The sequence below is a fragment of the Aedes aegypti genome, chromosome 2, assembly GCF_002204515.2.
Source record: "Aedes aegypti strain LVP_AGWG chromosome 2, AaegL5.0 Primary Assembly, whole genome shotgun sequence".
In the NCBI taxonomy this organism is placed as follows: Eukaryota; Metazoa; Arthropoda; class Insecta; order Diptera; family Culicidae; genus Aedes; species Aedes aegypti.
The window spans coordinates 182,924,214-183,063,759 of record NC_035108.1 but is presented as its reverse complement, the minus strand read 5'-3'; the positions used below and the strand labels follow the sequence as shown (position 1 = coordinate 183,063,759).

Sequence of the window (139,546 nt, the reverse complement as noted above, 5' to 3'; positions counted from 1 at the left end):
TCGAAATATTCGTTTGTTCGATTAATATTGCACGAATGTTCTTATAAAGGCGTATTTATCATCATAACTAATAGTTTTATCATTCCTATGAATATTAGCCATTATATTCTAGTGGAACAATAACATGTTCCATTTTTGTTCCCCCTATTCCCATATTTTGTACTATAGCTAGAAGAACCAATCTTCTAAGTATGCTTCCGAACCAACTGATAAGCATTTATGAATAACGTCGATTAAACCTCCAATAATTTCACATTATTCCAAACTTCTAAGACATTTACCTAATTCATGTCATCAGTAATAGCTACCGTTTAGAAAACAACGCTTACCTAAATACCATCATATTCCATTCAGCAAACCGATTGATAGTATAGTTTCAGAAATCACTTAGCTATTATCATTAGATCGAAGCATGCATTAGCGGCTATTCAAATAAAGATGATATTTGTTAATTCATCATCGATTCGTGTGTCGCCGGATATCGTCGCTACCAAACACAAACTCTGCAACCTGTGCCAAATGAGCACTCAATGCGACTTGCGAATCACGTTAAGTCATCGGAGAGGAAGGATGCCGTACCTCTAGGGCAGGGCTGCCCAACCGGTGGTCCGCGGTGCCCTAGGGGGCGCCGTGACAACTTTTCAAGGCGTCTGCGAAGCCTTGAAATACAAGTATTGTTTTTCTTGATTGATGAATGAATGGAATGCATAAATTATGAAAATGTTGTTCACTTTATTTTGTTTTTACTACGCAAAATTCGACAAAATATTTATAATATTATAATATAACTTGGACTATTGAGTTGAGCTATGGAACTTGGAAACGAATCTAAGATCGCTCCTAGAGATATTCATAATAAATTCATGGCATATATGCGGAATAATTATTGACAGATTTTACCAGCTTCCTGGCGAGAAAATCGATTTTTTCCGGACTTTCGTAGTTATTATCAAGATTAAAACAATTGGAATTCTTGATTGTTTCTACTCAAATCACTCACGGAACCTTCTCGGATCTATAAGTAGGATCTTTTGTAGGATTTTTAACTTACATCTGTCATCTGATCCTGCAAAAATTCTTAAACTAGGTTTTCATACAGTTCCTGGCGAAATTTTGAACCATTTTTTCGCAAAACATTCATTTGCGAGTTTCTTGAAATATTTTTACCAGCTTTCTGCGTGGTTGATACCAGACAATCCACTTTTAGGGATACCCGAGATGTTTGCAAGTTCTCAAAGAGAGAGCGCAGCTTCAAAAAGGTTGGGAACCACTGCTCTAGTTGGCAATGTGAGTTATTTGCGGTAGGAATTGTTTTAGTCACATTGGATGCGAAATATTCCGTTGCTATCGGAGTAGTCCATAAATCGGTAATGCTTTATGCCCGTCTGGGCGGATCGTGAAACAAGGTAAACGTTTTGTCGTTTTGTTTATGCCACCTGGATGCTATGAAAGGCTGTAATATCTTTAGAGTCAAATAAAGGTAACATTTTTCTGAATATTATCTTGAAGAGAATCAAGCTTCAAGGTTTTATTTATTATCCACACTTAAAACCACTTCACTGTACTTCATGAACGTGCGGTTATTGTTACCACAGACAAACAGACGAAACACTTAAGAAATTTCCATCGACCACACATATAACGAACATTTCTAATTTGCTATGTTTCAAAATTCACACTTCGAAGCGCGCGCATCGTTTTTTTCGTGTTTGACATTTTATCTTTTAACGAGAAATGATCTCACTTTCACAAAGAGGATTGATCATGCTTTTTCGATATTCTCAATCTGTACACGTTTTTCTCGCCCCTACAGTTGTACCTTACGTTTCCAGCTGCAGATGCGGCGCGCAGCCGGCTTCTCCGGCATTACCGACAGAGAATTAACCACTCGCTCACGACAAGTCGTAGTGAGAGGACGCAAATTCAAAAACATTGCGATACGCGATAACGTTTTTTTTTGTGTGGTTAAGTGCTGTGGGGTTTAAGTTGTTCCAGTTTTTTTCTTCTGATATATGAGTTTGCATGGAACTAAATGCAAGTTGGTTGCAATCTGTGAGCAGTGAACCAATTTATTGTGATCACATAGATAAACTGATTTCACATAGCATTAAGAATTGAAGGAGTTGGCAAGTGTCGTTGAAAAAGAATACAAACAAATTAGAGGTGCATAAGGTCCAAACGACTCCAAACTAGAAATGTTTTCGTCACTAAGTTCTTACATCTGGGGAGAAACGGAGAGCGGCAGGTGAGAAGCAACAATAAAAATCAAACGAAAATATAAGATGTTGAAGGTCATCAATGGAAGCGAAATTGAATGAAACTGCGAAATTTGTGTTACCGAGCACTTGGAATCGTTTGCGAACGAAACTGGTTTTATGAACGAAAACTGCTAGTAACAACGAAGGAGGTATCATGAGATTGAAAATAAGTTCTGATGACCTATTTGAACACAGTTTCCTATATTTGGTCTCTTAAGATGAATGTATAACGAAACCTCACTTTGAATTTTCAAAGCACATATTTGACGAACCATACCACTGCTGGTGACCAATCGATCAAATCTTGAGTACAGAGTGATATTTGAGTGTGCCCTTTAAAAGTAAGGAGTGGCTTCGCTTCATCTTTGTATTCGAATGTAAAAAAATGATGTAATATTTGTATTCTTGAAACGCTAACAAATAATTTCTATTCTGCTCTAGGCGAATTCCATGTCATTTCGGTTCGTTATTAAACCCGACCATCTTTCATTTGCAATGAATTTTGGACATGTTTTCTATATGATAGAATAAGAGACCTGCCTTAGCCGAGTGGTTAGAGTCCGCTGCTACAAAGCAAAGCCATGCTGAAGGTGTCTGGGTTCGATTCCCGGTCTGACCAGGATCTTTTCGTAATGGAAGTTTCCTTGAATTACTTGGGCATAGAGTATAATCGTACCTGCCACCCGATATACGAATGCGAAAATGGCAACTTTGGCAAAGAAAGCTCTCAGTTAATAACTGTGGAAGTGCTCATAAGAACACTAACCTGAGTAGCAGGCTTTGTCCCAGTGAGGACGTTAATGCCTAGAAGGAGAAGAATAAGTGTTTTCTATATATGAATCGATCATTTGACTCAAAATAACGGAGCCTATGAGTTTTTACATTATATTTGACAAAAAAAATCGAGTGCAAGTTGAAGAGCCTGGGCAAGCATGAGTTTTTTCATTGCGTCGCCGGTTTTGGTGTTTTGGTTCAGACGTTTATTTTTTAATTAGAATCATTCCAAACATTACATTCATTTCTTTTATCTAGGTGTTATTAGACAACACTATCATCCTAATTTGGTAAAAAAAAATGAGATTTTATTAACATTTTGTTAATATGTTATTACATTTCATTCGCCGTAGCAATTCAGATTTTTTACAGGTGAATTAATTTCACCTGCTAATAAGAAAAAAAAAACACGATTGAGATTGTAACGATTTTTGTGTGAAATTATTAATTATTTTATTTGACATTTGTTCCAATGTTTCAACATTGGATATTCCACGTAACTCATTGGTACTGTGCCAGGGTGGAAGCTTCAGAATCATTTTCAAAATTTTATTTTGAATTCTCTGCAGAGTTTTCTTCCTGGTATTACAACAGCTAGTTCATATTGGTAGAGCATACAACATGGCTGGCCTGAAAATTTGTTTGAATATCAAAAGCTTGTTCTTAAGACAATGTTTTGATTTTTTGATTAATAAGGGGATAGAGACATTTTACATATTTATTACATTTGGCTTGAATGCCCTCAATGTGATTTTTGAGAATTAAACCCCTCTCATCGTGACAACATGTCTACTTGAAGGTTTCAAATAAAGAGCTTTTGGTTTATGTGGTTATATTATACGTCGAGTTTTGGAAGCATTCGGAAAAATCTTCCATTTTTGCAAGCATGTCCAAACTTTTTTGCAATCGACTATAGATGTCACGCAGACTTCGTCCTTTGGCGGAGAGGCCTGTGTGATCCGCAAACAAGGATTTTTGACATCCCTGAGGTAACTCAGGTAGGTCAGATATGAAAATATTGTATAATATTGACATTGTCGAATGCTTTTTCTGTGTCTAGAAGAGCAAGACCAGTAGAATAGCCTTCAGATTTGTTGGAACGAAATTTGTTACACGTAAAAGTTGATGAGTGGTCGAATGTCCATGGCAGAATCCGAACTGTTCATTGGCAAAAATTTGATTTTCGTTTATGTGGACCATCATTCTGTTCAAAATGACCTTTTCAAAAAGTTTACTGATGGAGGAAAACAAACTGATTGGACGATAGCTAGAAGCTTCAGCAGGATTTTTGTCTGGTTTCAAAATTGGTACAACCTTAGCATTTTTCCATTTGTCAGGAAAATATGCTAATTGAAAACATTTGTTAAATATATCAACTTAGAACGATAAGCTACTTTCTGGAAGTTTCTTGATGAGGATGTAGCAAATTCCATCATCAACAGGAGTTTTCATATTTATGAATTTTTTACTAATAGTTCTCACTTCTTCCAAATCAATCAACCAGGAATTTTCGAAAACGTTCTCTTGATTTAAAATATTTTCAAAATCCTGAGTAACTTGATTTTCAATTGGACTAGTAAGTCTTAAATTAAAATTGTGCGCACTTTCAAACTGCATAGCAAGTTTTTGAGCTTTTATTAAGTTTAGTCGCAATTAGTTAATAATAATTTGTTTTCCTCTTTCAATGCCGGTATTGGCTGCTGAGTTTTTGTCAAAATTTTTCTTTCTTTCTGCAAATCCTGCCATATAATTTTCATAGCAGGATCGCGAGTGCCTTCTCCTCACGTTCTTAAGACGGATCAAGATTTTAAGTTTAAGATCGTCTATGATCACGGATTCAAATCCTCGCTTCAACAATGGAATTTGTTTCAAGTTTCAAGAGCATTGTCAATATCAAGTTTTGTTTGTAATGAAATGTTACCATCAAGATTAGAGTCAATATACGTTTCATTTATATTTCAGTCGGCTCGAAAATAATTGAAAGTGTAGCTGATAGGGTTAAGAATCGCTTCATGGGATATATGAAAGTAACAGGGACATGATCAGAATCAAAATCAGCATGAGTAACTAATCGGCTACAGAGATGACTAGAGTCGGTTACGACCAAATCAATCGTAGATGGGAGAAATATCCTGAAGAGCACTCATCAAATAAAATTCTGCCGTTGGAATTACTTTGAGAATTATACCATGGCCGATGTTTGGCATTAAAGTCACCAATGACAAAAAATTTTGACTTATTGCGAGTCAATTTTTCGTTACTGAACTGAAAAATGAGCATTGTTCGATACTCTACCAGGAAAATTCCAGAAACGACCGTTTTCGTAACAGACATTATCTTTCATTTACCTGGCACGAGCCTCGACGGCTCGCCTATGCGAAGGGCAATTTGACTTATGATTGCCAAAAATTTGACTTATGATTGCCCCCCGCAAATGGCGCATATGAACTTATCGGTATCTTCCTTCACTGAACAGACGTCCTTAGCGTGAGAAAAACCTCCACAAATCATGCATTTAGCATCCATGCGATAATTTTTTGTACCATGACCCCACTTTTGGCACCGACGGCACTGAGTGGGGTTCTGGTAATTTCCCCCAGGTTTCTGAAAATGTTCCCATGTCACACGGACATCGAACATGAGATTTGCTTTTTCTAAACCTTTAATATTATTTAGTTCTTTTTTGTTAAAGTGAACTAAATAATATTCTTGAGAAAGCCCTTTCCGAACAATGCCAGATTGGGTTCTCTTTTTCATAATGATTACTTGGACTGGGGAAAATCCAAGTAAATCATTTATTCCATTTTTGATCTCTTCAGGTGACTTATACTTGAGAGACCTTTCAAGACAACTTTGAACAAACGTTCAGTTTTGTCGTCATAAGTTAAAAAATTGTGCTTCTTCTCTTCAGGATGTTTGAGAAGAAGTTCGCGGTCTTTAAGAGTTTCCGACAAAACGTGACAGTCGCCTTTCTTTGCTATTTGGAAGGAAACCTTGATTCCGCTAATGGAGTTCAAGATCTCCTGCCTAAATTTCTCAAATTCGGAACAACTGACCACGATAGGCGGCACTCTTTGCTTCCTCACTTGAACCAAAGAGCCTGGGCTAGAGACTGCTTCGATTTGGTGTTCGTAAAATTGGTCTAGAGCTGGGAGGGAGGCACAGATACTACACACGAAATATAAAACAACATTTGTTTGAACTGCAAGATAACTCCAGCTTGGCAACAACAATCAAGGCAGGCTTGAAGAAAATCGCTAGTTTTTTTTTTTGTTGTGTACTTTTGATTTTTCCTGACAAACATGGAAAAAGGGCAACAGTTTTCTATGCACTAAACGAACGTTTTCATTGGAAAAAGTAAAACGATGCGTTTTTTGATGCCTTATATTCAATCAGATCGAAAGCTGCTCACGTGACATTACTTGCATTATGTGCATGAATTGATTTTCATTCGGTTTTTGGCACTTTCGATGAAATGCAAAAATGTGTTTTAACCAGTTTCGGTTTCTCCCTCCCAGGTCTAGAGCATCGAACTGATTGCTCATTTCGATGCAATTATCAACATTATTCATTTCACCCTTGGAAGAAAGTTCGCATTACGGAGAAACGTCCTTTCTTCCATTCTTGCCACGTTTAGTGACAGTTCTAAACCTCACTTTTCTGGAAGGAAGTTGTGAATTCAGAGATTCACCCTTCCTTTTGTTTGTTATTGCAACCATGTTTAGTGAATAAACAAAAAAAGACGTGACGAGGTTTTTTCCCAAGATGGTGTCCGTTTGCTATCGCTCACGGGTCCAACGAAAAATCGAAAGTAAGGGTCGTAAACAAGGATCGTAAAGGGATCATTAGTAGAAAAAAAATGTAATGAAAAGTGTTGTTTCAGTAGCACTGAGAAGTACTGATGTATTGCTTTAGGTAGTTTTTTAAAACTTCCAAGAGCAGAGATAATTCGTGTACGCACAGCACGAAGGTACAATGCGCACTAAAAGTGTTGGGCTCAATTACCGTAATTTCGGGTGAAATTGATCACTTTTCAATGTTTACCATGTCTGTTTTCTATGATGTTGCCAATTCCAAACAACTTAATGCAGGAAAACAAGTACGACGGTGAGTCTCATTGGGTTATTTACTCAAATTTTGATATAGTTTTGATATTAGTGCCAAAAATCGTCTCTAAAATAAAAAAAATCAAAGAATTCCATTTCGGGGTGAAATTGATCACAATTATTGTTAGTTTTGAAAACAACTTTACTTATTTAATTTGGGCCTCCTGAATCCAAATATGCATGCCAATTTCTCAACAATGCAAAATTTTTATGGAAATAATAATCAATTAATTTAAATAAATACCGCAGAAAACGCTTAAATGTAGGCAATTTCCGAAGGAATCTTCTGATTTCTATAAAAAATTCAATTATTACAACAAAATGAACAAATTGGTACGAATTGTGATGATAAAATTCGGTTTGGGGATATATTTCAAGCATCCTTGCAAATTTTCAGATTGACACCATGTCCAAATCCTTGTTTAAAACTATAAGATGTTTGCCAATACAATACAGAACACGATTATGGAATTTTCTATTATTTTCATAGAAATAAACATTCCTCAACACAAAAAGCTACACAACATGCAATTCGACAATAGTTAAGACAAACAACGTTCATTTACATAGGTTGCATTGATTTCTGTGCTCTGTTAGAGGGAAATAAGATCGTATGACACAGTGATCAATTTCACCCTACTGATCAATTTCACCCGAATTTACGGTACCAGGATTGCTACGTCCGAAAATATTCGCAAGCGGCAGCTGCTGATTTGATGGTAGAGAAAATTATTTCAGCGACACTGATTTTTTAATTTTCGCTTTTTTTCCCAAAATAACGGACCAGCAAATACTGGTTTGTATCATATTTTGAATTTTAACAACATTTCGACATCTTTTCTAATTATTTACTCCCATCAACCCTTCGCTTTAATAAAGTTAATATCAATTTAACACAACATTTCAAGCTTTATTACACATTAGTGCTGCTTTATCAATCGCTCCAGATGGTATTTGAATATATTTTGTGCAAATAATTGAAAGTACGTAATAAACACATTTTAATGATGAATGCCAGGAACACTAAACTGCCATAATTGGTACAAAGGCAACGATTCTGGAAACCATTTTTTAGAAGCTTAAAATCATTTTAGTGCTGAAATTGAATTTTTTTTTTCTCATTTTAACAAAGCCTCAAACTAGTAATTAACATCAACAAGTCATGCTCACGGTCTAGAAAATATATTTGCAACCCTTCATCCTGATTATGCAGAACCGATGTTTGACTTTGAGCGAAGACTTTGCTTAACAAGCTCGTCGGCGATTTCAACGGTCCGGAAGTGATGCATCTCCCACGTCCTATACCAGAGCAGCTGGCGAAAGGCCTTCGTCAGCCGGATGTTCTAGTCCGCTTTCCACATCCGAAGAGTCGTTAAAGAGTATTCCATCACTCATACAATCCACCAGCATTTTGTGAGCCCAGGGATCATTTGCCAATTCAATTGATGTTCGAAACAATATTTTGCGTACAAACCTAACCACCGAATGTTCGCGTTCCTGCTAAAGATGTGGCACTCTTTAGGTTGTCAATTCACGGTTTATTACGGAACTACCGGCACAATAGCCGTAACGATTTTAATTTTCATTTCATTTGTTTACTAATAGCAAATATAAACAGGGATCAAAATTGACGTATAATGTTTGTTTTCATGAACTGAGCTCATGATTCAAGGATCCTGCTTCGTGATTTCATGACTCAATTTGCCACTTTTCAGCACCAAAATCGGAATCATAAATGACAGGCATCTAAATACATGAAAAGCGCTGTGTTCATGATATCAGATCCCTGCTTCATGATTTCATGACCGAAATTGCCACTTTTCGTATCAAAAATAGGAATCATAAATGACAGATGACTAGATCCATGAATAGTGCTTATGTTTCCATGAATTTTATTCATGGTTCCAGCATACCAGCTTCATGATTTGAGGATTTTAATTGACATTTTTCTACGCTTAAAATTGAAAACGTAACGTACAGCCGGCGTTACGGTAGAATGCTTCATGATTGCATGAATTTTGGTCATGGTGTATTTTCATAACATAAAAAACACTTTCCTCCCGAAGTCTTGACTTATTCTTCTTATTTCGAGTGCCGCATTTTTACCCGTGCACATATTTGGAGCATGACCCGCTCCAAATATGTGCATCATATGTAATAATCGTGGATCTTTACATGATATGTCATATAAATTTCAATTATATGTGAAATGACGTGACATATATTTGATATATAAATTTAAATGACTTCATATTTACTTCGCAGTAATGCAATGTTGGTGACCCATAACAGTGTGAGCAGTGTAGCTTACTTTTTAACAAGAGTAACCAATAAGCTCAAATCTCCAATACTATGGGTATCCGTTTACTCAGTAACCATCCACAATAGAAACAATCGTTCAAAAATTACGGTTTTTTTAGTAAACACTAAACTTCTGTATGTACATTCAATGGTAGACCTAACTGAGCAATAATTCTTTTGTAGAAGAAAGTATTGCGTTATTTTTCATCGGAATAAGATAATAGATCTTAATAATTCTTCATAGGAGACCCAATTGTATCTATTTTTAGTAATCGGTTCCGTTGAATGTTACAATAATAAGAGATTTAAACATTTCAACATTGCATATTGTTTTCCATGTTTAGAAGTGCAGCATTTGACGTTGTAATTGAAATAATTTTCCATTGCACTCTATCATGACAAAGTGACATGTTACTCGAGTATCAGAAACACTAAATTGAAATTTTACTATTTCAGTCCCCTGGAAGAAATAACGTTCACCATCAATGGAAAGGCACACACTGGTAAGAATTGTTGTTTTGCAAATATGCCAGGCACCTTAATGAACTTCTAACGATTGGAAACGTGCAATCAGATGATTGCACGTCTACTTGATAATTACTAATTAAAGCTATACAAGTCATCGTGACTATTTGTAAAATGTGTCTAGTCGTATTCACAAACGTACATCCCGCTTTCTATTCTAGTTAATGCAAAAACTGTCCCGGTTGACACCTCGCTGAATACCTTCATTCGTAACCATGCCCATCTCAGCGGGACTAAGTTCATGTGCCTGGAAGGAGGATGCGGTGCTTGTGTGGTCAACGTGAATGGCATCCATCCCGTAACCAAAGAGAAAGCTTCTTGGGCTGTCAACTCTGTAAGTGCTGAGTTTCCCATGTAGAATGTGTGAAATCATTACATATATTCTTTACTTTTTAGTGCCTATTCCCGGTTTTCTCCTGTCATGGGATGGATATTCTAACGATCGAAGGAATTGGTGGGAAAAAAGATGGTTACCATCCAGCACAGCAGCGATTGGCTCACTTTAATGGAACCCAGTGCGGGTATTGCTCCCCGGGAATGGTCATGAACATGTACAGTTTGCTCGAGGCGAAGAAGGGTCAAGTTTCGATGAAGGAGATCGAGAACTCCTTTGGCGGAAACATTTGTCGGTGCACCGGATATCGCCCAATTCTTGATGCTTTCAAGTCACTGGCGGTAGATGCGGACGAGAAGTTGGTGAAGGCTTGTCAGGATATAGAAGATCTGCAGAAGGTTTGCCCCAAAACGGGTACTGCATGCGCGGGAAAATGTTCACCGGGTGAACCTAAAGTAGTCAGCAAGCAACCGGTTCGAATGGTGTTTGATAATAAAAGCGAGTGGCATAAGGTTTACAATATGAACGATATATTTGCCATTTTTGATCAAATTGGAGAGAAGCCATACATGCTTGTTGCTGGAAATACTGCTCACGGTTGGGACGATGTAAGAATTGTAAATTTAAATTCTAACAAGCGTCATTTTAGGAGTTTACCGACGTAACGAAAATCTTCAAGTTTTCATCGATGTCAACGCAGTCGATGAGCTGCATGCTCATACTCTGGGAAACGAATTGGTTGTCGGTGGAAGCGTATCTCTAACCGAATTCATGGATATACTTACGGATGCTGCCAACAAAAATAACAAATTCAGCTACTGCAAGGAACTAGTGAAACACATCGACCTGATTGCGAACGTTCCAGTGCGTAACTCGGGAACGATTGCGGGAAATCTCAGTATCAAAAATCAACACCACGAGTTTCCATCGGATATCTACTTGATTTTGGAAGCTGCTTGTGCAATGCTGACTATTGGTGAGTTTCTTTTGAACAAACAACGTTAAAGCAATACTACTTGCATATAATCAGTTGATAACTGATTCAGTTATTTTATTCAAGTAAATGTTCCTCTCGATGTAGGAAAATATATTTTTCACACAGTAAACAGTTGAATATTGATGAGTTCCATGTGGTGATTTCAACTACAGTCAACTTTCCATAACACGATATTGAATATACCATCGAGATAGGGAGATAAAACTAGTGCAAATGCAATACATGGGATCATCAAGATAGCCATGAAAACCAACTTTTACTATGGTTCTCTATCTCAATATCTAGATATAAAATATGAGTAAGGAAGAGTTGTATATCAATTAATTAATTAAAATATTGCAATGGTAAGACCAAGCTGAGCGTCGTGGTTTTGAAGCCCACTGGTCGAGAATCTTTTCGTAATGGATTTTTTCTCAATTTCCCAGGCAGGCTTGACGACAACTCCTCTGCGATGCAAAAATGAGGCAATTTAGTCGCATTTCTGAGGAGTACAAATTGCACTCAATATTTTTTGACATAGATCCTCAAACGATTTGAATGAGAGTGCAAAAAAGTTCTGTTCTGATCCTTTTTTTCTTTTGTTGCTATGCTCACCTTTACTCACACTTTAAAAGAACTCTTGAGTGTCCCGCCAGAACAAAACAGCCCTCGCGGATTTCTGATGGCACTCTTTTTTTGATGGAATTTTGCTCTGTTGTGTTTTGTGCTGCATCTTCCTCGCTCATTTTTCGTTGCCTCTTTGCTTAGTATTTTTTCGCTCCCTCGCAAAACACGCTGCTCTAGAGTATGTCTCCGAAGTCTGATGAGGTTGAGGAGTATTATCAAGGGCATAGAGTATCTTCGTACTTGCTATACGATAAAAGGCTAATTAGCAGAGAAAGCTCTCAGTGACTAACTGTGGAAGTGCTCATGAGATCACTAAGCTGAGAAGCCGACATTGTTTCCGTAGGGACTTAATGCCAGAATCAAGAAGAGTATTACCATGAATTACTACCAGAACTATTTATATTTTTAAAAATGTCTGGAAATTCTCCAGTCAACCAATATTTCGATTATTCATGTTGAAATGAATTTCTGGTCAAAATTCCGGTTAATTTGGAGAAATTGTCTAAATTGTCTTTTAAGATTAAGGTATTCTTCAAATCAATTATGCGTTTTTCTGCTAATGTCAAGCTTTAAAAATCCATAACTACCGAATGAAACACCAAAACTTATCGAAAATACCTCTACATAGTAATTTATTCAATTCTATGGACTTTTGTCGAACATCCTCAAATTGTTATAGCTCATATAAAATTTGTAGAATATTCATGTAAAAAGCGTTACGAGGGATTGGTTGGTTGTCAAAACTTACTATTTTCGGGGTAATGAAACTTGGAAATGAACCTAAATTTAATCCATTAGTTCACTGTTTCTCAACCTTTGTAACGACAAAAAAAACAGTGCGCTCTGAGGTGTTAGTTTCAGCGTGCTTTTTACATGGTCCGCAGACCCCCTGTCGAGAAACATGGAATTATTTTTTTCATTGAAGACCACTGTTTGTTCTCCAGATTTGTGGTTTTAATTATTGTTTACCTTGTAATGTTTAAGACGATGAAAAAATGCTGTTTCACGACTCTTATACAAATGGTGTCAAAATCTCGATCATTATTGCACTGTCACAAATTTTGGCTAATATTTTATAGTTGCAAGCTAAGAACCAAACTTTAAAGTTGATAATAATCTAAATTTTGATACTTTGGTACATAATTAGGAAAATATCAAGAGAGTTATCAAAATTATGAATATTTCCAAGTGTGCTGAACTTGTGGTTAACCAAATATATTATATTAGCAATATGAGTCACTCTCATTTATTTCTGGCGACCCCTTTTTTGTGGTTGTAGCGCCACACAAGCCAAACGTGGCAACTACTACACTATATACTTTGAGCTCATCAACTCAACAACAACGAACTTCGTATGGATACCAGTATTGATAAACTTACACTAAAATCTCAATTATTGATTTCTACCGCAAGAGCAAACTCATTTGAGATCTGCTGAAATATAAGCCAATTAGTATATGGATGAGCCAACCCATGCATGATGTTTTGGCCATTGAGTTGTGTGAGCTACACTGCCGTTATACGCATAATTGTCCCATGTTCCAAAACATGCAATCGAGAAAAACGCGTTTAAAGATTTTAACACATTTAGGCCTCGTATTGATCAGGTGTGTGGTAAATTGAATTGAAATCTTTACAATAGTATAAAGAATAGCGTGTTTATTAGAGTCAAGAGATTGTATTATGGGAGTAAAGTAAATTTAGCTACGAAATTCAAAGTGGGACTGTTATGCCTAGAAATACGGGGTTTTTGGTGAATTTCTACGCATAACAGTCCCACTGAGAGTAGTGACCAATTATGTGCTAAGCATACTGCTGTGGATGACCGTTGTTACGTATAGTTTGTACCGAATGTAGAGGACGTATATCATCAAGACTATGTTAAGGCACCTAATGAAGGCTCAAGTGACATGTGCCAAGCGGAGCCACGTGTGGGGAAGTGAATGAAAACGATTTTATAGTTTGGGATGGAAAGTGAAGTTTTCTGTATGTGTGATAGTGAGAAAATGTATGAGTTAGTGAAAGAAAAAGTGGATGAGTAAGTAAGAGAGTTTATAAAATGTAATAAATTCCTAAATCGACTCTTCCAGCTGCAGGCTTCACAGGAACTCATCTGCGAATTCAAGGTTATTCTGCCGAGTAAATATTTAACTCAAAATTCACGACACAAATCGATTTGACATTTCTTTGGACTTTGTTTGCAATACATATCATGATATTTTTGATACATCGCAAATTAAGTTTTAGAACCACCAACATATTTGCAACTTGCACCGAAGAGCCAACTATGCGGAATAACCCAGTATGTGGCCAGGTCATCCTATTCTTCTTTTGACTTGACTTTGACTTCTTCTTGACTTCATCAAGTTTGATATGTCACAAGATAGGTCTCAAGACCACCAATATAATGGCTACTTCCTCTGGGGAACAGGGTATCCAAAACAATCTGGCATGTTATCAAGTCATCCAGGAACCTTTGAATTACCCTTCTTTAGCCTTGATTTGTGAATTTATGAAGTTTGATGTTGCTAGCTAGGTTTTAAAACCGACAGTTTAGAGGCCATTTCCCCAGAAAACCGGGAATTCAGAACAATTCGACATGTGGTCAAGTCATTCAAATACATTTGAACCACCTGTAGACCTAATTTGCAAATTCATGAAAATTGATATGTCGCAAGCCAGGTTTCAGATTCACCAAGTGGCCATTATCTTCCACCAGTGAACCGGTATTCGGACCAACCCAGCATATGGCCAAGTCATCAAAAAATGGTCGAACTATTTTTATTTGGACTTGGTTTGCTAAATCATGATGTTGATTTGTCGCAAGCCATGGACTCGAAATTAAAGTAATTACTGATTCTTCAAGTGGGATTATTTCAGTACTCCTCGTAATAAATCCAAAATTACGGTGAATTTCTAATCGATGAAGGCGGTTCATAAAAATTGAAAATAAAATGTGATTGACCCAGAAATTTCAACTGAAATTTATTGAAAAACCGATGGGAAATAATATTATTAGATTGAAAATTTCAATCAAATTAGACGTCAGACTCGCATGAATGACGAATGCATCCCGATAACACATAAAACGGGTTGTGTTCCACATATGATGTAAAGCCAACGTAAGAAGATGTTCAAAACGATTTTCACAAACACCAGCTAATTCAAAACTCACAACTGATTTTTTTTAAGGGGCCCAAATAGCCGTAGCGGTAAAGGCGTAGCTATTCAGCAAGACCAAGCTGAGGGTCGTGGGTTCGAATCCCACCGGTCGAGGATCTTTTCGGGTTGGAAATTTTCTCGACTTCCCAGGGCATAGAGTATCTTCGTACCTGCCACACGATATACGCATGTAAAAATGGTCATTGGCATAGTAAGCTCTCAGTTAATAACTGTGGAAGTGCTCATAAGAACACTAAGCTGAAAAGCAGGCTCTGTCCCAGTGGGGACGTAACGCCAGAAAAGAAGAAGAAGAACTTAATATTTTGAATTTTAGATTTTCGCAACATTGATTGAGCATATTAAAAAAAAAAACTCGATTTAATCGATCTTGAATCGGAAAGTTTCAATCAAATGTCTCATACAAAAGTCCTATTTTTCATTTTTGGTGGTTTGAATCACCAAAAAAAAATGATACTTTGGGGGTTATCCAAGAGAGATGTTAGGTTAATATTGGTTTCGTTGCTAAAGTTGTTAAAAATGTAACATATGCAGACCTGAACTTCCGGTATGAAAAACTCACTCGCATCCCAACGATGATTGTGAAAACCGCATTTCGTAAACGTTTTTCTTTCTGAGCAACACTCGATTGAGAATAGAAGGTCTGTTCAAGCTTTGAGAGTTTACTATTATTTTTCGAACGCACCTTTTGAAGTGCTTAAGTCTTTTCTCGAGATTTTTAGTAATAGGCAGCTTTATAAAAAGTAATATATATTTCTGCTTCTATGTTCAGCTGAAAACGGTAGTAAAACGAGTACTGTCAGTCCAATGGATTTCGTACACATGGACATGAAAAAGAAGGTGATTAAAAACGTGATTCTCCCGGCGATGGATCCTGCTGTGCACTTCTTCCGATCATTCAAAATCATGCCTCGGGCGCAAAATGCCCACGCCTACGTAAATGGTGCATTCCTCATAAAAACAAGTGCCAACTTGGATAGCGTGGAACTGGCTCGAATTTGTTTTGGCGGAATCAATCCTGACGTAAGTTTATAGTTAAATATTATGGTATTAGATTGTGCGTATCAAGCTGCTTTCTTCTTAGTTCACCCATGCCGTGAATACCGAAAAGTTGTTGGTAGGCAAAAATCTGTTCATCAATGATACAATCCAAGCTGCCATCAACACCTTAACTACCGAACTGGACCCGGATTGGATTTTACCAGATGCTTCAGTAGAATATCGGAAGAATCTAGCTATTTCCTTGTTTTACAAATTCACACTCGCAATCATACCTGAAGGTCAATACAGTCTTAAACCGGAGTACAAATCTGGTGGAACTCTCATGGAGCGCCCACTTTCATCGGGAAAACAGACCTTCGATACCATCGAAAAAAATTGGCCGTTAACCAAGAACATTCCCAAGATTGAGGCTTTGGCTCAAACTGCTGGAGAAGCGAAGTATGCCAATGACCTTACACCGCAACCTGGTGAGCTCTACGCTGCGTTCGTTTTGGCTACACAAGCTCACTCTAGAATCGCTAAAATGGATGCATCTGATGCTCTGGTATGTATTGTGTCTTGAATAATAACACCAAATTGTAAATTAATTGTTCTATATTTCAGAAAATGCCCGGCGTTGTAGCTTTCTTTGCTGCAAAGGATATTCCTGGGATCAATAATTATATGCCAGCTGGACTAGGCAATCAAGATGTTGAAGAAATCCTGTGCAGTGGAGATGTTCAATTCCACAGTCAACCATCAGGTATCATAGTAGCAGAAACGTTCAACCAAGCCCAGAAGGCAGCCAAGGCCGTTGTTATAACATACGAGAAGAAAAGTAATCGGCCACTGTATCCGACTCTGAAGTCGGTCATGGACGTTGACGCTCGGGATCGTTTCTATGACATGTCTTTCGACAAGAAAGGAAAAGGATATAGAGTAGCTCAGGCAGCAACGGCTACCAAAAATATCAAGGGACGTTTCGAACTAGCCGGACAATACCACTACACAATGGAAACGCAAACGTGTGTTTGTGTTCCGATTGAGGATGGTATGGATGTTTACAGTTCCACACAATGGATGGATTTGACGCAAGTGGCGATCGCTGAATCAATTAAAGTTCCTCAAAACAGTCTCAATATGTACGTTCGTCGCTTAGGTGGAGGATATGGCGCCAAAATTTCCAGAGCAACGCATATCGCTTGTGCTTGTGCTCTGGCTGCTCATTCATTGCAGAGACCCGTACGGTTTGTTCTTCCAATCGAAACCAATATGTCCGCTATTGGCAAACGCTATGGTTGTATCAGTGATTATGACGTAGATGTAGAGAAAAACGGTAAAATTACAAAGATGAACAACCACTATGTACAGGACTATGGAGTATCGTTGAACGAATCGGTACAAAGTGCCACTACCGAGTTCTTCAAAAACTGCTACGATGCAAAGACATGGAAAATTGTTGGCAAAGCTGTGAAGACAGATGCCCCCAGCAACACGTGGTGTCGAGCACCAGGAACAACTGAAGGAGTCGCAATGATCGAAAACATTATGGAGCATATCGCGCACGAAACCGGACAGGATCCCTTGGAAGTTCGTATGGCAAACATGGCTGCTGATAATAAGATGAAAACATTGATGCCACAGTTTAGAAGTGACGTAAAGTACGATGACCGTAAACGTGCTATTGACGAGTTCAACGCTAACAACCGTTGGAAGAAACGTGGAATCGCCGTAGTACCAATGCAGTATTGGTTGGACTATTTTGGGCAGTTGAACGCTATTGTATCAGTTTATGCTGGAGATGGCACAGTGTCGGTCACTCATGGTGGTATCGAAATGGGACAGGGTATGAATACAAAGGTAGCACAAGTTACAGCGTATGTCTTGGGAATTCCACTGGAAAAGGTTTGTGTAAAACCGTCTACGAGTATGACATCGCCAAACGCAATAGTTACGGGTGGCAGCATGACCAGTGAGGCTGTTTGCTTCGTAAGTTTAGTAAAAGAATAATAAACTTCATTATTTATGTATGGCCTTTTTTACTTTCAGGCGGTCAAAAAAGCTTGTGAGACGCTGTTGCAACGTATGAAACCGGTTCGCGATGAAAATCCTGGTGCTCCATGGGAGATGATTGCTAAGCTATCTTACGTAAAGAACATCGATTTATGCTCGGAAGCTCAATACAAAGCCCAGGATATTAAAGCTTATTACATCTGGGGTCTCAGTTGTGCTGAAGTGGAGGCTGACATCCTCACTGGAAACGTACAAGTTACGCGGGTAGATATTCTGGAGGACACGGGAGAAAGTATCAGCCCCGGTATCGACGTGGGCCAAATCGAAGGTGCTTTTGTGATGGGCATAGGATATTATTTGACCGAGGCGCTCGTCTACGATAACGAATCCGGTGCTCTCCTAACGAATCGCACGTGGACTTACAAGCCACCAGGTGCTAAAGATATTCCCATTGATTTTCGCGTCAACTTCCTACGCAGTAGTGCAAATCCGGCTGGAGTTCTGCGGTCCAAAGCAACCGGTGAACCAGCTCTGAATATGACAATCGTGGTTCTATTTGCTTTGCGGTACGCCTTACGCTCTGCACGGAAAGACGCTGGATTACCAGATAACTGGATTCCGATGGGAACTCCCACAACTCCAGATCAGGTTTATATGTTGGCGGGAAATACTACCGAGCAGTACATGTTAAATTAGGCAATCATGTGATGTTTTATACAATGTTTCAAATATTGGTGCTGGAATATAAGTATTTATGGTCAATAAATATAAAATACTGTTATGATTCATTTTTTATTTCTTCCTTCTTTATTTCTAAGTGTTCTGAAACGAAATATGCAAACTTCTAAAGCATTCATATATTTTGGCGTTCTTTCGGCCTTTGCACACTTAGATGGTAGTGAAAACGATTGTACCTTAATGTCCGACGGGTTCCGTTGGTGTTAAACCTTCTTCAAGGCATTAAAGGCTCGTTTATTTGTGAAGGACAAAAAAACGAGCCTTTAATCCTTCGCCGAAGGTTTAATCAAAGTGTGTATTAAAAATAATTATCCGTAATCACAAATAAAAATTGATTCACTGTACCTAATATCCGGTGAGCCCTAATATCTTGAGCATAGGTAGTTTTATCGTTTTTTTATCAACAATAAAATATTAGTTTATTTTATTCCAAAATTTATTATCGTAAATCAAAACAAAAACCGTGTTGATTTCGTTCCGTTGAATACCACAGCGTTACAAATACGACATTTTTGCGTGTCTCAAGGATCAAATGTTGTATCTCTAGTAGATTTTTTTTTAAAGACGCTACAGTTAATGCTTCCAGTGGGCTATTTGCCCTTTGAAGTAAGCACCACACTAGACAACGGACTAGCATGCAACGCCCAGTGGCACAGTCGGAAAACATTCCTCTCGAAAAGTTTTACGTCCTGAGACGGGAATCGAACCCACACTCCTTAGCACGATGCGGCACACTAACCGCACGGCTACGAAGCCCACTATTTGGGGTCGCTAAACCTGATGCCGTTTTCAGAAATGTTCTAGCACCTCACAATTTTGAGCAATAGATCACCAAAGTTGGATGAAACACTGGTTTCATTGATGTTTACATGAAATTTAAGGTATGATTTATCAAACTTTTTTTGCGATCTACTCCACCAACCATGCAGAATAGGACTTTAACTTTCATTTTTGATCTGATGTGGTTGATACTTACTTGATACTTGATGGGCTACAATCCGCTACGTTGAATCTACGCCGAATGGATAATTCTTCTCCACTGGGCTCGGTCCTGAGCCAATCGCTTCCAGTCGCCCTGAACGTTAAGTGCCCTTAAGTCCTCTTCAACTGCAAAAAGCCAACGTGTGCGCGGCCTACCACGAAGCCGACGGCCTCGTCCGGGTTCTCTACTGAATATTATTTTTGCTTGTCGTTCTTCCGGCATTCGTACCACGTGACCAGCCCAACGCAGCCTGCCGTGTTTTATGAGCTTGATAATATCCACTTCTTTATATACTTGGTACAACTCATGATTCATGCGACGCCGCCAGATGCCATTTTCTTGTTTACCGCCGAGTATTGTTCGCAGCACTTTACGCTCAAAAACTCCAAACGCTTTCCGGTCGACCTCTTTTAACGTCCAGGATTCATGGCCGTATAGGGCAGCCGGAAGGATAAGAGTCTTATATAGCGCGAATTTTGTTTTCGTCTGCAGGCTACGGGACTGAAGCTGGTTACGGAGCCCGTAAAAAGCCCTATTCGCAGCTGCAAGACGCCTTTTCACCTCGCGGGTAACATCATTATCGCAAGTCACTAAAGTACCAAGGTACACAAATTCTTCCACTACTTCAAATTTCTCACCACCTAGCACCACTTCACTACCAACGTCACGATTGGAACCACGCTGTCTACCAGCGATCATGTACTTAGTTTTGCTGGTGTTGACGGTAAGTCCAATCCTCGCTGTCTCCCTTTGAAAAGGCACGAATGCCTCTTCTACGGCTCGACGATCAATTCCAATTATATCGATATCGTCCGCAAAACCCAGGAGCATATGCGACCGGGTGACGATGGTACCACTTCTTTGCACGCCCGCTCTCCTTATAGCTCCTTCGAGAGCAATGTTGAACAAAAGATTCGAAAGCGCATCTCCTTGCTTCAATCCATCTAAGGTTACGAAGGAGGTTGAAGTCTCATCCGCAACCCGCACACTTGATTTCGATCCATCCAACGTTGCACGAATCACTCTAATCAGTTTCGCCGGAAAACCGTGTTCTACCATTATCTGCCATAACTCATTTCTCTTTACTGAATCGTACGCCGCCTTGAAATCAATGAACAGATGATGTGTCTGCAAGTTGTATTCCCGGAACTTATCAAGGATTTGTCGCAAGGTAAACATTTGATCCGTCGTTGATAATGATGTGGTTGATATTGATTGATAAAATCGAGATTAAATCGATTTCTTCAACATTGTCTTCATACAAAATTCTTCGTTTCTCTCATATGGCAAAATACAATACATTTCCAAATAATCAAAATATACGTTTCAAGCATCATAAATTCTGTTGAGATACACATGAAGATTGAATTCTGTGGCAAATTAATCGAATAAACTGCCATACAAGCTGGTAACTTGCATGCAAGTTGACTGAAATAATAAAATTTTACATTTTCAACAGCCAATTTCTCAAAACTAGACATGCTATGATATTTATGAAAACGGCAATGGATTCAGCAACCCTTATTTAAGTAAATAACGGTATTTTTGTGATTGATACAAAATCGTGTTACGCAGTGTCAGCAATTTGAAAATTATCGTCAGCTTTAAGGTGAAGATAAATCGAAGCCAAACCTCAAATTATCAAGAGCACGAATCTGGAGAACCAAATATCCATTTAAACTGAAAACTTTATCGATTGGTTAGTCGCTGGTGGTGACCAATCGATTATGTTTTCAGCTCAAACGGGTGTATGGTTCTTCAGATTTGTGCTCTTGAAAATTTAAGGTTTGGCTTCGATTCATCTGCACCTTAAACTAAAATTGGTTTGAAAGCAACAAAACGTCAAACTCCTGGGATTCTTACGAGAATGGCTCTGGATGCTATCAGGTATCAGGTATCAGATCTACGGCTCAGGCGGCACGTTCCCCTACAACTGGGAGATTTGTGCCTCGCACTTCATTGCCAATCATCACTTACCCGAGAGGAAATTAAGAATGAAGAATAAGAGATAGATTTTAAGTTAGGAGAACAGAAGGTAAGAGAGGATATATTTCACACAAGCACCCCGCATGGGATGCTCATGCGAATCACTTTTTCAGCACCTCTAAAAGGGATACTGAAAGCAGATGCACATAATAAAATCTCAACATCCGTCATAAAAACCCATCTAATACTAGTGGATTGTATAAAAAGACGTTGAGTAAGAGAACATTTCTTAATGCTCTTGCATGCTTATGAGCTTATTTCTTCGATGAAGAGCGAACAAATATTTTCTGGAAACCATAGTTTAACATAAAATTTTGTTGCTTCAGAAGTTTGAGAGAGTTGTCCCTTATGCTGCAGTAAAGCAGACGGTTACCCTTCTCTGTTGGATTGATTTTGTTAACCCTCCAGGAATCCACCTGCATGGAAGGGTTTTGAAAACACAATCTGTTCAAAATATCATTTTGACTCAAATCTTCGTTAGCATTTCAAGGAATACCCAAACAAACGCTATTTTGGTGAAGATCAAAGGGTTCTACAATGAATTTAAACTCATCGGCCGCTTTCTCATTGATAACCATCAACTTTTGCTCCAACCAGTCATGGCTTTCCTGGTTTTCAGGTGAAAACCAGATTCTGCCAAACCTGAGAACAAAGCCATAAAATGAAGGTATAAATGAGTTTGGCGGCGTCTGGTAAAGAAGGACGTTCAAGTCCCTTAACAGTTCGTCCTTCAATGCGTTATCAAACAAGCCTTTTTTAAGTCTTACTTGTAAACGCATAGAAGGTCGAATATTATTTGGCTCTGCAACAGAGACAAGTTTATTGCCAGAAGAAGCTACCTTGCGGTTATGCTTCTTTCGCTGGTTTTTAAGGTAATTTTTACCTTTACCATAGCCTGGATTTTTAGTTGACACACACGATTGTGCTTGGTAAATCATTTCCGGCTTCCTGAGTTTCTCCAATTGCATGTCCAGTAGATGCCTTTGGTGAAACTCTGCTGTCCAGAAATACCAATAGTACCATCGCGTTGATCAGCCATGATGACGAGGCGGTTGAAGGTATGGAAGAATGGCTCTGGATGCTAACGAAAATCCTTTTGAAGTTCTACTGAAGTTCCCTTAAATCCTTAAAATACTTCTGGGCTTTTCCGAAATAGGAATGCTTCCTGTATATCTTTGAAGGATTGTATCGGAAATTATTTTGGAGGTTTTCCTTGGATTCTACCGTGAATTGTCTGGTATTCTTCCGGAAATACCATTAGGATTCTTCAGACTATAATTCGAGGACTCCTCCGAATATCATTCTAGAATGCTTCTGAAAATCCTTCTGGGATATTTTTTTGGATTGTAGAAGGATTTCCGGGAAATTATTTCGGAAGAATCCCTGTAAGATTTTCTCAGGGTTTTTGAAAGAATTTGCCGGAATAATTCCAAAGCGATGACCAGAAGAACTCCAGTATACGGAAGAATTTCGAACAGAATTTCCAGAATTTATGAAATGAGTAACTTTTATATGAGTGTAAGAAAGATTTCCATGGTATTTTTTAAAAGTCCCAGAGGGCAGGATTTCCATTTGAATTCAAGATGGATTTTCTGAAGATTCCACCAAGAATATCAGGAAATTTCCAAAGAAATTAACTAATAATCACAAAAAAACAAGAAAATTCCCCGAAGAATCATAGAGAAATTATATCAGAATATCAGAATTCCAAACGGATATTCAAAATTTTCCCAAAAAGATTTCTGGAACAAGCAGGATTTCCATTAGAATTGAATTAAAATTTCTTAAAAAAGACCAGGAAGATTTCCAAACAATTTCTGAGGGGTTTTGGTAGAATTTCTGAGAAAATTCTTGAAAACTTCGGATGTATTTCCATAAAAATAGATTCGGAGTATTTCAACAGGATTTCCGGAAATATTTCATAGGGATTTCCAAAAGAATTCCAAGAATTTGAACGGAATAATCTGACAGTCTGGGGGCCCAGATAGCCGTAGCGGTAAACGCGCAGCTATTGAGCAAGACCAAGCTGAAGGTCGTGGGTTCGAATCCCACCAGTCGAGGATCTTTTCGGGTTGGAAATTTTCTCGACTTCCCAGGGCATAGAGTATCTTCGTACCTGCCACACGATATACGCATGCAAAAATGGTCATTGGCATAGTAAGCTCTCAGTTAATAACTGTGGAAGTGCTCATAAGAACACTAAGCTGAGAAGCAGGCTTTGTCCCAGTGGGGACGTAATGCCAGAAAGAAGAAGAAGAATCTGACAGTCAAAAAGTTTTTTTCTATAGTTTCAGATGAATTTCAGGGAAAATTCCAGAAGAATCGGTTCAATCCTGAGAGAATCTAATTCCAGGGAATTCACGAAAAAACGATTGATGGATTTCTAGATAAATTTCAGAGGGTTTAATATAATAATTTCAGCTGGACTTCCACAATAAATCTTGAGAGATTTTTGTAAGAAACCCCGAAAAATGTCTCGCACAATTTGTGATCTTGCCATAAAAGCCATTACCAAGTGTGTGATTTGTTGTTACTGAGCAAACGAATGGATTTACATTTTATTTAACAATGCTACTTTGAAGAGGAAATCCTCCTCTATTTCACAGTGGTACTAGTTTTTATCTTGGTTCTTGAATTTGCTTAAAACCAACGAGCAACACACTCGATTACCAATGACTTTTAGGGCGAGATCATAAATTAAGCGAGATTTCTGGAAAAATCTTCAAAGGATATTCCGAAGAATCCCAGTTTTTTTTTAAAGAACTCCATCCCTCTGGAAAGCAATCATTGAAACATTTTCCGCAGAAATCCAGGAAAAATTTTACGGAAGAAACGCGGAAGAATTTTCATATAAATCCAAGAGGTTTTTTCGGGATAATCCAAGAGAAAGTCCCAGGAAGATTTTCGGAAGAATCAGAGATTACTTACTTACTTATTTGGCTATACATCAATTATCTTGATAAAGCCTCGCCAACAATAATTCGCCAATTCACTCGGTTCATGGCCGCTTCTCTCCATCCTCGACTGTGACCCACGCTCTCCAAGTCCTGGTGCACCTGGTCAATCCACCTAGCTCGCTGCGCTCCACGCCTTCTTGTTCCGACCGGATTCGTAGCGAACACCATCTTTACAGGGTTGTTGTCCGGCATTCTTGCAACATGCCCTGCCCAGCGTATCCTTCCAGCTTTAGCTACCTTCACGATACTGGGTTCGCCATAGAGTTGAGCGCGCTCGTGGTTCATCCTTCGCCGCCACACGCCATTCTCCTGTACGCCGCCGAAGATCGTCCTTAGCACCCGACGTTCGAAAACCCCAAGAGCTTGCAAGTCCTCCTCGAGCATAGTCCACGCATCATGCCCATAGAGGACTACCGGTCTTATGAGCGTTTTGTACATCGTGCATTTAGTGCGGGGGTGAATCTTTCTTGACCGCAGTTTCTTCTGGAGCCCATAGTAGGCACGACTTCCGCTGATGATGCGCCTTCGTATTTCCCGACTAACATTGTTGTCAGCCGTCAACAAGGATCCGAGGTAGACGAACTCGTCCACCACCTCGAAGGTATTTCCGTCTATCGTAACACTGCTTCCTAGGCGGGTCCTGTCGCGCTCAGTTCCGCCAACCAGCATGTACTTTGTGTTCGATGCATTCACCATTAGCCCGGCTCTTGTTGCTTCGCGTTTTAGGTGGGTGAACAAATCTGCCACCGTTTCAAATTTTCTCCCAATAATATCCATGTCGTCCGCGAAGCAAACAAATTGTCCGGATCTCGTGAAAATCGTGCCTCGGCTGTTAAGTCCGGCTCTCCGCATAACACCTTCAAGTGCAATATTGAACAACAGGCACGAAAGTCTATCACCCTGTCGTAGTCCCCGCCGAGACTCGAACGAACTGGAGTGTTCGCCCGAGATCTTCACGCAGTTTTGCACGCCGTCCATCGTTGCTCTGATCAATCTTGTGAGCTTCCCGGGAAAGCTGTTCTCGGAGAATCAGAGATACAATTATAATAGTTTCAGGAGGATTCCCGAAAGAAACTAAGAGAAATTTCCGAGAGATTTTTGGAAGAATCCCAGAAGGGGTTTTCGAAGAATCCAACAGGGATTCTCGAAATGGATATTCTCTGAAAGGTTTTCTGTATTATCATAAAGAAATTGCAAGAAGAATCCCAGCGTTTCTGGAATAATCAAAGATGACTTTTGGACAAAACATTTCGAGATAGGTTCATGAAATAACTACAGAGGGATTTCCTGATTAATATCAGAAAGATTTCGTTTGAAGTATTCAATGAAAATTACCGGAAGAACTTCAGAAAGGTTATTGGGATAATATCAGAGAAATTTACGAAAGAATTGATGAGAGATTCCAGGAAGAATCTCAGTGAGATTTTTTGAAGAATCCCAGAAGGATTTTCAGAAGAATATCAGAAAGCTGTGGAATTTCTTGAAGAATTATAAAGTGGTTCAATTTACAATTATCAGGCTTTGGAAAATTTAACGATCATTGACACACGAGCCATAATTTCAGCCCATTTATCCGCCTACATTCATACCACACGCATGACACTTATCGTTCGTGGAAGATAATGAGTCATGAACGCAAACAAGACAGACACACACCACCCATTGTTTGGTGCCGATCACTGTGTGTCAACACTTGTAACATTCGCTGAACAACTCTCATTCTGATCAAGAGGCGAATTTTGTTTTCTGTGCTATGTTTGCAACCCAAGGGGTGTTCAATGGTCCAATAGATTATAATTCGATTGTTAAAGGCTGCATTATCAGTAAATATGAAAGATATTACCAATTTTAAGCAAAACAGAAATCACCTGAATGACTCGATACTGTTGCAGTCTGTGAGAGTTGCTGCTCGCGAACGCTCTCGTGCCACGTACCAAACGAGAGAGTGAATGCTAACATTCATAGGGCTCTCCGAATGCGATGTGCCACGAACTGTTATGGTTCGCGAACTGTAACACTCTCCGAATGTGGTTCGATCGGCTAATTCTGATCGAAATCCAAACACTGACTATTATAGATGAACTTCTGGAAGAAACCCAGAATATATGAAAAAAAATAGAAAATAGTCATAAATTCATAAACTTTAGTTATCCGGTGACAATTTCTTTTCAAATTTATTTTTTTTCGTGCATGCACACGAGAAATGCATCTGGCCATGGTGCAATAAGGGTTTATTCACAAATTTCATAACGCCAAAAATGGCCATTTTCGACACCCACCTACCCCCTCGTAACGCTTTTTGTATGAACATTTTATAAATTTTGTATGAGCAGTAACAGCACGAAGACACCCACCCACCCCCTTCAGCGTTATGAAATTTGTGAATGGGCCCTAAACGCGCTACATTCGATGAATTCTATGCAACAAAAATTGTCGGCGCCATGCATCAAATTCACTCATCAAATCCATTTTGGTGAATATAACAACACAGCTAAGGTTAATCCGGGGTATATGTAACCTTCAAGAATAGCCTATTTGTGGTAGGATATTCAACGGTTATTCTTCTTGAAAGTTAGAACCATAATGATAAAAAATGTTTTAAACACTAAAGATACGCGTATTTCGACCTCAACTGTAGGGATGTCTACAGTACTAGACTTGACTTTAATACAATCTTTACTCTCAATTTTACTGAAACCATAATAACAACTAGACTGAAGTATACTTTAGAATTCGTCCAACAACTTTGCCGAAAATAGCAAAATGCTACATGAAAGCTAATCAAACGTTATTAAAATGTTTCTCAATGTGAACATTAGCTTCTTCTTCTTTCTGGCGTTATGTCCCAACTGGGACAGAGCCTGCTTCTCAGCTTAGTGTTCTTATGAGCACTTCCACAGTTATTAACTGAGAGCTTTCTGTGCCAATTGACCATTTTTGCATGTGTATATCGTGTGACAGGTACGAAGATACTCTATGCCCTGGGAAGTCGAGAAAATTTCCTCTACGAAAAGATCCTCGACCGGTGGGATTCGAACCCACGACCCTCAGCTTGGTCTTGCTGAATAGCTGCGCGTTTACCGCTACGGCTATCTGGGCCCCACCGTGAACATAAGCTATGAATAATCAATATGTTGGTCTTTCTTGTCATCATCTTCTTTTAGACGTTACATCTCAAACAGGACAGCGAATACTTCTCAACTTTTTTGCATTCGTATATCGTATGGCTTATACGAAGATACACTATACTCCTCTATGCTATTCACGATCACATTTGATTTTGCTGAATTACTGCGCGTACGACGCTATGGATATCTGGGCCCCATTTTTTCATCAGTTCAATCATACACAACGTTTGGAGGATTATAACTTTCTTCAGGTAATTTAGCACCTTACTTCAGGTTACTTTCAAGTGATTTTCGGGTTCGGGAGGAAAATTTGAGAATCTGATATTGGAATGCCGAGTACAGAAATAAAAACCTACAAAACTCGCCAATCAAATAAAGAAGGGTGCATATCAGGAAGGGAAGGAATGTTAGTGTGATATCCATTGTTACTGAAGACCGAGTATACCTCTGCATCTTCATGGTTGTCACGAGAAGGAGTTTTTGTTAATGAGAAGGATTCAGAAGCTACACTATCTGGATTCACCTTGGTAAGTGATGCGATTCGTGTAACCTCAATTTAAAAAGTTATCCATTTACGTAGTCTTCTTATATTTTGCACTTCTGCACTAAAATTTGTCGACACCTTCAGTGACAAATCATTCAAAGAGTTTGTTGCGTTTGGTAAGTGATTCGATTCATGGAACATGAAACGAAATAATCTTCTATTAGTCTATGGAAAAAAACGTCGACACTTCGTGAGTCCAACTTTTCAAAGTTGGTTTTTGTAATTAAAAATAGAAGTAAATTTATATGTATGATAAAAATATGAATCATAGTACGCCGACACTTGAAGTGTCGAACCAATCATTATAAAATGAACAAATAAATAAATGCAACATTCATTCCGTTTTTACCATAAAGATGTGAAATAGAAACATGAAAAGAGCTCACCAATTGATGATCCATCGTTGACAGGGCAGCTCCAAAGCACTTCAATTTGGTCATCAACACGCTTAAAGCATACGGGCTAAATGAATAACGAGTAAACTTGCTTCACGCACTGCCCAGCAAGACCAGCGAAAACAGAAAAAACACTTCTCGGCCGACGCAAAAACGCACGAAAACGAAAACTTCTCGACCGACGCGAAAACGAACCATCCTGCTTGGGCTTCACAAAGTACTACCTGTAAATATTTAAAATACCTACCTTTCCGTTATTAAAGTAGAGAGTGTATTTTTTTTTTTCCTTTTCAAGAGAATTGCTCTGTGAGCTTCCGAAAAATGGTTGACCAAATAGTTGATAACCACTATTACCGCTCAATGGTGTGGGTGCCCTAGTGCAGATGTAGTTGTGAAACTCAAACTCAGAGTAAAATAATATGCACTGCACTCTGTCTCGAAAATCACCAACAATCCGGGTAAAAAAAAAACAAATTAGGTGATATTACAATATGCATTTTGATGGGACTGGAAAGCGTGTGCAAGTTTCGTTGAGGAAAACAAAAATAAACTGTGTATGATGAGCGTATGCGAGTGTTCGTGTGGTCAAATATCACTAAGCTCTATGTTTCTTACGATACGCATGGTCATCGACCCCAAAAGAATCCCGACCAACTTGCCCCAGTACCGAACCATTGAGGATTTTTTCAGCTGTCGCAGTGCCCTAATGTGCAAAACAAATTGGCAAGCCAAGTATACGAATCAGTTCACCACGATGATCCGGAATTATATGCAGAAGATGGACGTCAATGCCGTCCAGCGCTTTTGTGAGAGAATCGCGACTAAGTTTCGTCGTACGGCTGATCAAGGTTCCTTTTTCAATATGCATTGAGGTTTTTGAAGAATGTTCATTATTATGTTTATGTTAAAAAATACTGAATTCATTGAAAACATAAACATAGTTTTTTTTTTGTATATGGCTGAACAAATTCTCATTTTTCATTGAACACCCGTTAGACCACTGTTTCTCATCCTTAGTAACGTCGAAAAAAGACTCGCTGTGAGGTGTTCACTTCAGCGTGCTATTTACACGATCGATCGATCCGCGGACCCCATATTGAGAAACGTGACGTAAGACGAAAATGTTTGTGCTCATTTTTTACCACTTGGTCGAGACCCAAAAAATGCCTTGATCTAAAAAAATGACCACGATTACCCACCCTACTGGAACAAATATATGTGTTAGACTAATTCTAAAAGCAATTCCGGAACGATTAGCACAATTGGAAACATATGAAGAAACATCAGATTTTTTCAATTTTCTTGGCAGCCTACCTACTTTAGACGAGTTTTCAATCCGTATTCGTAGAGTAGGTTTAAATTCTTGATCCAATTTTACGCAATTTAGAATTAAAAATATAGATTATACGAATTTTATAATGTACTCTAATAAAGAACTTTATTATGTCACTCTAGTTTTAAAACAACACTATAAAAGGCCTAACTAATACAAACATTTTTTTAGAATACAATTCATGCATAAAATGTTATGTTAAATCTCTGAATATATCTTTTATAATAATTTTATTTTCTGAACTATAGTGAAATATTACTCATCAGTAAAATATTTGAATTTGGGATTGTGCTATGAATTATTTTTTAATCTTATCAGATATTGCTACTTCCATTAAACTAAATTCCAGTAAGCTAATTGAAACATTGTTTTGTAATATTCATTCGTTATTCTGTTTTGCTCTAATTCTACATAACAAAATCGAATAATTGTCGCATCCTTGTGTTAAAACCAAATCCTTATACACATTTACACATGTTTCCATTCTCTTTTTTGCGGCTTGCTTACAGTGCCAATCAAACCGCGTGGTGAAGAACTTCTACGTGAATCTCTATGGGGTTGCCTATTCTGCGAGAAAATTTTGTGATCTACACTGTACACGATAATAGCTGTGCGGGAGAGCAACAATCCACTCACATAAATCATCTGTTGGAAGTAACATTCAGTTGACGGCAGTAAGTTTTCTGTAAATCAATCACTGCGTTCTATTAGAAATATGTCTGTTGATTTCAGATTGAACGGAAAGGATTTCTCCGGTGAGTCTTATCAATTTCAATCATAAAACAAAACAAACCTCAAATATTGGCCCAATTGCAGTGAGCACATCGTCTATTCCCATCGAGACATCATTGAACACATTCATTCGCAACCATGCCCATCTCAGCGGGACCAAGTTCATGTGCTTGGAAGGCGGTTGTGGTGCATGTATAGTAAATGTATCAGGGCCACATCCAGTGAGTGGAGAAATTGTTTCCCATGCTGTTAACTCGGTAAGAAAAGCAATGAAGATGAAAGTGATTTGATTTTTGCAGGTCCCGATCGGAATCATGTAACAAGATTATTACTCATTTTTATCAACAGTGGTTAAAATAACAGATATTCATATAGTTTTGTTATTCAGAAGGCTTTGTATTTAATTGTTTGTAACAGATTTATAACAACATTCAATATATTTCGGAAATTGCATGTGTACACTTGTTGTTAATTACATCTGATGTTTGAACAGTAACATAATTGATCATAATTTTGTTATTTTGGAACAATGTATTTTGGTAAATACATTCTGTAATAATTTTGCTTCTATTATAATAGGATTTGTTAAGTAGATGAAAAACGGAATTTAGTACTATACCATTTAATTCCATTTCAATTTCAATTTCCATAATTTCCATTTAATTCCATCTACTTATAGGTATTCCACTAAACAGCTCCAAGATTTATTATCAGGATTTGTTATATTATTGTTTCATTTTGTGCAAACTGCGTTAGAATTTTCCTTTTTTACTATACTTGCTTTATAACAACTGGTTATATAAAATAATCAGAGGAACATGTTCTGTAATAATCTAGTTTCTTCCGTCTGGTCGGGGTTTCTGTTCTGCAGTGTTTGTTTCCAATATTCGCCTGCCATGGGTTGGATATCGTTACCGTTGAGGGAATCGGCGATGAGCGAACTGATTATCATGCTACGCAAAAAGTGCTCGCGCATTTTAATGGTACACAATGTGGATACTGTTCTCCCGGCATGGTCATGAACATGTACAGTCTGTTGCAGTCTAAAAAGGGAATGGTATCGATGGCTGAGGTCGAAAATGCATTTGGAGGAAATATTTGCCGCTGCACTGGCTATCGACCTATCTTGGACGCATTCAAATCTTTGGCCTGTGACGCTGATCCAAAACTGAAGCAGGCGTTCTTTGATATCGAAGATCTAGGAGAGGCTTATTCGAAAAATAATAATAAGTGTGCTGGAAAATGCCCTGTCGATGAGAAAGTTCATGATCGAAAGTGCATTCAATTAAGCTTCCCAGGAAACAAGGAATGGTATAAAGTATACAGCGTAAGCGATGTGTTCAAAATATTTGAAAAGATCGGATCAAAACCGTATATGCTGATTGGAGGTAACACTGCACATGGTAGGTTGGAAACAAATAATTCACTTGAGTTGTTCACCTCTCTATTAAACTTTTATGTTACAGGAGTATATCGTAGAAGTGATAACTTGCAAATATTCATCGATGTTACCTCCATTGGTGAGCTACGATCACACAAATTGGAAAGCAATTTGATCATTGGAGCTAACGTTACATTAAATGAATTCATGAGTATACTATCCGACGCCTCGAGTAAAAATCCCAGCTTTAATTATTGTTCCGAACTTATGCACCACATTGATCTGATTGCTAATGTACCAGTTCGAAATACTGGAACGATTGCGGGAAATTTGAGTATAAAACACGAGCATAACGACTTTCCATCTGATCTATATCTGATTCTGGAAACCGTTGGAGCAACAATGAGAATTAGTTAGTAAAAATTGTCTTTGTAAGAAACCGAAACTAAATATAATTGAAATTCTTTTCTAGTGGAATGCAATGGCAACATCATCTGTGTAAAACCATCGGAATTCGTTTGCATGGACTTGAATAAGAAATTGATTTTGAGCGTTATCTTGCCACCTTTGGAACCAAAACGTCACGTGTTCAAGTCTTTCAAAATTATGCCGCGAGCTCAAAATGCTCACGCATACGTGAACGGAGCATTCTTGTTAAAGTTCAGAGAGGATCGCACCGTTGTAGATGCAGCAGCCGTATGCTATGGAGGAATAAACCCTGCCGTGAGTATTCAAAAGAATGTGATATTGATTGATTTGCTTGATTAGAGAAACTTTAAAAAAAAAAGTGATATGTTTTCATATCATTCACAAATATCGTCAATAAGGGTTTTATTGGGTCGTATTCTTCTTTGCATTATATGTCGTCTTAGTCAAATTATTTTTTATACATGCAAATATTTTTTCTTTGGTTCACGTTCAAGTATCCGTCATCGAAATCATATTTATCATAAAAACTAAAAAAAAACAGATTTTTTGTTGAAAACTGTTTATTTTTTAAATTATTTTTATGAGAAAAAATAGTTTACTTTGTTTTGGTTGAAAAATAGAGTATAGTGGAAATATTTGCATGCAATTTCCTTTATGTTGGACGATTTTTTTTTAAATTAATTTTCTCCCTAATCGAATAAATGTGTGTCTAATGTAACTAATGAGTTCAAAAATAGCTACATTAAACGGGTTTCAAGCAACACTTTATATTAACTCGCAAATTGAATCTATAAATACGGGAATAGCCCACATTTACGATGATTTGCATAAGCCAGAACCGGAATCCTCAATTTAGAAAAGGAATTTCAAAATGGGGTTAGACTTTAATTCATGCCATCTACTCGCTTGCAAGACTTTTTCCTTGATGAGTTTCTAAAAAAATTAAAGCATATGTTGGACAAATGTCACTGTAAAATCTAGTCTAAAAACTTAAAAACTCTCTAGAGCATTTCCTGAAAATATAATAGTCAGTTTCTTTGAGTACTAATTGAAAAAACTTTTTAGAGGTTCTGTTTAGAAATTCTTTTCAGAATCAATGGAAGATTTTTTTGAGAAATCTTTTGATAAATTTGTGAGGTAACCTGAAGAAACTTCAAAATTTTTCTTCTGGGCTTAACGGCTTTTACTAAACCCTGAAAAATATCTGATGGAATATAATGATATTCGGAATAAACTCATTGAGCAGTCTATGAAGGATTTTCCCGAGGAGTTCCTGGAGTAACCTTTAAAGAAATTCATTAACGATTTTTATTTGTTTTATGTTCTTTACGTGAACATTGAAATAACTCCTGGAGGATTTCCTGTAAAAAAAGATCTCCTTAGAGCGATTCCTACACAATCGTCCTCTTTTTTCTGGCGTTACGTCCCAGTTAAGACAGAGTTTGCTTCTTAGCTTAGTGTTCTCTCTGATAACAATCTGATGCTGTACAAACGCTTCAATAATTGATTCAAAACAGCCTTTGTTGAACAAAAGCTGTGTGTTGCCATTACGCTTATTGTTCGGCTCCTAAACATACATTTTTAGCAATTTTAATTCACTTGTTTAATTAATTATGATCATGGTTTACGGATAACCAGCCGAGTGGAAGTTTAAAAACTACCGAAAAACTAAACATTACATATACTTTTCAATTGGATCAAATGGACAAATTTCATATGAATTTGTCCATTTAATCCAATTGCAAAGTATATGTAATGTTTAGTTTTTTGGTACATTTTATTCAGCTGAGGCATATTTGAAGCTACCCAAACAGCTGAATTAAGGTTTAACACGTACTTGTACCGAAACTTTTTTCATAACAACGATTCTATGTTTAGAACAGATGGCAAAATAAAATTTTAAATTTATCTGGATCAGGTTCGAGTTTGGTTTGGGCTTGAAAAATTTCGGTTTTGTTCAGGTTTCTTGAGCAAAAAAAAAAGCTTGGAAGCTTGGAAGCGTGGGGAACGATGGATTTACTATTTTTAAAATCTCAGGATTTGTTTGGATTTTTCTCACAAAAAAAATCGGGTTTCAGGTCGGGTTCGGGATTAAACATCGATTTTTTTCGGGTCGGTTCCGGGTTTGAAAAAAAAAATAAGTCGGGTACGGGACGGTATGAATAAAAAATACATGAACGTACAGATTATTCAGTCCTAAATTTGGAATGCTTTCGTGATATAGGCGCAGATCATGTTTATTAGAAAGTATTTCCATGTGACATGGCAGTACAGTATTTGTATAATGGTTGAATACGACTTTCAATAATTTTCAATGAAATAGGATAGCTGAGTTAAAGTGAATATCATATCATTCATTCAGCTTGATATTAAGTATAGATTTTATCGCTGAACCCTTACTTGAGTTCTTTGCCAATGAACCGATGCACGACTTCGCTATTTTGACGTTTGAGTGCCAAATTTACTTGGTTCCATGGTCACACATATAACACGGCACCCCTAAAACGTCAACGAGTGAACGTTTGCATTGGTCCATGGACCGATGCACGAGTTCACTAATTTGACGTTTGAGCGGTGCCGAATTCACTCGTTTCCATGGCTACATAAATAACACGGTATCGCTCAAACGTCAAAAAATGAACTCGTGCATTGGTCCATGGACCTTTGCACGAGTTCACTAATTTGACGTTTGAGCGGTGCCATATTCACTAGTTGCCATGGTCACGTAAATAACACGGCACCGCTTAAACGTCAAATAGTGAACTCGTGCATTGGGCCATAGTGAACTCGTTCACTTATCCATTGATCATTTTTACAATCACAAAGATACTCTATGCCAGGGTTTTCAAACCGGTGGTCCACGGACCCCTAGGGGGGCATGACTACAAGTCAGGGGACCACGAAGCCATTTGAAATAAATTCTAATCTTTGAATGTTTTTGTAAGTATTCAAATACTGTAGAAGAATTTTCAATTTAGTTCAAGTATAATGTCTCGACGTGCACTGCCGTTCTACGCATATTTGTCCCGCGGTCAATAAGGTTTGCATAGAACATGGGACAAGTAGGTGTAGAACGTCAGTATTGTTCGTAAATCTCGAAGGCGTTATTTTCAGTCACGATCTGTTGAGAACCGTGACAAGCTTCGTCTCATAGAAGCCAGCTATATCGACTGTCAAACAGCCTCGTTTCGACGGTACGTTGCTCGCATGGAAACGACTGCAAAGGAAGATCCCTCCGCCTTCTGCACCGTCATACGGAATCGCAAACGTGTGCACAAATTTCCAGCTGAAATGGCTTTCGGAGACACCGTCGCTAGCTCCCCCGAAGGTATTGCTAATTTGTTTGCAGGTCTTCTCGAAAACGTACACTGTGCAAACCCGCCGACGTTCTCGCGGGCAGTCACAGGAATTGTCCCACTTTCGATCTAAACTTCGAGCCTTTTGACTTTGCTCAGCAGGATGTATTATCTGCCTTTCATAAATTGGACACCAATGAAGGCCCTGGTACCGACAATCTTCCACCGTTACTCTTCAAGGAATGTGCCGATTCTTTCCAAATTGCATTGACAATCATTTTCAACAAGTCGCTCCAAAGCAGAACTTTGGAAGACAGCCTCAGTCATCCCGATTTTTAAAAGAGGCTCTACTCGTGGTGTTCAAAATTATCAAGGAATTTCAATTCTGTGCTGCCTGGCGAAAATTTTCGAAGAACTGGTTCATAATGTCCTGTACACTGCATCTCAATCGCTTATATATCAATTCCAACACGGATTTGTTAAAAAACGGTCAACGACAACGAATCTCAATTCGTGATCTTGGAGTAATCATCGATACAAAAGTGCGTTTCAACGAGCATATCTCTGTAATTAATGCTAAGGCGTACGCGGTCCTTGGATTCGTTCTTCGCAGTACAAACGATTTCAATGAAAATTATGCGCTCAAATCGCTGTACTGCTCGTTGGTTCGCAGCATATGTATGGGCACCGCATCACACCACTCGAATCGGTCAGGCTGGAGAAAGTTCAACGGAGTTTTATTCGGTACGCCCTTCGACAGCTGCCTTGGTCAGATCCTGTCAACTTGCCGGATTACCCAGCACGATGTAGGCTCATCAATCTGGAGATGTTGGACGCCAGACGTAACAACCTGCAAAGGCTTTTCGTTTTTGATTTCATCATGGAAAATATCGATTGTCCTGCACTTCTGGAAGACGTTCAGTTCTACGCGCCGCTTCATCAACTGAGGGAACGTGATTTGCTGTAGATTAGGCGCCACAGGACTTCTTACGGACTCAACAATCCGTTGTCTAGATGTTTTCGTGTGTTCAATTGTGTGAATTCATTGTTCGATTCTAATGTGTCTAAGTATTTCTTTAAGAATAGGCTTATGATTTTTTAGCTTAAAAAACAGTCTGTGGAATGTAACAATTCGAGACGGTGACAATAAATAAAACTCAATTACGAACAACTTCTCTACAGACATCATATGTCTAGAACCAACAAGTGAGAAGAAAATATTTGTTTCCTGCAAAATTGTCGATTCGAACCATTGTACAAAAAGGCACAGATGCATGAGCGACTACAGTCAACTGTATATAGCTCGATATTGAGAAAATCCATCACATAAAGTAGATATCGAGTAATATAACACGAGATCAATGCAACTGTGATCAATGTTTATATCAAAAGTGGTTCACAACTGACACAACACTAACCCTTAAATATTTGAAAATTAAAACCTTATTTTGATTGAATAGTCGTAAAGGAAACAATACTGTACTTACATTGCCAAAGTGTGCTTCTTTAAATGTCCCTCTTCCCGAATGACCCGTTTCTCTGTAGTTCAAAAAGAAGCATAAACAATCGGTATTGACAAAATGGTTAACTAGTAAATATAAGAAGCAAACACAAGAAGGAACTAGTTTAACTTTAGTAAGTTAAGTTAACTAGTAAGTACAAGAAGCACCCAGAAGAAGGGCTATTCTATCTTAGTCGATGCTAAAATTGTTAAGAACCGTACCTCTACATAAAGTGGGTAACCAAATTAATAAAAGTGTTATAAAAGTCTCAATTATTTACACTGTTTCATAACACTTCAATTGTACCGATTGAAAGTTTAATTAAAAAATCTCATTGTTCTTGAACAATCTTGTGAAGCATTTAAAAACATGACAGCAACATAAAAACTGTGAAAAGCATTGTATTTCATACATTCAACTACATACGTAGATTGTACTGATATCGGCTTAGTAATCAATTAACTTATTTCAACAGTTCACACACGCAACAGCAACGGAACGCTATCTTGTCGGACAGGACGCTTATGACGACACCACTTTGAATAATGCGCTAACAGTTCTATCGAACGAGCTTCAACCGGATAGTGTTTTACCAGATGCTTCTCCAGAATACCGAAAAGGCTTGGCAGAATCTCTATTTTACAAATTTATTTTGAGCACAGCGTTGGAAAGGTCCATCCCGATTAAAAGAGAACTTGTTTCAGGAGGAACCCCATGGCAACGTCCAGTATCTAGTGGTTCACAGCAATTCGATACGATTCCACAAAATTGGCCTCTAACCAAGAACATCCCGAAAATCGAAGGACTGTCACAAACTTCAGGGAAGTCCCAGTTTGTCAATGATATTCCAGTCATGGCCAATGAATTGTATGCTTGTTTCGTGCTGGCAACAAAAGCTAATGCCAGAATTTTGAACATTGACGCGGATGCGGCATTGAACACTTCTGGGGTGGTAGCTTTCTACTCAGCTAAAGATGTTCCCGGCCAAAATAAAGTAATGCCGTTCAAAGATATTTGTCCAGAAAAAGAGGAAATATTCTGCAGTGACAAAGTGTTGTACCACGGACAACCAATTGGAGTGATAGTCGCTGAAACATTCGAATTAGCAAATAAAGCTGGCAAACAAGTTTCAGTCACCTATGATGTAGCAGAAAAGCCTTCCTACTGTACCATACAGAACATTATTGAGAACAATCAAAATGATCGCATCATCGAGACTGACCATGGTTTCGAAGGACAAAATTATCCTAAATCCGTTGAGGGGCCAAAGAAAATATCCGGTCAATTGGATCTCGGTTTGCAATACCACTATTATATGGAAACTCAAACCTGTATCTGCGTACCAGTTGAAAACGAAATGGATGTATATCCATCTACTCAATGGGTCGACCTTGTTCAGATAGCAATATCCCGAATGCTCAATATTCCCGAAAATCGGCTCAACATCCATGTTCGCCGCGTAGGTGGTTCCTATGGAGGTAAAGCCAGTCGCTCTGCATTTGTAGCGTGTGCTTGCGCTCTTGCTGCTCATCTGTTAAAGAGGCCAGTACGAATGGTATTAACTTTGGAGGAAAATATGGCAGCAATAGGAAAACGCTACGGGTGTTACTCGCAATACGAAGCTAGTTTCTGTAACCAAGGAAAAATTCAAAAACTCCATAACAAAATCATCCATGACTCTGGATCTTCGTACAACGAAACTCCTTTCTACATCAACAATTACTATTCAAATTGTTATACCAACGACAATTTTAAAATAGAGGCGTCTAATGCACGGACAGACATTGCTAGCAATACATGGCTGCGAGCTCCAGGATCAGTGGAAGCTATTGCAATGATCGAAACTATTATGGAGCACGTAGCTCACAAAGTAGGACTAGACGCTTTGGATGTCCGAATGGCGAACATGGCTGAAGGATCTAAGATGATTGAACTTCTTTCGGAATTTCGGAAGGATGTTGGGTATGATGATCGAAAGGCTGAGGTAAACCGTTTCAATGTTCAAAACCGCTGGCGAAAGCGAGGAATCGCCGTCATTCCTATGAAATATCAAATGACATACTTGGGAGCATTGCACGCAATTGTTTCTATCTACCATGGAGACGGAACGGTTTCCATCGCTCACGGTGGAATCGAAATGGGCCAAGGATTGAACACCAAAGCCGTTCAGGTGGCAGCATATGTATTGGGAATCCCAATGGAGATGATAAGCATAAAATCAACGAACAATTTGGTGTCGCCGAATGCTGTTTGTACTCAGGCCAGTTACACTAGCGAAGCAGTCGGATATGTAAGTGTCGCTAATTATATTGAATTTGATGGTATCTTATACTTTTGGTTTTTCTCCACAGGCAATTAAAAAAGCATGTGAAATACTACTGGATAGAATTCGTCCAATTAAGGACAAAAACAAAGACGCATCCTGGGTCTTCGTAATAGAACAATCCTACCGAGAAAATATAAATCTCAGTGCATCATACATGTACAAAGAATCAGAGCTTGAACCGTACATCATTTGGGGACTTAGTTGTGCAGAAGTCGAAATTGATGTCCTTACTGGAAACTTGCAGATAATTCGTGTGGATATCCTTGAGGATACTGGAGAAAGTCTAAGCCCGGGAATTGATGTCGGTCAAATTGAAGGTGCTTTTGTCATGGGGCTGGGATACTTTTTAACGGAAAAAATTGTGTTCGATCCGATCAGCGGAGAGTTATTAACGAATCGTTCATGGAACTATAAGCCTCCGGGAGCCAAAGATATTCCGATTGATTTTAGAGTAAGATTTCTCCGGAATAGCCCCAATCCAGCGGGTGTCCTGCGATCGAAAACTACTGGTGAACCCGCTTCTGTTATGAGTGTAGTGGTCTTGTTTGCCATACGTAATGCGCTAATGTCGGCGAGGAAAGATGCCGGGATTGATGCAGATCAGTTGTGGGTGTCATTGGGAGCGCCTACAACACCGGAAGAGATTTATCTACTTGCAGGAAACTCGATTACGCAATATAAGTTGAATTGATAGAATGAAGTGCAATCTTAACAGTTAATGAACTTCTGTTAAAATGAAATAAAAAATAATTGCTTACATTTCCAACTCTAATCAACGTTATCACATTCAAAAGTATTATTAGTGGTTACATTAGGAAAACGATTCGATTTCAAATCTTGGTAGTAGAAAGAACTTCGTCTTACTTAACATAAGTGAGGTCGGTCATGTAATCCCCATCCCATGGTTTAGTAGAAGGTAACGGAGTGAAAGGCCTCGAAAGAAGAGGCTGGACATAAGATGAATTTAAAACTGACATAATCTGAATATTTGGCAACCGTAAGCCCGCCCCTTTTGGAAGAAAAAAAGGCCGCCTGAAAGAGTCGGAGTCTGAGCAGATGGAACAGCTGTGCCGGTGTCAAGAAACGCGGAAGTTCACCGAAAGCTTACCGCATCCTGTAATAGCATTGTGCCGCGAGCCGAGTTGTGAAAGAATAATTAAAAGGCCTAACCGCAAAGCGGTGTAAGTGACATTTTGACCGGTTTTGAGTTGAATTTACTGTAGAATTCTACTGTTTCCATCCTTTCCAACGGTTATTTACCTTGATTTTTTCATCCAACAGAAAAAAAATACATAATTCGTAATAGATTTCGCTGATTTTTTGGTTCCCATACAATGTGTTATGAATGAAAAATTGCTAAAAAACTTCAAAGTCGATTTCCTCAAAACTAGGTTTTTGTCACTTGCTTCTAACCCTCTTAATTATGGGAGCATCTTACCCAACGATCGTGAGGTAATCGCAAGATGGAAGCAGCACTTCGATAAACACCTGAATGGCGTTGAGAACAATGAGAGCAAAGAAAACGGAGAAAATATCATCTCCAGTACTGTGGACGATGGAAACCAACTAGCTTCCACTATGAGGCGAGGCTAAGGATGTCATTTACCAGCTCACGATAATAAAACTGCTGGTAAAGATGGTATCGGAACTGAACTCATAAAAAAGGGTCCAGAGAGGCACCATTTGTCTGCATAGACTGATAGGCACAATCTGGTAAACCAAACAATTACTGAAGGAGTGGAAAGAAGAGGTAATATGCCCCATCTACAAAATTTAATTGTGAGATCTTCCAAGCAATCACCATCCGAAATGCACCCTAGAAAGTATTTTCCCAGATAATCTTCCGTCGTCTATCACCTGTAGTAAATGAGTTCGTGGGAAGTCACAAAGCCGGCTTCGTTGACGGCAGATCAACAACGGAACAGATCTGGTCTGCACGGCTAATACTCCAAAAATGTCGTGATGACCAAGTCCCAACGCATCACCTTTTAATCGATTTCAAGACGGCGCGACCGCGTGGAGCTATGAAAAATCAAGGACAATGACAACTTTCCCGGGAAGCTCACAAGACTGATAAGTGCAACGATGGAAGGAGTGCAAAATTGTGTGAAGATTTCATCTACTATACCATACCGAACAGACTCATATTCCGAGCACTCGGTTTTTGTATGGCGATTTGGTTGAAATGTTTTGCTGAAATATGTCGTCAAATTACAATTGCTGTCGATTGTAATTCAATTTTAACGTCTTACAATGTATTATATACGTTGGGAGTAGTGATGAGACCAGTACAACTAGCTCAGAAAACTTCATTTGCGAAATTCTTCAATTGAATACGATTTATTCGTGCTGTTCGGAATTTGAATCAAGGTGTTCGGAATATGAGACAGAATGAACACAGTGTTCGGCATTTCAATCAAAATGTTGTTCCATACCTACTCTTACATAATAACAATACTAAGCAAGTTTCAATAAACAACTTTATCTGTTAGGTGTGCAACAGCTAACAGTTAGGCTTTGCAAAGAAATAAGAATTTTCACAAATATCAGCTAAATTATGCCTTTCAGATGCATTTGAAATCACTGTTGGCCATAAGTGTTCGGAATATGAGTTTAAACGGTACCTAGCCTACTGCATTTTCTACTTGGTCGGTGTTGAGTCAGAGTGGTCCAAGTACAAAACTTGTGAAAATTGTTTTTTTTTATGTCATTAAGCCTGATTCGCTGCAGACAAATAATTTCTTGGCCTATTTTGATGCATGGGAAATTCCTGCAACGAATCGATCAAGAAAGCGCTTTTTCTTATCGCAGTACTTAGTTGAAAAGAGATGTCAGTTCAAACGTGAGTCGCTGTTGAAAATTTCTGCAAGGAATCGGCGAGAAATTTCTTTAGCGATTCCTGTTCAGCAGCAAATCAGGCTTTAAGCTAGGTATTAGTAGAAATTTTCTACAGTGAGCCCCATTTGAATTGACATTTCTTTTCAGCTGCATACTGCGATCAAAGAAAAATGCTTTTCTTGAGCATTTCTTGCAATAAATTTCCCACGCATCGAGATAGGCGATGGCTTTTCTGTTGAAGTGCATTACTTCCCATTATTAAATGCAAACTATTTCACTTTGATCAGATTTGATGGATGTTGTATACTGCGAGAGATATTTAACAAATTTACTTTGGATGACAATAAAAATTGATAAAAGTATGCAGGCAGAGTGGACCAATTGCTTTTTACCAAAAAAAAAACGAAAATGATCTGTGCGCTCAGAAATTCCAAAAAATGCAGGACCTTTCAGGTTTTGCTACAGAATGAGTCTTCTTTTCATCCCTCAATAGAATTTCATAAATATTAAATAAATTCAGTGCATCTGATTTTGATTTCTGGACATTTACCATATTTGGATAGATGGCCAAAAATTGCAAACATTCCAGTGCATCCTAGAACCCGTTTTTTCTACAAGTATATTTTGGCCGGTACTCAAGATTTTCACTTGGTCCACTCTGATTAAACGCATTTTTGAATATTCTGGTCTTCATTGCCCTGACCCAACAAAACTTTAGTTTCCAAGCTATCGTAATGCCACTGATTTCAGGATTGAAGATATGGATTATTGAATAATTTACGATACTGATGTCGAAGAATGTTGAAAATCTGTTTATCTTGAAGATATGCACCCAGTTTGACAATGCAAGCCTTGAATGATTGTTGTTTTCCTAGAAATTGTTCAGTCCATCACTGAACGGTGGTCTTTAGTTCATTGTTGGTGATATATTGGCTTTTCAGTCTTGACAAAATTAAAAACTGTTATTTTATTTTGTCCAACGTTTCGGTCCGTTTGGGACCTCAATTGTTACAGTTCTTTCGTCCAGTGTGGTTCGGTAGAACCTGTAACTGTCTGGCGGATCGATATTTCCCGCACGACCGCAGCCAGTTTAGGATGCTTTTTCGGTGGGAAAATCGAACTTAAAGCTGCCCACCGGAATTTAGTACCTGATCCAATATCGATCACCATTGCTTTTACACTGAAAAGCCAATATATCACCAACAAGGAACTACAGTCGAACTACCAACGATACAAGTCTGTAGTTCAGTCAGAGTGGACCAAGTGCACATAGTCCACCAAAAAATCGTTTTATTAGAGGTTTGGATTATGTGTTTTCATGATCTTCATTTCACATTGTATTGTTTGAAAGTAACACAAAGATGTGTAGAATTTTGAATCAAAATCTAAACGAGTTAAAAAATTACAAAGTGTTGGACTTTAAGTCCATTTTTCTCAAAATATGAAAAAATATTTTAATGAAATTTTCACTGTTCTTCAGAAATAACTTGAATTTCAACATATATTTATGAGTGATTTTTTCAATCACGTATTGAAAAGCAGTAACGATTTGACTAATAAGTGATTTTTTTGGTCATTTTATTAAATTGAAATAACTAAACAAATTGAAGGACAAGTATACCATGCAGCAAAGTTGTAGATTTTGACGAGATGGACAAGTTTGCTAAAGCCAGTTGTTGCGTAGGGCAATTAAATTTTGAGATAAATAGTTTTGAATTTTAGTTAAAGAATTTTTTTTCAAGAAAATTTAGTTGAAGCGTTATTACTTTTAAGCTCGCAATTGGAAAAAAAAAACAAAAATATATGTTAAAATTCAAGTTATGTCTGATGTTTTGTAAATATTTCGTTCGAATCGATCCATAAATAACTGAGCTCTAGCTTACCAAAGTTGTTCATTTTGTATGGAAAATTGAAAAAGTTGCAAATTTTTTGTCTAATACCGCAAGTCTGAATACAATGTACAAAATATTATGAAAATTGTTTAGATTTACATGATTGTTCATGTCATAGATGCAAGCATTAAGCATTAGCATTAGCAAGCATTTCGCACAAATTCGTAGGTGGTACAGTCCTAGACCATTGTATGAGGGTTGCCTCTTTCTCATCCGTTACCAAAGTCTGCAATTTGGGACTAACCTCTAACTCTTAGACAACATTGACGCATCCTCCAATAATCGAGAGTTGTCCTGGCCACGTCCTTGGGAAAGCTGAGGAATGGGAAGGATGATTGATTGAACACCTACTTAAGAAAGATGCAGAGAACTCTACGACCTCTCATAGGTGTTACGGGATGTTGTGGAATATTGATGGAAAGGGTAGTGCCATAGGATACGTTCGGTAGACGTTTGGTCGACAAATGGTTAATATTTACGCATTGTAATCATGCGCTTCTGATCAGAACAAACTCATTAAATTCCGTTTGTGAAACTCCTCTGAAATTCGTCGCTGCTCTAATGATGAAGCACTGATCGAAAAATCGACATTGAAACTTCAATTTTTGATTAACCGCTCAACACACGGCGGAAATAAAAAAACGAGTCACGTGAAACGAATTCAGTGCTTCGTTAAAGCCCAAGCAGAAGGTAAAGATGCATCGAAGCTGAGCCTCAAATTTTCAGGAGCACGAGTCTGGAGGGCCGGACAGCGGATCGGGCTGAGGGCTTGATCAAGTCTTCACTCGCTAGGAGGGAGGCGTAGATACTACACATAAAATATCGAACACTTATTTCCAAACTGCAAGATAGCTCCAGCTTGTCAACGACAATCAAAGCAAACTGGGTGAAAATCGCTAGTTTTCATTTGTTGTGCAGCTCCGAAGTTTCTGGAAAAACATTGTAAACTGGCCACAGTTTTCTATGCATTCAATTTTCATTTTTATTTGAAAAAGTGAAATGATGCGTATTTCAATGCTTTTTATTTAAACAGAATTATTAACGCTCTCGTGAAAATACTTTTGAATATATTGTTGTGTGCGTTTGATATGCAAATATCAAAAGCGGGAACACTAAACGCGGTAGGATTTTCCACAAGCAACCCGATGTCAAAGATAGCTTTTCATTGGCGGTCGGCGGTGATATAAGTAATCGCTGCTAGGTGTCCTTTGATTGTTTTGTCTTACCGCATTTGAAGCTCATTTAGTTGAGATTTGCACCTCAAATGCAAACAGCAATACATGAATTGATTCTTATTCGATATTTGTCACTATTGATAAAATCAAAAAATTTCTTTTGATCAATTACGCTCAATTCTCCCTCCCAGGTAATGGTCAATCGATCAGGTTTTGAACCAATGTCTGGTTCTTTAGAATTGTGCTCTTGACGGTTTGAGTTTTGGCTTCGTTTCATCAACAGCAGAAAAATCGTTTTTTTTTTCGTCGTCACGTCGCCAAAGTTTTTTTTTCTCGTTTTAGTTTGCACGCGTTCTGAGTGCAATCAAGTTCAAGTTGTCGCGTCGTCGGAGTGATATTTTAGTTTTATGAAATCAGCATGCTGATCAAAGTAGCTACAGCTGCTCAATCAAAAATGGATGATCAATTTGGTGAGCTCGTTTCATGCTTTTATTCGAAATGCACAATATATTATGAAATTTATTTTTATCATAACAACATGGGAATGTTACTTAAATGAATTGGTTTAACAAAATATGAACAGATCGTCACTGTTAGTGTCGACATAGACTCTTGTACATTAACATTTTATTCCCCATACCTTTCCTTTTCCCTTATTTTTATCGTTACAAAAATGGTATGACGCAGCGTCATTAGCGTCATTGACGCTAAAAGTGTCGTCTTACCGTATGTTCAAGTTGTTACTGATAGGCGATTTTTTGAACTTTTGAACTGACAGGCGATTTTTTGAACTTAGATTACATGAATCGCATTATTTACCAAGGTGAATCCTAATCATGCAGCTATAATCCCTCTCCAATAACAAAAGTCCTTCCCATGATAGCCTTGGAGATGCAGAGATGATCTCGGTCTCTAGTAACAATGGATGTCACACTAACATTCCTTCCCTATTACCTTATGGACGTGGTTCTCGTTGTTATTGATTTTTTTTAATATTTGGAGTTCTCGAAAGTTTACAATGAAGATGAAAAGTTACTCCCAAGCTACATCTCTTAGTTCCTTGTGAAACTTAGATTATTCTGGTCAATCACGGAGTAGTAACTACGAATTGTACGGTCATCAAAGCTTATGCTTATGCTATGCAAACGATGTTAAAATATGTTTGTAATTTTTCAACCAACTTTTCGACACGTACAAGAAAACGACAAAGCCATAAAATGGCATTTTCGACCATTTTACCCTCATCCCAAGCAAACGAGATTTTTTACTATGGACCGATGCACGAGTTCACTAATTTGACGTTTAAGCGGTGCCGAATTCACTTGTTGCCATGGTCACATAAATAACACGGCACCGCTCAAACGTCACATAATGAACTCGTGCATCGGTCCATAGCGACGATAAGTGGCCGCCATGTTTCTAACAATGCGTCTTCTATATCTAAGCGCAACGATTTAAAATTAGTTTGGTCGGCTTCTAGCGATAATATCATGGCGATAATGGAAACCATAGTATCAAAAACCAAATCTTTGGAATGAACCAATTGTCAGTCGAGTGAAGATAGTGAATAGTGTCAAGACTGAGCAAACCAATCGTAGTAGCTTTAGTTAAATATTCAATCATAGCAATCATGTCTGTAATTAGAATAAATAAAGAGCACTTACAATTATACCGTCACAAGAAGCAGTTCGACTTTTCATTAACTCTGCTATTCAAGACAGGTTATGGGCCCAGCACGCTTCCACTGCGCAGTGCACGTGTCCGGAGGCCCCCGGCAAGATTAGACGATTATTCCTGTTTGGCGTACGCGCTGAACGCTGAAAATTATGCGCAAGACCTGCCGGATACCGTTGAGGAGATGAAGTCACGGGAGGATTGGCCACGGTGGCGTGAAGCCATCGAAGAGGAGTTGAAATCATTAGCGGCGAACAAAACCTGGGAGCTGGTAGACCTGCCGGAAGTAAGAAAACCGGAAGATTGCAAATGGGTGTTCAAGCTCAAGATGAAACCGGATGGCACCATCGACAAGTACAAAGCGAGACTGGTCGCTAAAGGGTTCTCGCAGCGACATGGATACGACTACACCGAAACATACGCTCCGGTGGTGAAAATGTCGACGGTTCGGATGATGCTGGCATTAGCAAATCAGAAGAATCTGCTGATTCATCAGATGGATGTTCGGACGGCGTTTCTGAACGGAAATCTCTCGGAGGATGCGAGAGCGATAGCTGTCTGTATATTCGTGAGCGCGGTGGCGAGAAGGTTTTCCTGCTGCTGTATGTGGACGACATCCTCGTCGTATCACGTTTCTTTGCCATGATTGGCGTCATCAAGAAAATGTTGAAGACGGAATTTTTGATGCAAGACATGGATGAAGCGAAGATGTTCCTTGGTTTGAAGATCAGCTGCGACGTGCTGCTGGGACGAATGACGTTGAGCCAGGAGCACTACACTCGGTCCATTCTGAAGCGTTTCGGGATGGAGAAGTCCAAGCCCGTGTCAACTCCAATGGAAGCGGGTCTGCAGCTGAAGAAGAGCGAGACTAGCGAGAAACTGGATAAGCCCTACCGTGAGCTGATAGGGTGCCTTACCTATCTGATGGTTACATCCAGGCCGGATCTCAGCACGTCGGTGAATTACTTCAGCCGATGATTTCAATTGGAATGAACCAATTGTCAGTCGAGTGAAGATAGTGAATAGTGTCAAGACTGAGCAAACCAATCGTAGTAGCTTTAGTTAAATATTCAATCATAGCAAGCATGTCTGTAATTAGAATAAATAAAGAGCACTTACAATTATACCGTCACAAGAAGCAGTTCGACTTTTCATTAACTCTGCTATTCAAGACAGGTTATGGGCCCAGCACGCTTCCACTGCGCAGTGCACGTGTCCGGAGGCCCCCGGCAAGATTGGACGATTATTCCTGTTTGGCGTACGCGCCAGTAGCGTAGCTAGGGGGGTGCGGTGGGTGCGGTCCGCACCGGGCCCCGAGCTCTTGGGGGCCCCAAAATCGCAGGGCGGAGTTCTCATAACATTAAAAGTTCGACATAGCGTGTTGGAAACTGACAATTTGTAAGATCCTAAACAGATAATGAACATGACAATCATAATTTTTGGAGAAGACTAGGATCAGCGATGTACAGGGGCCTCTTGATTATTCATTTTTTTAATACTTTAGAGTGGGTCGAGGGGCCCGAGGGACCATGGCTTTGGGCCCCCACAGTTTAGGGGCCACAAATATTTGTAAGTTATTTTCCTTGGTATTGTTCAATCGATTCCACTTATGAGAAAACTAAGACTTCGATAAGCGACGTCGGTGGTGTAGTGGTAAGCGTGATTGCCTCTCACCCTAGTCGGTTGGGTATCAATTCCCGTCGACGCCGTCAGGAATTTCTGAGGCATAAATTCTCTGATCACGTCTTCCTTCGCAAGGGAAGTAAAGCCGTTGGTCCCGGCTCATGATTTGATGGGTTCGATATGCAGGGTCTCAGGTGTGTGTGAAGGCCTCCCTGAGCGTCCGTGTTTAGGCTTAGTACCAGAACTAAGCTGACGTAAAAATACAACTGATGTCAAAAGGTGTCGGTTGACCAGAAAAAAAAGAAGAGCCTTCGATGAGGACCAGTGCTGGAAAGCTTCAATGTAAATAGAGGTTGTTGCGCGACTTTTACATAGATGCTTCTCTCACTGTCATCGGACGGCGAGACAATGACAGACGCTTTCTTCAAATTCTCCTTCTATTTTTCGTCGCTACGGCTTGTGACGGAATTGTAAACTAGACCATTTTTATTTCATTATCTGATTTAATTGTTATTTATATCGCTAGAATCATTAATGGATATCCTCTTTACTCATCAAACACATTTGCTTCCCAAAATTCTCCAAAATGAGATAGAAATTTTAAAAGCAAAAAACCTTTACAATCGCTCTCATGAGAGCCCCGTCATGCGACATGATGGAAAGAGCACATGAAATATAGCTTTGTCTAGTGACAGTGAGAAGACTGGTTTCGTCAGTGTCGCAAGCCGCTCATGATTCTTAACAGCCCTGATGAGGACCGCTTTTGGCTTTACCTCCTGTAGATACTTAAGTAGGTTCAAATACCTATTTTAAAAATGTTTAGTCTAATTACGTCATTGAATTTATAAATATTTATTTCATGAAATATTATTTCCTATCAAATCTATCTTAGTTTGTAGGCCTCCAAAAATCTAGAGCATTGGTGAGCTTTGAGCATGTACCCATTTCATACGATCTGAACCATTATTATTGCTTTTCATTTCAGAAATGATACAGATACCTTCTCAATATGATGAATGAGTAAAGGCTTAAAAGTGTACAGTTTTTTAGATTTCAAAATATTTTCAAAATAATGAATTTTGTAAAATGTGTTAGCCAAAGATTTTGATTTTTTTAACTATTTAGACTGATGCAAATACTTATTTTCTTTCATGTTGGAGACCCAAGGCTGGGAAAAATATTCAAGGTACAAACTGAGGTTCAAACAAATAAAATACATAAAAAGGGTAATTTTAACAAATTTTAATTTCATTTTTTTTTTCTTGAAATGTGACAGAACAATACGCTCTTCGTGTTTCAAGGTTATCTTTGGGGTCGTTGTTTTATGGGGTTATTTGGTCTCGTCTTCAAAATTTTCGATTTTTAGAAGGAAGTGGTGGCGAAAGAAAAAAAAAAGGTATCAACCTTATCTCAAAATCAATCCTTCAGAAATTACTACAGTTATTTATCCAGGGTGGTGTCTGCTATAAAGTATACCAATGACATGTTGAAATTGTTTTCGGAAGTATTTTGATTATTCTTACAATAATCACTTATACTGTACAATCCCCAATCCCCCCCCCTTCTCCATAAAATTTACTGTTGATCGAAAAAATCATCATAATTTGTTGTCGGTTGACCTTAAATAATTCGTAAGGATATTTCTTTTAAAATTTCTCCTGATAATTTATACGAAATTTTGCCATGAATTTTACCAACATTTATTTTTTGTTAAACGTCTCTCGAAATTGCGTTAAAAATACGAGTAAATTCGTTCAATAGTTCGCTTAGAATTCTTTCAGGAATGTTTGCAGAAATCCTAACATGATTTCTACAGAATTAAGATTAACCATAAATCTAGGAAACTTTTTCCAGTGATTTCTTGTAGAAACTCTAGAGAATGTTTTGAGCAATGCTATCAGGATTTTTTCTATTAATTTCTGAAGAATTCATTCGGGTATAAAATCACTTTGATAAAGCTAGTAATAATCTATCTGGCGTTCCTATATGGACGTCAATTCATTACGGGTTTTAAACAAATTGCACAGAGATTCCGAATATATCTATTTTATTTCTTTTTAAAGGATTATTCAAGACTGCCTACAGGAATCATTCTAGGAATTCATAAAGATTTCAACCAAGAATTTCACTAAGGCGACCTTTGAGTATTTTCGCCTGAATTCCACTGAATGGATTTCTTGGCGTACCTTTGGCCAAGCCCGTGGTTTTCGCAAGTATTTCTTAACCATTAACTCCAAGGATTCTTCTACGAATTATTTTACTTATTTCAAATATACCCCTCAGTTATTTACTGAGATTTTTTTCTGGTATTATAATAATATGTAAGATAATATTTGAGAGAATTCCTCAGTAAACGAAAATCTTTTGAGATTTGTCCTTCATTTTTCTCCAGTGAGCTCTTTTTGAATTCGTTCATTACTACAAGGAGTTCTTCAAGTGGTTAAAGCAGAAATTTTCCCAGAAACACCTTAGTGGTTGTACCTGTTTTTTAAGCATTCTTTCAAATATGCTTGCAAAATTTCTTCTATGATTTCGTGTTCGAAAAGTTTCGAAAAATTTAAGAATGTAAGGAATTTCGACATAGTTCAAGAAGTTCCAGATTTTTACTGCAGAAAAATCTGTGCAAGTTTTATTTTTCATAGAATTGGAAAATTTTCTCTATAAGTTTCGCTGGGAATTCCTCATAAAATAACATAGCATCAAAGACAAATTAAAGACCCCCATGTCCCTTGCAGTTGCTCAAAATTTTATGGCTCATAAAGTAATCTAGAATGCCGTTCAAAGTGTACTGCGATCTGTCAAACTTGGGTACCTTTTGCACTACCGAGGGACCAAATGCAGTACTAGAAGTGGTACCCAATCTGAGCCCGAATGGGACGGACCTGATAGCATAGCCTATTAAATCTGCATAAAAAATCCCCAATAAAGAATTTATCAGTGATTTGCACAATACTAGAATTTCTGAAGCTTGTCCAGCGATTTCATCAGATATATAGTAAATATGGTCCAAGAATTTTTCACGAGTCTTCAGGAAGTTCAGCTATGGATAACCGTAAGCATACTACTTAATACCGTACAGAAAGTTATCCAAGAATGTCTCTAAAAATCCTTTTAAACAGAAACACATACATACTTATGAGGCAATCGTTTCACATATATATTTTTTAATTTCACAAGACGTAGCAATAAAAACTATTTCCTGGACGAAACTCTAGTTACGCCCTGGTATGGGTGATATTTCACTGGCAGAGATTATTTTGACCATATAATCACGATTTTTTTTTTACAAATATTGGGTTTGAATTTAAAACTTGTAACCTTCTGAGTTGGTTGGGTGATAAAACGTCGAAAGACAAAATGTCGAATGCCAAAACGTCGAATGCCGAAACGACGAAAGGACAAAACGTCGAAGGGACAAAACGTCGAAAGGACAAAACGTCGAAAAAATGAAATACCGAATGCCAAAAGGTCGAATGCCGAAACGTCGAATGTCGAAACGTCGAATGCCAAAACGTCGAATGCCAAAACGTCAAAAGGGCAAAACGTCGGAAGGACAAAATGTTGAAAAGAAAAAAAAATGAGTTATGTCTAACAATAATGGCCATATTTCTTGCAAAATGGATAGAGTTTGGCTTCCAGTGGTCTAATTGACCTGAAGTTTTAACCGCAGCTCAAATATATCACGAATTTCTTTTAACTTCAAAATCACAATATATGGAACACAAAATTCCGGGTTATTGGAAATCTTCCATTTTGCGAAAACTAGCATGAAACAATTTGCAAACAATCAGTTTTACTGAAAAATCTTATCCTATAAACTTGTGAGCATTATCAAACTAAACAATTTTTGCAGAAGGGCATATTGTTCTAAGTATTTCCATTCAAAAATTATTTTGAATTGAAAACTTTCGTTTTTTGTCAAAATTGCAGAAACTTAAAATGCGATAACTTAAAAATTTGTTTATGAAAACTATGAATTTATAGCTTATTATATTTATTCAAGCAACGGTCAAAGTTAGTTTCAAGCAACGGTGACAATTTGAGTTCAATCTGATAACTAGAAGCCAAGATGCCTTCGAACTTGTCCATTTTGTATAAAAAAATGGCCAATAGGTACCAACTTTACTCTGTCTAGTACGGTGTATTCATTTTAACTGTTGTAATCGTGATTTTAATTTTTAATTCTTAGTTGTTTTAGCAAAACTTGTAGAAATTGATTAGGTTTTCTTTAATTAATATTCAGGTTTTAAAATAATTAATGGAGTTTCTCGTTAAAATGCTACTTATAGTCAAACATTGATAGGCGCATGGTTTGAATAAAAAATATTAATAGATGCTTGCATTGATCTTTCTATTTGGTATTCATACAATAAGACTAAATACATACTCTATATAACAAAAAAATCAATGCTACCAAAAGTATAGAAGTATATTCAAAAAAATACTTGCTGGATATCCCAATGAAGATGCCTCCGAAAGGCAAATTAATAAATCGATTTAATTATTACTATTTGATAGAAGTAAATCTTAAAGAATCTCTCATCAATTGTTAAAAGTTCTAGTTGTTAATTTGATGAAATTTATGTCACTAATTTGTTGAAAGAATGAGTGCATTTTGAAAGAATAAATAATACACTATTCATTAACAGACAGGACTTCTGCCCATCAATGGCAGATGGCTAAAAGTTCAGTCACCGCGCAAAGTATTTCGGTGGCGTTCTCGCCACTGAGGGTCTTTGTAAAAGCAAAAGTGTATATCACAATAGTTCTAAAAAAATGGACGCAGTGATCTCACATCCGACAGAAAGTGTAGTAATAGATAGCTCAACCCGAAGAAAATTCAATTCACATTTTAACAAGTGCTGCATAGATTTTTGAGAATTTACTTAACTGGAAAATATTCACAATAATAATAAAACACATCTAAGCATATTGAGATAAAACTATCTTATTTTAAATTAAAACAAATTAAACTAAGGCGTGATGTTACGCTCCAAACATACAAACATTCTAATGCATCTGGTGAAAAAGATTTTGCTCGTCCACGAAAAGGAAAATGGTGCACTGCTTTTGAGAGTCCATCCCTCTGCCATTATGGGTGTTCAGAGGTACCGCGAAAGAAAGCAAAGCGTCGTTTTCATACTTCTATCATTTTTACTTATACCTCAGGCTTCTTTTTCAATCTTCGGCTGCACTGCTTCTTCAATGGTCAGAAATTGATAAGATTGACATTTTTCTGAAAATTTGTCCCATGCTTACTTTGATGAACATTGTAAATTTTGCTGTCTCCAACGGCGTTCGCATCGCAACCATTGTTGTCCTTGGCAACGTTATAGTCATCTTCGCTTGAAAAATTACTGCTTTCGACGTTTTGTCCTTTCGACGTTTTGTCCCTTTCGACGTTTTGGGATTCGACGTTTTGGCATTCGACGTTTTGGCATTCGACGTTTTGTCTTTCGACATTTTGTCCCTAAACCTTCTGAGTTATCGCCAAGTGGCTCGGTAGCTTAGTTGGTTAAGCACTCGTCTGGCATACAAGGTCGTGGATCTGAATCTCACCTGAGCTCATGAGTTTTTCGTGATGTCACTCATAATTCATCCATCTTTACCACGCGTAATGAGTTAATTAATTTGTGTATTGAACGTTTTCGAAAAAATGTTGAAAGTACGTGTGAGTTCGGTAATAAAACAATTTTGCAAACCTCCTTCGGGGAGGGGCCCCGGAATCTGGCTCCGCACCGGGCCCCAAAGACCCTAGCTACGCCACTGGTACGCGCTGAACGCTGAAAATTATGCGCAAGACCTGCCGGATACCGTTGAGGAGATGAAGTCACGGGAGGATTGGCCACGGTGGCGTGAAGCCATCGAAGAGGAGTTGAAATCATTAGCGGCGAACAAAACCTGGGAGCTGGTAGACCTGCCGGAAGGAAGAAAACCGGAAGATTGCAAATGGGTGTTCAAGCTCAAGATGAAACCGGATGGCACCATCGACAAGTACAAAGCGAGACTGGTCGCTAAAGGGTTCTCGCAGCGACATGGATACGACTACACCGAAACATACGCTCCGGTGGTGAAAATGTCGACGGTTCGGATGATGCTGGCATTAGCAAATCAGGAGAATCTGCTGATTCATCAGATGGATGTTCGGACGGCGTTTCTGAACGGAAATCTCTCGGAGGATGCGAGAGCGATAGCTGTCTGTATATTCGTGAGCGCGGTGGCGAGAAGGTTTTCCTGCTGCTGTATGTGGACGACATCCTCGTCGTATCACGTTTCTTTGCCATGATTGGCGTCATCAAGAAAATGTTGAAGACGGAATTTTCGATGCAAGACATGGATGAAGCGAAGATGTTCCTTGGTTTGAAGATCAGCTGCGACGTGCTGCTGGGACGAATGACGTTGAGCCAGGAGCACTACACTCGGTCCATTCTGAAGCGTTTCGGGATGGAGAAGTCCAAGCCCGTGTCAACTCCAATGGAAGCGGGTCTGCAGCTGAAGAAGAGCGAGACTAGCGAGAAACTGGATAAGCCCTACCGTGAGCTGATAGGGTGCCTTACCTATCTGATGGTTACATCCAGGCCGGATCTCAGCACGTCGGTGAATTACTTCAGCCAGTTCCAGAGTAACCCAACAGAAGATCACTGGGTGCACGCCAAAAGGATTCTGCGGTACCTACAGGGGACAGCCGATTACGGATTGGTGTACGAACGGTCAACCGTATCAAACCGCCAAGTGATTGGTTTCGCAGATGCAAACTGGGCGACTGATGTCAATGACAGGCGTTCGGTTTCTGGGATCCTGTTCAAGCTGCATGGAGCCACAGTTTGTTGGAGTACTCGGAAGCAAAGCACCGTGTCCTTATCATCGACCGAAGCGGAATGTTCTGCTCTGGCAGATGCAGCATGCGAAGCAATCTGGATCCAAAAGGTGTTAGGTGAGTTGGGAGTTCAAGAAGGGCAGCCGCCACTGTTGTACGAGGACAACCAATCAACTATTGCCATAATGGAGTCAGCTGGACCTTCGAAGTGACTAAAGCACACTGACGTCATACTTCACTTTGTGCGTGAATGTGTAGCGATGAAGAAACTCGAAGTTCGCTATGTGCCAACGAATGAGCAGCAAGCAGATCTTTTTACGAAAGGTTTGTCGACGACGCCGTTCCGGAAACACCGTTCAACTATTGGAGTTCTTCCACGATCAGTTTGAGGAGGGGTGTCAAGACTGAGCAAACCAATCGTAGTAGCTTTTGTTAAATATTCAATCATAGCAATCATGTCTGTAATTAGAATAAATAAAGATCACTTACAATTATACCGTCACAAGAAGCAGTTCGACTTTTCATTAACTCTGCTATTGAAGACAAATAGTAGCCTGTAATAGGTGACCGTAAAATTTATTTTTGCATATTTTAAAATTATAGAAAATTTTAGAATAGCTATCATTTTCATAAACGATTTTCCCTTTTTTTCGAAATAGGCTGTTCTGCTAAGCAGAGCTGTGCGTCTATTCGAACTCTGAAAATTTTATGCTTTCGGAGCAATGGCACTTGGGGTAGTGACCCATTCGGGGTGGTGACATTCGTACTTATGACCCATTCCGGATAATGGCTTTCGGGGTAGTTGCGTTTGGTGTAACAAAAGAGCTTAGCATGGAATTTAGTATTGTTTTACCAAATTATGATGATAGTTTGCCTAACACAGAACACTCTTAAGAATATCATTGACAAAGCTGACAAGGTTTTTAAGAACAACAATGAGCAAAAAAATGTGATCGGTGAGACACGGCCGTAGACCAACTAAGTTTTTGAACAAGTTTCTTGATGTAAAACTACGTAAATAAATGTTGAATAAATTTTAACATCAGTTACATTCAGTAACTAACATAAAATCTCACGTGGAGTATTATATAGGCGTATCTGCAGTGAACGATTTCTCTTCGTCGATTCTCTTTGCATTTTTATACGAAATTCATACGGTTTTCGAAACATTTTACTGTGCAGAACGATGAAGAATGATGAGTACTTTCTACTGAGTCGAAAATAGCAGTCGCACAGTCAAGTAATTAGTTAAAGAGAAAGTCGATGAAGGGAAATCAATCACTGCAGTTACGCCCTTATGATACTGAACGCGAGAAATGATTAATCTCATTGATTTTTTTTTTATTTAATGAACGACTAGTTTATTCAATATTAAATAAACGACTAGTCATTGACGCTCTTAATTTGACAGGGAACGTAAAAATATGTGAAAAGTCGACCGTAGCTCGTATAACATTTTCATTTTTGTCCAATGATTTAGATTTTGTTTAATATAATTGGGTCCTAAAATGTTTAATGAATTCTTGTTTTTATTTAATAATACGAAAGAGCATGTTATTGCAACTACTTTAGCAAGTTTTCTAGCTCAAATAACGGCTATAACATTTTTAAACTTCAATTTTATAAATGGTTCCAAATATGAACCTTGACACTTGTGATCTTGTTTGACATTCACTTTTTCGACAAAAATGCCACAGGGCATATAGTTTTAACACTGGGGTTGTTCCTATTTGACATTTCGGAAGGGACACGGAAAACAAAATATACCCAACATTTGAGTTTAAACCAAAGGGTGTGACAAAATCTCAAAAATCATAAAAAAATGTTTTTTGTACTTAAACCAATGAAAATCATTTAAAAATTGAGTAAACATGTGTTTCTGCCCTAAACTTGAGCGTTTGGTACTAAAATTGAGACAGGGCTTTAGGACCCTATTGTCCCAAATGGAAACCTTAAAATTCACTGATCATTATAATTATCATTACACCTAATTATGAATCAGACATTCTCAATTTTAAACAAATCCGTTTCGTCTACCGGTACTACAATGTGCTTCGATTTCATTGGGGTTTAGATTAGAAGAATAGTCCGTTAGCGACAGGTAGTACTTTTTAACTACTGTGACAATTAAGGTGTTAACCAAATTGAATATTTGTAGTGCATTGAAATCGACCGCCACACCTTGTGAAATTCGAACCCGTTCTATGTTCCAACATTTAGAATATTTTATTCGCAATAAACCCATTCCAATTCTACCATCGCGTGACAGTGCATATCGCTAACGATTACGGGATGACAAACAAAAATCGCTCTGCTACTCATTTCTATACTCCATCATCACATTTGTCATCGGTCGGAAGGTATGTATACGAAAATCGCTATCGTATAGATAGCGGACTGATAAACACTCATAAGTATGTACCTTCTAGGGGAGGGACATCCATTATTGCGGCAATTGTTTCGTGGTTGGCGTGTAAACTAATGCGGTAATTTTTCAAGTCTTTCTATATCAGAATTATTCACACTTTTTTGTTGGTATCATTTCAAACATTACATTCGTTTCTTATATCTAGATGTTCTGTATTATCACTATCATCCTAATTTGGTAAAACTAAACTAAGCTATTATTAACATTTATTAACAACATACAACATATACATTTCATTTCTCGAAGCAGTTCAGAATTTTTACAATACTAAAACTCTTACAATTATACTGTTAACTAAATGCTAATATTTCTCAATTATAGTATTGTTTATGGTATGAATCTGTAAGTATACTCTGGTATCATCGTAAGAACTATTCATAAATGTTAGTTTCATTTGATGATAAACTAGTGTTGATGTTAGTAAATTCGATTATGCATCGAATCTGAACCTAGAATTTTCAAGAGCACACATCAAGAGAAAAAAAAACTAACGTTTAAGCTAAAATATGATCGATTGGTCGCTCGCTAGTGGTGATCAAATTTCAGCGCAGAGCGTAGCTTGGTTTACAAGATTTTTGCTCTTCAAAATTCTAGCTGTGGCTTCGATTCACCTTCACCTTAACTCTGACATTCTATGTGTTTCATCCGGTTGTGCCTCTTTTCCCCGAATGTCATTTCCCCGAAAGCCAGTTCCCCGAATATCCTGTTTCCCCGACTAGCCCAGTTCCCTGAAAAGTTTTTGGCACTCATATTTGTCATAACTTTATACATTTCAGGGTGGTGAACGTACTAGTCATCTAATATGCATTTGATTGGCGTTTCTTACGAGTTTTACCGTCTTCAACATTTTTGGTAACATGTGTCTAGTCGAGAATGACCAATTACCTCCTTCTTTTGATTGCTTATCGTTCTTTCAAATTTACCATCCTGCCATAGAAAACTATTATAGCACCTATTTAAACTGCTGCACTTATCGGAAAAATGGGTCGTTCGGAAAAAGGCATTCGGGGAAACGGGTCATTCGGGGAACTGGCATTCAAGGAACCGATATTCGGGGAAAAGTAACTCAATCGTTTCATCCATGGTACATGACACAGTTTTATAAAGTCTAATTACCAATTCAGATCCACCATAATAAGATGTTTTACCCTAGTACTTGTGTAATTTTAGTGGACAGTACTATACTAGCAAATAAAGCGTGTGCATGAGAGGTGATGTAAGTCCATAAACTTAATTTTCATTTCAGTAGTACTGATTTCGTTTTATTTACGCCAGAAATTCTCCGAAATGTAAGTTTCATAAATTCTTTTTTCAAAATGATTGTGAGATGCATCATTGCCACAGCATTATAAATTCGTCGTTTTATAAGAATTCTACAAGAAATAAACGCAATACCGTTAGGTCAATTTATTCCTCTATTGCCCAGGAGGTTTCAATTTAGTCGCGCGTAGTAAATAATCAAACCTAGATTGGCGCGTATTTTTGGCCGTTAAATTAGCAGCTACTCGCTAGAATTCTCGCACTCGCTCACGATAAGTCGTAGTGAGAACATTAGGCATTTCACAGTACCTGGCTGTCAAGTGGGCGAAATATTTGAGCAATCTTATCGTCCCCAATCAAAGATAATAGGACACACTTGCAGAAAAATGGAAGTCATTTTCACCATAAATGGGAAGACCTTCTCAGGTAAGTTGCTTCACGTTGTGCAATACCTAGTTGTGGAGATGAGTGAAAATAAAGTCTTCTAGAGTAGTGTTTCAGAAGTCCAAAAGATTAAGTGTAAAATAAATTGTTATAACGAATTTTAGATCCAAAAATCAATTAGCTGCTTTTATCGTTCTACTTCAGCTCAACGGTAACATGCGTGGTGACAAGCACAAAATTGATGAAACCGGCTAGTTTTCACGCGTTTTTCTATACTGACCTAAATTGTTAACTTGTAACTCGTTAACTATATTGGTTGCATGCCTCACATGTGTTAAAAAATAGCTTCTATTGTAAAATGCGTCCACAAATGAAGACAGATTGAATAATTAGCTATCTTATCTTATGTGGCCATGTGAGCATGCTTAGTGTAATGTCTTAGAAAAACTATCAAACAAATAGATAATTAGCGATAAAAAGTAAGTGTAACGTAATCAAAACAATACAAAAAGCACCACCGGCAGTATTACTGTCTATATTTGTTGGCACTAGCAACGTGACTGGACAAAACACAAGTGTGTGTGATTCATTATTTACGCTTGTTTCTAATAATACTCTACTCTTCAAACAATTCTAGTCGATCCCAAGACTGTACCTGTTGATACGTCGCTGAACACCTTCATCCGGAATCATGCCCATCTCAGTGGCACGAAGTTTATGTGCTTGGAAGGAGGATGTGGTGCCTGTATCGTCAACGTTAACGGAATCCATCCAGTCACCAAGGAGAAGTCTTCGTGGGCTGTGAACTCGGTATGTTCCACTGCGCTAAGTCACGTTAAAATGACAAATTTTATTTCATGTTCACTACAATTAAGACATAGTCAATCGTAGAAGGGCTTCTAAAAGAAAAAAAAAACAAGTAGGGCTATCCGGGTATTGAATTCAAAAATATTCTGAATATAACTCGTTAAATAAAATCCTGCCGTTGAAATTGCTTTGAGTATTGTTTGACGAACAGTTTTTATCATTAAAGCCATTTTTTTTAGTGACTTTAAAGCGAATTTCAAAAATCAAATAACATGCTTAAAATTAAAGTTACCGGGCGGTGTTTTAGCAGGATAACCCAAAGTTTCAAAAACTTTGGTTTTAGGGTACCGATTTGATGTTGATTTTTAAGACTATGAATGATGATTCCACCACATGTTTTCAAAAAAGTTTTATTATAAACTACAATATGTATTACTAACTGCTAAGGGTTTATTCACAAATTTCATAACGCCAAAAATGGCCATTTTCAACACCCACCCCCTCGTAACACACGAATATTTTATAAATTTTGTATGAGCCGTAACATAATAAGGACACCCACCCACCCCCTTTAGCGTTATGAAATTTGCGAATGGACCCTAATAGTAGTTTACACAACAAGTTGCAGAATGATGATATTTACAGCCCCAGTCGTACATTTATCCAATGAGACTTGCCGAGTTGGATAATGGATCATTAAAATAACCAAAACGGCCGCTGTGGAAAACACAGATAGCGCCACCGTAGCCTTGTGTGTTTGAAAGAACAGCAATGCTGTCACAATGTTAAGTCCTAGTAATCCTTTATAAGAGAGATTCGCGGAAGCTGACATTTCTGTCAAAGTGCAGCGAGAGCTGTCAAAGTGTGAGCTAAATAAACATGCGTTATGTTTGTTTTGAACTTTTCTTGAGGAGTAATGTAAACCGCTCGAAATTATTTCGGTAAAAGAAAATTTTGCATGAGGCAAAATTATTGAATAAATTTTTGTCTATGCGATTTTTAGTTGTTAATTTTTTCGGCTGTTTATTAGTTTGGATATGTGGCTGAAAGATCTATAACGAAACAAAATACACTTTTTAGCAAAGGAAGTCATGTCCGTGTTACAATATTATTCTCGACTTCGAGCAAAGTCAGCACTGCTGGTCTGTTTGTGTGATCCATCTAACCCCCACTGTCCGGCAGTGGTATTACGGAAAAAAAATTCTGAAAAATTGTAATACATTTTTACAAAAAGCTTTAGTCCGGGAGTTAGAAGGTGATAGCTCTATTGCAGATCCGGTGACCCATTTCATAATGGCTGGAGAGACACGTCCATTCAGAACTCACTTTCACTAACAACAAGCGCCGCATGTGTGTATTACCGTTTTCAAATGGATGGATTCCTGTTTCAAAGCTGTTTACTTTGAAACTGGCGCGTATTTAATGTTTAGGTACAAATAAATATGTTATCAGAACAATCTCACCAAAATCCATCCAAGGCGGCGTTGTTATCTAATCCAATCATCAATCGATTTCCTTCTTCTTATTCTTCTCATCTGGGTGGCATCCAATTGCTTCTCCATGTGACGCATACCATTTGTCATTGCTAGACCACATTGCGTGCATGTTTTATCAGCATGAATTCTAATTCTTACTTTAAAATCTTTTATATAACGTAACCACTTAGCATATTCACAAAAACATTTTTCTTATACTCTCGGAACCATTCGTCCAGGTGTCTTAGTAGCGTCGGAAAACAAGCGCAACCTCAAGGAAAAAAAATCACGTGGGCGAACAAATCTCATCAAAATTAGAACTAGCCAAAGAATATCACACTGAACGCGTCTGGAAAGTTTATTCATTGTTGAATATCAACGTTTTTCCAATTTTCACTTCCGAATTAAAATCCGGATGGCGTAGCACCCGTAGCACCAGCCAATAGGGTCCTAAAGCCCTGTCCCAATTTTAGTGCCAAACGCTTAAGTTTAGGCCAAAAACACATGTTTACTCAATTTTCTAATGTTTTCCGTTGGTTTAAGCCCAGAAAACATTTTTTTTAGATTTTGTCACATCCTTTGGCTTAAACTCAAATTTTGGGTGTATTTTGTTTTCCGTGTCCCTTACGAAATGTCAGAAAGGAACAACCCCAGTGGTCGATCTAAAACCCCTGTGGTGTTTTTGTCGACTAAGCGAACGTCAAACATGATCAAAAGTGTCAAGGTTCATTAATGGACCAAATTTTTAAATTAAAGTTTAAACATGATATAGCCATTATTTGAGCGGGAAAAATTACTAAAGTAGTAACAGTAACATGCTTTTTCGTGTTATTAAATAAAAACAAGATTTCATTAAAAATTTTAGGACCCAATTCACCGGCAATATCGCGGAAACGAGAGCACGAAAAATAGCGTGGAGCAAAACAAAACACGACCGTTCGCAGAAAACGATCCCAGCAAAGTCAGCACTGCTGGTCTGTTGCCAAATCATTCCATTTTACTTCCGCTTATCTCTCTATAAAGGATCACTATTAAATCCCAGAGTTTATATACACAGTGTTGCGCGAAGAGACTTCTTTGAATGCCTGCTCTTCTTCGTCTTCGAAAACAGCCCCTATCTGTTTTGCTGGGCTGCTCGATAGGTAGACGGTTTGACAGTTCGATAGGTAGATTTGGTTTCACTCTTCGCGCAACTCTTCATTCATAGACTCTGTTAAATTTCATATACTGTGGCGCCTTTGTTTTGATGCGATGAGCACTTGCTAAAACTACTTTCAATGATCCAATGGATGAGAAGATGAGTACTGTAAAAATCAAGTTCTGCAACGAGTTTCGTACAGCATTTATTGCAATTTCTTAAAATCAGTATCAAAATCATATCGGGATGCTTTCCCTATTATTCTGCAATTTTTAAAAATTGATGTATAATGATTTATTACATAACTCAAAATAGTTGCGTAATGGAAAAACGTTGAGTAATATTCATAACGCAACAGATTTCATTTGCGTAATTACTATTACCACAATGTATAGTTCAATGCAGGTAAATAGGCCTTTTCATGACAGATTGGCGTTTTTCATCAAACCTATTACGATGAGAAATTCCAAAAAGGTTGTTTGTGCAACAAGTTGCCAAATAAAGATTTGTTCAAAACGAAACATGCAAACCATGTTGGACAATACGACGAGTGTTGAAAAAATCAGGATTTGCAAAGAGTTGCATAGAATACATTTTGCAATTACGAAAATTGTCGAAGCCATTTCCCCGAATGACCCGTGATGTGAAATGTGATGCAGTTCAATAAGGAATAAGAATTGGCACTAGTGACCTTCAGTAGCAGGTTAGTGAATTAGAAGGGGTAAGCAATCACAAAAAAGATAAATTGACGCTTACATTGAGCTGTTCGGTAGTCCAATCCGCATGGTTATTAAATTAATTAACTCATTACGCGTGGTAAAGATGGACAAATTATGGGTGAAATTATGAAAACAATCTGGGATCCCAGCCGAGCACGTGGATTTTTTTCATAATTTCACCCATAATTTGTCCATCTTTACCACGCGTAATGAGTTAATTAATTTTACAAAAAGAGATGTTTGATCACTATCGACTAAACACATGTTGCCAAATATGTCGAGGCGTTCGAAGAATCGACATTCGGGGAAAAGTAGCACAACCAATTGAATTATTTCTAGAAGCATCGATCCTATTTTCATTCAGAATCTCTCACGTCAGTCGACACTAGTTTATTCAGCCATTATGAAAGCTAAAGCAATTCGATGGTAGCACTCAAATAATCATTTGACAACTCCCAAAACAGAGTTGAAAAGCACTAGTTTTCAGCACCGTTTTGAAACAGTGCAGAAAAGTAGCACTTTTCAGTTTTGTTTTTGTTGGTGGAAAGGTTTAGTTGTTCATTTTATCAATGAAAAGTAGGCCGATATACAACAAAATTACAAAAAAAATATATTAAAGGTTTACACTTACATATTCATTTAATTTGGGGTTACTCAGTTCATTGCCGTTTTCAAAAACATCACAGCACGTCTAGTTTTTGAGATTTTTGAAAATGCATCGATTTCAGTGAACTTGTAGGGGAACTGGGGGTAAAATGAACACCCTAAGCAATTTTCATGTTTTCTTGCTTATGAAGCTGCAGATTCTTTTCAATTGCTCAGAATTGAAGAAGGATGTTTATGCAATGTAACAAGTTGAAATATTGTGATGGAAATAGAAGTTTATCAACATTATTGTAATTTTCCAAACATGTGGGTAAAATGAACATATAACGGGGTTAATATGAACATATACTTGGGGGTAAAATGAACACACAATGGGAGTAAAATGATCATATACTGGGGGTAAAATGAATATGTAGTGGGGGTAAAATGAACACCATTTAAATTGAACGGGTTGCGGCATGATTCTCGGCATCTGGTACATGATCAATGCATATCTCACAGACATTCCGGAATCAATGGAACGTTTAGCCGCGACCATTTGGATGGCTGTCCATGTCTGTCCTTCTATTTTCTCCGGAAATTTCTCGGCATCTGAAATAAAATCCGGTAGTATTCGCCCTGCCATGGCGTTTATATTACGAGCATGAGCATGAGCATATATGACCGTACAATTCGTAGTTGCTACTCCGTGATTGACTAGAGCAATCGAAGTTGCACAGGGAATCAATGAATGGGGCTTGGGATTAGCTAACCATTCTTCAATGTGCACAAATCGAGAGCTCAAATTTTAAAAGTCAATAACGGCGCCGGCCACGTCCTTACGGTCATCGGGGAAGGGAAGGAATGTTAGCTAGACAACCGTTGTTACTAGAGACCGAAGAATCTTCTGCATCTCCACAGTTGTCATGGAAAGGATATTGGGTTAGTGGGATAAGGTAAAGATCTGGGAGTCACCAGCGATTGGTGATGCGATCCATGATACATTCACGCCTAACCCGTTTAACGCCACTGTTTATTCATGCCGCGCGAGCGACGCGCAACACGATTGATCCTGCTCACATCACCCGCCCCCGCAGGAGCAAGCAACGCGAGCAGTAGATCAAACACTACTGACCCTATCCGCGAATCACGCCACTATTTATTCATGCCGCGCGAGCGACGCGCAACACGATTGATCCTGCTCACATCACCCGCCCCCGCAGGAGCAAGCAACGCGAGCAAAGGATCAAACACTACTGACCCTATCCGCGAATCACGCCACTATTTATTCATGCCGCGCGAGCGACGCGCAACACGATTGATCCTGCTCACATCACCCGCCCCCGCAGGAGCAAGCAACGCGAGCAGTAGATCAAACATTACTGACCCTATCCGCGAATCACGCCACTATTTTTTCATGCCGCGCGAGCGACGCGCAACACGATTGATCATGCTCACATCACCCGCCCCCGCAGGAGCAAGCAACGCGAGCAAAGGATCAAACACTACTGACCCTATCCGCGAATCACGCCACTATTTATTCATGCCGCGCGAGCGACGCGCAACACGATTGATCCTGCTCACATCACCCGCCCCCGCAGGAGCAAGCAACGCGAGCAAAGGATCAAACACTACTGACCCTATCCGCGAAACACGCCACTATTTAATCGTGCCGCGCGAGCGACGCGCAACACGATTGATCCTGCTCACATCACCCGCCCCCGCAGAAGCAAGCAACGCGAGCAGTAGATCAAACACTACTGACCCTATCCGCGAATCACGCCACTATTTATTCATGCCACGCGAGCGACGCGCAACACGATTGATCATGCTCACATCACCCGCCCCCGCAGGAGCAAGCAACGCGAGCAAAGGATCAAACACTACTGACCCTATCCGCGAATCACGCCACTATTTATTCATGCCGCGCGAGCGACGCGCAACACGATTGATCCTGCTCACATCACCCGCCCCCGCAGGAGCAAGCAACGCGAGCAGTAGATCAAACACTACTGACCCTATCCGCGAATCACGCCACTATTTTTTCATGCCGCGCGAGCGACGCGCAACACGATTGATCATGCTCACATCACCCGCCCCCGCAGGAGCAAGCAACGCGAGCAAAGGATCAAACACTACTGACCCTATCCGCGAATCACGCCACTATTTTTTCATGCCGCGCGAGCGACGCGCAACACGATTGATCCTGCTCACATCACCCGCCCCCGCAGGAGCAAGCAACGCGAGCAAAGGATCAAACACTACTCCCTGCCATGGCGTTTATATTACCCCCAAAAAATCAACTAATTCAAATCATTTGTTCTAAGAAATTTGAAGATAAAAGTACTTTGAATTTCCGTCTACTTATCATAAATACTTTAAAGATTTGATGTGCTACGCATGTGATTTGAGTCATAAAAACCTTAAATTCTACGAGTGAAAATTTACATTATATGAGAAACCGGAGAGGCGTACTTTGATTTTGTTTACTTTTCCAGCTTTTAATACTTCTAAATCGCACTATATAGTTGTCAAAATAGTTCCTTAGTACGAGGATTGAGGATGGTGCTATATTTTGCATAGATTCATAGCATAATTACCGTAAAACACAAACTTGTTCATTTTACGACCCCCCCTGATCATTTTACCGATAGTTCCCCTATGCAAGTTTCTCACCTTGTATGGTGAGAAATTTGCATAATTTGCTGCAAAACACAATTTCCATGAAATTTCACGATACTTTTGATTTTTAAAAGTTTGGCAATTTAGTAAAGTAGTGTATTCAGGCATATAAGCGAGACGTAAAATTTCGTATGGGCACTGCAAGCATGTAAAAAAATCGATTTAATCTAAATTTATTCAAACAACTAAACAAAATTATATCTCAAATGGATTTTTGGTATGGTAGAATAAGTGTATAATTTATCTATATTGATAGTTTTAACTCAAGAATAACTTTCGAAAATAGCCTATGAGATTTTGCATGCAATTAATTTGAGAAATTCTAATTCCGAAACTGTTAATTTTAGAGAAGATGTTCTATGAAAAAGTTATAGTGAACCGTTTAGACTACAAAAAAACACTGAAAAATATTTTATTTTTATCATAATAAATGTTAAATTACACAAAACCCCCGGTATTATTTTTAAAATTTTCACCGAAGAATCTTGGTAGGAAACATATGTTACGGACAAATTAAATAATAAAAATGTTTTTCTAACAACAACTTTTAGGGAAATTTTAAGGCTTTTGTTTTTTTTTTATCAAAAAAAAATGCGTTGGAATTGGCCTATTATTTTACCATTTTGATTTATATTACGGACATCTTCAAATTCCGGACATTCCTCTTTGTATGGGAAACATTCCACAAGAAATGTATCAATTTTTGCAGTTCAAAAAATCTCACTTACAAGGCTCGTTTCAATGAGCATTTTCCATAATTATCTTTGAAAATTTATAGTCCAACTGCCTTAGACGTCTCTTTTCTAAAGTGAATTGAAGATTTCAATTGATAATTCACCTTTTCTATTTATGATTTTCATGAGCTATCCGGAGTTCGGATTATTGTGTCCGGAATATGAGGCAAAAGTAAAGAACCGTCCGGAATAAGAATCGAGAATAGTCCACACATTTCTATTGATTTAAAATTATTCATGTTGCGGAATCAAAGTCTCCACTCAACATTCAAAAGCTAAGTGTCTTGAAGGCTCGATAATGCGGAGAAATCATACAGCATGATTTATTTTTTTTATGTTGTTTGATGAACTGTACTTCACTGCGACCTCAAGTGTCCGTAATAAGAATCAAAACGGTATTTACATAATTCTTTTCTGCATTAACCGGTATAGGCCTGAGTGAAGGAAAAAAAAACTTAAACTCTCACCGATCAGCGAATACTTAAGAGCCAGTTCGCGAGAACCGCAACCCCCTTTCCAAGGGAAGTTGTATTGATGTTCTCCGATCAGGCTGAAATTTTTAGGGATTGTTCTTCTATATAAAAGATGATGTTTTGCAAAATATTAGATTTTTATATTAGGGGGAAGTGGGACAAAATGACCCCCAATGATTTCATGTCACTAAACATGCAAAATCACAAAAACTGATATAACTATAGTAAAAGTGCACGGATTATGTTGAAATTAGGCATGAATACTCTACGTTATATGAACTTTGAGGTTGGCATGGTATATGGATTTTAAAAGTACTTCAAATCGAGAAAAATGAGTTTTTCATAAAAAATTTAGTGATTTTCAAATCGATTTTTTTCTTACCAACCGAACTAGGTCAAAAAACTAAATATGACGTTTTGTAGGGTAACTCATGAGCTTTCATTTGAGGTGTAATCTAGATATGCCGTTTTAAAAATTTTCGAAAAAAAAATTTTTTTCTGTGTAGTGTTTGAACTTGAGCCATTTTGCGAGTACCGCAACCGCCTTGTCTAGAGAGGTTGTATTAATGTTCTCCGATCGAGCTGAAATTTACAGGAAATGTTTTCCTATATAAAAGAAGATATTTCGCAAAATTACAGATTTTTATATTAGGGAGAAGTGGTACAAAATAACCACTAATGATTTAATATATAAAAAAATACAAAATTAATTAAACTGCTATAATAGCGATAGTAGGGGCCCAGATAGCCGTAGCGGTAAACGCGCAGCTATTCAGCAAGACCAAGCTGAGGGTCGTGGGTTCGAATCCCACCGGTCGAGGATCTTTTCGGGTTGGAAATTCTCTCGACATCCCAGGGCATAGAGTATCTTCGTACCTGCCACATGATATACATATGCAAAAATGGTCAATCGGCATAGAAAGCTCTCAGTTAATAACTGTGGAAGTGCTCATGAGAACACTAAGCTGAGAAGCAGGTTTTGTCCCAGTCGGGACGTAACGCCAGAAAGAAGAAGAAGAATAGCGGTAGTAAAAATGCACGAATTTGTATGAAATTTGGCATGTTTACTTTACGTTATATGAATGATCATTTTGGATGAAAAAATGTTTCAAATCGAGGAAAAACCTGTTTGTAAAACTAGTTTTTTTTTCAAATCGACTTATTTTTGGTCAACCGAACTAGGTTGAAGTTTTGTAGGACAACTCAAGGGCTTTCATTCGCGGTGTACCGTGGTAAATCAAAATTCAGACGGTACCAATATCCGGACACTCTGATAATATTTACCAATAAAATGCTAAATTGACAACATTTATACAACTATATTGAATGAAAAAATGGCTGTTTTTGTAGTTATTACGACGTATTGGCCTTTCGGAGGTCTGTTCAACAAACTCATCAATGTCCCCGATGAGATCAGCTCAAAGGTATAAATTTATTGGTTGGAGATAATCGTATAGCATATTTTTATTACTTACATTTGGTCTCTTACTAGGCAAACAAATTCAAATTTTTAAATTCAATATAGGGTAATTCAGGTCGCTATCTGTAATTATTCAGTTTTAATAAGCATAAAGTAATAATATATAAATTATAATTCACTTAATAAACGATTTTGCATTCACATCGATCAATCAACAATGAGTAGGTATTTTTTTCAATTCTCATTCCCCCACTTGACATTTCCCCCATGCGTTTGAGGGGCGCTTAGATGGAGGCAATCGTCGCAGTAGTAGTGATTGTAACATAATAATACACAAAGTTCCTGAGTTTCCCTACAAAACTTCATATTTATTTGTTTAAACTAATTCGGTTGACAAAAATATAAGTCGATTTGAAAAAAAAAAACTAATTAAAAAAAAATAAAACAGATTTTTTTTATCAATTTGAAACATTTTTCTAATCCAAATACCATGTTCATATAACGTTAATTAAACATGCCAAATTTCATGCAAATTCTTTTATTTTTACTATCGCTATTATAGCACTTTAATTGATTTTGAATGTTTTTATATATTAAATCATTAGTGGTTATTTTGTACCACTTCTCCCTAATATAAAAATCTGAAATTTTGCAGAATATATTCTTTTATATAGGAAAACAACTCCTGTAAATTTCAGCTCGATCAGGGAACATCAATACAACCTCTCTAGACAAGGCGGTTGCGGTACTCGCAAAATGGCTCAAGTTCAAACACTACCCCGAAAAAAAAATTTTTTTCGAAAATTTTTGAAACGGCATATCTGGAATGCACCTCAAATGAAAGGCCATGAGTTACCCTACAAAACGTCATATTTAGTTTTTTGACCTAGTTCGGTTGGTAAGAAAAAAATCGATTTGAAAATCACTAAATTTTTTATGAAAAACTCATTTTTCTCGATTTGAAGTGCTTTCAAAATCCATATACCATGCCAATCTCAAAGTTCATATAACGTAGAGTATTCATGCCAAATTTCAACAAAATCCGTGCACTTTTACTATAGTTATATCAGTTTTTTGTGATTTTGCATGTTTAGTGACATGAAATCATTGGGGGTCATTTTGTCCCACTTCCCCCTAATATAAAAATCTAAAATTTTGCAAAACATCATCTTTTATATAGTAGAATAATCCCTGAAAATTTCAGCCTGATCGGAGAACATCAATACAAGAAGGGGTTGCGGCTCTCGCGAACTGGCTCTTAACGGATTTCAATTATTTTTTGCCAGTACACTCGTACATATATCTAATTTCTAAAAGTGGTCAAAAGATCTCGGGAATATTCCTGTGGCCGGAGTTATTGCAGTGGATCACTGGGTCAGGTGACAAGGGTTCTGTGCTTCTGTGCCCCTGGAGGTAGGCAAATTTCAAGTCACAGATAATTTTTAGAATCGGCTATAATGTTGCCACTATTTCAAGGAGTTTTAAGAAAAACTCATCACCATCTTAACCTTCTAATAAACGATTGAATTGAATAACCATGTCTCCTGCATTTGATTGATCCCACAAATGACCAGGAAAACAGTTTTAACACTAAACAAATCTCACTCGCTCTTCACGCGTATGTAGTAACATGAGATGGATGGGTGTGGGTTATGAAAGGAGTCTGCGTGGTCTGTGGGGATTTGATTTCTAAACTTGTAACCAACTCAGTTATTGGGTCACCAAGTGGCTCGGTAGCTTAGTTGGTAAAGCACTCGTCTAGCATACAAGAGTCCTAGGTTCAAATCACAGCCAAGCACGTGGATTTTTTCATAATTTCACCCATAATATGTCCACCTTTACCACGGGTAATGAGGTATTTATTTTGACAAAAATATCAAAATTTCAATAATCGACCAAAAGTTGTTCTTAGAATAACTTTTTTATTAAAAAATTCTCCATCATAAACTTTTTTCCGCTGCAACTGTTTCCTATCAATATTCTATGATGATAAACTCATAAACCATTTCCAAAAGTTAATCTTGAGTCAAAAATATCGATTTATCATTGGAAAACACTTATTCTACCATACTGGACACATGTGTAAAATGTGATCCGAATCGAAGATTATCGAGCACCATTTTTAATATTTTCGACTCATTTTGGATGGAATTCGTCTATACTGAATCTTCTTTTTTAAAAACAGCTGGGTTTTGCAACAAAAAAAACATATGGAACTGGGATGACGCGTTTTACCCCCTATTGGACATTTTTGACTGTGGTTACATTTCTTATTAATTTTATTTTTTAAGTATTGCCTCAATCCAAGGACTATTTCTAGTAATTGTGAGCTCGTTAATGTGATTTCCCTGTAAACCCAATTAGAATCACATATTCGACTAAATTCATAGTTAAAAGTGAGTTTTTACGTAACCTTTCGGTTGTCGCGTGAATATTTGTAGTGCGAGTAATCGCGCGTTGTACTTTGTACAACACCCTTGGTTTTTTATATCCAACATGAAATACCTCGCGATCTAAATTAAATATAGAAACCCCGTTTTCGACAAATGGACCAGTGAAGAATTTTTCATTTGACATAAAGTTTTCTCCGTAGCACAATACGCCTAAACGATTGACGCTGCTAACCGCACGGCTACGAAGCCCACCCAAGCGGTGCACAGAGGACTAGAAATCCACAAATCAGGCAAAACCTCAATCTCCAATCTTAGTTTTTAGTTGAAAAAGAAAGTCAATCATTTATCTACTAAATCAGATAGTTGAGAACACGTACGAGAATTTAAAAAGGAAATTATGTTTCTACATATTCGGACGATCATGTCCAAAACCTTTTTTTTTGCATCAAAACTCAACTAATTCATTTTCACCAAAACTCGTGCAAATTTGGATTTCAGAATATTTTTTCTGGTCGATAACTTATTTTTATATAAATTCAGCTTCCTGGGGTGCAAATTTATATTCAAGAGTCGTTAACTTTATTAGATTAATACTGACTACCTACATCAAATAATTCAAAAAGAGCCGCATTATTCCGTACAAATTGGTCTCCGACACTCCCAGCTAAGACTAAGGAATCGATTGAAGAAACTTTATCTTGCCTAAGTTTGCCCAAACGATAGTTGTTTGAAAAAGTGGGGATTCAAAAAAATGTATGAAAAACAGCGTTTTTGTTAGAATTTTGCTCTACGAGAAACAAAAAAATGTGTCTATGCCCTAAATAGAGTCTTCAACCCTAAATCATGTTCCAAAACACTTGTAATAGGGCGATATTCAAAACTGAAAAGAAAAGGTAATAGATGGCTCTTTTTCAATGGTAGTAAAAACGAAATCCCTGAGCAAAGAAAGCACCACGGAAGATGAACTAAACACAAAAAGTTATGTATTCACTTTACACTTGATTTCTAATCACTATTTTTTTGATCCAGTTTCCTTATTGCAAGCAATTTACGATTATCATTATTTTCCATACGTTTTGACAGTTCTCCGACTACCATTCTTCCATGCGCTTGTGTCATTACCCTATTGCTGAAAATAATAAAATTTTGAGAATGCGCAATTTCTGTTATGAATTTTTAAAACTGGACCACTGTGCGGTGGTAATTTAGATACGGAATTCTGCCATTTGGCGGCGCTAGTGTGCATGAAAGTTTTGTTTTGCAAATATCTCAGAAGCTTGACCACTTAGAAAGGTGGCGTCTTCATCAAAGTTGTTCAGTAGCTCAAGAGATTCAAATTTTTGCCACCAGGCAGCACTTATAGATATCTCAGGAGCCTGACTACTTGGAAGGATGGTGTCTTCGGCAAAGTTGTTTAATCAGCCAAGGGGTATTGTTGAAAGAGCTATTTGATTCTAAATCTTGCCCCCAGGTTACGACAGTGAGCATGAAACTGATGTTTTGTCAATATCTCAGGAGCACGACCACTTAGAAATATGGCGTCTTCGGCAGAGTTGTTCAGTAGCTTTATTGAGGCCATGAAATTTGAGATAGGTTAAAATAATAATAGCCCTTGAGGTACTGAACAACTTTCTAAACTGTCTAAATGGTCAGGATTCTGAAATATCCGCAAAACAAAAGTTTCATGCTTACTAGCGCCACCAGGTGGCAAAATCTTGAGTTTCTAGGCTCAAATAATGATAGCACTTGACCTCCTGAACAACTATTTTAAATTTTGAATCAACAATCATAGTCCTTGAGTTACTGAACAACTTTGCCGAAGACGCCATTTTTCTAAATGGACAAGCTCCTGAGATATCGGCAAAACAAAAGTAACAGTTTCATGTCCACTAGTGCCACCTAGCGTCAAATTTACTGAAGACCCCAAGTTTCGAAATTATCTGGGTTTTGAGTTATACCGACACCGTTTTCATGTTTTGGTCTACTCGAACCGTATTTAGTAGGATCATAATTATGCGACTGCTATGTACATTTGTTGATTTTACCGCATTATAAACCATCGTACTGTAAACAACAACTGTCAAGTTTTTAGGAAGATTCTTGAGGAATACATTTTGGTTTAGTGTAGATAGATATTGCTGTGTGCGTTTGAAATGCAAATATCAAATGCGGGAACACCAAACGCGGTAGGATTTTTAACAAGAAAGGCGAAGTCAAAATTTGATTTTCTTTTCTAGGTTGGCGGTGATATGCATCATGGTTGCTAAGTATCCTTTGGCTACTTTGTGTTACCTCATTTGAAGCTCAGTTGGGCTGGATTTTCACGTCAAACGCAAACAGCAATATCTTTTAATTGCACTACTGTTGTACAAAGTACAACAGCGCGACAGCCCGATGGTTAAGAGGCACATTTTACCCCGTTTTCACTTAACAATATCAGTGCGCATCGTACCTTCGTGCTGTGCGTACATGAATTCTCTCTGCTCTTGGAAGTTTTCTTAAAAACTACCTAAAGCAATAAAACAGTACTTTTCAGTGCTACAAAAACAGTACTTTTCAGTGCTAAAATTAAAAACGGTACTTTTCAGTGCTACTAAAACAGTACTATTTTTTCTACTATTGATCCCTTTACGATCCTTGTTTGGACCCGTGCCTTCGATTTTTCGTTGGACCCGTTGGCGAAAGCTAGCGGTGGTAATCCTTCTTGGACACCGTCTTGGGAAAAAACCTTTCGAAGGTCACGTCTTCTTTCGTTTATTAATTAAACATGGTATCAACAACAAACAAAAGGAAGGGTGAATCTCTGAATTCACTACTTCCTTCCAAAAAAGTGGGTTTTAAAACTGTCACGACACGTGGCAAGAATGGAAGAAAGGACGCTTCCCCGGAATGCGAACTTTCTTCCAAGGGTGAAATGAATAATTGTATCGAAATGAGCAATCAGTTCGATGCTCTAGACAAATTTTCCGAACACCAAATCGAAGCAGCCTCTAGCCCAGGCTCTTTGATTCAAGTGAGGAAGCAAAGAGTGCCGCCTATCGTGGTCAGTTGTTCCGAATTTGCGGGATTTAGGCAGGAGATCTTGAACTCCATTAGGGGAATCAAGGTTTCCTTCCAAATCGCAAAGAAAGGAGACTGTCGCGTTTTGCCGGAAACTCTTAAAGATCGTGAACTTCTTCTCAGACATCTTGAAGAGAAGAAGCACAATTTTTTTACTTATGACGACAAAACTGAACGTTTGTTCAAAGTTGTCTTGAAAGGTCTCTCAAGTGACTATAAATCACCTGAAGAGATCAAAAATGGAATAAATGATTTGCTTGGATTTTCCCCAGTCCAAGTAATCATTATGAAAAAGAGAACCCAATCTGGCATTGTTCGGAAAGGGCTTTCTCAAGAATTTTATTTAGTTCACTTTAACAAAAAAGAACTAAATAATATTAAAGCTTTAGAAAAAGCAAAACTTTTGTTTGATGTCCGTGTGACATGGGAACATTTCCAGAAACCTGGAGGAAATTACCAGAACCCCACTCAGTGCCGTCGGTGCCAAAAGTGGGGTCATGGTACAAAAAATTGTCGCATGGATGCTAAATGCATGATTTGCGGAGGTTCTTCTCACGCCAAAGACGTCTGTCCAGTGAAGGAAGATACCACCAAATTCATATGTTGTAATTGCGGGGCTAACCATAAGTCCAATTTTTGGAATTGTCCTTCACGCAAAAAGGTCATTGAGGCTCGTGCCAGGCAGATGAAAGATAATATCCGTTACGATAACGGTCGTTTCCGGAATTTGCCTGGTAGAGTATCGAACAATGCTCATTTTTCAGTTAACAATCGCTTGATCATGAATCATACCCATCAGGAAGATCATAATCATGCTCATTCACAAACTAATTTTAATCCGTCGGGTAGCCGTTCGAATCTTTCTATTTCGAATGTATCTACCCACGGTAAATCCTTTGCCGATATCGTAGCAGGAAATTCGAACTCCTCCCCTGTTCGATCCATGGGTACCCATTCTACTTGTTTCAAATCAAATGGAAAAAACCCTACCGCCACAGGTAACTCCGCTTCTTCGTCTACCGGAAATTCCAATGGGAAATCACATGACATGTCTGCCTCTGATTTTAATTTTCTAACTGAACAATTGAATCTAATGATTGATGCAATGTTCAAAGCCACCACTATGACTGAAGCAGTCCAAGTAGGTGTAAACTTTACAAATCAAATTGTTATTGGATTACGTTTTTCTAATGGATCCAAATAATAATTTAAATATTTTAAATTGGAATGCTCGTTCTCTGAATGGTAAAGAGGACGAGCTGTTCAATTTTCTTACGGTTAATAACGTGCATATAGCAGTTATTACCGAAACGTATTTAAAACCTGGATCTAAACTCAAAAGAGATCCTAACATTTTTGTTTATCGTAATGATCGACTTGATGGGGCTTGTGGGGGAGTTGCAATCATCATTCATAGGCGTATAAAACATCAACTGTTTTCATCATTTGAAACTAAAGTTTTTGAAACTTTAGGTGTTTCTGTTGAAACACAGTTTGGTAAATATACTTTCATAGCTGCCTATTTGCCTTTTCAATGCTCTGGACAGCAAGTTAATTTGCTCCAAACTGACTTGCGTAAATTGACTCGCAATTAGTCAAAATTTTTTGTCATTGGTGACTTTAATGCCAAACATCGGTCATGGAATAATTCTCAAAGTAATTCCAACGGCAGAATTTTATTTGATGAGTGCTCTTCAGGATATTTCTCAATTCAATACCCTGATAGCCCCACATGTTTTTCCTCTTCTAGAAATCCATCTACGATTGATTTGGTCTTAACCGACTCTAGTCATCTTTGTAGCCAACTGACTACTCATGCTGATTTTGATTCTGATCATGTCCCTGTTACATTTCAAATATCGCATGAAGCGATTCTCAATCCTATCAGCTCCACTTTCAATTATTTACGAGCCGACTGGAATATATATAAAACGTATGTTGACTCCAATCTTGATGTTAACATTTCTTTAGAAACTAAACTTGATATTGACAATGCTCTTGAAACTTTAACAAATTCCATTGTTGAAGCCCGGAGCATTGCAATTCCAAAATGTGAAGTAAAATTTGAATCCGTGATTATAGACGATGATCTTAAACTCTTGATCCGTCTTAAAAACGTGAGGAGAAGGCAATTTCAACGCACTCGCGATCCTGCTTTGAAAATTATATGGCAGGATTTGCAGAAAGAAATCAAGAAACGTTTTGCTCAATTAAGAAACAAAAATTTTGAAAATAAAATTTCTCAATTGGACCCTGGCTCTAAGCCCCTTTGGAAATTATCGAAAATCTTGAAAAAACCTCAGAAGCCAATACCGGCATTGAAAGGGGAAAACAAATTATTACTAACTAATTGCGAAAAAGCTCAAAAACTTGCTTCTTCTTCTTCTTTTCTGGCGTTACGTCCCCTCTGGGACAGAGCCTGCTTCTCAGCTTAGTGTTCTTATGAGCACTTCCACAGTTATTGACTGAGAGCTTACTATGCCAATGACCATTTTTGCATGCGTATATCGTGTGGCAGGTACGAAGATACTCTATGCCCTTGGAAGTCGAGAAAATTTTCAACCCGAAAAGATCCTCGACCGGTGGGATTCGAACCCACGACCCTCAGCTTGGTCTTGCTGAATAGCTGCGCGTTTACCGCTACGGCTATCTGGGCCCCTAAACTTGCTATGCAGTTTGAAAGTGCGCACAATTTAAATTTAAGACTTACTAGTCCAATTGAAAATGAAGTTACTCAGGAGTTCGAAAATATTCTCAATCAAGAGAACGTTTTCGAAAATGCCTGGGAGACTGATTTGGAAGAAGTGAGAACTATTATTAAAAAATTCAAAAACATGAAAGCTCCTGGCGATGATGGAATTTTCTACATCCTCATCAAGAAACTTCCAGAAAGTAGCTTATCATTTTTAGTTGATATATTTAACAAATGTTTTCAATTAGCATATTTTCCTGACAAATGGAAAAATGCTAAGGTTGATCCAATTTTAAAACCAGACAAAAATCCTGCAGAAGCTTCTAGCTATCGTCCAATCAGTTTGCTTTCCTCCATCAGTAAACTTTTTGAAAAGGTTATTTTGAACAGAATGATGGCCCACATCAACGAAAATTCAATTTTTGCCAATGAACAGTTCGGATTCCGCCATGGACATTCGACCACTCATCAACTTTTACGTGTAACAAATTTGATCCGTTCCAACAAATCTGAAGGCTATTCTACTGGTCTTGCTCTTCTAGACATAGAAAAAGCATTCGACAGTGTTTGGCATGAAGGTTTGATTGTAAAATTAAAAAACTTTAATTTTCCAACATACATTGTTAGAATAATTCAAAGTTATCTGTCAAATCGTACACTTCAGGTTAATTATCAGAACTCCAGATCTGAAAGACTTCCTGTAAGAGCTGGTGTTCCTCAAGGCAGCATTTTGGGACCAATATTATACAATATTTTCACATCTGACTTACCTGAGCTACCTCAGGGATGTCAAAAATCTTTGTTTGCGGATGACACAGGCCTCTCCGCCAAAGGACGAAGCCTGCGTGTCATCTGTAGTCGATTGCAAAAAAGTTTGGATATTTTTTCTTCATACTTACAAAAATGGAAGATTTCTCCTAATGCTTCCAAAACTCAACTAATAATATTCCCACATAAACCAAAAGCTCTTTATTTGAAACCTTCAAGTAGACATGTTGTCACGATGAGAGGGGTTCCAATAAATTGGTCAGATGAAGTTAAGTATCTAGGGCTCATGCTAGATAAGAATTTAACTTTCAAAAATCACATTGAGGGCATTCAAGCCAAATGTAATAAATATGGAAAATGTCTCTATCCCCTTATTAATAGAAAATCAAAACTTTGTCTTAAGAACAAGCTGTTGATATTCAAACAAATTTTCAGGCCAGCCATGTTGTATGCTGTACCAATATGGACTAGCTGTTGTAATACCAGGAAGAGAGCTCTGCAGAGAATTCAAAATAAAATTTTGAAAATGATTCTGAGGCTTCCTCCCTGGTATAGTACCAATGAGTTACATAGAATATCCAATGTTGAAACATTGGAACAAATGTCAAATACAATCATTAATAATTTCAGGCAAAAATCGTTACAATCTTCTATTGCCACGATTAATGCGTTATATGTTTAGGTTAAGTTAGGTTAAGTATATTAAAAACGTTTTTTTTTACTCTTATAAGCAGGTGAAATCAACTCACCTGTAAAAAACTGAACTGCTACGGCAAATGAAATGTAATATGTTGTTAACAAAATGTTAATAAAATCTTAAATTTGTTTTACCAAATTAGGATGATAGTGTTGTCAAATAACACAGAACACCTAGATATAAGAAATGAATGTAATGTTTGGAATGATACTAATAAAGGAATTTAAAAAAAAAAAAAAAAAAAAAAAAAAAAAAAAAAAAAAAAAAAAAAAAAAAAAAAAAAAAAAAAAAAAAAAAAACTTAACAATATCAGAACAGGAACGTATTTGGTCAAAGTTAGTGTTCACAGGTAAACATGGTTTTCTTTTTATTTCTTTTTGTTCCAACTCGGACAGAGCCTGCTTCTCAGGTAAGTGTTCTTATGAGTACTTCCAGAGTTATTAACTGAGGTCCTTTCGGGCCATGGATGCTTTAGACAGTATCTACACCGCTTCGGTCATGCGGGTTCTCCCGAATGTCCAGTTTGTGCAGGTTTAGAGGAAACGGCGGAACACGTTTTGTTCGTGTGCCCGCGTTTCCGCACAATGCGTGACCGCATGTTTGCCACATGCGGTCGGGACACGACTCCGGACAATTTGGTCCAGAGGATGTGTGCAGACGAGTTTGGCTGGAATGCCGTTTCATCGGCTATCACCCACATCGTCTCGGAACTCCAAAGAAGGTGGCGTGTGGACTCGAGGAGTGACTAGCGCAGACGCTAATCAACAGGTGGTCCAAGGGTTCGCAGTCGGCTACGTAGGTCATACCGGTGCCCTACGGTCGAAATCGACCCTTACAGCGATTAAGTGGCCGCGGGGAGAACATCCTGGTAGCGCTGCTGTCGTGGCGTCGGCCTACTGGGTGGATACGAGCCTCTGGTTGTTCGGGGCAGGTGGAGGCCCCTTCGTCAGCAATCCCAGCTGGTGCTAGCTGATAGGGCCTGAGCCTTCAGTAGGTCAAATTGCGAAGCCCACAGTATCAGTTCTTGATACCTGCGGTGCAGCTGGGCGCGGGCTTAGTGGTCGATCCTGCCCGCTTTCAGCGGACAACGGGAGGTGAGGACCACCCGGGAAGCTGGCAATGCGCCATCATGCTACCTTGATGGACCCCCCTAAGCGTGTCATCGATGTTCGTTGCTGCATGGCTACGCAGCTAACCTGGAGGATGCGATGTGCAATAGCCCCTCTCCGAAGCAATGCCTTCTTGGTGGTCCCGGAGAGACGAAGGGTTTGGCGGCAATGGAAATGGTTTAGTGGGTCGGGGGTGTAGTCCTGTTTACTGCTTGTACGTAGTAAATGGTCCCCAACCCCACACTCCCGGACCACGGTCCGGAGTCTGTTGAGCAGATTATCCCCCCATTGCTTAGAAGGAAAAAAAAAAGAGTTATTAACTGAGAGCGTCCTCTGCTGATTAACCATTTTTGCATGTGTATATCTCGTGGCAGGTACGATGATCCTCTATGCCCTGGGAATAAGATAAAATTTCCATCACGAAAAGATCCTCTACCGGGATTCAGACCCACGACCCTCAGCTTGGTCTTGCTGAATAGCTGAGGGTTTACCTCTATGGCTATCTGGGATAGGTGGATAATAAGGTTCACCATAGCTCACCCGAGAGTCTGATATCATGGTTTTGGACTACTACCATTCATCTCAAAAAAATATTTAAGCTTCTGAATTTTTACTATGCTCATCTTTCTTTTGAACTGATATTTTTAAAACATCCATATTATGGCAGTAAAAAATAATTCTATTCCATTTTAGTGCTTGTTCCCGGTGTTTTCCTGCCATGGACTGGACATCGTTACCGTGGAAGGTATTGGAGACAAGCATGATGGCTACCACGTCACCCAAAAGGTGTTGGCACACTTCAATGGGACCCAATGCGGATATTGTTCGCCGGGAATGGTCATGAACATGTACAGTCTGTTGGAATCCAACAAGGGTCAGGTTTCGATGGCCGAAGTTGAAAATGCCTTTGGAGGTAACATGTGCCGTTGTACCGGTTATCGACCCATTCTCGATGCATTCAAATCACTGGCCTATGATGCGGAACCTAGACTGAAAGAGATCTGTATGGACATCGAGGATCTGAGCAAGATGTGTCCAAAAACTGGATCTCCTTGTTCAGGAAAATGTTCTGCTGCGGGAAAAGTGTCCGACAGAAAGGGTGTACATATGACTTTCGCTGAAGACAAAGAATGGCACAAAGTGTACAACGTAAGTGATGTCTTCGCTATTTTTGAAAAGATTGGATCAAAACCGTACATGCTAGTCGCTGGAAATACTGCTCATGGTAAGTGAATGATAATAACCTTCGAATAAATGAATCTTATAGCATAACGTATTTGCAGGAGTCTACCGTCGATGTGACAAACTTCAGGTATTCGTCGATGTTAGCTCCATCGAGGAGCTACGATCAAATTCTCTTGGTAACAACTTGATAATTGGAGCTAACGTGTCACTGACGGAACTGATGAGCATCCTGACCAACGCAGCGAGTAAAAATTCGAGCTTTGGATACTGCAATGAGCTTGTCAAACACATTGATTTGATTGCCAACGTTCCAGTGCGTAATACCGGAACGATTGCTGGAAATTTGAGCATCAAGAACCAGCACAAAGAGTTTCCCTCTGATTTGTACCTTATTCTGGAAGCTGTTGGATCTACTTTAACTATTAGTATGTAACAAGTAAGGGTGGGATTATGCAATTTTTAACCAAATCTTCTATATTCTAGTGGAATCCGGCGGAAAGACTAGCGTTGTTACACCTTCGCAATTCGTCAATCTGGATATGAAGAAAAAGTTAGTTTTGAACATCATTGTTCCTCCGTTGGATCCCAAGTTCTATGTTTTCCGTTCCTTCAAGATCATGCCACGAGCCCAAAATGCACATGCTTACGTTAACGCCGCTTTCTTGCTGAAATTCAATGAGAACAAAACCAAAGTGGAAGCTGCATCCATTTGCTTTGGTGGTATCAATCCCAGCGTACGAGCTTACTAACATCTGATATTGTACGAATACTAAATTTTTATTCTTTTTTACAATTAGTTCACCCACGCCACTTCAACCGAAAACTACCTTGTTGGAAAAAATCTGTTTGAGAACGCGGTCGTCCAAGAGGCTCTGAAAACGCTCTCGAACGAGCTTCAACCAGATTGGGTTCTACCGGATGCATCTCCAGAGTATCGCAAAAATCTAGCAATATCTCTGTTCTACAAGTTTATTCTGAATATCGCCACTGATGGAACCGAAACTCCTATCAAACCATCGTTCAAATCTGGTGGAACGGTTCTTGAACGCCCAGTTTCTACTGCTTCACAACGTTTCGATACGATTAAGGAAAACTATCCTCTGACGAAGAACATTCCCAAGATAGAAGGCCTTGCGCAAACATCTGGCGAAGCTAAATACGCCAACGACTTACCGGCACTTCCTAATGAGTTATACGCGGCATATGTGCTGGGAACCGAACCACATGCCCAAATTCTGAATATTGATGCTTCGGAAGCTCTGGTAATTAATTAGATAATAACCATCAATCAGCAATCTAATCACAAGAAACACTTTCCCCCTTTTCCAGAAAATTCCTGGCGTGGTGGCATTCTTTTCAGCGAAAGACATTCCTGGCGTTAACAACTTCATGTATTTCGCAGGATTCATGGGCGACGAAGTAGAACCGATTTTCAGTGCTGGTAAAGTCGAATACCATGGGCAACCGATCGGTATGGTCGTCGCGGAAACCTTTGCTCTTGTGAATCGAGCTGTTAAAGCCGTCAAAGTTACGTACAGCAAGCCAGAAAAGAAGGATATCTACCCTACAGTTCAGGATGTACTGAAAGCGAAGGCCAATGAGCGCATCAAAGAAATGGGCTACAGCACTCACGGGGACAACTACGACAAAGCTTCCGAAGGGGATCTGAAAGTCAAGGGACATTTTGAAATCGGCGGACAGTATCACTACTATATGGAAACACAAACGTGCGTCTGTATCCCCATCGAGGACGGCATGGACGTGTACTCTTCAACGCAATGGGTTGACTTGACCCAGATGGCAATTGCTAGAATGTTGAAAGTACCTCAGAATAGTCTTAATTTGTACGTTCGTAGACTTGGTGGTGGTTATGGTGGTAAGGGAACTCGTGCGACTATGGTTGCTTGCGCTTGTGCCCTTGCGGCTCATTTGACCAAAAGACCGGTTAGGTTGGTTATGACCTTGGAGGCTAACATGGAGGCCATTGGTAAACGTTATCCAGTTGTCTCTGACTACGAGGTAGACGTTGACAAGAATGGAAAGATTGTAAAGTTGTACAACGAATACGTGCATGATTTTGGATCCACATTCAACGAATCAATGGGCCATGCAGGAGAATTTTTCAGTAATTGCTATGACAAAAGCGTCTTCAAGACAGTCGCCAAAGGTGTTCGTACGGACTGTGCCAGCAATACATGGTGTCGTGCTCCAGGTACAACTGAAGGAATTGCTATGATTGAAACCATCATGGAACATATCGCTTTTGCTACTGGAAAGGATCCCCTGGAGGTTCGCCTTGCTAACATGCCGGAAGGTATCAAAATGATTGAATTGATGCCAGAATTCCGTGCGGATGTTGAGTACGATACCAGAATGAAGCAAATTGAACAGTTCAACGAAGAGAATCGTTGGCGAAAGCGTGGAATAGCCATCGTTCCAATGAGATATCCTTTGGGCTACTTTGGATCACTGTCAGCCATTGTCACCATTTATCATGACGATGGAACAGTTGCTGTCTCCCACGGTGGTATCGAAATGGGACAAGGCATGAACACTAAAGTTGCCCAAGTTGTTGCTCATATTCTTAACATTCCTATGGACAAAGTTATCGTCAAGCCCACAAACAACCTTACTGCACCCAATGCGATTTGCACTGGTGGTAGTATGACTACTGAAACGGTATCTTATGTAAGTATACAATTCCAAATTGCACTTTTTATTAAAATAATGTCACACAATTTCCCTCAACAGGCTGCTAAACGTGCTTGCGAAATCATTTTGGAGCGAATGAAGCCAGTTCGCGAAGAAAATAAGGACGATTCCTGGGAAACATTGGTTGAGAAGTGCCACCATAAGAGCGTTGACCTTTCCGCAACATACATGTACAAAGCTTCGGATTTAACTCCATACATTATCTGGGGATTGAGCTGCTCGGAAGTCGAGGTGGACATTCTTACCGGAAATGTGCAGCTGCGCCGTGTGGATATTCTCGAAGATGTCGGTGAAAGCTTGAGTCCAGGAATTGACGTGGGACAAATCGAAGGAGCGTTCATAATGGGACTGGGGTACTATCTAACCGAGGCACTGGTATTTGATCCAGAAAATGGAGCTCTTCTGACAAACCGTACCTGGACCTACAAACCTCCGGGCGCTAAAGACATTCCTGTTGATTTCCGAGTTCGTTTCCTGCAGAACAGTACGAATGCTACTGGAGTTTTGCGTTCGAAAGCAACCGGAGAGCCGGCAATGAACATGACCATTTCAATAATTTTTGCATTGAGACGTGCTTTGTTGGCTGCCCGTAAGGATGCCGGATTGCCATCCGAGTGGGTCTCGGTTGGCGCACCATCGACGCCAGATCAAATCTATAAGTTAGCTGGCAACTCGGTTGAACATTTCACTCTAAATTAAATTGGATTGAGATAACATTTATAATTTTACAGGAATGAACATAGTATTATGAGATGGGTAATTAAATATAAAATATTTTATATCTTGATCATATACCCACATTTATGTACCAACAGTATATCACATATATTATGTATAAATAAATAATAAACTAAAAATAACTACTATTTTTGAGCATTTCTGGTGAAATTCCTTATAATTATTAACTATGCATAACATAATAGTAATTTATGCTATTAGTTGAATTATTGTACGCCAAAATTATTGTATTTTGAGAGACTGGTGTTAAAATAACTATAATCCTGCAATTGATCAAACTGTCCTGTTGGAAATAGGAACAGTAAAACAAAAGTCATCATTCATCTACAGTGCCATTTTAGAAGACTCCTTCAATGTCCGAAAATGTGCAAAGCTTTATTTCGTTTACTGAAAGAGCTTTCAGTTTCGTTACTTGTGTATGGAGTGCCGTAACTTAGGGGAGTCGTCCGTTAATTACGTAAGTGTTTCTGGGAGGAGATGGAGTTTGAGATTTGTTACGCGCCACACAATTTATTTTTATTCTTTATTAAAACAAATACGGATTCTTAGCCGTGTGATTAGCCACGTCTGTGATTTAGGCGTACATATAGTGCTACGAAGTTTAGGTTCGATTTCCGCCCCTGTCGGAGGAAACTTTTCGTCAAACGAAAAATTCTTCATTGGTCCACTGATTGTTCCGTGTGTCCGTTGTAATGTAAGTCATTTTCAGTCTGTGTAGCCTTTGACTGAAGACGGTGTAATAGTAGTTTACGGAACAAGTTGCAGAATGATGATTTTTACAGCACTACTCGTAAATATATCCTACGAGGCTTTCCGAGTAGGATAATTACGACGAGTGCTGTAAAAATCGAGTTTTGCAACGAGCTACGTACAACATTTTTCCAATTTCGTAGAAGACCACTTGAGGGTATCAAGAATTACAGTCACATCTCGATATCGAAGGGAGAGATCGAGACAAAGAACATGATTTTAATGCACACTATATTTACAAACACTCCGTAAATAGGAAAATAATAAACAAACAAATTTCATTTCGAGTTTCCAAATTGTTCTGAATCGCTTAAATCTGGTCAAGTAACCTTTGATAATGTTCATTTTGACATATAGGGGAAAATTGGGGACAAAAAATCAACAGGAACACATCGAGATATGGAGATATCGAGATAAGGAGGATATCGAGATATGGAGAAAGAAATCGTATGCTGAACGAAGGGACCGAATCAATCGAGTCGAGATGTAGAATATCGATATGTGGAGAGTCGACTGTATATCAGAATGCATTCGCCATTGATTAACAATTTCTGAAAAATTGTTATTTGTTTAAATTTTTGCAATTTCTCATCGTAATAGGGGGCGGTCCAATAATTACGTAAGGGTTTATGGGGAGAGAGGGGATCTGAGATTTCTTACGCGCTATACAAATTATTTTTAATTTTCATACAAGAAACAGTGCCACACAGTGCCATTTTAGAAGACTCCTTCAATGTCCGAAAATGTGCAAAGCTTTATTTCGTTTACTGAAAGAGCTTTCAGTTTCGTTACTTGTGTATGGAGTGCCGTAACTTAGGGGAGTCGTCCGTTAATTACGTAAGTGTTTCTGGGAGGAGATGGAGTTTGAGATTTGTTACGCGCCACACAATTTATTTTTATTCTTTATTAAAACAAATACGGATTCTTAGCCGTGTGATTAGCCACGTCTGTGATTTAGGCGTACATATAGTGCTACGAAGTTTAGGTTCGATTTCCGCCCCTGTCGGAGGAAACTTTTCGTCAAACGAAAAATTCTTCATTGGTCCACTGATTGTTCCGTGTGTCCGTTGTAATGTAAGTCATTTTCAGTCTGTGTAGCCTTTGACTGAAGACGGTGTAATAGTAGTTTACGGAACAAGTTGCAGAATGATGATTTTTACAGCACTACTCGTAAATATATCCTACGAGGCTTTCCGAGTAGGATAATTACGACGAGTGCTGTAAAAATCGAGTTTTGCAACGAGCTACGTACAACATTTTTCCAATTTCGTAGAAGACCACTTGAGGGTATCAAGAATTACAGTCACATCTCGATATCGAAGGGAGAGATCGAGACAAAGAACATGATTTTAATGCACACTATATTTACAAACACTCCGTAAATAGGAAAATAATAAACAAACAAATTTCATTTCGAGTTTCCCAATTGTTCTGAATCGCTTAAATCTGGTCTAGTAACCTTTGATAATGTTCATTTTGACATATAGGGGAAAATTGGGGACAAAAAATCAACAGGAACACATCGAGATATGGAGATATCGAGATAAGGAGGATATCGAGATATGGAGAAAGAAATCGTATGCTGAACGAAGGGACCGAATCAATCGAGTCGAGATGTAGAATATCGATATGTGGAGAGTCGACTGTATATCAGAATGCATTCGCCATTGATTAACAATTTCTGAAAAATTGTTATTTGTTTAAATTTTTGCAATTTCTCATCGTAATAGGGGGCGGTCCAATAATTACGTAAGGGTTTATGGGGAGAGAGGGGATCTGAGATTTCTTACGCGCTATACAAATTATTTTTAATTTTCATACAAGAAATCTTACCATGGTGGAGGGGGGGGGGGGATTGAAAAACCCCGAAAAATGTCTTACATAATAAATGGACAGCCCCTAGGCTGTTTTTCATCACGTCAAACTGTCATGAAACGGCCTACTTTCCTGCACTAAAATATGCAGTGCGGGAATAGTCATTACGCAACTGAAACCAGTGCTGTAATGATTGTAATGTACGCAACGCTTTCTCACTACGTAATTGTTTTGAGTTGCGTAATGAATCATAACACAATTTTTTTCGGCAAGCTTCGTAATATAAATTTACGACCCGTGCAATAAAAATCATCATTCTGCAACTTGTTCCGTAAACTACTATTTAAATCTCACCACAAGGGGAGGGGGGTTGAAAATTCCCAATCCCATCCAGATAATGGATGTATATTGAACTTATAAAACCATATAACACTTATTCTATAGTCTTCAAACAAATTGAGGAGAGACTCTAGAAGATTTTGGATGCATTTTATATAATTTTTCTTATTTTTGGAATGCAGATAACCTTTACTGCTCCCCTAATTGATGGAACATAGCTTAATATGATGCCCCCAATAGATGGAACACTGCTTAGTTTTGCATTAAATATCTCAATAATTGACTCTCAATTGACTACCGTATATATAACCGATTTTTGTATCGGCGATATACGAGACAAACGCAGGAAAATCTCTGCCCAAATCCATCACAGTCCTGGTCCTTTGAAAAATCCAAAAAGAATGAAGAAGGCTTACCTGTTGAAATATTCCTTGGAGACCGCCAAGCTCGTACATCGGCAGACAAAAACAACCTTCTGGCAGACCACTTCAAACAAGGCTTTAGTAGCTCCTCAACTTCTTCAGTTCTGGTACAAAAGGCATTTGAACATACTCCAAGCGATGTTCTCGGCCTCGATGTAATTGCGATTACTCCGGAATTAATTGGAACGGCTATATCGAAGTTAAAATCGTCTTATTCAGATGGCCCAGATGGAATTCCCTCCTACCTACTTAAAGAATGTTCTACTGAGCTCATCGAACCACTAGCAAGCATTTTTAAACTTTCTTTTGAACAAGGTGTGTTTCCTAAGTGATGGAAAGCATCCTACATGTTTCCAGTTCACAAAAAAGGAGACAAACGAAACATCAAAAACTATCGAGGGATAACGTCTCTGTGTGCCTGCTCGAAAATATTCGAACTTATTGTCAACGATACCTTATTCTCTGCTTGCAAGAGTTATATATCTACTGATCAACACGGGTTCTTTCCAACGAGATCAATATGTACCAACCTTGTACCATTTACTTCGATGTACTATGGAAACTGGTGCGCAAGTCGACGTCGTTTACACGGAGCTCAAAGCTGCGTTCGAACGTGTAGACCACGGTATTCTACTGGCAAAGCTCAATAAGCTTGGTGTGTCTGGAGCAATGATACGCTGGTTTAATTCTTATCATACTGATCGACTTCTTTGTGTAAAAATTGTTACAGCTGAATCATATTATTTCACCAACCCTTCAGGCGTTCCACAGGGCAGCAACTTAGGACCGTTGCTGTTTACGATTTTCATCAATGATGTTGGACTGATCCTCTCACCAGAATGCCGTTCATTTTACGCAGATGAAGTTGAACTGTTGCTTACAACTACAGAGACTAATTCACAGCTTCGAAAAGTGGTGTTCAGACAATTGTCTAACTCTGAGTGTTCACAAATGCAATGTAATCACGCTTCATCGCAGTAAGAACCCTATTTTGCACGATGAACAGCTGGAGTCTCCAACGCATCAACAATATTATTGATCTTGGAATCTCGCTTAACGTTTAACCAACACTACTCGGATATGATTGCTAAAGCAAACAGACAACTTGGTTATATTCTAGATTACCGACGAATTCCACGATCCTCTGTGCCTCAAAGCGTTATACTGTGCGCTTGTAAGTTCGATTTTAGAATTCGGATCAGTCATTTGGTCACCTTTGGTGTCCTTATCACGCAACCTGGATAGCGAGGATTAAGGCCATCCAAAGAAGATTTGTTCGCTATGCCCTTCGGTATCTACCATGGAACGATCCATCAAACCTTCCACCCTACGAAGAACGTTGCCAATTATTGGGTATAGAAACCCTCGAACATAGGCGTACAACCGCACAGACGGTTTTTGTAGCTAAACTGTTTACCGGAGAAATTGGCTACCCCGAAATATTAGGCCAAATTGGCATTTATGTTTCCGAACGGAATCTTCGCTCAAGAAACTTTTTGCACCTCGGTAGCCGATCATCAAATTACGTTTCATGTCCACGCGGTTCAACGAATTCGCCTATATTTCCACATGTTTATACCTAAGATCTTGTTTTAGATTTCCTTATTTCTCTGTTATATCCATTGTATTGAGCCCAGTCTGAAGATTGTTTAAGTTCATTGGAAAACTTACGAGTGAGGTTTGGCTTAATGTTCCTCCACGTGTTCAATAATCAACAAACTAATTCGTCCTACAAAACATAGTTTCTTGGCATATTGAAGCTGAATTTCTCATAAACAGACACCAACAAGCAGAACCTCGTTTTACAAACTGATTCAATCTACGAACCTTTAAGCTAATTCTTAGATAGTAATTTTTATGTGTTTGTTTGATGCACCCATAGAACAATTCCCGTTTGGACTCTAGAAGGCATCCCTATAATTGTTCTTGTAGTAATTAAAAAAAACACTTTAAGAATACCGCAATTTGAGGTCATCATGAAAAGATAGTTGCAGCAATTTCTGAAGAAACTTCTCAAGGAATTTTATAAAAGAATTCATAAAAGAATATTTCATAGAAATTTCTGAGAAATCTTTAAAAACTTTTTAAGAACCCCCTCAAACTTTCTGTGATACAAAATTTAAAAAAAAAATAATCATATCGATTTTTCATGTAAGCGCGTTTCTAGGTCTATCATAAGAATGCTTTGAGGAGTATTAGGTTTTGCACATTTGTTAGAAAACGAGCAAAAGTTCGAATCAGCGTGGTAAATGTTCGAGCAACATTCTAGCACAATTATATCAAGGTTTGTTACAAAAAAAAAAACAAATTTTGTTTCATTTTTGTTAAGAGCACTTTGAGTTTATGGCGGAAATTATTACTTAATTAAAACAAAATCAGTTATATTAAGAAAGGCTGTTTCAAATTTGTATCATTTCGAACAACATTTGTAACAAAAACTGTTATAACTCTGTTGTAATCCACTGGTCGGGATGTGTGCCTCCATTTCAAATGTTCGGCCGACAATGTCTATATCATCCGCGAAGCAAACAAATTGACTGGATCTCGAAAAAATCGTACCTCAGCTCTCCGCATTACACCTTCTAGCGCAATATTGAACAACAGGCACGAAAGTGCATCACCTTGTCGTAGTCCCGGCGTTGATTCAAACGAACTGGAATGTTCGCCTGAAACCTTCACACAATTTTGCACACCTTCCATCGTTGCTCTTATCGGTTGCTCGGGTTTGCTTCCCGAGAAAGCTGTTCTTGCCCAAAATTTTCCATAACTCTCGATACTATTACAGCTGACAGATGACGGTAGATGATCTGGGATAATACCTTATAGGCCGCATGTAGAATGGTGATCACTCGAATGATCTCACAACCTAACTTGTAGCCCGTCTTGTAGATGGGGCATATTACCCCTTCCTGCCACTCCTCTGAAAGGTGTTCTGTTCACCAGATTGTGCCAACCAGTCGGTGCAGACAAATGGCCAGCTTCTCCGGGCCCATCTTTATGAGTTCAGCTCCGATACTATTGTTATAGCTTTATTGTTCTTGAGCTGATGAATGTATTCTTTAACCTTCCTCAAAGTATTATTTTCCATCGTCCGCAGTGCTGTCGAAGGCGTTTCTTGCGTTGTCCCGACCTTCATTCCAAGTGCTCTCAGCGCCATTCAAGTGTTCGTCGAAGTGCTGCTTCCACCTTTCGATCACCTCACGCTAGTCTCGGCACGTGTCACAAAGCCGTTGCTTCTGATAGAATGTACGTGTTTCTTGAAACCTGCACAGCTGTTCCATCTCCTCCATGTGGCGTTTTTCTCCGGACAGAGACGGGTTTGCTGTTGCCGTTTCCGTCTGTTCCACGTTCTGCCGGGTCCCTTGCTGCAGCATGACCGCCACGCTGCATTTTTCTCCTCCATAATCTGCCATATTGAGCTCTACAATACGCCCGGCAATGACGTGATGCTACGCTGTAGCCATCAAGGTATCAAGGTAGGTAATCTGCCTACATTCCACATCGAACCAATCGTTCCGTTGACTCCATCCAACAAACCCTATGTTGCTCTCATCTGCATCGTTGAGGGCTGCTCTCACTGTTCTCCAGCAGTCCTCAAGAAAGGATGCATCCAGCTCACCCTCTTCCGGTAATGCAGCTGCGACATCCGGTTGCTTAAGCCGATCTAGGTCATACCGAGGCGGCCGTCGTTACCGTACGTTGTTAACAACGGAGAGTTTTAAGCGTCAGACCAGATACCTAGTGGTCAGAGTCGCGACGATCCTGACGCCGATAATGTCGGAAAAGTGCCGTCCATCAATCAGAACGTGGTCGATTTGTGATTCTGACAGGTGTAAGTACTATAAATGGCCATATTCTTGAAGGCGGAACAATTACTTTTCGTTTTCGTTCGTCAAGGTTTTACAGGGTCAGGGCATTGAAGACCAGAAATATTCAAATACGCGTTCAGTCAGAGTGGACCAAGTCAAAATACTGGTCCAACAAGCGGGTCCTAGAACATAACATACATACACCATAGAACTACCATAAACTTCTATCGGACTCTGAAATTGACTCAAAAAATGCAAATATGGTTAATGGTCAAAAATCAAAATCAAATGCATCGAATTAAGTAATATTTACAAATTTCTTTTGATGGATAAATAGAAGAATCATTCGATGACGAAAAATCTGACAAATCTCTTGAAATGTTTTTTATTTCCCCGCATTTCTCAGCGAGCTGATCATTTTCGCTGTTATGGTAATAAGCACTTGGTCCACTCTGACTGCACACTTTTATCGATTTTTATTGATCATCCAAAGTAAATTTATCTCTCACAGTTTACTGCATTCATCAAATCTGATCAAAGTGTAACGGAGGTAAGGTAATTCGCATTTAATGAGAGAATAATCCAATTTTCTCAAGTTTTGTACTTGGTCCCCTCTGACTTAACGCCGACCAATTGAAGTACAATTGTGGGATACTTTGGACGTTAACAAGTTAAAACAAACAATTTTAAAACTTAATAGAAACTGGCAAAATATTTTGACACAATTTTGTTCAGCTAAACTGTAACTAATATAATGAAGGTTCATTGTAATATTTATTTCTTTTTTTACTGTAAAAGATTTACTGGAAGTGTTGTTTAGGGCCTTCCTTAGCCGAGTGATTAGAGTCCGCGGCTACAAAGCAAAGCCATGCTGAAGGTGTTTGGGTTCGATTCCCGGTCGGTCCAGGATCTTTTCGTAATGGAAATTTCCTTGACTTCCCTGGGCAAAGAGTATCATCGTACCTGCCACACGATATAGAAATGCGAAAATGGCAACTTTGGCAAAGAAAGCCCTCAGTGAATAACTGTGGGTGCTAAAAACAACACATAACTTGAAAACAGACTTTATGCCAGTTGAGACGTAACGCTTAAAAACAGAAAAAAATAATGCTAACAAAGTTATTATAAAACTTTGAATATTATTTAGGATGATACAAGAGCCGATAGACTACATACAGTTTCGCCTCCAAACGTAGGACCAATCAAGAAAACAATCATTCTAATCTGCGTACAGGTGATTCGGCACCATATTTCGAAATGAAACGACGCACCGATGACTCTATTTTCGAACGCGTGGATCTTCACTGTTGGTCATTTCACCAATACATTGCATACATGATGTTTATAAGCGTCGCAAATCAGTTGTTTGACTCCCGATAACAGAGAGATTCTTACTCTCACGCAAAACTGCCGGCCCGGTTCAAGTTTATTCGCTCATCCAGCAGAGCGACACGTGCGCTTAGGTTGTTTTATATAAAGGCGCGTAGACTTGGAGCAGCAAGCGTCAATCACTCACGACCAGTTGTCGTGAATGGACTGTGGCTAGCGTGATTATTAATAGAAGTTTTGCAAAAGTTATATCAAGTGACCAATAAACATTGGATATTTGCGAGCGATGGAAGTGGTATTTACAATCAACGGGAAATTGTACAAAGGTAAGCCTAACATGGTTAGTGGTACTTCAGATTCAAACACTTTCAAAATCTTTACAGTGAATCCCCACTCAGTCTCTGTGGATACCTCATTGGGTACATTTATTCGTAAAAATGCCCAACTAAGTGGAACAAAGATGGTTTGCCGTGAAGGAGGATGCGGTTCGTGCATCGTTAACTTGAACGGCGAACATCCAGTATCTAGAGAACGACAGAGCTGGGCTGTCAATTCGGTAATTGGAAATTTGAACCATGAATAAAAACTTTCAATTGATGTTCTTTCAATTACAGTGTCTATTCCCAGTCTACTCCTGTCATGGATTGGATATTGTGACTGTCGAAGGAATCGGTAATAAGACTCAGGGTTTCCACGATGTTCAACGCCGTCTGGCGCACTTCAACGGAACTCAATGTGGATTTTGTTCGCCCGGTATGGTCATGAATATGTACAGCCTTCTGGAGTCTAAACAGGGCAAAGTTACAATGAACGAAGTAGAGAACGCCTTTGGAGGTAACCTTTGTCGCTGCACTGGCTATCGTCCGATTTTAGAGGCATTCAAGTCATTGGCTGTCGATGCTGAACCGCGGTTGAAGGAGGCATGCCAAGACATCGAGGACCTGCCAAAAATTTGCAGCAATACGGGAAAACCATGCCAAGGAAAATGCAGTGCAGTTCCGAAAAAAGGCTTGCATTTTATATTCGAAGACGAAAAAGAGTGGCACAAAGTGTACAATATTCACGACGTGTTTGCCATATTCGAGAAAATAGAGAACAGACCATACATGCTCGTAGCTGGAAACACGGCTCATGGTATAATATTAAACAATAAGTGATGGTTCCAAAGCACTAAATATTTTGAAATTCTAGGAGTGTATCGCAGGAAATCAAATTTAGAGGTGTTCATAGATGTTAGCTCAATAGAGGAGCTCAAATTCCACTCTTTGGGAAGTACTCTCACTCTCGGAGCAAATACCACTTTGAGTGAACTGATGACAATATTGCAGGATGCGGCCAACAGCAATCCTGAATATCTCTACTGTCAGGAACTTGTAAAACACGTTGATCTTATAGCCAACGTTCCAGTCAGAAACACTGGAACCATAGCCGGTAATCTGAGTATGAAGAATCAACACAATGAATTCCCTTCTGATTTGTTCCTTATCTTGGAAGCAGTCGGTGCGAAGATAACATTAGGTTTGTATTCATTGCGATACAATTGATTGCATTTCACCAAACCATACTATTTGACTTCAGCTGAAGCTGGCGGTAAAATACTCACGGTATCACCCAATGAATTCTGCAACATCGACATGTCCAAAAAGATTCTATTGAGCGTCGTCTTACCGCCCCTGGACCCACAGATTTATGATTTTAGATCATACAAAATAATGGCAAGGGCGCAAAGTGTACATGCCTACGTCAACGCTGCATTTCTATTTAAATTTAGCCCAGGAAGAACTTCAATCCAATCGGCATCAGTCTGCTATGGAGGAATTAATGCAAAGGTAAGTAAGTAATTGATCACAAGGGTATGCAAAAGGTTAGACATAAGTTGTATAATACAGTTAACTCTCCCTTACTCGATATTCCGTATCTCGATATCGAATTAGAGAATCATAGTAAAAGTTGGTTTTCATGGCTAACTCGATGGTCCCTTGGATCGCAGTTGCATTGGTTTTGTGTTCTGTAACAGTAGAAGCATTAACCTAAGAATGCTAATGTCGCTGCTGTTCGTGTTACCAACATCTAGTTTGCCACGCGCTGACAGCTTGAGTACCGGTCCTCAAAGTGTCAAATAAATTTTAAAACCGTCCACTACAACATGGCATCGGACAAACAATGAAAAGATACAGTTAAAGGTAATAATAAACTAATACAGTTTTGTGAGAACAGTGCCATTAGCGTTCTACTACTAATAGTTCTATTTCTGTAACTCGATACCTCCCTAACTCGATGGTCCTTTCAATATCGAGTAAGGGAGAGATGACTGTAGTACAGCGTAACAATAATGACATTTTTGCGTGTCTCAAGGATCAAATTATGTGTCTCTGGTAAAGTTGATGGTGGCTGAATCTCATGCCGTTCTCAGAAATTTTTCAGCACGTCACAATTTTTAGTTGAGTTATCAAACTTTTTTGTGATCCAACCCACCGAGCATGGCATTCGTTTTGGATATAATTTGCACGATAAAATTTAAATCAAATCGATTTTTTTTTTCAACATACATGCAGTTTCCATATAACATTCTTCGTTTCTCTCATATGTCAAAATGTAATACTTTTCTAAATCATGAAAAATAACTTTTGAGCATCGGAAGTGTTATGAACTTTGAAAATAAATATTGTTATACACATTAAATTTGCATTCCGTGGCAATTTAAGCTAATAAATTGCCATAAAAGATGGCAAACTTGCAAAAAAAATTAGCGGAAATAGTTAAATTTTGCATTTTTAACAGACAAACTAAACGGAAATGGATTCAGCTATCCTTAATTGAGTAAATAGCAGTATTTTTGTGCTTGAAAAACGTGTTCCGCAGTGTAGTTGTCATTGGCGTAGCTAGGATTTCTTTCTGGGGGCGGCCTAGGCGGAGGCCTGGCAAGTACTTATTTTACAGAAGTCGGTCGCAAAAATCAAGATTTTATTTACTCGTTATTTTGTCTCATTTTATGACACATCAGTGATATTTGTAAATTTCAATTTTCGCTACGGAAAAGATTCATTCTTTTTGTAATCCAGTCAAAAATCCTTCAATAATTCTAGCAAAAAAAACTGTCCTTCGTGATTCTTCCACGATTTTTTTCAGGTATTCAACCATGTGCTTTGATGAGATTCCTCTGAAAACACTGCGGAACACGTTTTTGTCTCCAGCACCAAAATACCGCTATTCACTTAATTAAGGGTTGCTGAATCCATTGCCGTTTACAGAAATGTCATAGCACGTCTAGTTTTTGAGATATTCACTGTTGAAAATGCAAAAAATGACTATTTCAGCCAACTTGCATGCAAGTTTGCCAGCTTGTAAGGTAATATATTGGCTTAATTTGCCACAGAATTCAAACTTGATGTGTATAACAATACTTATCATCAAAGTTTGTATTACTTTCGTAACGGAAAAGTTATTTTTTTATGGTTTAGAGAATTGTTGTATTTTGCCATATAGAAGAAACGAAGAATTTTGTATGGAGACTGCAAGCATGTTGAAAAATCGGTTTAATCGAAATTTAATCGCGCAATTTCAATAAAATTATGTCTGAAATGAATGTTCAAGTTCTATTTTGCATGTTTGGTGGATTAGATTACAAAAAAGTACGATAAATTGTACTTTATATTTCATGTAAACATTAATAAAACCAGTGTTTTATACAACTTTGGCGACCTGTAGCTAAAAATTGTGACGTGCTGGAACATTTCTGAGAACGGCACCAGATTCAGCAACCCCAAATCTACTAGAGACACATAATTTGATCCTTGAGACACGCAAAAATGTCATTTTTGTTACGCTGTGAAATTCATACAGGAATTTCTTCATGAATTATTTTCCTACTTTTCAGTGCTTTCTGCAAGAACTCTTTGACCAGTTTTCACTTCAATAGGGTTTTGCTAGTCTGAAGTACTTTGGAAAAAAAATGAAAATCTCCACGACAAGTTCACAAAATTTACGTATCTTTTTGTGTGACAAACATTTTGTCCGTAGGTTACATACTAAAAAATGGTAAAAAAAATTAGAACAGTTTTTTTTGCTAGAATGAGTGTGAACTTTCAAGACTTGGAATCAGAATTTCGTTTGCATGGTGTGTGTTGCATTGTGTTTTTTTATATTTCGATTACTTGAACTAGGAAAAATCTATGTGAACAATTCTTCTTACTTTCCATCTGCTCAAGAGATCTATCATCAATTGAGAGAGCTTTCAAGACGATCCCAAAAATCCTAGAGTGACCCTCGAAGTATCAGTGTCCAGAAAAAAAAAGAACTATCACCACTAATGTCATAAGCAATTTTCTGTGGCAATTATAGGAGGAACTTGATTTAAAATTTTTTGATCAATATCATGAATAATGTTTATTAGACTGGCCCATCTCAGTATGGGAGAAAAATGAAGTTGTATAATTCCACGGGGCACCCTCCAGGATTATTTTTTGGGGTAACATGAAGACTTCCTGAAAGTTTCAGCTCATTTGGTTGCTCCATGAGCAGGCGCATTTGAGTTGAAATTAATATGGGATTTCAAGCTCAAACATATGGGAAACCACATATCATCTACTGTTTGGTTCAGGAAAACTATTGATCGAGTTCTGTTCGGATTTGCAACAAACACTTACGCGGCGAACTGGGGTTTGAATTGAACTTTCGCGATTTATTGCTCACTGATTTACTTGTACAAAATAATACAGTAGATGCTTCTTGATTTGTGGTTTATATTTGACTAACTCTAACAGATTTCTGGCTATCATATATATAGGGTATAAGATCAGTACAGAGACTGTGTGTAGAGAAACGAAACTTGCCGAATCTTTTAGGCCTTTTCGACCGATCGTTATCTAGCTCTTCAGCAGATAAGAGTGATAAGGTGAGGTAGAAATTACATTGGTGAGAAAGGGTGGAATATGGTTTCAATTGAGTGACCGTTAGGGTGATTCAATATAATTAATACCTAACATATGCCGGCCACCGTTAAAAACCTAGTTTTTAACCTATCTACCCTATGGTGACCGGTATCAGTTCTGTTTACCGTAAAACGGGGTAACTTTGATAGTTTTTTCGAAGAAAACTTGAATATTTATGCATGCTGTTTCAAAGAATAATAATTTATATTTTTAAAACAAGTACTGGCATCCTAGCTATCGATTGCAGTTGATAGATTTCCAAAAGATTTATTATGAATGGATTTATAATTTTTCATGTAATCGAAAGTTGGTTTTCTGTTTTGGGGTAACTTTGATAATGGAGTATGAATCGAACAAAATTGAATGAATAACGAACATTTGTAGGGCATTGCATACCTCTAGGCGTTTAACGTTATATGGAAATTTCTGACTTAGATTACAAAAATGGTCCCAGTTTGTGAAAATGCTATCCGCTAAGAGATTTGAGACCGTATTCAAGTTCTATGATAACTAAGCTGTCAAAGATAAGTGGCCAACTATTCAAAACTACATCAAATAGTGATCGTAGAACAGATTGTTTGTAAGCGTTTCGAAAATGCTAAAATTGTGTCAATTTTTAATATTCGTATAAAAAGCCTCAAATGCACTTGATTCCAATGAAAACAGCTTTAACATGAAGTGTCATACTAATACTCTTTACTTTTGCATTTGTTTTGCTTAACTGATTAACAGAAACTTTGTTATTTCGTTTAATATGTTGTGGGTCTCGCACTATCAAAGTTACCCGCATTATCAAAGTTACCCCGTTTTACGGTACTAGCTAATTCGTATTAATTCGGTTTCAATCGTATTCATACACGTGACTAATCGGTTTTCTGTTGATATCTAGAGGTTACCGACCTTCTCCGATGAACTGTTTATGTTTACATCCTGGGTTATCGACCTTGTTCGATCAGCTGGCTTCGGGTCAACGATCATGAGCCGGAATGGCTTGCTCGATCATCACAGAGCTTTTCCTTCCTTATCGTCGTCGTCTATCGAATCGCCAGCGCTGTGGTTGTGGGTCGTAGCGCTCGTGGCCACGGATTGTGGCACTCGTCCGTCGGTCGGTCATGGTGGGAGACAAAAATTCCTTGAGTTTTTTGAAAATTTATTAAATACATTAGACTTACATGGCCCGGAGGCCCGCAGGCCCCCGGTCGTTGCGCAGTGCGAACACTGCGATGGTAGATCATCAGTGGTCATCAGTGGGCTCGCGGTCTACGAGCGTTGATGGCTGGTCTACCGGAAGCACGCAGATTTTAGATATCGCGCGCCGGTACTCTCCGTTCTTGGTTTTTACTACGACGACGCGGATGTTCCCATCATCTCCCCTGAAGATGTGAGTCACCCTGCCGTAGCGCCATTTAAGAGGTGGCAGTCCGTCGTCTTTCACCAGAACCAGGGTTCCGATGAGGATGTTATCCTTCTCGCGGGTCCATTTGGTCCTTGGCTGCAACCCGGAAAGGTATTCCGAAGTCCAGCGCTTCCAGAGCCGGCGAAGAAACTCTTGAACTTCCTGCCACTTGTCGAGTCGGTTTGGCGGTACATCTTCCAACGACGGTTCCGCAATGGCTGTTAGCGGACGGTGGACCAAGAAATGCCCTGGCGTTAGGACATCGAGGTCGTCTGGGTCCGCTGACAGTTGTGTGAGAGGCCGGGAATTCATACAACTCTCGATTTGACTCAAGAGTGTAGTTAGCTGATCTGCTGATAGGATGGAGTTCCCGAGAGTGGCTTTCAAATGGGTTTTCATCGATTTGATTCCCGCCTCCCACAGGCCACCAAAGTTTGGTGAACGAGGGGGAATAAATTTGAATTCTATGCCGTCTTCGGCACAGGAGCTGGTGACGTTTTCCTGCGTTTGTTGACTTCGGAACTGTTTAGCCAACTCAGATAATTCTCGGGCTGCTCCTCGAAAATTTAGAGCATTATCGCATTCGATGAGCTTGGGTTTTCCTCGTCGCGCCACAAAGCGCCGTAGGGCAGCGAGGAACGAACTTGTTGAGAGATCTGCGACCAGTTCGATATTCACTGCCTTTATCGACAGGCAAACGAAAAGTGCTATGTATGCTTTGGCAGGCTTGGATTTTCTACCGGGGATCCGGTAATAGATAGGTCCGCACAGATCAACCCCAGTGTACAAAAATGGTAGTGTTGGAGAGACACGTTCGGCAGGCAAATCGCCCATGATTTGTTCCGTAGTCCGTGGACGACAACGGAAGCAGTTTATGCACGAGTGTACAATTCTTCGGGCTAAGTTTCGGGCACGTAACGGCCAGAATTTCTCCCGGAGGCTTGCGATGAGCAGCTGTGGTCCAGCATGGAGTAACTTCTCGTGGTAATACCGAGCAATCAATTCGGTGAATGGGTGTTTGGATGGCAGAATGAATGGATGTTTCCGGTCATCTGGGACCGATGCATTACGGAGCCGGCCACCGACTCGCAGGACACCCTGATCAACGAATGGTCTGAGGGTATTTAACTTCGACGATGGTTTAACCTGTCCAAATGCGGCCAAAGAAGCGAATTCTTCCCGAAATGCTTCCCGCTGAGCGATTCCGATGAGACACCGGAGGGCGTCATTTAGTTCGACGGTAGTCAAATATCCAGAGAGGCGTTCTGTGCGGTTGGCAAGCTTGGAATTGAAGCGAAATCGTCGAATCCACGCAACTACTCGCAGTAGTGCCATGTACGACGACCGTAGTGCAAATATTGGGTTTGGTGGAATGGTATGGATCGGCAAAGCAACTTGCCGTTCTTCGAGGTTCTCGGGAGGGAAGTCAGCGTTAGATGTGTGGACGAAGGCAGGCCAAAAGCGTGACGGTTTGGACAGCCACTCCGGGCCGTGCCACCACGAATGGGTGGCTTGGAGTTGTTCGGGGTCCATTCCCCGGGAAATTATGTCCGCTGGATTTTCACATCCAGGAACATGAGCCCAATGTCCACCAACTGTTGCGTGTTGCACTTCCGACACTCGGTTAGCTACAAAGGTTTTCCACCGAGATGGAGTAGCGGACAGCCAATGGAGGACGATAGTGGAATCCGACCAAAAGAACGATTGAGCTTCGAGGTTGATGGCGGCTTGTGCTTTCTGGAACAAATGGGCGAGCAGTAGCGCCGCCGAGAGTTCCAGACGAGGCAAGCAGACACGTTTCTGCTTTCGAGAATCCGCCAAAGGAGCTACTTTTGATTTTGCCGTGAGTAGATTGACGCTAATCGTTCCGTCGTCGGCTACAACGCGGATGTAGAGGCACGCTCCGTAGGCTTTCAATGATGCATCGCAGAATCCATGCATTTGTATCGAGGTAGGTTCGACGGCAGATACGGCCCAGCGAGGAACGGAGAGGTTCCGGAGAGCGAGAAGGTTTCCTCGGAATTCGTGCCACCGTTGTTGCAGTTCTTCGGCCAGCGGTTCATCCCAGCCTATTTGACTTCGCCAAACGTCCTGTAGGTAGATTTTGGCTTGGACTATTACTGGCCCGACAAGTCCTAGCGGGTCGAAGAGCTTTGCGGCATCGGATAGGGCAATTCGTTTGGTGATGATTGGAGATTCATTCCATTTTGGAACGTCGAAGAGAAAAGTGTCGGTGGTCGTTTGCCACTTTAATCCAAGTGTTTTGATGGAAGCCGACGAATCTAGATCGAATACTGTCCTTTCGTCGCGCAAATCGGATGGAAGGTGTTCGAGAAGTGCTGGACAGTTGGACGACCACTTGCGAAGACAAAGTCCGGCTGACTGCAGAAGATCCAACATTTGACTGCATAGTTGCTGGCCTTCAGCTATTTTGTTGACGCCGGCCAGCAGATCATCCATATAAAAATCCTTGGGAATCACTCTAGACGCTTGTAGGTGGGTGGTTTCTCCGATTTTTGCGAGCTCCAACAGACATCTAGTCGCAAGATATGGCGCACACGAAGTCCCGTAGGTAACGGTCGATAGTTGGAAGGTGCGCATTGGTTCGGACGGACTATTTCGCCAGAGAATCTTCTGGAAACGGCGGTCGGGGTAGTAGACCAAGATTTGCCGGTACATTTTCTCTATGTCCGACACAATCACATACCGAGACATTCGGAACCGCAATGTGATGGACACCAAGTCGTCTTGGACGACGGGTCCCACCATGAGCCCATCGTTTAGGGAAACTCCGGTGCTCGTAGCGCACGAGGCATCAAAGACTACCCGAAGTTTGGTAGTCAGGCTATCTGGTCTAACGACGCAATGATGAGGCAGATAATACGAGAGATCGTTGGATCCTAGGTCTTCGGAATCAGTGATGTCTTCCATATGACCCAGTTGATGGTACTCCTCAATGAAGTCCGAATACTTCTGCTTCAGCTGCGGATTAGCGTTCAGGCGCCTTTCCAAAGCGAGAAAACGACGAGTGGCAATTTCTCTAGAATCGCCCAGAGTTGAGAGAACAGCTGATCTTTTCGGAAGCTGGACAACAAATCGTCCTGTTTGATCCCGAACGGCGGTAGCAGAAAAATGTGCCTCACACAAAGTTTCTTCGACGGAAAGTTTGCTATTAGATTGACACGATTCAAGCTCCCAAAAGCGTGCCAATTGATCTTCGAGGGAAGTGATGCTGCAGACGTGGACAAAGCTGATTTTAAGCGAAGGAGATGAACCAACTTTGCCCGACACAACCCATCCGAGCACGGTTTTCTGCAGTACGGGAAGACCTAGACCTAGACGAACTAGACCTTCTTCGACAAGTTCGTAGTAAACTTCCATTCCTAGTATCATGTCGATAGGACCAGGTTGATGGAAGGTCGGATCTGCCAGAACAATGTTAGCGGGAATATTCCATGCTTGCGTGTTCAACTCCTTGGCTGGTAACTCTCGTGTTATACCTGGCAGCACATGGAATGAGAAATCTGCGACGAAACTCGAACAATGGGACTCGATTCTTGCATCAACGGCATGAGATGAAACGACAATAGCATTCCCAACGCCTCCGATTTCTTGGTGGGTTTTGATACGACGAAGCTTCAGTTTCTGCGACAACTGCACGGTCATCAAGTTGATCTGCGACGCTGGATCCAACAAAGCACGAGCCCATACCGCATATCCGTTGCAATCAGCAATCTTTACCATCGCAGTTTGTAGCAAGACAGTCAAAGGAACGGTTCGAACACTTCCGAGGAGAGCCATTGGTGCATGGCTAGTAGATGGACCACTGGTGGATGGAGCGACTGCATTTGGTGGCGGAAGAGGCTGAGGCGAGGAGGGCTGAGGCTGAACTGCAGTACTTCGATTAGACGGATGTTGAGTTGGAGGAGGAGGAGATGGCATTGATGTCGGGATTGGATCACCAGCCGACGAACGAAGTGTGGTGTTTTGGTGCAACATTGTATGGTGTTTCTGTCCACACACTCGACAACAGCTGGACGGGCACTGTTTTACGAGGTGGGATGGCGAGAAGCAATTAATGCAAAGCGAATTTTTCTTTACTAGTTCAAATCGTTGGGATATTGGCATCTTGCGAAATGTTTCGCAATGAAAAGGGGAATGCGACGACTGCTTGCAGAACGAACAGGTTTTCGGCGAGGAGTTTTTGGTTACAGCATGACTAAACTTTGATTTCATCGATCGATCTGGTTCAGATTTGGGTGGCTCTGGAACACGAGCCTTCGACGACGACAGTGATTGCAATATTGAGCAGTGCCCGCGCAGGAATTTCAAGACATTTTCATATTCAGGAACTGCCGTTGAGTTGTGGTGCTGCTCCCATTGCTTGAGCGTGGCGCAGTCTAAACGCGCACAAAGCATATGAGCGAGAAGAACGCTCCACCCTTCGGTGTCAATGTTCATCTTTTGAATCATATTAAGATTGCGCTCAAAATCATCAATAATGCGCGCTAAGGAATCATAGCATTCCTTGCGCATCGGTTCGATGGACAGCAAAGACTCGATATATGTTTTCACGACAAGTTTTTTGTTGTCGAACCTCTTCTCCAGTAGTTCCCAAGCTACTGAGTAATTGGCCGAAGTAATTTCGATCGATTCGATCACTCGTTTTGCATCCTTAGATAAAGATGAGACGAGGTAGGAAAATTTGTCCATGGGCTTCAATTGGGGATTCGAATCGATTAAACTGACGAAAGCATCACGAAAGGTAAGCCAGTTTGTTAAGGTTCCGTCAAAGGATGGTAGTTTCACCTCTGGTAACCTTATCCGCGCGAACGAGGAGTCCGCAGGTGTGCCAGCGTGCACAACGACATTTTGGTTTGATGAAGATGGAATGGATTCAGGGGTACGCAGTTGAGAGACGATAAACCCATACACCTTCATATAATTACGCTCGAAATCATCTCGAGCTTGCCTGTTAGCATCTTCATTCAAGGAAACATTTTCCGCAGCATCCGTAAACTCTTCTTGATCCTCACGCAATTCCAGTTGCAAACGAATCGATTGGAATTCAGCAAACACTTTTTCCAACCGCTGAAGCCATCCTTCTAAAAAGCTTTTATCTCTTTGCTCATCGTATGTGTTAATCAGGTTAATGAGGTTGTTCATCGAGTCAATGCAAAATCGTTCTTGACGAGACAAAGAGCGCAAACTTGGTGCCATTTTGAAGGGTCAGAAATCCACCGAAAATTCCCCAAAATTCAACCAACGGAACAGAAAAATCGCAAAAAGACACTCGCCAGAACGTTGCACCACCACAACTTCGCTATCGATGAGCAAAAGACGGTACGAATTTGCGTCAGGATCAAAATCAACTCACTCTAAACCCCACTCAATCGGCGAAATTATCCAATCAATTACCGCACAAATTTATTATTCCAGCATCGATCATCAAATCTGAGCAGCCATGCTGCTATCATGCATGCGTACTTACAGTGCCCAGAGGTATAGCTGATTGTCTACCTCCTTTGTACGGTCCAACAATAGCGCCAAAGCCAAGCCGAAAACTGCACGCACCCAAGCCAAGCCACTAAAGCGTGCCCAAGCCAAGTGGACAATAGGTAGGCCTAGCTCAACGACCTTTGACCGGTTAGAACGGCAACGACGAGATCTCTGCTACAGCTTCTTTCCGCACTGATTTCAATTTTTTCCGAACTGTGCGGATTCACTTTTTCACGATTTTCACCCCTTGGGGGACTTATGCGACGGCACCGTAAATCGACGACAAGCACTCACAATGTTCGCGTGGGATCTTCAGTGCATCCACGGTGCACTATAAACGTGTCTTCGCACACCGTCGGTGCAGATTCACCAATGCACTAATTGTCTTTCGACCGAATATCACGAATTTCACGCGCGCAAGTGATCCGGTTCGAAGGACCAACTTTTATGTTCGGATTTGCAACAAACACTTACGCGGCGAACTGGGGTTTGAATTGAACTTTCGCGATTTATTGCTCACTGATTTACTTGTACAAAATAATACAGTAGATGCTTCTTGATTTGTGGTTTATATTTGACTAACTCTAACAGATTTCTGGCTATCATATATATAGGGTATAAGATCAGTACAGAGACTGTGTGTAGAGAAACGAAACTTGCCGAATCTTTTAGGCCTTTTCGACCGATCGTTATCTAGCTCTTCAGCAGATAAGAGTGATAAGGTGAGGTAGAAATTACATTGGTGAGAAAGGGTGGAATATGGTTTCAATTGAGTGACCGTTAGGGTGATTCAATATAATTAATACCTAACAAGTTCAATTAAACCCAGAATGTCAAAAACACTACTTGATACCATAGCGAACAATATTGTAGAAGATTGTATCATGATTAAAATTAAGAAAGTTGGTGTTTTAACTATCTGAAGCAGATTTGCAATACTGCTTATCATTTCTTCAACATAGCTTGATGTAAGCCACTAGGCGCATCATAACCACCTATGACGCTGGCAAGCTGCGGCACAAGGCGCTTGCATATGTTTGCTTGTACGGGAGTGCTGATCTAAGCCTAACTTTCAACAACTGAAATGTTAATGAAAATGAGCTTAAATCCAGATACAACCTTCTGCAATTATGTTCATTAGGGTATTAACTAGTAAATATGACATACTGAGGTCAATTGAACGCGATCAACTAGTACACGGTACGAAACAGTGACATAAGGTCAATATTCAATTTATTTGAAACGAATATCCCATACCAAATTCGAATTGAATGCGCCAGCTGGTGGAGTATACTATCAAGTTGAAATTTTGAGAGAGCTTTTTTCTTATCCTAAGGCATATATCTAGGGGTGCCTCGTTGAGATTTACAACTTTTTTGTTTAAGAGCCAGTCTAATGTTTATCAAAGTATAATGAAAATCTATAAAATAAAATTAATACTTAATTTGCATTTACCTGGTTAGATAAGGGACCGTCCATAAATGACGTATAGGGGTATGTGCCAAATGACTAATCAATTAATCGAGAAAATAATACGTTTTCAATCAATAATTCAATTCATTATTGTTATTATTATTATTGTCTTTATTAACGAGGCTTTCAGCCCGTGGCTGGTTCACCTCGACAATTCAATTCAATTCATCCTTAATTTAGGATTAAAAATAAAGGACCTTGTGTTTATCCATTGTTGGAGTCGTTCTTATCTGAAATTTTAGTAATCAAAATGCAATCAGTGAAGAGTAATATGCTGATGATACATCCGCTTTAAGGCTGATAGCGGCAAAGTGTCTAAAAGGATCTTTTAGGACCTCCTGTTCGAAAATAAGACTAAACAGGAACCACCTTTCAATAAAGATTTCTCAAGTAATCCGACCAGACAACTCTCAAAGTGTCTTTCCAAAAGTTTCTTAGGGATTTAATGATTTTCTTCAGAAATTTTATCAGAATGTAATTCAGGTATTGGCTTAACAAATCCTTCAGTTATTAATTCGGAGATTTCTCCAAGAACACATTGAACGATTCCTTCACAAACTTCTCCTACAAAACAGAAGTCTTTCAAAAATCTACGGATCTCTTCTGGGCCCTTGAGAAAGTCTTAGATAGGTCTTCAGAAAAACTAAAAAAGTAATTATTGGAAAGTTAATCAAGCCAAAGTTTCCCATGGAAAATCTCGAGTGCAACTTTTGAAGAAACTACAGGAATAAAACTGTAGCATTTTTTGGTTTTGAACACTACATAAATTTTAAAATTGTAGAATCCAAATAGAATTTACTTAAAAAATATTTAAAAAATGTTTGTTAGTTTATGGAGAAATTTATGGGGTTGTATTGTGAAATTCCTGAGCAAATTTCTCAAAGATATTGTGGAATATTCACTTTTAGATTTAATGGAGAAATTCCTGGGATAATATGCAGGGTAATTTTTGAACGATTGATTTTGCAAACGACTGAAAGCATTTCAAAAAAAAATCAGAGAGCTTTTCGAGGAATTGTTGTATGATTTCTCGAAATAATTTTGACATGAATTTCTCGACACAGAAAGAAAAATCCAGGTAAATTTCAGCGTAATATCATGCACATGAAGGGACTGCTAGGTATGTCGCAAATTTACACGTCACATCGTGTAAAATTACAATGTCATCAAGTAAGTTCCGCTATATATCATGTAATTTAGCATGGGCTCTAACCGATTACGCGACAATTCGCATAAATTTACATGATGTTAATGAAATATTACATGACACATATGTAAATTTGCGACAAATCTGGCATTCACTTTATGTGTATGATTTTACGCTGAAATTTACATGGAATTTTCTTTCTGTGCAATCCTAGAAGAAACCTTTGTTGTTTTTTTTCTGGAAAAAATTCTGTACTGTCAAAGTGTTATTTTCTTAATTGGTCATGCTCTGCATACAACTTTCTCTTGCCAAGCTAAAAAAAAGTACAAGACGGTTTATGTAAACGGTCCAAATCTTGACGTTTCAAAATAAACCGGGCAATACGCCCCTCCCGTAGAAAAAGTTTTGCAGCGTTGTAGAAATGTTTCCAAGGAGAATTCCACCACTTGCTAAACTTAAAAGGGTCCATAAGCAGTCGTTTCCGGTAAAAGTATGTGTAATAAGTACAAAAGTAAAGGATGGGCTTCATTTACAACGATGCTAGCCTATCGGACCCAACATTTTTCGCTAAAAAGCTTATTTTTGACATTTTTGGTATTTCTATTGGTTGTTTATACTTCCCAAAGATTTTATATGCGCAACATATTTTTTTCGCGGATATGTAAGATATGTAATCATATTTACATGTTAACCCTTTGGGGCCGGCGCGGTCATATATGACCGCAGTACAAAAAAGGCTGTAAAAAAAGAACCAATGAACAAATGTATATACTGTCTTCGGCAAAGTTGTCCCAAATATACTCTTTTATCAGAGAAAAATATGAAGTATATGCCTTTATGACCTAATTGACAACCTAGAACATCCTGAAAATCCTGAAGTTTGGAAAATTAAACTATAAGTACATACGAAGCGTGAAATGCTGTTTGTGAACATAAATGATGTTCAGGCTAGATAATACAGAATTACTCTTTTAACGAAAACACTATTTCACTTGCTTTGCTATGTCCTGAGATGTTCTAGGACGTCCAAACTGTCCTGAAGCACACTCTTTGAAATCTACAACCGTAACAGTAATTGTTTGGGTTAAAAACAATAACATTACAAATTCAAATAGAATCTACCAACCTCTGAGAATCTCAAGAGCTATTTCAAGGAACGTTTGGGATATTCCAGGCCCTCCAAATTACCCTGGAGTTCAGAACTTCAGGTCTACACTTGTTCCAGTAGTTATTCTCGCTAAACTGAGTGAAGTTATATAATCTACGATGTTTACTGAACCTTGTCACGGATCAAAAGGCTACTTCAAGAAACGTTTGAGGTATTCCAGGCCCTCCAAATTACCCTGGAATTCTGAATTTCATGTCTACATTTATTCCAGTAGTATTTCTTACTAAACTGGGTGAAGTTATGTAATCTACCATGTTCACTGAACTTTCGCACGTATCAATAGGATGTTTTAAAGAACGTTTGAAGTATTCCGGGACCTCCAAATTACCCTGGAGTTCAGAACTTCAGGGCTACACTTATTCCAGAAATTTATCTCGCTAAAATGAGTGAATTTATAAAATCATTCATGTTCACTAAACCTTCTCATGCCTCAATAGGCTGTTTCAATGAACGTTTGGGATATTATAGGTGCTCCAAATTACCCTGGAGTTCAGAACTTCAGGTCTACACTTATTCCAGTATTTTTTCTTGCTAAACTGAGTAAAGATATATAACTTACCAAGTTTACTGAACCTTGTCACGGATCAATAGGCTAATTCAAGGAACGTTTGGGGTATTCTAGGCCCTCCAAATTACCCTTGTGTTCGTAACTTCAGGTTTACATTTGTTTCAGTAATTTATCTCACTAAACTGAGTGAAGTTATATAATCTAACATGCTCACTAAACCATCTCATGGATCAATAAGCTCTTTCAAGGAACGTTTGGGATATTCCAGGCCCTCCAAATTACCCTGGAGTTCAGAACTTCAGGTCTGCACTTGTTCAAGTAATTCATCTCGCTAAACTGAGTGAAGTTATAAAATCTAACATGTTCACTGAATTTTCTCACGGATCAATTAGCTGTTTCAAGGAACGTTTGGGGTATTCCGAGCCACCCAGAATATTTTGCCGACTTTTGCCGACCTCAGCAAACGGATTGCCGAGAATCCAACAGCTGAGATTTCGGTAAAGAAATTGCCGAATCTCGGTAAATTTTTTACCGAAATATCGTTAAAATTTTACCGAATCGGCAAACCAAATTTTTTACCGAGATTTCGGCAAACGTTACCGAGATTCGGTAATGGTTTACCGAAATCTCGGTAAAAGTTTTGCCGAGATTCAGCAAATATTTTACCGAGATTCGGCTGTTGGATTCTCGGCAATCCGTTTTACCGAAGTCGATTTCGGAAATTAAGTGTGTAAACGACCTAAGGTAGTGAAGACAGTCGAGGAACTGAAGAAAGTATGGGTTCACATGCAAAAAACGGTTTATTCACTGGTTGTGCAGAATCTCATGGTCGGGGTTAAGGCCAAGGTGCGGGCATTTCCGTATGGACTGTTAATAAAATACGAGTAAAATGGTAAAATGAAGTTTAATAGTTATTTCTCAATCCCTGAAAATTTGATGGCAATCGGATGAAAACTCGAATTTTGCGAATCAATTTTGTGTGTGGCAATTTCATCGTGGACATTCACTTTATGTGTATGATTTTACGCTGAAATTTACATGGAATTTTCTTTCTGTGCAATCCTAGAAGAAACCTTTGTTGTTTTTTTTCTGGAAAAAATTCTGTACTGTCAAAGTGTTATTTTCTTAATTGGTCATGCTCTGCATACAACTTTCTCTTGCCAAGCTAAAAAAAAGTACAAGACGGTTTATGTAAACGGTCCAAATCTTGACGTTTCAAAATAAACCGGGCAATACGCCCCTCCCGTAGAAAAAGTTTTGCAGCGTTGTAGAAATGTTTCCAAGGAGAATTCCACCACTTGCTAAACTTAAAAGGGTCCATAAGCAGTCGTTTCCGGTAAAAGTATGTGTAATAAGTACAAAAGTAAAGGATGGGCTTCATTTACAACGATGCTAGCCTATCGGACCCAACATTTTTCGCTAAAAAGCTTATTTTTGACATTTTTGGTATTTCTATTGGTTGTTTATACTTCCCAAAGATTTTATATGCGCAACATATTTTTTTCGCGGATATGTAAGATATGTAATCATATTTACATGTTAACCCTTTGGGGCCGGCGCGGTCATATATGACCGCAGTACAAAAAAGGCTGTAAAAAAAGAACCAATGAACAAATGTATATACTGTCTTCGGCAAAGTTGTCCCAAATATACTCTTTTATCAGAGAAAAATATGAAGTATATGCCTTTATGACCTAATTGACAACCTAGAACATCCTGAAAATCCTGAAGTTTGGAAAATTAAACTATAAGTACATACGAAGCGTGAAATGCTGTTTGTGAACATAAATGATGTTCAGGCTAGATAATACAGAATTACTCTTTTAACGAAAACACTATTTCACTTGCTTTGCTATGTCCTGAGATGTTCTAGGACGTCCAAACTGTCCTGAAGCACACTCTTTGAAATCTACAACCGTAACAGTAATTGTTTGGGTTAAAAACAATAACATTACAAATTCAAATAGAATCTACCAACCTCTGAGAATCTCAAGAGCTATTTCAAGGAACGTTTGGGATATTCCAGGCCCTCCAAATTACCCTGGAGTTCAGAACTTCAGGTCTACACTTGTTCCAGTAGTTATTCTCGCTAAACTGAGTGAAGTTATATAATCTACGATGTTTACTGAACCTTGTCACGGATCAAAAGGCTACTTCAAGAAACGTTTGAGGTATTCCAGGCCCTCCAAATTACCCTGGAATTCTGAATTTCATGTCTACATTTATTCCAGTAGTATTTCTTACTAAACTGGGTGAAGTTATGTAATCTACCATGTTCACTGAACTTTCGCACGTATCAATAGGATGTTTTAAAGAACGTTTGAAGTATTCCGGGACCTCCAAATTACCCTGGAGTTCAGAACTTCAGGGCTACACTTATTCCAGAAATTTATCTCGCTAAAATGAGTGAATTTATAAAATCATTCATGTTCACTAAACCTTCTCATGCCTCAATAGGCTGTTTCAATGAACGTTTGGGATATTATAGGTGCTCCAAATTACCCTGGAGTTCAGAACTTCAGGTCTACACTTATTCCAGTATTTTTTCTTGCTAAACTGAGTAAAGATATATAACTTACCAAGTTTACTGAACCTTGTCACGGATCAATAGGCTAATTCAAGGAACGTTTGGGGTATTCTAGGCCCTCCAAATTACCCTTGTGTTCGTAACTTCAGGTTTACATTTGTTTCAGTAATTTATCTCACTAAACTGAGTGAAGTTATATAATCTAACATGCTCACTAAACCATCTCATGGATCAATAAGCTCTTTCAAGGAACGTTTGGGATATTCCAGGCCCTCCAAATTACCCTGGAGTTCAGAACTTCAGGTCTGCACTTGTTCAAGTAATTCATCTCGCTAAACTGAGTGAAGTTATAAAATCTAACATGTTCACTGAATTTTCTCACGGATCAATTAGCTGTTTCAAGGAACGTTTGGGGTATTCCGAGCCACCCAGAATATTTTGCCGACTTTTGCCGACCTCAGCAAACGGATTGCCGAGAATCCAACAGCTGAGATTTCGGTAAAGAAATTGCCGAATCTCGGTAAATTTTTTACCGAAATATCGTTAAAATTTTACCGAATCGGCAAACCAAATTTTTTACCGAGATTTCGGCAAACGTTACCGAGATTCGGTAATGGTTTACCGAAATCTCGGTAAAAGTTTTGCCGAGATTCAGCAAATATTTTACCGAGATTCGGCTGTTGGATTCTCGGCAATCCGTTTTACCGAAGTCGATTTCGGAAATTAAGTGTGTAAACGACCTAAGGTAGTGAAGACAGTCGAGGAACTGAAGAAAGTATGGGTTCACATGCAAAAAACGGTTTATTCACTGGTTGTGCAGAATCTCATGGTCGGGGTTAAGGCCAAGGTGCGGGCATTTCCGTATGGACTGTTAATAAAATACGAGTAAAATGGTAAAATGAAGTTTAATAGTTATTTCTCAATCCCTGAAAATTTGATGGCAATCGGATGAAAACTCGAATTTTGCGAATCAATTTTGTGTGTGGCAATTTCATCGTGGACACCCTTTATCTTCGTGCCTGCCACACTGTGGAAGTACTCAAAAAACACTAAGCTGAGGAGCAGGCTTTGTCCCAGTGGGGACGTTACGCCAAGAAGAAGAAGAAGAAGAATTTACCAGGTTCACTGAACTTCACTGAACACTGAAATTGAAATTCATCGTTAACCGCATGTACCATGAGCTTCTCAAGAGTGTTACGTCTGTTTGTCTGTGACAGTACAGTAGTGACGCCTCTACACGGATAGTCGCAGGCACAGAGTATGGGCGCATGCCTGCCACACGATATATCCATGCAAAAAGGTCATTAGCTGAGAAAGATCTCAGGTAATAAATGTGGAAGTGCTAAACTAACACTAAGCTAAGAAGCCAGCTTCTCTGCTGAACACTCAAATGGTTCAGAATATACGGTAGATTAGGGGTCGTCCATAAATGACGTAGCTTTTTAGGGGGGAGGGGGGCTTCACGAATTTGTGACGATGTGTGACGAGGGGGAGGGAGGGGTCCTAGCTAGTGGACGTAGCATTTTGAATCACGTCGGTAAAATTAGAGGCGCTAAAAAAATAATATACGATTATTATTTATCAAACTCTTTTTTTCTTTGCTTGACTTATAAAGTTGGGTTATAAAATGATAATTCAGCTTCAAAACATTCATATGACAAGATTGAAAAAAATCTAAGAAAATTTAGATTTTTTGTAGTACAATCAAATCGATATTTTTAATGCTTTAAACAATTATGTGAACATTATATGCATGTCTTAATAAATTAATTTATAAATAAACAAATTAAAAGATGAATAAACTAATTAAAAATCAATGCTTTAACAACTTGGATTGTTTTAGCTTTATTCATAATTTCTGTAAAAGCTTATTTCTTAAAAAAAAAAAAACAATTTGTTCGGTTTGGAAAACATTAAACTAAACAAGATATTTATTCCGTGAATTATGCTCTCAATGTTGCAGAAGATTTCCACCCAATCAACTCATCAATTTGTTTTTAAATAACAATGTTCTTGATGGAATAGTCTGAATACAACTTGGTGGAAAAGCCTGGACAACAGATTCGAGTGTTATCGAAAATGTTTTATCATTCAATATGAAGAAAGATTATTTTTAGTATTCATTTGGTTTGTTATAGGTTATGTAAGATTATTTCAGTATGGGGAACGATAATGAAGTTAAGCTGAAACATTAATAAAGATAAATAAATTGTATAATACTCGCTAAGATTTTCTGAACCTTCCAAATATTACAAATGTAATTTTTTCTACATCTGGCACCTAATTGCCAAATGGATTTCAATTTGGATAATAATGATGAATATCCATTTCAAATTAAGCTATATTGTTGATTATTTTCATTGAAATCTATTTCCTAAAAACGAATAATCAAAAAACAATTCTCTAACATAACGAAATTTTTTTCAACAAATTATAAAATTTATTGTACCCTAACTCGTTACTGTTAGCTTCATCAATCCAATCAAAGATTTATCCATTTTTTTTATATATTTTCAGCTGTAAACTTGTTTTCATTGTAATAACAGAAAAAATAATACAATGTAGCCAACAACTTAAACAAGGAAAAGTTTATTTAAAACTGTTTTCCAAATTACTTTTGAGCACTACTGCAAATCAAACTTTTATTTGTTAGATAATCCTTAAGTTTCAGTCAGTAATTAATATCAAACTTTTTATTGAACTTCTGAATTCATTTTTTTTTTTGTTTTAACCCAATTGCTAAGGAAAACAAATAAAAAAAAATATAGGGGGGGGGTGTGCTTGATATTCTACGTATTTTCCAAGGGGGGGTATTAGCATTTGTGACGAAATGCTACGAGGGGGGAGGGGGGTGTAAAAAATCAGTGAAAAAATGCTACGTCATTTATGGACGGCCCCTTACAGTTCATCACCTTGTATGATGAACAAGGTTGTTATTACAAGCATAGACTTCAAGTTATGAACTCAAGAGCAGTTTGGAAGACCTAGCACCTCCCAAAAAATATTTGTCATCATTTCTTGTTATGTTTAGCATTTTGAGCACCAAAACTATTGAAAGGCGTTCAAAAAACTGTATAATAGTTCTTGGAAAAAATCAGGCCCCAAAGGGTTAAAGAAGCCTCAATCCCTTAAAAATGAAGTGGGGCGTATTGCCCGGTTGGGGCGCATTATACCAATTTACCCTACACTCTGAAATAATACTAAACGCCAATAGTTTAAAACTTAATATATTTTAACTTTTGTTAAGTTTATACATGCCGCAGTTTAAGAGATAAGCTGCATTTGTTTAAAATTTTAAACTATACTAGACTGATGCTAAGATAATGATGGCGATGTATTGTGTCAGTGCTTTGGATCGTTTGTCTCGTCAATAATGTTTACGTTCATCATCACGTTTGTGATTCACTATCTTAATTCCGATCAACATTGTGGTGTTGAAAGTCCTAAATATAGTGTTTGGGAGGCCTAAAACTCCAATAAGTTGACGAAGAAACCATTGTCGATTCGACGTCCATGCCACCCAAAGCAGTACATCATCATTCGCAGGGGAAAATTAGACTACACATTCTGAACAAGATATTTTTCCCGCTGGTACTCCGTTGTGCTTCCTTCAATGGATTCGCTATCCTTTCGCCAGTGATCGGTAAGTTATGACTACAGCATAATGTGTAACAAATTAACAAAAAAGTGCACTCTTCTCAATTCTGTTGGCAGACAGACAAATGAAATACTAGCGAGTCCCCGGAATCTCCAGCTTGCAACAATAATGCTGAGGATCAACTTCGCATCTAAGTGTATGGCATTAGCGGCCCGGAAACACCACTTTTGGTTTGCGACAAAATAGCTTGGAACTTTCTTGAAAGATTTCTAAACTTTTGGAATAAATAAACGTTTGTGTTTCATTTGTTTTGATTTTTCGTAGTGGGAACTAAATCAGAATAAAGAGAATAAATTCAGGGACAATCAATCACAAAAAGATAATCTCGGCACATATAAATCAAAGCTATACATGCCTCCGGTAAACTTAAGTTATACTAGCCCAGTTTTACCGTCTTGAATACGGAGCTTGGGGTCAACCAGGCGAATAGAGATTTAGTGCGACATTTAAACTATTTAGTTTTGATTTTTTTCAGAGTGTATATTTGTATTAGGGCAGAAGCTCCGGTTTTGGCCATGCGCCAGTTGTAGCCATAGTGGATTATACACCGTTTTACATAGCCAATCAGTATGAAACCTTTTGTGTTCATTAGATAACATTCACATGATAGTGTTACATTCATTTACTCGTCCGAATTGATACAAAAAATAAGAAAAACAATTCATTTTCCTTACAATTTTAACTCTCATACAGCTAATTTGGCCAGGGTACTCCTAATTTGGCCACTCTCATGAGAAATCAATGTGATTGGCCAATTTAGGAACCGACGATAAGTCTCTGGCCGAAACTGGTTCTGCTAGCCTATTGACCAACGATATTTTCGAAACGAAACGATGGTTTTAGCTCAGTTTCAACATTTTACATAATAATATGGATTGAAAGCTTGCATTTGACATCTTTGAAGTAAAACTACGGCTTCCCCTATAATTTTTATTGACATTTTCTCTTAGGCTGGCCAAAACCGGTGCTTTTACCCTACACAAAAAAAGAGAGAGAAAATATCAAGTTATACTCATCTGCTCCTATGCACATATTATGCCTCACACAATCGTGTCAAAGCCAACACGTAGTCTGTTTCCAATATGGTGGTATTAAAACCGGGAAGATGTTTCCAACAAATGCGTCGATAAAATCACATTGACTACGATCACCATGCTCGTTGCATTTAAAACATCAAGTTTTAACTATTACACTACACTTCACTATAGTAAATATATCATTATATTTCATTAAACTAAATGATATCACTCGAAACCTTGAAAACAAGACAGAGCCTCTGAAGAGGCACGTCCACTACCCTCTCCACTCACTACTTACTAAAATGCGACTTTAGACACCTTTGTTCGCCTTTTTGTAATATGCTTTAATATTTTTCAAGACTGTATAAAACAAATATTAATTTCGGCTAGGTGCTCATAACAAAATATTTCCAAACTGGTTCCTGGCTTCCTATGGCTCAAGTTATAGAGGAAAATTCGATGGTTAGCTGAACAAAACCACGATATTCTGTTAAAAAGTATTGTAAACGGAACCTTTACCCATATACTGGTACTGGATGATAAAGGCTCTTACGTATTATCAATTCAGGTCCCATCCAAACCTGATTTCCTTGCCTCTATACATTTTAGTTTGTTGAAAAATCAGTCTCTGATGCCATGATTTCGAGCTCCTAAGAACCCGGAGTCCCCTGCGGACCGCATCCCCCTAGATGCGCTACTGTCGTTCACTGTGCCATTGTTTAAATAAACATATTTACCATATTACCATTAAAAAAAATTTAAAACAATTTAATATGTTTCTTTCAGTTCACTCATGCAAAGAATACGGAATCATTCCTGGCAGGAAAAAACATCTTTTCCACTGAAATTCTCCAAAGCTCCATAAACGTGTTAGATACAGAGATCACACCAAGTCCTGAACCATCGCGTGCATCCCCTTCATATCGCAAACACCTTGCACTCTCCTTATTCTATCGAGCAGTTCTCAGCATCGCTGAAAAACATCAGTTTCCCATAAACTCCCGTTACGGTTCCGGAACTGAAGGATTCCATCGGCCACTGTCTTCGAGCAAACAAGAATTCCAAACCATCCGCGAAAACTGGCCCATGACCAAAAACATCCCCAAAATTGAAGGTCTTTCGCAAACCTCCGGGCAAGCCAAATACGTCGAAGATCTTCCAACGGTTCCAGGTGAACTATACGCCGCATTTGTCAGCGCAACACATCCCAGAACGAAAATCCTCAATATCGATCCTTCGCCTGCCCTAAACATTCTAGGAGTAAATGCGTTCTTTTCTGCCAAAGATATCCCAGGCCGAAATGACTTCATGCCCACAGAATTGGAAAACCCAGAAATCGAGGAAATATTTTGCAGTGAATATGTGTTGTACAACGGTCAGCCTCTTGGCATTATCCTAGCCGACTCCTTCGACCTAGCATATCAGGCGTCGAAACTAGTAAGTGTAACATACAGTGAACCTGATGACAAACCGATTCTTCCCACACTCAAACACGTGCTGACAGCGAATGCTAGTGATCGTCTCTATGATCAACCATACGATCGGGAGGGAGAGAAGTTCAGTGAAGAATCTACCACGAGTGGAACAGTGAAGAGCATTGAAGGTCGATTCGAGCTTCCCGGTCAGTTCCATTTTTCAATGGAACCTCAGGTATGCATCTGCGTTCCAACTGAAGACGGTATGGATGTTTACAGCTCTACGCAGTGGATCGACATTTGTCAGATTGCTATATCGCAGGCATTGAATGTACCAGAAAACAGCCTAAATTTCTACATTCGTCGCTTGGGTGGAGCATTCGGGTCGAAAATATCACGGGCTTCTCAAGTTGCGTGCGCCTGTGCAATTGCCGCCCACTTCAGTCAAAGGCCGGTACGGCTGGTATTGTCCGTAGAATCGAACATGGATTCGATTGGAAAGAGAGCTTCCTGCATTAGTAATTATCGGGTGGAAGTGGATGATAACGGAAAGATTTTGAAGCTTGTCAATAACTACGTGGAAGACTACGGGTGTAGCCTAAATGAGCCGGTTGAAATGGTAACGGCTCAGTTCTACAAGAACTGCTATGACGCTAGCCGATGGAAGTTGGTTGGCAAGGCCGCGTTGACCAATTCAGCTAGTAATACATGGTGCCGAGGGCCGGGTACCAATGAAGGTATTACTATGGCCGAAAATATAATGGAACATATTGCACATTCTCTGGGGAAGGATCCATTGGCGGTGAGAATAGAAAACATGCATGAAGATTGTAAAATTAGAGAGCTGTTGCCGGAATTTATACGAGACGTAGAATATGAAAAACGTAAGCGAGAAATTGACGAATTCAATGGAGCTAATCGATGGAAGAAACGAGGCATCGCCATTGTACCTATGCAATATCCACAAGTGTTTTTCGGGCAGATGCATGCTCTGGTATCTATCTATCACATTGACGGTACTGTGTCCATCACAACTGGAGGGATAGACATGGGACAAGGTGTAAATACGAAGGTTGCTCAAGTTGCGTCAAGAGTACTTGGTATTTCTATGGAGAAGATCAGTATTAAAGGGGTTAGCAATCTTACGTCTCCTAACGCAATTGTATCTGGAGGGAGTATGACCAGCGAATCAGCATGTTATGCTGTCAAGAAAGCATGCGAAATTCTAATGGAGCGAATGAAACCTCTGAGAGAGAAATTGTTGGATAAATCTTGGGAACAGATAACACAAAAATGTTACAATGAAAAGATTGACCTCTGTGCAATGTATCAATACAAAGAAGGCGATATACAAAATTACTTGGTATGGGGGCTTACTTGTGCAGAAATGGAAGTAGATGTTCTAACTGGAAACGTACAAATCAGGAGAGTTGATATATTGGAAGATACAGGTGAAAGCATTAGTCCAGGGATCGACATCGGACAAATTGAAGGAGCCTTCGTCATGGGTATTGGACTATACTTTACGGAAAACCTAATCTACAGCGGGGAAAATGGTCAACTGCTTACCAATAGGACATGGAACTATCATTTGCCAGGGGTGAAGGATATTCCAGTGGACTTCCGAGTGAAGCTGATTCACAACACATTTAATGAGAGCTTCGTTCTACGATCCAAGACTACTGGCGAACCTGCATTGAACATGACGGTAGCTCTACTCTTCGCACTACGACGTGCCTTGAATTCTGCACGAAAAGATGCCGGATTGGGTGATGAATGGTACACTATGGGTAAGTTTCAAAAATGTACTACCATCATAAAAGCTTAGTACCTACTAATATATTTCTCTATTTTAGTGACTCCATCTACTCCAGAACAAATTTGTTTGGCAGCTGGTAGCAAACTAGAACAGTTCGTACTGAACTAATTTTAGTTTTATAATTTATTGTGGTTACACTTCAATAATAATTAGTTCAATAAAGTTGTTCCTTCTCGTACATAGAATCCCACAGCTCCATGCGCTTCTGTTCCGGAAAATCTGTGAACTCCAACCCGTCATTGGTGATATTGAGGCACTTGTAGGGACCAATCTCTTCACCAACAGGCTCCCAAATATCGGTGACTTTCCCATTAGGATTTCCATTATTGGCAGCGAATTGAGAAAATAGGCCAATCTAAAAACAAAAACTTGATTAAAATATTCATTGGATGCATTACCAAATGCATCTTACCATCTCTGTCATAACGCGATACTCAAATGAATTCGGAGGAGGAACATCACTAAAAACGTTCTTGAAGATGTAGGATAGATCATCGGCGTGTGCTGTCCCACGGACGTTCTTATCGCAAAAGTAGATCCTGTAGTGATTGTAGGTGTCCGAGTCAACTGAGAACCGATAGACGTATGTTTTTGCTAGTTTTTTAGAATTGATTCTTCCATAAATCGTCCGATGTAAACCATGCCAAAATAGTTTATCCGTCATAAGCTTTGAATTACATTTTTGTTATTTAAATAATAAGGGATTTGTATATTGACCCACTTACAGTTAAATATCCGTCTCTATTTTCGAAAGATGGTTCCGTATCTCCATAGTAATGCTTCTTCAATCTGTTTCCAAACTCCTTACATCTGTGAGACGTTCTTACCAAGTCAAGCTCCAAGGGAACTAAATATTCAAAATCTTTCAAATTTTCCATGATTGAGGGATTATCCTTGATTTCACTCAAGCTAAAAAGCCCTTCTTCCGAGTTTCCTCCAATGAGTATATCGATATCGTGACTCCATGCTTTTCGACACATCTTCAGTGGGTCCTCTGGAATAATACAGTTGTCCTTTATGTATGGTTCGACAACAGGTCCAAATTCAAACATTATGTGGTTTTCTTTTTCCTAAAAATAAATATCACGTCATGTTATGTAACAAATGGAACGTTATTGATAAATTCACATTTTCCGTTCGTAAGGCTCCCTGTTTTTCAACAATATCTTCTGGGGTGGCTTTCATCAACACTTCCAAAGCAGCTTTGTCTCCTCCTTGTCCATTCCAGCCCAAAGCCTTGGCCAGTCTTTGGCTGAATTGCCTCCTCGGTATTGTAGACCAATTGTTCAACGAACAGCCAGACATAACAATCGCTCGTTGAAACAGCCCCTTCGATTGATCCGAAATCATGTGATAATGAACCGAACAGCCACCAGCACTCTCGCCAAACAGCGTTATGTTATTGGGATCTCCCCCGAATGCTTCAATGTTTTCGACAACCCATCGCAACGCTAGATTCTGATCTTTCAGACCAGCATTACCAGGAAGGTCGACTTCAGGCGATTCAAACGAAATAAATCCTGGGGGAATAAATTTAATGTAAAGAAACAGATATAACATATAGGGGATTGGGATCTCTCAATGACCCATAATGGTGTGATCACTGTACTAGCTTCAGAACCTTCTGTGAAAGTAATGGAATCCTTCTAGCAGGACCTCAGTAGCATCGAAACAGCTAAGAGAATTAATATTAAAAATATATATGAAATTACATATTAAAGCCTGTCCACGTTAAATTTCGGACACCCAAATAATGGCAGCAAAAAAAAGTTACTCATAATTCAACAAAAACAATTGTTTATTTCAGAATAAAAGAGTTATATCTACAAAATAAACAGTTGACAAGGATGTTAATCCTTCTTTCTGTAGAATTCTCGAACTTTCTGTGGTACACCCGCCATCCGTGTCCGAAATTTATCGTGTACAGGCTTTAACCCCTCTACGAGTAGCTTCATTTTTTCACCAAACAAAATTCTTAAAATCGCTATAACTGTTTTGTTTCTCTACATTTTTGCACCATTTTTTTCAAGTAATAAAAAATTCTGGTTTTGAAAACTGTGTTTTGAATATATTCCAAAGTATTCCATTCCAATAAAAATGTCTTTGGCCACCATTTTGTTTTAGTCAATTCATAGAAAAATGACTATACAATGCCAGGTAATAGGAAGCTACTCTGAAAAAATCACAAAAATCGGTTGAGTTGTCTCCAAGAAACCTAAATATTAAAATATGATTAGTTTTCAAGATCTTTTTACGGCCAGAGAGGTACCAGTAACATTAATTCTCATTACTCAAAGATAGCTGCACCAATTAGTTACATTTTTTCACGAAAGACTCTCATCGAACTATTGTTTCGGAAAACGAATGACCGAACATGAGAAAAAAAAATCTATAGCCTGACATATTTACGCGTCGGTCCCTCAAGGAATATCTATTCGGATCTAGATGATCGAAATCAACACAGATTCCTGAAAAAAAAACAAGATTTTGTGTAAAAATGGTGCAAAAATATCAAAACACAAACACATAGTTATTGTGATCTAATTTTAAGGAAACTTTTAGAGAAAAAAAGAAGTAATAATTTTTCAATCATTTATTCTAAAGCTTGTTCGGAATTATCCGATGACCCTGAAGGGATCGGTTCTGCTTTTTACTTTTTAACGAGCAGAAATTATTATTATTTTTATTATCGAGACTTTCAGCCGGAGGCTGGTTCGTCTCCAACGAGCAGAAAATCACTACCGTTGAACGGACAAGTTTCTTTTTTTTTTTTTGTTTTTTTTTTTCGCGCGGGCAATATTATTCATCTTGGAAATAAAGCATTATTTCTTTCTTTTGATTGCCGGCATTAAAAAGATTAAATGGAAATCAATTAAACATCAAATCCTTCGGGCCCATCGCCAGCTTTTCAGGTGAATCCTGGATTACTACCCTTCCAAACCTCCAAATCCGTAGCACTTATGAGGGTGTCGCTGAGTCGGTGGCCTCTCATTAAGTAAGTGCTACATCAACATTTCCTTCCTTTATCCCTAGTTACGGTAAAGATGGGCGTGGCCGGGAATAGCGATGTTCATTATTTTGGTATTTTTGTTTATGATTGGATTAAGGTTCACTCCCCAGCCTTGTTCTTGAAAGCAGTCTAGATGATATTATAAAAAGGAATATAAACATTGCTAGTATCCAATCTACGAAGTATACTGTAACTACGCTAACGCTAACACCCGTGGTAGCGATCACTTTCCCATATAAATCACTATAGCAGGAACAACGAAACCCGAAACATCCCGCTAACAAAGCAAATTGGACGGAGTTTCAGGCGGTGCTTGAAACTGAGTTACACTGAACGAAAGCTCCTTCCGTGAATTGAATGATTTGTAATTCACATGGCTGCAAATCTTTGCTTTCCTAATTTTGAATGAGTACGAAACAATATGATGCATCCACAGTCCATTGAACCAAAATCATCCAATTATGTGATGACGTTCGCTATAGATTTGAGCTACTATAAGCAGATAATTGAATTATAATAAAACAAATGACTAACGTGCAACTTATGGTAGATTTTCTTTTCCCCATGTCTCAAACCAAAAATCATCCAATTATTGTCTGAAATACCAGATGGAAAACTGATGATTGAATATGTCAAATCTTTGCAAACCGCATCGTAAACATGGCGACATCAGTAGGAAAGTGTGCTATTCATATGGAATAATCCACAATTATCCTTAATTATAGCACCTTTTCATTACATTTTAAGCGTAAGTACCACCCACAAATTGATTATACCAGGTTTCTATGGAGTTGAAGCTGTGGTGCTCATAGAATAGGAGGAGCAGCGCATCACTTGTTCATCGAGGAGGAGCATTGCATCACAAGGCATCCTGGGATCTATTCTCGAGAATTGTAATAGTGATGATTGATATACAAATAAATACTAAAATACATAAAACCAACATCGTCGGGTGATTCTTTATTTTCCAATTGAATTTGTTTTAACTTTTAATTTCAGGCATCTATCTGAAGGGTGAAAATCGTTTCAAGACCGGATGATTTTCATTCGGTGTGATTTGTAAACAGATGATTTCCATGCAGATGAAAATCATTTTGATTGTGTCTGATAATAGGTATGGGGCGGAGATGAGGCAAAAATCATTCACTTTATGGCGGGAGATTTCGTTCAGTGTAGATAGATCTCGTCTTACATCAATAGCGGAATTTACGAAATTAATCGCAAAGATAGCTGAAATCACAATCCCCAAAACCAGTTCTACTCCTGTACGCCACGCTTCTCACTGATGGAACAAAGACACCAAGAAAGCAACAAAAGCACGGGCTATCCGGAAACTACAGAAACAACTCCCTGACAAACAGCCTATTCGGAAACAAGCATGGCAAGCATACGCCAGCGTTCGCAACGAGTGTAGGCAGATAATTAGAGAAGCCCAAGAAAAATCGTGGTCTGATGTCCTACATGTCAACAATGATCAATCAGTATCCGAACTTTGGAACAGGGTTAATAGCATTCAAGGGAAAAGGCATGTTAAAGGCATGGTACTCAAAATCGATGGCATTACCACAAGAGACCGAACAGTCATTACAGATGCCTTCACGGATCACTTTCACGGTCTCTTTTCAATACGTCGATACTCTAGTCGCTTCATCGCCCTCAACTCAAATCCACAATCTGCAATTCAGCGTTTCGTAGTTCCGCCCATTCAGGGACAAAATTTCAATGAACGATTTTCAATGAAGGAGCTAGAATATGCTCTTAATAAAGCTGAAGGGAAATCAGTCGGATCGGATGAGGTATGGTACCCAATGCTGAAGTACCTTCCATTGAATGGGAAAAGACTGTTGCTAAATCGAGAATGGTCTAACGAATTAGTAATTTAAAAGGGGTGGATCAATCTCAAAAAATTGCCTTAAAAGTTACGCTTCAATATACCGTAAAACGGGGTAACTTTAATAATGCGGGTGGTAACTTTGATAGTGCGAGACCCACTACATACTAAACGAAATAACAAGGTTTCTATTAATCAGTTAAGAAAAACGAAAAAGTATTAGTGTGACACTTCACGTCAAAGCTTTTTTCGTTGGAATCAAGTACATTTGAGGATTTATATACAAATAATAAAAATTTATAAGATTTTAGCACAATCTGTTCTACGATCACTATTTGATGAAGCCATAATGAGTTCGTCACTTATCCTTGACAGTCTAGTTATAGAAGAACATGAATTCCGTCTCAAATCTCTTAGCGAATACCATTTTTACAAACTGGGACCATTTTTGTAATCGAAGTCAGAAATTTCCATGTAGCGTTAAACGCCTAGAGGTATGCAACGCTCTATAAATGTTCCGTATTTTATTCAATTTTGTTCGACTATCAAAGTTACCCCAAAACAGAAAACCGACTTTCGATTTTATGAAAAATTATATATCCATTCAGAATAAATCATTTGGCAATCTACACAGCTAAAAATATGTTGTAAATTTAAGTTTATTTTCATGCACATATATGGAGCATCAAAATAAACCTAAATTTCAACGACAAATCCATTATTTTTCAATCGAATTCACTCCAAATTTACACGATCATGTAATATTCAACCATTTTTAGTTGAAAATTGAATGTATATTCATTTAAATTAACATGATGCTGTAACAACACACGAATTTGATTCATTTTTACAGTAGACTTCAGTTTACATCACATTGAAAATTAAATATTTTTTTCTGTGTATCAACTGCAATCGATAGCTAGGATACCAGTACTTGTTTTAAAAATATATAAAAAAATGTAATTGTGACATACATTTTCATAGAAAAATCAATCGCGTTGAGCTCCCCATTAGATTTGGATTCCAGTGAAAATTTCACAGTAGCTCCTGGGACCGGAATGAACAAATTTTTGGGTAACTTAAACAATTTGAAACAATTCTGGTGATTATGAGCCACCCTACTGTTTATCTATGGTATTATCGTCATACCTAAAGCGCCAATTCTGTAATTAAAAGACACGAAAACAACGTCAGCTTGAATTAGGTAATCTGGGCCGTACATCTCCACCCCGCTGGAACCTCGATTGAAAGCACCCCCGTGAATGTACAACATCACAGGTAGCCGTTCACCCTTATCTAACTGCAATGAAAAAACATATCCATAATGATAACAGAACAATACAACCCAAAGGTCGCCTTTTCAGAACTTACACTTTTCGTGAAAACATTCATATGCAGGCAATCCTCATTGCCAATGATTTTATTCTGCAGCTTACTAAATTGGTATCCTGCAGGTCCTTGCACTGTACAGTCCAACTCTTCTGTCCACGCAGCCGGTGGTACAGCATCCTTGAACCTTAGATCGCCGACAGGTGGTTTAGCATACGGAATCCGTTGAAAACTGAAGTACTCTACACCCGTGGCCGCTGTTTTCCTTATTCCTTTAACAGGACCATACTTGGTACAAACCACAGGACTTTCCGCGCTCATTCTGAAGAACTCCAACCAACTTCACCAAGAGATCACTTCTAAATGACGACAGCAATGTGATTGCTTTAATAGCTGAATATGCTTGAGATAACTGCCTGCCTTTTGAGGTGATGGATTGAAGTCTTAGCTATGAACTGATAAAAACAGTAGCACTCAATTTTCTCTGAGAGAGTCCATTCTCGCGCAACGCTATACCATTCTCAAAATATACAAACACCACCTCTCCCGAAACCGGCTTTCAATTAGCCGGCATATAAACCATAACCGGACGATTGCCTGCTTAGTGGCTCACTAGACGAACAGACAGACGAACTTAAGTGGTGGAACTGATAGCACCGAAATACACAGGAAAAGTCAGCTAATACCAAATCACACAGAAATTTAATCGTCGCGATGAATTTGCACAATCTTATCATTGACACTAAGTATGGACCAGTTCGTGGAACCACTAGAACATCTCTCCTGGGACAAGAATATCTGAGCTTCCAAGGCATCCCGTACGCAAAGGCACCGATCGGAGAGCTAAGATTCAAGGTAAGAAAGTGCCATACGTGCAAATTATGAGAAATGAGTCATCATTCGATCATCGCAAAATAACATTGAATTCATGAGACGGTTATTGTGAGCTACCCTATTCAATTCATTCACATTTAAAAATGATCAGATAAACACTGCGCTACAATTAAATAAAAATAAATAAAAACATTACAAGTGGTAAACCGCAAATTGTAATCATAGTTAACTACTACTTAACAAAATTTAAAAAAAATTGGAACGCCTCCAAAACATCAAGACATGAACACTGTTTCGGGTTCCAAGTGTAAAATGTTATAAATAATTTTCAGTTGATTTTACTCGCTCGCTGGTTTTAGATAGTTAAGAGATGTACATCGTGATTAATATATTCTCAAAGACCTTTCCTTTCTATAGATATAATTTAAATGGATGTAGGGTAATTTTATGTTTGGGATCGTACACACTAAATTTCAAATTTTTTGATACCCTTCCCTCCCCTCTATGTCACGTGTTTTGTATAAGCCCTTCGAATATTGTGTAAGGTTTGTCACACTTGGCACGACCACTCCCTCCTTCCCTTGAATCGTGACGTAATTTGTGCATAACCTTCATCGTACTCTAATAGTATAAAAGTAACACTTGTTTGATGAAGTAGAAAATTGTATTGCTAAGATATGTTATGAAATGTCCAGTAAGGCATATTTCGCATTTATGAATTTTTGAACAAATGGGCCTGGTTTATAAAGTGAAAATTCGATCATTAACAAAAAAAATTCAAACGAGATCCAAACTTTTTTTGTCCATTGTAATTATCGACTTGATGGAACTCCCCCTGCTATCATCTATATAAATAAAAATGGAATCGTGTTTGTATGTCACGAAATGGCTTACGAACGGGTCAACGGATTTGAATGATTCTTTCTCAGTTTCGTTCGTCAAAGGTTCCGACGTGTTTGTGTGTATAAAAATCCCAGGATATTCACCGGGAAAGTCGAAAAAACGAACGCCAACGAAACTGTCATTTTATATGGGACGATCAAAAGCGTTTTTCAACAGCCTACTTGATGGCAGGACGAAGTTTACCGGGACCACTAGTCATTCATAGATGTGTAAAACATCAACTTTTTTCGTCATTTGAAACCGAAGTTTTGAAACTTTTGAAACACAGTTTCTCCTGGTTATTGAAACACAGCTTGATAAATATACTTTCAAAGCCGCCTATTTGATTTTCCAATGCACTGGGTAGCAAATTGTTTTGCTTTAAACTGACTTGCGGAAATTGACTAGCAATAAGTCATTTTTTTTTCATTGTTGGCTTTAATGCCGAACATCACACATTTCTAAATATGGCGGTGAACAAAAGTCTGCGAATGCTATTGAAGTATTTAGCTGCCGGTGGAAGCATTTCGGGCAATTAGGAATTTCAAAAATTTTGAAATTTTGAAGGTGTGGATCATAAGTTACATTCTGTTTTATGTATAAATCATGTAAATGAAGTGTTCATTACAAAAAAATTGAAAAAAAAGTCACTCGTATTTGTCCATTAGAAGGATGGATGCATTAGCGTCCAACCACAGAAGTAAATCAATCGAATTTTAAAAAGTTTAATGGACGTATTAAAAATTTTAAGGTATTATCGCATATTTGATCGAAAATTCTTCACCAGAAAAGCAGAACTCATTTGTAACCTTAGGGCTCGATTTTCTAGATCGCCAATTATGTAAAATATGACAATTAGTTTTATTCTGGCAGTTAAGTTTTGCAATGCTGATCTACTATCGACCTACTGCAGTGATTTCTATAGCAAATAGCTGCGCTTAGAGATTATTATAAATCATTCTCATTATTGAAAAATTTCAAAATACATCATGCACCCCCGCTAATTTGAATGGTACTTCATGTAAACCATCGAGGTTCATTTTTAATTTGAACGTCTAGTCACCCTACGAACAACAGAAAATCGTACTTCTGGTTACCCCTTTGGTAGTTTTTAGAGTGTCCATCCCGGGACATCCCGGGATTTGACAAATATCGGGTTTTCTCGTTTCCCGGGATATTAGGTATGACATCCCGGGATTCCCGAAATGTACGTAGAATTTGATGGAAATCGCTAAATTCCAATAAAATACAATGACATTTTTCTTCACTCTCAAGCTTTGTTTGATAAAATAGAAAAGCATAATGAAAAAGAGTATAAACGAGCATTTCTTTTCACGAAATGGCAAAAAAAAAAAACAATAATTGAGCTCTCGCAGAGCGGTGTCACGAACACGTGCGCAAATTTGCTGGTTGAAAAAACTGTCATTTGATTTTGCTGGGAACCATACACCAGCGCCCTTTTGAATTTTCTTGTTTTTGTTTAAGTGAAACTCAATTAAATTCGCTTTCCAAAACTGCAGAAACATCAAAAATAATTAGTGTTTCGCGAAGTTACAGCGTTTTCAGTTTGGGTCAATATGAGGCACAGACAACGTACTATTTTCATGAAAATTATTATAGAAAACTATTTTCCAAGATAATCTACAAAAAATCCTTGCTCATATAAAAAAAACTCGCGAAAACTCAACAACATCTGAAAAAATTTCACAAATCGACACACTAACAAAAAAGTTACAACCCCGTCAAAGTGCTCTGGGGTCATATTGACCCCAAACCAGTGTTGTGAAAAACTCAATTTCTCATAACTCACACTTGAGATTTTTCATGCGTGAGTTGTTAATCACGCAACTAAGCAGTCAAAAAATCATGGATGAGTTGGCTCACCTTTTTGACTCATTGTCTCGTATTTCCACAGTTTACTCACACACGGCAATAATTTATTGTTAATCTGGTAAAATTATAGTAATCCTTTCTAACGTAAACAACAACATTCGGGTTTCACGAGTATTTGACGGGTTTTAAGACTGAATCATTTTTTACATTTTGAGTTGATTGAGTGATTTTGCATCAACATCTCAAGCGTGAGATTTGCGAAACAAATCTCTAATGAGTTTGCTCTCACGGGAGAGCGTATTGATTGAGATATGAGTGTAAGTCTATCAATACTGCCCCAAACACAGACAAAGGGTTAAGGATACAATTCAAATGTAACATTATATTTATTGTGAGCCTTTGTCATCCATAAGAGTATTAGCTCATTTGTACTTACACTGTTTACACCAATCTTTCTCTTAGCCTCCAGTGGCGCCAGAAAAATGGATCAACCCGTTGGATTGCACTCAGCAAAGCCTCCCATGCTACCACTTTGATCGCCGTATTAACGAAATTGTTGGAAGCGAAGACAGCCTCAAGATCAACGTGTTCACGAAAACCGTAAGTTTGACCAATGTTATCGAAATAACTAACCCATGCTATGTCGAATTTTTCGGATGCTTATCATCTCAAACGCCAACCGGTTGTGCTACATTTCCCTGAATGTCGTTGCTTCGAACTACAATTCAACGAATACCACTCCCTTGAATACGTTTATATATAAGCCCATGGAAGTGATATTTGCAAAGCTTCATAGTTTCAAGATGAAAATCAGATTAACATATTCATTCGAATAATTTTGCTCTCTTCATTTTTGCAATCAAGTGTTGAGCCAAGAATGACCAAATATTTTCTTCTTTGATAGTTTCCTGTTCTTCTTTTACTACTCTGTCGCTGAAAATTATTGCTCCTTTTTTAAATTATATCACTTTTCGAGGAAAAGGGTTATTCAGGGACATGGGACATTCGAGGAAATGATATCCGGCATACATAGTACAATTATAGCTTTCGAAGCTTTCGAGGAATCGATACAGCAAGTTAACTCAGATTAAACTGATCCTAGTTTACTCCAATCAACAGATCAACCCACTGAAACCACTTCCTGTGATGGTCTATATTTACGGAGGTGGTTTTACCGAGGGCACTAGTGGAACCGAACTGTATGGTCCTGATTTCCTGATGCAGAAAGATGTCATTTTGGTCAACTTCAACTACCGTACCGGAGCGTTAGGCTTTTTGTGCTGCCAATCTCCAGAAGATGGAGTTCCCGGAAATGCCGGTTTGAAGGACCAAAACATGGCCCTGAAGTGGGTTAAGGACAATATTGCTTCATTTGGTGGTGATCCTGAAACCATCACGTTATTCGGGCACAGCGCCGGTGCGTGCTCTGTTCAATATCATCTTATCTCGAAGGCTTCTGAAGGGCTGTTTAAACGTGCAATCATTATGTCCGGAAGCACCTATTGCAGCTGGGGATTGTCTCCACAGCGAAACTGGGTAGAAAAGTTAGCTAAAGCCGTTGGATGGAACGGAAGTGGCAAAGAAATGGATGCGCTCAAATACTTGCGAATTGTTAAGCCAGAGGACATTATCAATAACCAGGAGAAACTGATGGGTCCAGAAGATATTAGGGACGGTATTTTCATTCCTTTCGGACCGACCATTGAACCGTACGCCACTGAAGGATCTATGATTCCCCAAGACCCAATGGTAATGAGTCGAGAAGCCTGGGGCAATAAGATCGATGTAATGGTAGGAGGCACATCTGAAGAAGGCCTATTAATGATGCAAAAGATAAAACTTCATCCGGAGGTTTTGAGTAATCCGCATTTATTTGTAGGAAATGTGCCTCCTAATTTGGGCCTTACTGCAGAACAAAGAATTGGATTTGCAGCAAAATTGAAGGAGTTATACTATCCGGATAGTGAACCGTCGATGGAGAATTTTGGTGGATACGTTAACATGATGACCGATTGCGCATTCTGGCATGGCTTACATCGAACTATTCTTGCCAGAACAAATAGTGGCTCATCTGCACGAACATTCGTGTATCGATTCTGTGTCGATTCGGAACATTTCAATCATTATCGTATCATGATGATAGATCCAACTTACCGTGGAACAGCACACGCTGACGAGATGTCTTATTTGTTTTCCAACTTTACCCAAAGCGTTCCTGCTGAAGACAGCTTTGAGTATCGCGCGTTGCAGACTATGGTTGATATATTCACATCGTTTGCTATCAAAGGAGACCCAAACTGCGAATACACCAAGGAATTACAATGGGAACCAGTGAAAGAAACCAAACCTACATTCAAGTGCATCAACATAACTAATGATGGTATTGCCTTCGTTGACTTTCCAGACTTCAAGCGCATCGAACTGTGGGACTCAATGTTTATTAATGATAGTTTGGTTTAAAATTGAAATATGTATCAGCTCTATCACAGACAAACAGACTATACACTCTCGTCGCTTTCCATCGTCCATATTTTCAACGATCGATTCAAAAAATTGTAGGTAGTAAAACCGCTATACACACTACTATTTTCCAAATACATAGCATAGCATAGCATAGACTGACTGTAGGGGTCATGCACAAATTACGTCACGCTGCAAGGGGGGGGGAGGTGGTCGAGCCAAGCGTGACAAGCCTTACAAAAAATTCGGAGGACTTATACAAAAAGTGTTACAAAGGGGGGGGGTCGAAAAAGTTGAAATTTAGCGTGACATAATTTGTGTACCATCCCGTACATGTCCACACTACTATTTTCCAAATACAGTGTATTTAGTATTAGAAGTATGTTTTCGCTATGATTTCAATCGCGATTTATTGAAAATATCACATCTGTTTGTCTGTGATTATATCACATTAAAAAAAAGTATCAAAATATGTTTATACTAGACATCAACTTCAGAAAATAATGACCAAATAAAATCATATAATGAAACAAAACTATCGAATTAAAACTTTGTTTACACACTTAACAAGCGACATGCCTATAAGACTTTAAGAACAAGTGCTTTCTTTAGAGCTTTTAATGTTGAGGCATCGCACAGTGGCGCATGGCCGGACAAAACCTCAAAAATTCATGTTCTCAAAATCACTCGCCAATATTTTTTATAGACTTCTATACTATTGAGCGACAATTTCTCAAAATTTGAGATTGATCTGTTCTGTTTTCGATTTTTGGCAGCATCGTAAGTTTATGAAAGTCAGCAAAATTGGACTGCTCGAAATTTATCAACTATGATTCACCCAGCAAACTTCAAACAGACGAATCTCAACGACATCATAACCGATTAAAGCTCAATAGGTTCCATTTGAAAGCGTAGTTATAAGCCATAGTTTTGGCTGTAATTATATAATTTTTAACATATCAAGTTGTTATTTGTAGCAAAAAAAAAATTAAACAATCTTTCTCCAAAATTTTGGTAAATTTTCAAAACTTCGTACGTTTTATGTGAAGTGTTTCGGGAAAATGAGTCACTCACTATGAAGCAGCAAATCAACCATACTTTCAAACGTGCAATAGTTTTTCTTGCCCTTTTTGCCCCTAGAAGAGAAAATTCCATTTTCATTTTTCATTATAATTTATCGATTTCCTCATTCAAATCTATATAATTTGTCATAATTCGTTTGAAACTTTAGTGGAATTTCCTAAAGGAAGTTAAATTTGTGCCTGTAGTTCAGGTTTATGCACAAATTTCTACATTACAACAAAAAAAAATGGAAGTAATAGCCTTTTTATACGATTGGATGAAAAAACTTAATTTGGACCGATTTCACTAGAAAATCGAATTTTCAATTTGACTGTTATTTCCAACGGGATGATATCAGGTATCCAATATAATCAATAGATTATCATTATCAAGCAATTTGAAACGTATTTGAGGTTTTGTCCGACCTATGTATGAAGGACCGCCACTGTGCATCGAACAGTATCAGCGTTGGAACACATGGGCAAACACCAGTGGCGCGGGAAGTGGGTAAGACAGGTAGAACATGTATCAAGCACAGAAAAACCTGGGAACGTCAGTCAAAGGGTTGTCCTACCCACGATTCAACAAAAAAGAAGGAAAAGATCAGCAGAAAGCTTGAAAATACATTAAACTATTTATTATCTGTTCAATATCCGTACAAACTCGATCAACGTCGTACTTATTCTTATGAAGGATGGATTTTTTTATGGTATTATCATGCATAGTTAAGCGTGACATGGTTTGTGCATGACCCCCAAAAGTTCTGGCTCTTGAGAAGAATGGTCTTCAAAGACTATAATAGGTTCAACAGGCTCTTCAAGAATTCCATATCAAATTTCTCGATAAAAGGCTTCAGGAATTATCATAGTGAATTAATAAAGAATAATTTCAAGTTTTCCTACAGGAATCTCTCCAGAACTTTGAGTGAAGAACTAGCCTGATGAGTTAAAATTAACACAAATAAAGTCAAAAAAAAATCTCCAGAATTTTTTTTGGTTCTGTCCAACTTTTTTTTTTTAATTTCTGCAGAAAACTATCCCGAGCTTTGTTTTTTTTTTTCGATTATATTAGCTAATTATCTAGGAAATCTTCTAAAACTTCCAGAGTCCAGGAGTTATTTCAGAGATCCTTGTTTATTGAAGGATACTTTGAAACTTACCCAAGTTTGATCAGAGGTTTGTCTATGATTTTCTGTAGAAATACCTCACAGATCTATTTTTCAGAAAAAAAATTCCTTGACATTTCCATGCATTCCTTGAAGAACTCATGAAAAACAATTTGTAGAAATCTTCTGCAGTAGGGAATCCCTAGTAATTTCTGGAGAAATTTTTGATTGAATTTCATAAGACCGGGAATCTTGGAGGATGTTCCAAGGAAATCGATGAATCACTGGATAAAATCTAGGACTTTCTTGGAAAATTTCTCAAAGATTTTTTGGAGGAATTTAGATGATTTCTGAAATAATTTTTGGAGCAATTCCATTTCTGTGGTTGTCCTTGGGAAAATCCAGGTTTAATTCTTGAGGTATCCTAAACATCACTAAATAAAGCCAGTTTTTTGAAACTTATGTCATTTTTTCTGTTGAGCGGAATTATCATCTGAAAATATAGTTAGAAAGCTTGAAAACAGTAGAAACCGACGCCGACCCGAAGGAGTTAAGGATAACGGCTGGAGTCCCACAAGGTTCCATACTGTGACCAACGCTGTGGAATGCGATATACGACGGGGTCCTACCGCTGGAGCTACCTAAGGGAGTCGGCTTCACCGATGACGTGGTCCTAACGGTAATAGGCGAGACGCAGGAGGAAGTAGAAATGCTGGCAACGGAGGCTATTGGTCTAGTCGAAGATTGGATGGAGGTTGTCAAGCAGAAGATAGCTCACAAAACGAAGGTGCTACTAGTTAGCAACTGCAAAGCAGTCATGTATGGTGAGATCACTGTCGGGGGGCATGCCATAGCATACCAGCGAAAGCTGAAACTCCTGGGCGTAATGCTAGACGATCGGCTGAACTTCAACAGTCACGTCGATTATGCATGCGAGAAGGCGGCGAAGGCGAACAATGCATTGGCTTTATATCGAAGATAACAGGCAAAAGATCTGACGACAAGTCGTTCACGACGATTGGTTTGGACATGTCGATAATGTTGTTTGACAAAACAAGGTCCAATGTAGATGGCTTACCCCTACCCGAAGGCAGGAAAGTTGGTGAGTCCGGAAAAAGAATAGTGAAACCCGAACATGCGGCCTCCTGGAGCAGGATATTGCCTGCTCTATGGTTGTTTTCACAGTTCCAGAGCCGATTTCTAGCATTGAAATCTCCGACAACGAAGAAAGTATTATCACGGGCAACCATATCACGAATGTCACGACGAAATTGGGACCAGTCAGCACAACGTCGCCCTCCAGGAAAATAGGCAGCGATAATACTTATAGAGTTGTCACCGGAAGGGATGGTAATTTCAGCAGCTTCACGTACTTTATGATTAGCTCTGCTAGAGCTAAAAAACAGACGGGGTTGGTGGTCTGATGGCTACCGCTTCTGCTTCATATGCAGAAGGTCATGGGTTCAATAGCAGGCCCATCCCTTTCCTCGTACTTTGTAGTTGTATATCTCTCACTTGCTTCTATCTTCCATTCTAAATATATCACACTCAAACTATTCGTTCATAGCAAACGCTAGAACCAGAGACGGACAAGAAACCGTTTCCCTAACGCTTCCATACTTCCACGCGCACGCCTTTCTTACGCCTGATACATAGGCAGTCTGCTAACCACAAAAGCAAACCTCTCTGCCATGCCTTTCCCCCAATCCATACACTCCCGCATGAACTGGCGTAGAAGCAGTGGAATATACGGTCTACGTGGGAGGCCAGTTCAATGCATCATCAATTCCTCCCCCTACCCCTCATTGGTCTGCATTCTGACGTGGCAGGCGCCATTGTTGCCTAAAAATAGAAGATCACCAGCACTTATACACTGACGATGCCTGTTAGTCCCAAGCAGTCATTCGGTTGGTTCCTTGTGTAAGTGCAGCTGATCTGGCGATACTGGAGTAGCATCCACGGGCGGCCAATCAAGCTCAAGCTCTGCTAGAGCTAAAAATTGTTGTTTTTTAGTACGACAGCCGTGCAAACGCTGGAAAAGATCTTTGGCTTGGTACATAAACTCGGCGATAGTGAAAAGATTCGAATCCTGATTCAAAGCAGCATGAGAACCAGTTCCTTGAACAACTTGGGCGAACGTCATACCATCGGTAGCACAAACTCTCTGTGTATTGGCAACATTTCTGAGCAGTTCTTGGGAACTTGCTGGTATTTTACTTCCAGTTGCTTGAGGTAATTTATGCGACTGGGACAGCCCCGAAAGTTGGCCGTGTGATTTCCACTGCAATTCGCACATCGGACTCCAGTACGTGAGGATTGTTGGGTTGCTAAGGTTGGCCTTTACGGGAAGCTTACATTCGGAAGTCAGATGCTGTTCGCCACACTTCACGCAGAGGGGTGAAACGTTGCAATAACGCATTTAATTGGGTTCCGGATTTAATAGCTTTCACGTGATATCCGGACTGCGAAGTATTGGCCATGTTTAACAGTTCGCGGGTGTTCTTCGTGCCCTTGTTGACGATCGAGATAGGAGGGGGACGACGGCTTTTTTTCGACGCATTGGATGGCAATGGTGAAGCATTGTTTACATTGCCATCTGGATCATCAGTTGATAGTGTTTCGAATAAATTCTGACTGACAATCGCGAAGGTATTGTTTGGCTCGTAGAAGGAATATCCATCATATTAGACCTTGCAATATCAACTGAGTTTGAATGAGGATGACTTCGCTTTGGCCGCTTAGCATCACAACAAGCTTCGGTATCAACAATTGAGGTTACCGGTTTCGTTTTAACATAATCGCGACGGATAATTATGTTGGAAGCAGAACTAGACCCATTTTCGAGAGAATTCGAACAGCTAAGAACTTGCTTATCCACTTTTGGGCCGCGGCAAGATTAATTTCGCAAAAAAATACAAGAATACGACGAAAGAAATACGCATCAAATTTTTGCTGCTTGAGCAAAAATCGAACTGAAATCGTCAACTTCTATTGTAGTAGAAACGTTTTATTGTCTGCTGAAAATTGCTGATGCTTTGCGTTTAACTTAACCCTCTGAATTAGTAATTTCGACCGCAAAATTTGTGTGTGTGCTTTATCCCACTAATCCAATATCCTTGCCATGACAACCGTGGAGATGCAGAGGTGATCTCGGTCTCTAGTAACGACGGTAGTCACACTAACATTCCTTCCCTTCCCCGATGACCGTAAGGACGTGACCGACGCCGTCATTGACTTTTAAAATTTGAGCTCTCGATTTGTGCACATTGAGGAATGGTAAGCTAATTCCAAGCCCCATTCATCAAATCTCTGTTCAACTTCGATTGTTCTGGTCAATCACGGAGTAGCAACTACGAATTGTACGGTCATCTATGCTTATGCTATAAAAGAAACAAACAATTTAGAATGGAGACTGCAAGCATGCAGAAAAAGTTTATTTAATGTAAATTTAATCGTGCAATTTTAAAAATAGAATGATCTTTTATCTGCATCCGTCGAACCATTCTGAATGGCCGCTGTGAGAATATCACCAAGAACTTCTCACATGCAATAAAGCTGGATTGTACTACATTGAAACATAAAGGTTCTCGCTCTTTCGGATTCATTTTTTGTTGTTCATCATCAGTTCCAGGGATTGTTATCGTGGGAATCTAAAGAACGAATTTTGTATGACTTCAGTGTGGGCCAATACTGCAATAAAGCATCTAACAATCACTAACATTCCTTCTATCCTTAACCTTGCTTTCATATTTAACCCGCTACACTGCGACTACTTTCTATAGCCGCACACTCATTTTCGGCGTAACTCATGAACTGGATATAAAATGAAACATCATACTGTAGCATGTTTAGAAATAAATGTATTCAACAAAAAAAATCATAACAAAATTCAAATTATGTCATTATAGTACCACTTATGGCAAAAAAATATTAAACTTAGAGGCTATTTCCTATAGCCGCACCTGTTTCTTATATGGATACAGGTTAAAATCGGAATGTTTCCAGCACTTCAATAGTCGGTTGGCCCTCCAGCACGCTCGATAACCTGGAAAATCCTGTTGGGCATACTTCCGACCAAGTTCTTTATAATTCCCATTTCAAAATTCTCCCACGCCTCCGAAACTGCCACTTTGAGCTCTGCAACGCTATTGTACTGCTTCCCGTCTGCATAGATCCGTCGAACCAGGATTCCCCAGATATTTTCAACTGGATTAAGGTCCGGGCTACGAGCTGGCCACCACAATAATTCGATTTTCCGGCTGTCAAACCAGGCTTTTGTAGCCGAACTAGTGTGAATACTAGCATTATCTTGCTGAAACACGAACTTTTTGCGACGGTACTTTGCCTTGAACGGGAGCAAACAGCTGTTCAGTACTTCCATGTAATCGGCCGAGTTCATCTTACAAGATGTGAATGCTAAATTCAATTTTCCGGTAGCACAAAAGCCGAGCCAAACCATCAGAGATCCTCCTCCAAAATTACGTCTGGAAAAGTACTGTGGTTCCTTCCGCAAATCTCGCCAATAACCAGTAAATCCATCGGGACCATCCAAGTTGAACTTCTTTTCATCAGAAAAGATCACCTACAGTTGAAAAACAAATTACAAAATGATTATCAGTTGATCAAAATATAATTACATCAATCTGTTCAAGAAATAAAAAATTCAAATGTTTTTACCGTGTCCCATTGCCGTGCCATGTTGAGTTTGGCAAACTCCAGACGTTTTTCCTTGTGCATTGGTGTTAGATTTGGTGCCTTACTCATTTTTGCCCGAATTATATCGGGACTGGTATGCAAAACTTTACGAACTGTTTCCTTGCAAACAGGAAGATTCAAGGTAGATTTAATTTTAGACAGTGATATGGTGGAATTAGACGCCAGTTTCACAATACTT

The 139,546-nt window shown here is 38.8% G+C and overlaps 6 protein-coding genes and 1 long non-coding RNA gene across 8 annotated transcripts; 6 read left to right on the top strand and 1 right to left on the bottom strand.

Moving 5' to 3' along the window:
- Positions 1–1,869: 1,869 nt before the first annotated feature.
- Positions 1,870–18,863, top strand: LOC5573297 (xanthine dehydrogenase). Its single transcript, XM_021843373.1, has 9 exons — positions 1,870–2,245; positions 9,896–9,942; positions 10,126–10,298; positions 10,361–10,895; positions 10,948–11,274; positions 15,854–16,104; positions 16,166–16,627; positions 16,687–18,051; positions 18,112–18,863. Exons 1-9 carry the CDS (start codon positions 2,196–2,198, stop codon positions 18,769–18,771), a joined length of 3,870 nt encoding a protein of 1,289 aa, XP_021699065.1. The 5' UTR covers positions 1,870–2,195; the 3' UTR covers positions 18,772–18,863.
- Positions 18,864–30,635: 11,772 nt separating this feature from the next.
- On the top strand, positions 30,636–40,624 carry LOC5573296 (xanthine dehydrogenase/oxidase). 2 transcript variants are annotated; one of them, XM_021843372.1, is made up of 9 exons: positions 30,637–30,812; positions 30,871–30,893; positions 30,955–31,127; positions 31,742–31,853; positions 31,913–32,273; positions 32,337–32,663; positions 32,724–32,974; positions 37,954–39,768; positions 39,830–40,624. In XM_021843372.1, the coding sequence occupies exons 3-9, from the start codon at positions 31,114–31,116 to the stop codon at positions 40,493–40,495; spliced, it is 3,546 nt and encodes a 1,181-aa protein (XP_021699064.1). In that variant the 5' UTR covers positions 30,637–30,812; positions 30,871–30,893; positions 30,955–31,113; the 3' UTR covers positions 40,496–40,624. The 2 variants fall into 2 exon arrangements, with proteins under 2 accessions (XP_021699063.1, XP_021699064.1); XM_021843371.1 differs by having other exon boundaries at positions 30,636–30,893; positions 31,742–32,273.
- Positions 40,625–59,757: 19,133 nt separating this feature from the next.
- LOC5573295 (xanthine dehydrogenase/oxidase) lies at positions 59,758–85,404 on the top strand. Its single transcript, XM_001654461.2, has 8 exons — positions 59,758–59,937; positions 60,533–60,705; positions 81,341–81,872; positions 81,931–82,257; positions 82,316–82,566; positions 82,630–83,094; positions 83,162–84,520; positions 84,584–85,404. The coding sequence occupies exons 1-8, from the start codon at positions 59,898–59,900 to the stop codon at positions 85,241–85,243; spliced, it is 3,807 nt and encodes a 1,268-aa protein (XP_001654511.2). The 5' UTR covers positions 59,758–59,897; the 3' UTR covers positions 85,244–85,404.
- Positions 85,405–93,891: 8,487 nt separating this feature from the next.
- LOC5573294 (xanthine dehydrogenase) lies at positions 93,892–120,491 on the top strand. The gene is made up of 7 exons (XM_001654460.2): positions 93,892–94,072; positions 94,130–94,302; positions 94,361–94,880; positions 94,938–95,264; positions 95,325–95,575; positions 117,859–120,277; positions 120,344–120,491. The coding sequence occupies exons 1-7, from the start codon at positions 94,033–94,035 to the stop codon at positions 120,412–120,414; spliced, it is 3,801 nt and encodes a 1,266-aa protein (XP_001654510.2). The 5' UTR covers positions 93,892–94,032; the 3' UTR covers positions 120,415–120,491.
- Positions 115,537–116,307, top strand: LOC110676247. The gene is made up of 2 exons (XR_002500203.1): positions 115,537–116,038; positions 116,110–116,307. It is a non-coding gene; the product is annotated as an uncharacterized LOC110676247 (long non-coding RNA).
- LOC5573293 (esterase B1) lies at positions 120,372–126,938 on the bottom strand. Its single transcript, XM_001654459.3, has 6 exons — positions 126,519–126,938; positions 126,297–126,447; positions 121,435–121,826; positions 121,032–121,376; positions 120,719–120,973; positions 120,372–120,661 (listed from the first exon to the last, which is right to left on the bottom strand). The coding sequence occupies exons 1-6, from the start codon at positions 126,795–126,797 to the stop codon at positions 120,461–120,463; spliced, it is 1,623 nt and encodes a 540-aa protein (XP_001654509.1). The 5' UTR covers positions 126,798–126,938; the 3' UTR covers positions 120,372–120,460.
- A 131-nt stretch (positions 126,939–127,069) lies between these two features.
- Positions 127,070–132,615, top strand: LOC23687491 (esterase B1). Its single transcript, XM_011495241.2, has 3 exons — positions 127,070–127,331; positions 130,488–130,625; positions 131,145–132,615. The coding sequence occupies exons 1-3, from the start codon at positions 127,191–127,193 to the stop codon at positions 132,483–132,485; spliced, it is 1,620 nt and encodes a 539-aa protein (XP_011493543.2). The 5' UTR covers positions 127,070–127,190; the 3' UTR covers positions 132,486–132,615.
- The last annotated feature ends 6,931 nt before the right edge of the window (positions 132,616–139,546 follow it).

Bases quoted from the DNA above. Each gene is read 5' to 3' on its own strand.
- LOC5573297 (XM_021843373.1), top strand. From the start codon at position 2,196: ATGTTTTCGTCACTAAGTTCTTACATCTGGGGAGAAACGGAGAGCGGC. The intron at 9,943-10,125 runs GTAAGAATTGTT...TTTCTATTCTAG, and splicing joins CAATGGAAAGGCACACACTG to TTAATGCAAAAACTGTCCCG. The intron at 11,275-15,853 runs GTGAGTTTCTTT...TTCTATGTTCAG, and splicing joins TTGTGCAATGCTGACTATTG to CTGAAAACGGTAGTAAAACG.
- LOC5573296 (XM_021843371.1), top strand. From the start codon at position 30,854: ATGTCTGTTGATTTCAGATTGAACGGAAAGGATTTCTCCG. The intron at 30,894-30,954 runs GTGAGTCTTATC...GCCCAATTGCAG, and splicing joins GAACGGAAAGGATTTCTCCG to TGAGCACATCGTCTATTCCC. The intron at 39,769-39,829 runs GTAAGTGTCGCT...TTTTCTCCACAG, and splicing joins CTAGCGAAGCAGTCGGATAT to GCAATTAAAAAAGCATGTGA.
- LOC5573295 (XM_001654461.2), top strand. From the start codon at position 59,898: ATGGAAGTCATTTTCACCATAAATGGGAAGACCTTCTCAG. The intron at 59,938-60,532 runs GTAAGTTGCTTC...AAACAATTCTAG, and splicing joins AAATGGGAAGACCTTCTCAG to TCGATCCCAAGACTGTACCT. The intron at 81,873-81,930 runs GTAAGTGAATGA...ACGTATTTGCAG, and splicing joins CGCTGGAAATACTGCTCATG to GAGTCTACCGTCGATGTGAC.
- LOC5573294 (XM_001654460.2), top strand. From the start codon at position 94,033: ATGGAAGTGGTATTTACAATCAACGGGAAATTGTACAAAG. The intron at 95,265-95,324 runs GTTTGTATTCAT...ATTTGACTTCAG, and splicing joins CGGTGCGAAGATAACATTAG to CTGAAGCTGGCGGTAAAATA. The intron at 95,576-117,858 runs GTAAGTAAGTAA...TGTTTCTTTCAG, and splicing joins ATGGAGGAATTAATGCAAAG to TTCACTCATGCAAAGAATAC.
- LOC5573293 (XM_001654459.3), bottom strand. From the start codon at position 126,797: ATGAGCGCGGAAAGTCCTGTGGTTTGTACCAAGTATGGTCCTGTTAAA. The intron at 126,448-126,518 runs GTAAGTTCTGAA...TTTTCATTGCAG, and splicing joins TGAATGTTTTCACGAAAAGT to TTAGATAAGGGTGAACGGCT. The intron at 120,974-121,031 runs GTAAGTGGGTCA...TGTAATTCAAAG, and splicing joins ATAGAGACGGATATTTAACT to CTTATGACGGATAAACTATT.
- LOC23687491 (XM_011495241.2), top strand. From the start codon at position 127,191: ATGAATTTGCACAATCTTATCATTGACACTAAGTATGGACCAGTTCGT. The intron at 127,332-130,487 runs GTAAGAAAGTGC...TCTTTCTCTTAG, and splicing joins TCGGAGAGCTAAGATTCAAG to CCTCCAGTGGCGCCAGAAAA. The intron at 130,626-131,144 runs GTAAGTTTGACC...TCCAATCAACAG, and splicing joins TCAACGTGTTCACGAAAACC to ATCAACCCACTGAAACCACT.